The sequence below is a fragment of the Grus americana genome, chromosome 13, assembly GCF_028858705.1.
Source record: "Grus americana isolate bGruAme1 chromosome 13, bGruAme1.mat, whole genome shotgun sequence".
NCBI lineage: Eukaryota > Metazoa > Chordata > Aves > Gruiformes > Gruidae > Grus > Grus americana.
The window spans coordinates 2,707,001-2,849,456 of record NC_072864.1 but is presented as its reverse complement, the minus strand read 5'-3'; the positions used below and the strand labels follow the sequence as shown (position 1 = coordinate 2,849,456).

At 46.7% G+C, this 142,456-nt stretch overlaps 4 protein-coding genes and 1 non-coding gene across 16 annotated transcripts in view; 1 reads left to right on the top strand and 4 right to left on the bottom strand.

Moving 5' to 3' along the window:
* Positions 1-16,557, bottom strand: part of KIAA0513 (KIAA0513 ortholog) — a 28,504-nt gene extending 11,947 nt beyond the window's left edge. For 2 of the 9 annotated variants that reach the window (XM_054840830.1, XM_054840834.1), the window contains exon 1: positions 16,417-16,531. The gene's annotated coding sequence lies outside the window, so the exon portion shown is untranslated. Of the gene's footprint in view, positions 1-905; positions 1,003-6,170; positions 6,320-7,592; positions 7,830-14,282; positions 14,542-16,416 lie in introns of those variants that run through there. The other 7 variants (XM_054840829.1, XM_054840828.1, XM_054840833.1 and 4 more) reach the window with 7 other exon arrangements.
* Positions 16,558-23,543: 6,986 nt separating this feature from the next.
* Positions 23,544-51,157, bottom strand: FBXO31 (F-box protein 31). 3 transcript variants are annotated; one of them, XM_054840368.1, is made up of 10 exons: positions 50,738-51,157; positions 43,286-43,357; positions 40,767-40,853; positions 36,301-36,377; positions 34,846-35,013; positions 34,053-34,127; positions 32,239-32,348; positions 31,352-31,505; positions 30,332-30,696; positions 23,544-29,153 (listed from the first exon to the last, which is right to left on the bottom strand). In XM_054840368.1, exons 1-10 carry the CDS (start codon positions 51,117-51,119, stop codon positions 28,931-28,933), a joined length of 1,713 nt encoding a protein of 570 aa, XP_054696343.1. In that variant the 5' UTR covers positions 51,120-51,157; the 3' UTR covers positions 23,544-28,930. The 3 variants fall into 3 exon arrangements, with proteins under 3 accessions (XP_054696343.1, XP_054696344.1, XP_054696345.1); XM_054840369.1 differs by lacking the exon at positions 40,767-40,853; XM_054840370.1 differs by lacking the exons at positions 36,301-36,377; positions 40,767-40,853 and having other exon boundaries at positions 50,738-50,878.
* Positions 51,158-51,511: 354 nt separating this feature from the next.
* TRNAM-CAU (transfer RNA methionine (anticodon CAU)) lies at positions 51,512-51,584 on the bottom strand. Its single transcript has one exon. It is a non-coding gene; the product is annotated as a tRNA-Met (tRNA).
* A 7,664-nt stretch (positions 51,585-59,248) lies between these two features.
* On the top strand, positions 59,249-68,846 carry MAP1LC3B (microtubule associated protein 1 light chain 3 beta). Its single transcript, XM_054840442.1, has 4 exons — positions 59,249-59,468; positions 62,342-62,397; positions 64,840-64,946; positions 66,970-68,846. Exons 1-4 carry the CDS (start codon positions 59,429-59,431, stop codon positions 67,142-67,144), a joined length of 378 nt encoding a protein of 125 aa, XP_054696417.1. The 5' UTR covers positions 59,249-59,428; the 3' UTR covers positions 67,145-68,846.
* Positions 68,847-72,964: 4,118 nt separating this feature from the next.
* Positions 72,965-126,501, bottom strand: ZCCHC14 (zinc finger CCHC-type containing 14). Of its 2 annotated transcripts, none has more exons than XM_054840739.1 (13): positions 125,278-126,501; positions 111,783-111,906; positions 88,961-89,034; positions 83,888-83,959; positions 83,567-83,676; positions 81,583-81,677; positions 81,435-81,489; positions 79,725-79,998; positions 78,300-78,391; positions 77,094-77,221; positions 76,563-76,703; positions 75,001-76,476; positions 72,965-73,991 (listed from the first exon to the last, which is right to left on the bottom strand). In XM_054840739.1, the coding sequence occupies exons 1-13, from the start codon at positions 125,839-125,841 to the stop codon at positions 73,936-73,938; spliced, it is 3,261 nt and encodes a 1,086-aa protein (XP_054696714.1). In that variant the 5' UTR covers positions 125,842-126,501; the 3' UTR covers positions 72,965-73,935. The 2 variants fall into 2 exon arrangements, with proteins under 2 accessions (XP_054696714.1, XP_054696715.1); XM_054840740.1 differs by having other exon boundaries at positions 79,725-79,830.
* Positions 126,502-142,456: the final 15,955 nt, after the last annotated feature.

The following is a 142,456-nucleotide window of genomic DNA, read 5'->3' as shown; positions in this document are numbered from 1 at the left end:
TACGGCAGCCACCGGCAGCTCTGCTCTCTGCAGATGGGGAGCACCGGCCGGCGATGGACCGCGATGCTCCGGCACACGCACATCCCGGGCGATACTGCAGCAGCTGCTGTGCAGCAACAGAGGCAAAGAAGGGGCTGCCCTGAAGCCGCCCCTTCCTCACAGAGTCACTCAAGTCCTCGGCGAGTGTGTTTCTGCCCCGGGAGGCGATGCCTTCTGAGAAGCGAGGCCGGTACGAGCAGCCCCGCTGCAGCAGCTGGGCACGGGGCCAGCGCAGGGCAAGGCAGCGCAGGAGCAGGGACAGCAGCACAGGTAAAACAGTGACATCCCCAGGGCAGCACAACGGCAGCCACAGCCCCACTGCCTTCGAGGGAACTGATCCCAGGACACAGGCAACCACCCCCAGAGCGAAAAAAAAACCACCCCAGATTTCTTTCAGCTCAAAGATTAGTATGCCCCAAAGGATGAATGTTCAGTTCATCAGACAAGAAGGAGTTCAAAACAAAACCAAATCTGAAGTGTTTCACCATGCAGAGCACACTGTCCCGGCTCGGGGGCTGGAAAAATAACCCACCGGCTGCGGGAGGAGCAGCTGTCCCAGCAGTGCCCTCCTCCTCCCCAGGGCCCCTTTGGGTCAGTGGGGTGCTGGGGGTGCTGGGACCCACAGGACAGAGAGGGAGGCACAACCCTGCACCCTCCCTGAGCACCAGACAGCTCATCACCCTGGCTGCAAAAGCCCCTGTCACCCAGGTTCCCAGCAGGGACCGAAAGGAAAATCACCCGGGGTGGCAGCAAGTCGTGCATCTACAAGCACCCAACACCGAGTGGTCACCTCCCCCCCCCCCCCCACTGGCACCCCACTCTCCCACCCTCCCACACACCGAACCCTGCTTTCCCCCCACACGCACCCAAACCTGGGTCCCGGGGGAGCTGGAAGGACGCTGCTGCAGCCAGCGAGCCGCCGAGAGCATCGGCCGTCGGGAGGAGAGGAGCAGCCGAGAGGCTGCGGCACAGGAGGGACTGGCGGCATGCCCACGGGGAGCCAGCCAGCTGCAGCCCGGCTCATCCGCCCCCAGGCAGCACGACCCCCTCCAACCAGCTCCTCCAGCTGCAGGGACCACGCTGTGCTTCATCCATCCACCCCCGGACCTTCCTGCCCTCGAGGCAGCTGCAAAGTCCCTTTTTGCAGGGATGGAGTGGGGACCTCCTCCGCCAGCCCCTCCAGCACCTGCAGGTTTGGGCTCAGAGCTGCCTCCTCACAACGCTGGCAGGGCAAGCTCCTTTCCAACCACCCCAGGCTGTATTTTAACAGGAGGCAGGCCAGGATGCACACAATGGACCTTCACACAGCTGTGCTTTGCAGCATGTGCCTTCCTCCCTAAGCTGGACCGTGCTTTTCCCCCCTTCACCACGTTCGGGACCATGCCTGGAAGCAGAAGAAGGCAGATCTGCAAACCGAGCTGTCAGAGCTTTTTGAGAACACTTTCTCAGTTCTGCACTTAATGGAAGGGAATTGGTGGGGATAACAAATCCACCTGCCCAGATAACAGCCACTGCATGGATGTGACACCCAACGATGTCCTGTGCAGAAGACTTTGTGCAGGTAACCCATGAGCTGGGCGTTCCTTGGCATGTGACAACCCCAGATGTCCCCTTTCACACGCAGCCTGTAAGGAAACTACAGAAATTCCTCTACCAGCTGGGCATCCTTCTAAGTATCCATCCGAATCACAATTGCTCCCACTGAGCGATTCGGGGAGAGCGTTTCTGCACTGGTACTTTGTAAACAGGGGCAGCACGGTCCATCCCAGAGCCGCTGATCAGCCCCTTCCCATGCACAGCCTGCCCGTGGGCTGCCACCCGCCCTGCGCGCAGCCGAGCAGAGAGCTTTGCGGAAGCTGCCCCGAGCAACACGCTGCTTAGGAGCGAGACATTGCCAAGATTAGGGAGTTCCAGATCTAGAAAACAAACACAAATGAAGATGCATTGCTCAGCCATCAGCTCTGGCTCTGGGCAGGTCTGTCCTGCCCCAGAAACCCAGCGCCAGCACCCCAGCAGCACAGGGAGGAGACGGCCACATCCAGAACATGTTTTTCCAGACATCACCGGAAAGAAAACAGGACTGTGCTGGGGCAACGGCGGTCCCTGGCTCTGCTTCAGGCCATGCCCGTGCCCAGGAGGGGCAGAGAGGCATCCCCGAGCTCTCTGCCAGATGTGCACAGCAGGCAGCAGGCAGATGGCATCGCTGCCCGACCAGCTTCTGCCCATCCCCGTCCCCTCCAGGCAGCAGGTCAGGGGCTGCTCTGCACACAGCAGTTTGCAGGAGCTCGCACACGGCTCTCGGCACACTCCGCTGCCCAAACAACTGCTCTAAAACACGTTGACCCGTGTTTTCCCGACATCCCTCGTGCCCTTCTCCATGTGCGCACGTGCCATGACCTTCTGGGACACAGGACCTGGGGTGCAGGCTGAGCGAGACCCCAGGACTCAGTGGGTATACGGAGCATCGCAGGGTCAGCAGAAACCTGCAGGGCTGCAGGCAGCGTTAGGAAGTGCATTCTGCTCGTGAAGACCAGACCGGCCAGCTCACGATAAAGCCCTGCCCTTGAACGAAGGCCACAAAAGGCGTTTCAAGGTGCTGGCAGCTGCTGTGGGTGCCCAGGCGTCTCTGCAGCCTCCGAGGTTGTTGGTTCTCAGCACAGAGCCCAGAAGAGCTTCAAAACCAAAACGAGCCTCAAGCTCAGCCCCATACCCACTCCACACCCCAGCCGTCGCTGCAGTGGAACAAATCCAGGAAAGGAATAGCCAAAATACAAACCAAGAGCCCCAGCTCCCGCAGCCTGAGCACATCCACACGTGGAGACGAGCCCGGCTGCGCATCCCACCACCACCCAGGCACTGCCCGGGGGTTCCCGCTCCTGGCTTGCCACTGCTGGGTCCAGTTTGAGAGTGAACGAGGGCTCTGGAATAAAAACGGACTTTTTGGCTGCTGGGGAGCCTTACTACGATGTCACGAGCTTCAGCATCTTTCAGGTCCTGCAGTTCTTGGGCTGCCTTTAGCCATGAAGTTCAGCCAGCCAGCCAAGGTAGCACACAGCTGACTATGGTCTTTCTTGCAAGCGAGCATCTTCCAGCACATCTGTATTCCCCATGGGCAGCTGGTGTACAACAGCTGGACGCACCATGGCAGGAATATCAGCAACCCCAAAAGAGTTGGCTGGAGCCACGCACAGACAGACAGGGAGCTCTGAGAGCCGCCTCTCTTCTGCAGGTTTCATCTGAGGATATTCGGGTGGCAGGAGACATCCCGAGGCAGGGATCTCAATTTTAAATGGTTAAAAGCTCATGGCTTCTCCTGGCCTGGGTTGTTTTCCTCTCATCTCTCCCTGCCCGGCGAGCAGCCATTTACCCACCAGCCAGCCAACCTCCCAGCATCCTGCAAACACCACGGGAAACCTGCGGTGCCCTGAAAGTTTGGAAAAGGCCTGTTTTTCCTAAAAAGAAATGCTGGGATAGATCTGAAGGGTGCACCTATAGATGCACATACACATGCAAGCAGCTTTCATCCATGATCTGCCTTTGGATCCAGCATTTCTGGCCCATCGCAACCAGGGAGCTGCCCAGTTTTGCTGCTTCCTCCACCTGCATCAACCTCTGCGACACCTCAGCTACCTAAGAACGGGGCAAAACCTGCTGATCCCCCCCAGCACATGGGCACCGCGAGAATGGTGGGCGGTGTGGGACCCACCATGCCCGGGTACCCAGGGGTAACGATGCTGCCGGCATCGGGAGATGAGTAAAACCGAGTTGGTTTGTGCAGCTCTGGGCCCTGGGGCTGCTGGTGGGTCAGTGCCCCGAGGAATTAGGCAAGGAGGGATGGGAGATGTCGTGTGGCTCTGCCCTGAGACAGGCGTGTGCAAGCCCAGAAGGCACCCACGGGGTGTTTAAACACGGTGCTGGGAGAGGAAGGGAGGAGCGAGGAGCTGGGGATGAGGGTGGACTCTTTTTCTGCCCTATTTCAGAGGAAATTTCCTCCTCCCACCCTGGTCCCAACACATCCTTTCCAGGGGACAGGACCACCCAGTCTAGGTTTGCAGTTGACTTCCTTCTCTTCACAAAGCCTGGGGAAATGACACACAGAGGCAAAATAAAATTACCCCCAAAGCCCCACCGCGCGATGCTGAACTGGCAGCCATGGGACCAAGACCGGAGAACAGCGGTGATAAAGGACACAACGCAGCCCGGCTTCGAGCACAGCCTTCGGGGACCCTCTGTGCCCACATGCCGGGGCAGATCCACCACCGCTGCCAGCACTGGTGCAAGCAATGCACCGAGGACGTGATGCTCTCCCCCGGGCAAGAACCTTCACTCCACCCCAGGGACTGTTATTACGCTGCGAGATGAGTGGCCTGGCCACTGGTAAACCCCAAATTCCCCCTTGCACCACAGACCCCATCAGCCCACCCAAACCACAAACCCAGTGGCTCTGTCACCACGCCAGCAGCCTGTGTTCCCATGCCACGGGGTGTCCTGGTACACCCTGCCAGGCGAGCCTGCGTTTTCCAGGGATCTCAGGATGGGATGCTTTCTCCCAGGATCCCTAAAACCTGCATGGAGTTTCCCCTTGGGGCTTTGGACAGGTGTGCTGGGTGCTGAGGTCGGGTATGCTGCAGGACCTCAGCAATTCACGCCTGGGAAGCGGGATCCAACCCCGGTTTGCTGTGATGAAAGTCCCAGCGGGGAACAGGATTCAGACAGACCGTGGCCCAGGTCTCCTCACTCCCTGGCCATGGGGCTTGGCCCCCGGTGAGCCCCTGCCCGCCCCGTCCCCAGAGCTGGATGACAAACTCGGCTAATCCTCGTTATCAGCTCAAGCCGTGGGTGGCATCCTGCATAATGACAGGGCTCAAACCCACACTCGCATCTGCGTCCTACATGGAGACGGTGCTCCAGCCTGGAGCCGTCAGGGGCGATTAAAAACTGTAATTAAAACGAAGAAACCTCTGGCTGTCTTCTCATAGCTACAAAAGTACATCCCTCCCACCCCTCTGCTCCCTGGGTGCAAACGCACAGCGCAAGGGCTCTGCCAGCCCCTGGGGACACGCGGCCCGTTTGCACCCCCCGCTAGAGATGCTGCTCCGGGGAAGGGGAAAAGACATGATTAAATATTTTTGCAGGACTTGGCTTGGCAGCCCAGAGGGGATGGGCTCTGCTCCTTCTGCCGCCACACACCGCCACAGCCACGAGCTCTGCCAAGATCTCCAGCAGCGCATCCACGCCGTACCAAGGGCTGCGTTCGGCCCCGCTGCTGCGCAGAGCCGGAGGAACCGTGCAAGCGGTGAGAGAGATGCTCCCGCAGCACATGGGCAGCATCCTGTCCTGGCCATGGCAGGGCTTGGTCTTGCTCTGCAGCAGGGGTGGTTTAAACATGTCCCACGTCTCCATTTCCCAGGCGTGTCAGGGGATGTGTCCTTCTAACCTGCGGGAAGGGGGACGGTGCATTGCTACCTGGTTCCACCCAATGTCTTGCTTCCCCGGAGAGGACGCAGCCCCGATGCGGAGGGGGACACGGGGAGTCATTGCTGCTGGAGGAACAGGGCACGGTGCCATTTCTCAGTGCTGGCACTTTTCCACGCTGCACCCCACCACGGAGATCCACGCTTGTCTCATCCGCCCTGTGCACAACACACACGCGAGCGCATCCAGATCCCCGCAAGCACCCAGGCTTGCATCGCCCGCCGTGCAGCCGGACCGGGGGGGGTCCGACACGGGCACATCGCTTGCACCGCGGCCGCTGCAGCAGCTCCGGCGCTTCCCAGAGAGACCATGCAGCCGCCTGCCACCATTGCAGCCACGGATTCATCCCGGCAAAGCACCTCTGCACCGGTGAGAAGTGCTGCAGCGGGCGCTGAGCCAGCAAAGGCACCGTGGGCAAAGCTTTGTTTCTGCCAAGGAAAACTCCCTGTGCCGTAAAGGAACAGCCTGTTTCCTCATGGGGAACTGGTCAGGCTCGTTCCCCCGTGTCTCTCCCACAGTTCCAACAACGCAGCAGTGGGGTCACGGCTGAGGGACAGACCCGTTGAGTGCCGGATCCCTCATAGCACCCTAAATCCAGAGGTTCCGCAATGACCCCTCCTCCCCAAAATGCCCCACGAAGATTTAAACACACAAACCTCCTGCGTTAAACAAGCCCCGGGACTTAGGGAAGCTGCAACTCCCCCACACTGAGTTTGCTTGTCCCCGCTGCAGATCTGCTCCGCTCCCGGCGCTGGCAGCGAGGACGTGCTCCCTGTTCTATCAGGGCTTAAGCTGTGCCCTCGCCAAGGCACAGCCGTGCTACCCCGACTGCAGACACTGCCTAGCCACTCCGCAGGCGGAGAAGTTACAGCCTCTGCAACTTAATAAAAATAATTCCCCGAATACCAGGCAGGCCGTGAACCGAGACCCGCGCTCAGCTGTGCTCGCGCAGGCGGAACAGAGACCGCACGCGCTCGGTGCATGCCAGAATCAGCACCCAGCGCTGCACCCAGACGGGGAGAGCCGGCGAGCGGAGTGACGGAGAGCCTGCGGCCGGGTCCCATCCCCCGGCAGCTCCTGCTGCAGGATTTTTGGCAGGTGATGTGAACACCGTTGGTTCCCTGGGTCTCCTCCCCAGCTGCGGCTCTTCTCCCAGCCCCGGCGTCGCTCTGCGGGGCTCTGCTGCCTGCTGGGTCAGGCAGCCGCAGGCAGGACCCTTCCCCTTCTCAAAGCCAGCATTAACCCACGCGGGTCACTTTACAAAGCCGGCTCGCTCAGCCTTAATAACGGAGCCGTTTGAAGACAATCTGAAGCCCAGCAAGCTCCCAACGTGCCCCCGGTTTTGCAAAGAGCCCTTTCTTCCTGCTGCCATCAGACACCAGATGGCAGCTCCCCGTTCGCCTGGACTTTAGAAGAGAATTAAACGTCTCTTGAATAGACCTGCGCTGCGTAAGACCGGCTTTTGTGCCGAGCAGCGGCTTCTCCTTTAACGTTCGCCAGCAGCACAGCTTTCACCCCCCCGCCGCCATGCACACGCGTCCCCAGGGAGCCCTGAAACGGAGCTATTTATTCCTCAATTCCCATTTTCACCCGACAAAATTTCACCTAGGGATCCCCGGGGGCTGGGCTGTATTTTGGAAATGAGCTCCCCAAAAGGCACGGGAGGGTTTTCCCTGCCCCAAACACACTCAGCCCCCCCCAGTCCCACCGGAGATGCTGCCTCCAGCCCGCACTGCTGGGCTCACGGGTAAAGATGCAGCTGGTACGGCAGCGTGGCTGAAGCCTTTTGCTGATGGAGCCCAGGACCACCATGGTGCCCGGGGATCCTCCGTCCTACCCAGGGAGGATGAACGCATCCGACCCACGGGCTGAATTTAAAGAGAGGTCGGTGCTCTCCTCGGCCGCGAGAAAGCGGGTTATCCCCTCCCAGCATGAGATGGGCAAAGAGGACGGATTAAACCTCAGCGGGGGGGGGACACGACCGTGCTGCCATGCCAAGGCCTGTCCTTGTGCAGGGTCACCGCAGGGCTGGGGTCCCAGGGTGGCTGCCCTCCTTCCCTCCCTCCCCTCGCTTTTACCTGCACCCAGCAGCCTCGGTGCACCTTCGTTCGCTGGTGGGTCAGCGGCATCCGGCGCGGCCGGGTCCAGCGTGGCTGGCACGCCGGGGAGCAGCCGAGGAGGGCGACGCGGGGACGATGCGATCCCTCCCTCCGGAGCTCAGGCGCATCGTGTCCCCCCCGGGTGCCCACGCAGGCACACACGGCTGCGCGCAGAGCCCGGCTGGCTGCCGCGCCGGCTCGGAGGAAGGGGAAGGAAAAAAGCTCATTGTGTAATTTCACCACGGTTTTTCACGGCCGGCCGAGCGCGGATGTCTCCCAAGAGCTGTGCCGGCCCCTTTCCTGTGGCACAAGGCGAGCGTACGGCCCCTGCGAGAGCAATTGCCTTGCGGCAGGATTTCCACGCCGAGCTCATCACCCCCCCCCCCCCAAAACAGCCTGTCCAAGCCCCTGCGCACGCAGACATCCAAAGTATTAAGCAAAACTATGTGGGGTCCCCATCAAAGGAGAGTTCTCCAGCCCTTTCCATCACCTTTAGCTGGTTTTTAAGCCTCCCCATCACTCCGACCCCTGAGGATTGTGAGTTACCTGCTCTGCTCCTCCCCAGATGAGCCACTCCAGGGGAAAAAAAAAAATACCAATTGAGATTAGAGGGAGAAAAGTCCCAGCTGGGAGGAGAAACTGGGTGAGAGCAGCCAGTGCAGTGTGTGGCGGGACAAGGGCAGCGCTCGGGGGAATTGCTTGGTCAGAGGGCAGTGGCGATGGAGTCCAGCTTCTCCCCTGGTACCACTGGAGAAAAAGCTCCGGGGGTTTTGTGGTGAGAGATGGGAGAGAAGGAAAGGGTGAGACCCCTGGGAGGGATGTCCCAGAGGGGGTGTTACATGCCCAGGTGGCTATTTTGGGGTGCTTTGGGAGTCTCTGATACAAAGAGAAGCAACCAACCACATAGAGGAGGCCACCAACCCCTCCACCTCCACCCCTACAGCCTCTGCCGGGGCATGTCAGCCCTCCCAAAAGGACCCTGTCACTCGGCCAGCCACTGCCCGCATTAACCCAATGGGCTCACTCCAAACGGGAGGTGTTTTGGGGGAGCAACAGCCCCCCCCCCAGCCCTGCAGCACTGCTCAGGCAGTGGCACGCACCCCGTGACAGCAAGGGGAGGCTGGACCCCCCCTGTGCCAGCACGGCATCCCCGGTCCTGCTTATCCTCCCTGCCCCAGCATCACCCCAGCCCAGAGCAGAGCCCCTTTCCGTACTCCTGTATCAGAGCATCCCCCCACGGGCAGGGAGCCATCCCAGTACGTCCCAGCAGCAACATCCAGTCCTGCTCTGCTACCCACTGGGAGGAAAAAAAAAAGGCTTGGCTCTAACATCAGCATCCTCCCCCACCAGGAGATGCCACGAGGGATGACCCACGAGCAGCAAATAGGGAAATATTGCTGAGGGGATGCAGCATCCCCAACACAGCCTGGCCAAACCCGGATTCTGCCGCACAAAGGCACCCTTGGAAGAGAGTCAAAAGCCTCCGCATGGCTTTTCGGTCCTTTCGAGCCACACAGGAGCAAAAGAGAGATGGGTGAGTCACTCCTGCCACGGAGCATCCTCGTTGGGAGAGCTCCCATGGTGTCAATTAGTGCAAAACTGCTCAATGCCCCATCCGTCCCCGCACAGAGGGGATGCTGCCTGCCCCCCCGCACACATCAGCGGCGGCCCACGGAGGAAATAATGCGTTTGTGACACAAAGTTTGAGCTCAGCAGAAATCCAAGAGCATTACTAATTGACTGTCTGCTGAGGGTGATTATTATAATTAAGCCAGACTTCAGAAATTACAAGTGACATGTAAAAACACATCCCAGATCCCCATTTTTTATATAACACGATAGCAAGGGTTTTACTGCCTTCCCCTTGCCGGCTCTTGCTGGTTGGGTTTTCACGTGGACGCCTGATCTTTAAAGCACGACTTGCAGGTCGTGGTTTTTATCTGTTGCTTCCACTGTTGACCTTGGGTTTGCACCACAGCCCGGGAGACGGAAACCCCGGAGATGTGTCGGCATGCACGCTGCTGGCACGGAACCAAACCCAGCCTCCGGCTCCGGGATGGGAGACGGGCAGTTTTGTGCCTGCTCCACCTGCTTTGGTAACTCACAGCCCTCCCCAGGAGTGATTCACCCTAAGGAGGAAAGGAGAGGCCCCGGGGTTGCTCGCCAGGGCATCGCGAGAGCATCCGCCCCGTGACTCTGCCGCGGCACACCGGCCGAGGACCAGGACAGCCCGTCTCCACCAAGGTTCAGGTTGGGTTATTAACGTAGATGAGATGTTCGAGACTTTCCAAGCAGCTTGTGGAAACCTCTCCATGGTGGTGCCCCCCAAAAACACCCTCCTGGGAGAATGACCCCTCTTTCCAGCAGAGAACCATCTCCCACCGCTTGCAGTCGCATCCATCTCCCAGCGCCCACCTCCCTCCTGGGTGTGTTTGCAGGGAGCCCGTGGGCACCCACGGACCCACCGGCACCGGGACCCCAGCTGCAGCGTTGGAGAGCTGCCTCTGGCCCCGGGCTGACGCGGGTATTCATCACTCCATTCCCATTTTTGCAGACAAAGGCTTTGGGGGTGGCTGTGTCTGTCGCAGACGCTAAGTGGCCTATTTTCCTTCCCCGATCACAACACGGCACGACTCCAGCAGTAGGCAGGCGCCACGAGACAGCCAAGCTCACATCTGCCACGGCCGGTTCTCCAGCACCAGGAGGGAGGCAGAGAGGAGGAATCGGTGCTGAGCAGAGGGTGACATCCTCACCTACTCGGTCGCTACAAGGGGAAACGCCTCTTTTGTGGAAGTTACTAAAGTATTGGGCAATTTTTTACTTCACAGCCTCAAGCAAAAAGCAGCCCGGGAGAGCGGGGCTGGGTACGAGGCACAGGGGAAGGTGCCGACGGCTCCGGAAAGCAGAAAGGGTTTTGAAGGGAGAAGGATGTGATGCAAAAATCACGCTGTAAGGAATGGGAGAAGAGCAAGGGCAGGGAGAAATGAGATAAAAATCTCTGATAAAAGCCCCGAAGCCCAGGTCCTGCATGCAAACACCACGGGGCCAGGCTGACCCCATGGTGGCAGTTGAGCCCCATAAAAGAGGGGCAGCTCCTCTGCTGCGGCTGGAGGCGTCTGCGGGCTCCTGCCCACGAGCACACCCAGAGCACAGGAAAAGCGCGTGGAGTGGGACGGGGCGACGCGACACGTCAACACCACAGAGTCCCTCGCACAATAAGAAATTAATTTGCATTAAAAAGACCCGTAACAGTATGAAACCATCCAAGCCCCAAAAGGATACTCACCCTCTACAACCTCATGGGCTAAGGGATGTGGTTCAGACTCACAAGAGAAGGAAGATGCCGGGTTCCCGGTGCATACCTTGCCGTGTCCTCCCATGCCCAGACCACCCTCCCACGGCCACCCCACACCGTCTCCCCTGTGCCCAGCCCCGGCTGCTCACTGAGCCCTTCAAACTCAACACCCCAACGTGAACGCACAACTCAACAGCGCGTTACAACACCACATATGGTTGTGACACAGCTGCTAAAAACCTAAATAAGCTGCTCTTCCCGACTGGCCCTCTGCAAATCCTTCCTAATCCAATCTGGTTTATGGCATTAAGTTGGAACCTCCAGTAGTGAACACCCCTATTTGCACAACGGTGGGGAAAAATCCTCTCTTTTCCTTATTCCTGGTCACCAGAGCTTCATTCTCCTCACTTATGAAAGTATTTAAGGATGGGGATCTGCCTGCACTCCCAGCTTCACACCCCACTGGCACATCCCATGTGTGGCACATCACGGGTCCAGGCGTGGGAAACCTCCCTCTGCTCCAAGTGTCACGGAGCCGAACGCAGCCGAACGCAGCCGGGCGCTGCCGAGCAGCTTCTCCTTTGCCGGGTGTTTATGTGGTTTAAAACACGGGGGGGTTTCTCCACCTTAGCCAGACACGGCGGAAGAGCTAGAGGGGACGAGCCCTGCGCTGACCTCCAGCTTGGCCCAGTAAATCACAGCTGGGATCCAGGTTACGAAACGAGCCCCGAAACACAGCGATTCGGTGCGTTATTCACGCAGAGCTTAAGATGTCAGAGCACGCGCTCCCCACCACGGCTCGGTTCGGGTGATGCTCTGCCCTCCCCGGGGCCACCCCACGGCTGGATCCCGCATCGGGGGGACACGACCGCGCTGCCAGCTGCCGCTTACATCTCCGCTGAGCAAAGCGGAGCTTGCCAGGGGCTGTCAAAGACACACTCCTCCTTGATGCTAACTTCTTTAGGGAGGAAAACCCTCCCCGTGTCTCCCCGGGGTCCTCTCGGTTAGCAAACATCTGCCATAGCACGTGCGTTAGAAGAGCTCAGCAAGGGAGGCAGGCGTCAGCAAGTTAGGACGAAGGTGTTATAATTACCCTCAGCCTCCCTGTAATCTGCAGAGCGCCGAAAAGTTATGCCACGGAAGAGGAAAGCAGCCGAACCTATTTATATTGCCTTCCCAGGGAGACGCAGATGGCCGGGCTGACACGAGCTCGAGCAGCAGGAGCGGGGCTCCTCTCCCTGTGCTTTCCCTGCAAATACGCCCAAATCGCATTCGGCTCCATCAAACACTTAATACAGAAATAGCCGGGGCCCGCGAGGGAGTTGCATACACACCATTGCCGGCTGCACGGCGAGACGCCCCGGGGAAGAGCTCCTGCTGCACCTGCAACTGAAATAATTCCCCAGATCGCTGCTCTTCGTCCTCTCCCCTCCTGGCAAACCAGCCCACGGTAGCACGGCAAACCACGCGGGGAGTGCCGGCAGCAGCGGAGCTGGGGGAAATGAAAGAGGGTTTGATCGCTCCCGCCCATGCGAGGCAGCCGGGACAGGCGAGGAGCAAACGCGGGGCTGCCGGGAGTGCAAAGGTTGCACCAGCGAGCGACAGCTCAGCTTTCTGCTCCGGCAGCGGGGACCTCAACGGCATCGCAGGGCAGGTCCCGACGCGGCAGAAGGGGCCTCGGCGTGGCAGGATACACCTCTGCTTGTGCAAACCGCCGAGTTTCCCGGGAAAGGCGGCGTGGGCAGCCCGGCACTGCAGCTCGATGCTGGGCAAAACCCCGCGGTACCTCCACCAGCCTCCTCCAACCGTGCTGCTTGCTGACACCCCTGTGCTCACCCAGCTCTCATGTTTTATGTCCCCTCTCCCTCTTCTGTCCCAGCTGCTAGGAAGGGTGACAAGCCACGGTTCAGTATCGCCTCCAAACGTGCTGTCTTACCCAGGGAGAGAGGAGCCCGTGGCAGCCCCGTGATCCCCGGGGCGTTCGGACATGAGCAGCTCAGGACGAGCACAGTGGATGCTCGGGGGATGCTGGCAGCCGCAGCACCAAAGGGAAGGTCACCAGCAAGATGGTGCAGAGGACTCGAGCCCAGCACCACAGATGCTAAGGGCACGTCACGCTGGCAGAGGAAAGAATGCTATTTTTCTGCTTTTATTTCCAAATCCTGACAAAAGACGTGGATTCCCGAGCAGGCCACCTCACCCGTCCCCTCCTGAGGACCCCGCTTGGGCGTAATGTCCCCGCAGACCTCCCTGCTCTCCCACTCATCTTTCCCAAAGGTTGGCTGATTTAACTTTAACATCACCAGCATCCTCTGCAATCCTCGATGTGCAGCCCGGCACGTTGGGCATCACCATCAACCTTCCCGATCAGCAGCACGCAGTACCCAGCAGCGAGCGGGCAGGGACAGGGAGGACGAAAAACCCGTTGCATTTCCAGACAGGAAATTGCTCCATCCCCAGGGAACCCTGTCCCTAATTGTTTTGCATTAAAAGCTTCCAAATTCATGAGGACGATAACCAAGAAGAGGAGAAAAGCAATTAAATTAACTCCAGGGGCCCATGAAAGGCAGCTTTGCCTCGTGGTCCTGCAGCCCTCTGCGATGTGGTGTGCTTCCTCCGATGGGATGGGAAGGGAATGGAAGGGGAAGGGGAAGAGGAAGGGGAAGGGAAGCCATCCAACCGGTACCAGTCACCCCCAGGCGACTATTTCTTAACGCGCACCAAATCTATGCAAACCAAACTCGTTTTGCACATACCCACCAAAGCTGCTTCCCCGGCAAAATCCATCACGCTCTCTTGAAGTGCTTTGTGCGATAGAATTTCCTTTCCAGTTACAACAGCCAGCAGTGACTCGCGGCTCTCTGTTTGTGTAAAGCTCTATCACATGCCGGATAACAGCCCAACAAGGAATTTATAAATATAGTCTTTTGAGGCAGTAATTGTCACTCCCGCCATCTGTTAAAATGGAGAGAGCTAGGCAGCAGTGCGGCGGAGGTAAAAATACAGGGGAAAGCGTTGCAGCGGTGCCGTGGATGAGCTCCGAGGGGAGCAGGGGAGATGCCGCGATTTGGGATCTCATGGGAGCTGCACTTTGATCATTGGCCATTGATCCTAGGGCTCATCCTCCTCACAGTCCAAAAAAATGCCCAATTTCCAAACTACATCAAATTTGCCAACTTTTGCCGTTCCACACCTCGTCTTTGCTGCGTGGGGTGCAAGCCAGCACCCAATATTTTCTCCCAGCAGACTCCAGCGGCTTTGCCAGGTGGGATCAGCGTGCCACCGGCAGACACCCACCCTCCAGCAGCCCTGAGGGGCTGCTCCAGCCCCAGCACGCTCCCTGGGGAGCCCCTCAGCACCAATTTGCTTTGTACCTTCAACCCGTGGGCACCGGCTCCCCGGGACTGCTCCTTCCAGCGGGCGAGAAGCGTCTGGCAGAAGGCGATGCTCGGTCCCGACGGGGATGCAGCCTGGTGTTACAGGGACAGTTTAGCAAGCATTTACCGGTGCACAATGATTAATTAAAGCTACAACTGTCAAAATAAAAGGCAGACAAGGCAAACCGGTGCCGCACCCAGTGCTTTTCCCTTTCCCCAGGTACCGCCCCGCTGCCGACGTGCCCTGAGAGCCACGATGGGAGCTCCGGAAGGGGCTGCGTGCCGAAATGCCGCCGAGGCGGGACTGGAAAGACCTGTTGCTGCTCACGCTGCCGGAGCCACGAGGGCACGGGGCCGGGAGGAGAGGTGTGGCGGAGGCGAGCAAAGCCGTCACCGGCAGCCCTGCGCTTGGCGAAGGGTCGGAGCAGCGTCAGCAGCCGGCGGCGGAGGCGGCTGGATGCATCCCGCAGCCCGGAGCGTGAGCCCAAACCCATGCAACCCCCTGCGAGGCTGCGCCCGTGAAGGGAATACACCCATTTCGTTCTGCCCTTGCAAAAGGCTGGGTCTGCAGGTCCCTGACCCGTGGCCAGGACCCCCAAGTGCTCGAGGAGTAGCCCCCAATCCCAAATCCAGAGTCGATGGGATGCCCCAAGGCAGCCACTCCGGTGCCGCGGTCCCCATCTCCCACTGCTCCGCCTGCGGCACAAAGTGCCTGCAAACGAGTTCAGCCAGGGGAAAACAAAAAAAAAAAAAAAAAAAGAAAAAAGAAAAAAAGGCAGCTTTATCTCTCCCTGACATTTAATAACCTTTATTGTCCTCCGAGCGGCGGCTTCCCATCTCAGGAGCTGGCAGCACGGCTGATCTTCCTCCAGGCTGGAAACGCTTTAAAGCCCGAGGGCTGCCCCATCTCCCCACCCTCCACCAGCGGCGAGAAACCCCGAAAGGTTCAAAAGGCACAAAACAGAAGGAAACACTGCGGGAAGTGACAGCCCTGGGTGCCGGGGCTGGGCTGGCTCCTCCGGAGCTTGCTGCAAACCTCGCGTCCCCACGGCATCCTGCGGCTCCCGGCTTCAACCCACGGCATTTCCCGGGCTGCTCCGGTTATTTTTTCAGCACTGAGCTCATACAAAAGGTGCCGGGACCGCGGCAGAGCATCCGATCCATTGGATGCAGTAGTTGTTAGCCAAGGGGGAGAGCTGCTGACAACTCGCAGGAGGCAAAAGGAGAAATTAATGGTGCTGCAATTCCCACTGCCTCTGTCATTAGGAAAAGAAAACGCATTCGAGCATCCGCACTCGAATGCACAATGCAATTTGTTTCAAGTTGAATATCATCCTCCTTCCCAGAGATGGGCTGAAGCTGGGAAAAGCCGCTGGTTTTATCGGCTGTGCTTCAGGGCAGATGCAAGGCCAAGGAGGGGATTTGCAGAGAGTTTTATAAAGGGAAAAGCTCATCGAAACCTGCACGGCGTTGGTGTTGCAAGAGGCAACTGGCCACTAAACTGTTATAGACATTATCACCCAGAGCTGCTTGCTAATAAAATAGCTAAAATTAGCTCAACATTTAACATAAGTCTTTTATGGAGAGCGTCGGTAAGGTTTTTCTCCCACCCACCAAACCCTGCACCACTAAAACTACCGTGCTCCTGCGCAAACCAGTGCCATCACCTCCTCTGAAAGCATGAGTTTTGAGGCAGGAGAGGGATGGGAGAATCCCAGTTTTATATGGGATTTAATCCCCTCCTTGAGCCCCAGGCTTTGCACAAGGAGGTTGGGATTTTCCCCAGCCCGGTTCGTGGCGTTTCCTCCTGGGGACTCTTGTTTGCACAGGCGGCTGCGAACGTTTCCTCCTCCCGGTGCCACGAAACAGCTGCTCTCACCCCTCGAAGCAGCTCCGCGGGGAGCAGCCCAGCTGGGCATCAGCACCCACGACTCCCCAAACCCACAAAACACCCCTAAATAAGGCACCGGCTCTGCTCAGCCCATCCCCAAAAAAGCCGCAGAACTCCCTTGCACTTTCTGCTTCTGGCTTTTAATCCAAAAGCACGTCCGGGCCGTCACCCGTGTCGTGGTACGTAATTCAAGTCAGGTCTTCAGGTGCTGCCGGAATAGAGAAATAATAAAATACAGACCTGGTGGTCCCACAGCAGCAAAATCGCTGGGCTTTTTCTCCGGGGCTGGAACAAGGAAGAGATAAAACACGCTTGCTCCAGAGCACAAGCAAACAACTGCTTATCACCACGTTAGCAGCCTCAAGGCTATTGCACGGCTTCAGGAAAAGTATTATTCCTCTCCGCTCGTGGTAAAGTTTCTATTTTTGGCCCCTCCGTCACGCTGAGCCGCTGCCTTTACCCGCACCGGGCTGGGAAACCAGCCAGCCCCAGAGCCCCCAGGGATCCCTGCAAAGCCCGTTTCCTCCACCGCTGCCAAACTTACCAGCAAATGGCTTAACTTTCGGTAAAATGGAGATAGGTTTTGTTAAAGCTGCAGATTCCTTGCAGTTCATCTTGGTTTAGTTTTTTGTTTGGGGTTTGTTTTTTTTTTTCCCCTTGAAATGGCTTATTTCCTAGGAGATCGCCCCAGCGGAGACCCAACACATCAGCCCGCAGCAGGTACCGCCACCGACAGCCCAAATTTGCAGAGGGAGTTAAATCAGGGTGGCTGGAATGTATCTGCCTGCGGATGCCAAAAGGGCATCGGGCCGGGGGGATGCCGTGAGCCTGGGCTGACTGCGGCACGGATGCTGCCGTGCCCTCGGCATGCTGCTTGGGAGAGCAGGCACCAGTTTGGGGATGGTTAGGTGCTGGTCCAGCCAGGGCTACCAGAGGGTTTGGGGCTGGCGTTTGGCATCCCAGGGGATGCTCACCTGGCTCGGCGGGGGGAGATACCCGAAGGGCAGCTGCAAAAGGGCAGAGCCAGACTTTGTGCTGGACTTCCCAACGACACTTCGGGGGGTTCAGGATGGAAAACAGTGAATTCTCTGTCCTCGGGGGGGGGGACCAAAAAAGCCGCAGCTGATCTGACCCGGTGCCGGTGACAGCCCGGCATGGTGGGCGAGAGACCGCCAGGTCCTTCTGCCAACACATCTGTGATGCTCTCCTTCCCGCACCACGTTTTCCTTGGCCAGAGAGAACAGATACATTCATTTTATCTCTCTGCTGGCTCCACTTTCCAGATCTCATCAGCTAGCCTTGGTCGCAGAGCTGCCACCACGCCGCTGCAATGCCCAAATCCAAACACTAAATATATTGAAAAAGAACATTTTAGATAATTACATTCTGTAGAACTGTGGGATCTGTAATTGAGGGTGAAATTACGTCCAGGGTACATTTCAGTACTGAAAATAGCATGATAAATTAGCTCAGCTTTTTCCTGGTTGACTCAGCTAATCCTTCAGACACCGACAGACAGATTTGATTGTATCATCTCTCCTTGGGCTCAGTAAATACCAAGGCCAAGTCGTGGCAGCTGCAGAAGATATACACAGAGCTGCTGCCTGTAATATATAATCTGCCCTTATTTCTGAATGCACCACAGCTCGGCAGCAGAGCTGAACAGAGGTCGTTCATGCTCCTGTTTTGATTTATGAATATGGATTTTGTTGGTTAAGCCATTAGGAGTGGTGATGAAGCAATTCAGTGTACATCCTGAACTGCAGCTTGCCTCATTTGAAACCCACTCCGCAGAACATTCTCCGTGTCTTCCCCCTGCAACGCCATTCATGCAGGGAAGATTATATTAAGGCTTTGTCTGTAATGCTGTAATTCCATCTTGCTGCCCTGAGCCCTCTCCCATGTGAAACAACCCGGCCGCAGGCAAGGAAACGGTTGCAAAAGGAGATTGCGGAGGAATTGTACCCACGCCCAGCGGGAGAAGCTGATATCCCACCCAAGAGGCTTAAAGAAAAGCGTTAAAGCTGCTGAGACCCCAGCGGGGACCCTGCTCTGGCTGTTTGCAGTGCTGCCCCGACGCCTCCAGCCACCCCCGGGGGAGCTGGGGATGCCCCCGGCCGGGGTAGCTGGGGTGGGGGTGACCCATCCCGCTCTGCCCCATGGCAGCGCTCCCCTGGGAGCAGCACTTCCACACCCCCCCAGGAGCAAAGCACTCGAGAGGAGAGTTACCATCACGGGCCATGGCTCGAGCATCGCTCCCCAGGGAAGCCCAAACCGGTTAAATCCCTCTTCCAAGGTCGTATTCCCTGTTCCCAGGTCAGCACGTCCCAGCCCCATTCCACGGGGCTTTGTACCAGCGCGGGGTTAAGAAACAGGCTGTGCCCGGGAGGCCTCGCTGTGCAATTAGAGAAAACAAAGAGGGAGAAGGGAATTGTACGTACAGCGCGGCAAGGGCTGGGGTACGGCCTCCGCCGCCTGGCTCCCAGCTGGCTGCCAGCTCTAAGCCGTATTTTTCCCCATCGCTGCCGTATCTGCTTGTTTTGGAGAGGAGAAGGCTCCCCCCCGGCTGGTGATTGCCTCCAGCTGCCCTCATGTCAGGCACCGCGTGGTACAGGGCCAATTTGGCACCTTCTCCCTAACGAACCAGCACGAGCCAAGATGCGGTCGCGGATGAAGCAAATGCGTTATCCACACAGGAGCCTTTGGGAAGGGTCCCAGCGAGGGCACGTTTCCCCTTTACAGCAAGCAAGATGCTCAGAGAGGAACACAAATAATATCTGAGATTTCTCCTTTCCAGAGTAGCAGAAAATTAAATTTCCACATTATTTATTCGAGCAACTCACAGAACTCCTAAATAGAGCGGATCAGTCACAGCCATCTAGTGCATCGCTTGCCAGCCATCCCCTCCTCATTTGTTTTTAATTAGCAGCAACATGCAGGGGGCTGAGCTAGGCAGCGTTAGCGCTGCCGATACAGTGACAGATAACGGAGCTCACCTCCTCCAGCCGGGACTGCGAGACATCAGGCAGTTGGCTGCAAATCACCCCCTAATATACTGGGAGCAAGGGTGGGATGAACGCACTGGAGCAGGTAACAAGGTCACTGCCAAAAGGACGCTCGCTCTGTGTCTCGGGTATTATGGTAACGAGGATTGAGGGACACGGGGTCAAAGGAAGCTCCGTGGGAAGAGCGGTGACTGCACGAACCGGGGGGAGCTGTGAGACCTGCCCCCAGCCCGTGGCTAATTTGGGTTCCTGGGGGTGAGGTGAGGGATGAGAAGGTGGGAAAAAGCCCCAGGGAGAAGCCAGTCACGGAGAAAAACACTGTGAATAGAGGTGAGACACAAAGGCTGAAAGGGAGAGAGGGATATTTATATTTACATACAAATTTAAAGCAGCGACGTCCTCCCTGGCTCAGGGATGGCACAAAACATTCACAGTGACTCGGGTGGGTTTGGGTTGTCCCCTGGGGACTGGAGCGACAGGGTGAGATAGCTGATGGGAACGGGTTCCCTTGGGACCGGGTGGAGAAGGATGGGTGGTGTGACAGCACCTCGGTGGGAGAACAGGAAAGATGCTCCAGCTTGTACTTCTCCAACCCGACCCCAGAGCAGCCCACGAGCCCCAACGGGAGACCCAGCGCCAGCAGGAACATCGCCGGCCCCCCAGCTCCATCCAGCCTGGACCCTGCTGCACCAGGGCGATGCTGGGGCCACCAACAGCCTGGACTGGCGGACGGTGCCAGAGCAGGAAGCGGGGAAGGAAGTGCGTCAGGTCGGCTAATGAGCTGCTTATTGAATAATTCAGAGGGAGCTGATGGCTGGTGGCCACAGACTCACTTCGACCTCCCTGCCCTTCGCATCAGTGTTCTCTTTCACCTCGTGCTGTGTTCCCGGGGAGGTCAGCGCTTCGTTACCCGGCTCAGCCCTTCCCACCCGATTTTTGGTGGGAGAAATCACCGTCCCCACGTCTCCCCGGGCCAGGCATCCCCCAGGGGTGGCTGCTGGCAAACTCACACGCCAGGGTCCCCGGGTGCCCCTGCGAGCCCCCCCCCCCCCCCGCACCGTGGCACCGCCGCAGGGAGGGTGCACAAGGCTGCCCGTCGGCAGGTCGGTGCGGATGCGGAGGGCAGGGGTAGAGCATCCCGGGGGTGCTGCCGCCCACTCCCCTGGGGTGCACGGTCCCCAGGTCCCGTGGGTGCTCCCGAGTGTCCCCACCCGAGGGATACCCCGGGGTTCTCGAGTCCCCCAGGTGCCCGGTCCCGAGAGTCTCAGGGTGCCGGGGTGCGTGGTCCCGGGGGTGTCCGTGTCCGGGGGGGTGCCGGTCCCACGGGTGTCCCGGTCCCACGGGTGTCCGTGTCCGGTCTCTGTGCGCCCCCTGGCGGGCGCGACGCGCTACACCACCGCCCCACAGCGACCCCGCCCGGCACCGGCTGCCGCGGCCCCCGGGGGACCCTCGGAGGAAGGGGTGGGGGGGGACGGAGGGGGGGGGGGTCACAAGGGACGTTGTGACATTCAATCCCAGATCCCAAAGGCACCGCCCACGCGCGTCGGGGAGCCAGGAACAGAGACCGTCACGCAGGTCCGGCCCACACGTTAATTATGGCAAGAATGCGTCAGCGGGGATGGCAGCGGGCAAGCGAAAGGCTGACAACGCCAAGGAACTGAAGAAAGAGCTCGTGTGTCTTTAATTAGCCATGGAGAGCTTGCCATTAATTAACCTTTTGCACCGGGAAGAGGAGGAAGAGACAAAGCGCTGCTGGGAAGCGGGGTGAGCAAAGCACCCAGGGAATTGCTCATCCTCCTCCCAGCCTATGCCCCGGCAGGGATGCAGAGAGGAGAGGGCAGACTCAAGTTTGGACAGCCGAACGTTTCCCCATCCAGGTGCCTCCGAAGGCTTGGAAACTGGGAAACACCAGCCCTTGGATCAAGGAGGGAGGTGGGCGAGGTTCCTCCCTCTTCCCCCGGTCCCCGGACTCAACACAAGGACTCCCAGCCACTAACGCAGCCCCCGGGGGTGATCGTGTGGGTCTGTCCCCCTCCAGCACCAGGAGGGAAGGCAGATGATGCTCCCCTCTCACGGGAGGGAAAGAGCTCAGGGTAACACAGATGGCTGATGAGCAGAAAACTGAAAAATTCCAACCTTCCCAAGCGGCGCTGAATAAGCCCCTCTGTTGTAGCCTGCTCCCAAAGGAGCAGATCAGGACAGAGACAGAGCGCAAGAGGGTGTTTCACACAGCTCGAGGGTGCTGATGCTCTAGATAAGCTCACACAACTCATTTTTGGCTTGCCGGGCCAGTCAGCGGGCATGAGGTCCAGACCTGCCCAGCAGCACGCGTCCCCCACCAGCAAACATTAAAAGAAGCGTTAGGCAGAAAGGCAAAAGCATTGCGTGGGGAGGGAGTGGCAAAACCTGAAGTTGCTTTCGCATCCCATCCTTCCCCCAGGGTAAGGACTCCAGCCGCTGCCAGGAGTCGGGCTCACACAGGGAACTGATTTTCAGGCACATACTTGTGGCATTAAGAAGGGAGACCCACCTTCCTTCCTGGCTGGAACCAACAGACCTCTGACTCCACGTTAAGGCACCAAAGCCTTGTGGTTTTTAGAAACAAGCCAAGTAGGAACAAGAAGCATCACCACAAACGGCGGCGGTGGCCTCTTTGGCAGAGCAGAAACACAGCCCTGAGAGGAGACTAAGATCCAGCTGCAAACACAGTCCCCCAGCCAGCGTGGGACGTGCCTGTTCACAGCAACTGTCTTCCCAGAGAGGGAAAAATGTACCCTTGCACGGCCTCAGTTTCTAAGCTAACGACTACAGGGACAACCCTCTGCCTGTTTCACACTTAACAGCTCATAACTGGCCGTCACACTTGGGACTTTACCCCCAGCAGATGGAAAAAGCAGTTCATCCATCACCAAGCCGGGACGAGGAACCCACCTGCTGAGGAACATCTCTGCCAGGTCACAGATACCTCCTCGCTCCTCGGCCAGGGGCTGTGGCAAAGGGGGGCGAGAGCAAGGCTTAGCCCTCCGCTGCCCCACTCTTCTCCAGGAGGTGTTAAGCTGCCCAGCTCCAAACCTTCCCATCTCCCGAATTTCTTTGGAAGGAGACGAAGCCAGCATTTGGGAAGTGCACGTGGCTGGTGTTCAGAAGTGCTGCCACTTGAGAAACTACATTTGTGCTCCTCGAATGCCAAACATATGGTAGGAGTTAGACATGTTTTACTATTTTTCCCTTGCTAAGGCTTGAACAAATGTGTGATCGCATGTAGAACACTTCACATAAAGGAGTGGGGTCAGATGTGCTTCTAGCACCAGAAAATTAACACCTGGGATGAGGGGAAGGCATGGGTGGTTAAAAAAAAAGAAGAGGTCACACATTCAGAGGACTGCACTTGAGGAGCTGCACTCTGGCTTTCATTAACTACCAGCGTTAAGGCAGAGCCATTCCCACATTAAAAGTTCATGTGTGAGTTCTGGTAGTTTAGTGCTCCACAGCCAAGGTTTTTCTCAAAAATAATCATCTGCCGAGAAACTCACTGGCAGAATTGGGTCACGTACCTGGAAGCACAACATCCACTCCAGTAAGGGCAGGACTGGGGCCGTTCTCACCCAAGCGGGGACTTCGCCAGACACAAGACCTGCGTATCCACGAGGATGAACGACTCCTCGGCGGGAGCTGAGCTCACACCACAGCAGCAAATTCACATTCTCCCATTTCAACATCAGCAGTCTTGAAAAAGCAGTGAGAGCAGCTCAGATCTGAGGTGGGTGTGAAGTTGGAGGTGGGGGGACCAAAAGTGAAAAAAAGGCTTAAATACAGACTACTCTTAGCCTGCTTCTGTAAAGAAGGGGGCTTACACCATCATGCTGCCTGCCTCCTCCTCCTCATCCCTCTTGTTAGTTTTGTGCCAGCTGATCTCTTTCAGACTAAGTGGAAGGAAGAAAAAAAAAAAAAAAATTCAGGATTACCACAGGCTTCCTTTCAGAAAGAGAAAGCTGTGGCTGGGAGGGCAGAAAGATGTCGTCAGGGCTCAGGTCATTAGTTCTGCATCCACTGCGGGAAGGAGCCAGGCACCACGGGCACCCCGGGGCGGGAGCTGCGCGTTGGAGATGCAGGGGGAAAGAACAGGAAACAGGGACAAGGGAAGAATTGGGATTTTGCAGCATGAGGTGTGGGGGTGTGCGCCTCACATCTTCAGGAAATCAGTTTAACTCCTCACCAAATATCCGGAGAAGGGAAAATTAATTCTTATCACACGGTGGAAGCCAGGCTGCTGTGTGTCAGAAGGGTGGAACTCACCCGCTGCTTTCCTTTGGAACAAAAAAGAAAAAAAAAAGAAAAAGAAAAAAAAGAAGCAAACAGAAGTAAGTTCACAAAACTTTCCTTTTTATTATTTGAAACTGGAAAAGGCTCCTTGGGTAACAATGATCAGGTGTAAAAGTCACACATGTTTTGCTGAGCTTTCTGATACTCGGGATGAAGCAGGCCAAGTGTTGCAAAGTCACGCCTGGCTTTTATACAGCCCGTTCCTCTCAAACTCACAAACAAAAGGACAAGCAAAACCCCATCCATCCCTCGGACAGGGGAGCAGACCGGGCAGGCGAGTTGTTTAAACTACAGTTATCAGGTTCCACATGGATATTTGTGGCATGAAACCGAGGTGTTTGATGTCAAACGGCATTTCAGAAAGAAAAGCTCACCTTTTCCCTCTGCGCTACCCTCCGTATGAAGCAGGGAGCTGGTGTTTCCCCTTTCATTTTTAAATAAGTACCACGGGGCACGTTATAGAGACTTATTTACACTCAAAGCCTACAGGAGATGCCCAGATTAATCCATCGGTGTCACGTTAAAGTGGTGAGTGCAAAATACACACGGAAACAGGGTACACCTGCTTAGGGGAAGCAGGAGTATTAATCAATGAAAAAAGTGCAGATTGCTTTAATTAAGCTAATGAACACGGTCGATCTGAGTGCTCTTTTCCTCAAAAAATTAAAAAGAACTGCAATCCAAACAAAAACCGGAATCATACATTTTAACTTAGCACACACACAAACAAACAAACAAGTCAGTGGCACTCACAGTTTGGTACCTTATCTGCCACTCCGCCGCCTGATCACACATCGCAAATATTTCACTACCCAACCGGTAAGTTATGCTGTCCGTCTGGCCCACAGTGCCAAGGCCAGCACGCAATCCTTTGGCAGCTGAACGCAACAGATTATTGGCCATGTGAGCAACCAGCTACAAGACAGAGTTAATACATTATCATTTCCTAAACTAGCAAGTCGAGATTATACAACCCATTTCCACACAACACCCAACACTCCCATTAAGTTCCACTAGTTTTAAATTAATAAAAAGCAATAAAAAGTCATCCTTGTTTAAAAGTTTTTCCTCCTCCAAACACGCTTGCACACAAATTTGCTTTTTCCCCAGTACAAATTTCCTAACTAATCGCCATCCGACCTCTGCTGTCCCGCTCCAGAGCGGCCACGGCAGTACTGCGCCGTTTACTCCGCAGGGAAGCTGACAGCCAAAGTAATTCCGTCCTTTTTCCTCCTCCTCAATTAAAGAGGAAAAAAAAAAAAAAAAAAAGCCTGACAAGTCCATGTGGACTGCAGCGAGTCTCCTGCAGCCACAGCGCCTGATCACAGCACATCTACAGCTACGAAATCAGGCCCAACACAAACAAACAAACCGGCTGGATGAGGATCTTCGATGCTTCTGTTTTCCAGCTGGCCAAACCCATGTGTTTTGACAAGACAGAAAGGATGATCTAGGAGCAAAATGCAGCCCGAGCAACATAAGCCAGTCATTCCCTTGCTGCTCCTGAGCTAGAATTCAGCCCTAGGTCTTGCTGTGGCTATTGGGGCAATAAGGCTTCTGCCAAGAGAGGATTCCTAGCCCTGACGAGTTGTTTTCCATCTTCCCCAGCACTTTCCACCCATCTGGGATCAAGAAATAAAGCCAATTGCCCCTAAGATTTTCTGCAGAGCAAAGAGGGTGAGTACACGTCAGCACCAGAAATTTATCACCATCTGCAAGGCACCGCCACACATTATCCCTGTCAACAGCTCCAAGAAATATCCCCAAAAGCTGGACAACTAGGAAGCAAGCAGGGAATACTCCGAGACGTACTGCGCAGGGGGGTGGTACAGCCCGTATCGAACACGAGCAAGTACAGGAAAATTCTGTACCGCCAGCGCTCTGCTTCCCACGGGTACCACGAGGGAAGGCAGGACCGGGGCTGCGGTCGCATCCCCCTCGGCCATGGGCAATGCTCCAATCCAAACTGCCTGACGCTAAATCTCACTGCGCTCCTCTTGCTCGTTCCCCTCTCCCAAAGCTTTCAGAGCTGCAAGGTGTAACTCCTCGTCGTGTTACTCTGCTTTTCTCTGAAAGAACTGATGTAGCCGTGCACAAAGGAACCAGCCAAGGCACAGGAGCACCCAGGGTGGTTATGCCAGTCTCTCCAAATTCACCGCCTTGACAGCTTTCCTCACCCAAAGCCAAATCAGAGGGAATTTTCTTCTGAAACGCTACAAAATCCTGCCAGGCTTTGAGGAGCAGAAGGTGAGAAGAGAAGGCAGAGGAGTATTAATACAAAATTTGCTATTTTCATTGCCTTTGCTCTAGACAGAATAAAGCCATGGTGTATCAGCAGTTTTGCTTTTAGTCGGGACTAACACATTCTGACGTTTTGAGGCCAATCAGGTATACTATAAATAAAAAGATGCTTCTCCAGGGGCAAAGCTGAGCTGTGAGAAGTTCCTGGAGGGCATCAAGCCTCTGCAAAGCCCTTCTCTCCAGCCAGCCAAGCAGGTCTCGCCTTCAGAAGGGACACCCTTAACACTGCCACCGCGAAGGATCAGAAGGGACAAGCTACAAGCAGAAGAACCATCTGAGCCTGGAGAACAGCAGATGCACAACCTGTGCCAACAGCCAACAACAGGTCCTGGCCCAAGGCACAGAGCAGACCTGTATTCGAGCAAAACTGCTATCCATGGGGTTGCACTCCCCAGCAGACTCCTGATATCCAGGGGAATTTAAGCTGCAGGGAACAATTACTAAAAGCATTTTATGACAGCAGTGGAACATACCTACACCACCTTTACACACTCAGCCAACCCAACACAGCAGGGAGGAGACCGGCTAGAGTGTCAGCGTCTGTACTTACAAGACGGTGACTCGGGTCTCAGGCCAAGTCCTTGTGTGCATTCAGTACAGCCTCGATTTTCAACCTGACTTAAAAAAAGCAAAAAAAAAAAAGCAGCAGCAAAAACTATTAAGTAAAACTTCAGGATTTTTATTTTTTCAGGTGAGTGGGGACATTGAAAGGAGGAAGAATCCACAATCAGAACTATGGATCCATGGGCAGCTGAAGCAGAGCTGGTTTCAAGGACAAGCGATTCAAACAGCTGCCCACGGGGACCTCTCTCATCCCTTTAGGCCGTTAGGGAGAACACAAAGCAGCCAACGTACTGGCTGCACCAGCCTAACAGCACGCTCCCAGATAAATTGGCCACCCAGATACCTAATGTCTTTAGGTATCCCAGAAATCCGCATCATCAAGCTGGAAACCCCCAGCTACAAGATTAAGCAGATGCTCTCCTGCTGCACACAGCTTGGCGGCTGCAGCAAAAGGCTGAGATGCCCAATTTTAGCTCTGGCTCACCTCTCTGCCCACACACCAAGGCTCGGAGAAGTGCCACCCTTCCCCTCTCCCAGCCCCGCATGATGGGGTAAGATCCATGTCAACTCTTCCCTCTGGTGATGCCGACAGAATACCTCCAGCGGGCTGCTCAGAAACAAATGACTTTTTATAGCTTATTCACTAGAAGGGCAATAGCACTGCAGAGCCTCACCTCTAACACTGAGGCAGGTTTTCTACTACTGACAAAGCAGCAGGAAACAAAGGAAAAAGTGCCTCAAATCACCTTCAAATTCCCAGAGGTTTATAAAACTATATCCAAAGAGACAGGAATTAATCCTGTGAGTGACGTGACCTTCTGCTCAAAGTCTCTGCTGGAGACTCAGTTCTCACGCAGCTTGAGGGAACACTCAAGAGCCAGAAATGGCAAAAAGCCCTTGTGAGAGTGAGAATAAAAGCCGCTCGCAGTGAAACTAGGCAGTGACTGAAACTTCTCCATAGAAGGGGCTTGCATCCTCCCAGTACAGACACATTTACAAACCAAAACCTGCAGAAGATGTCAAGGCAGAGTTTTGTTAGACACTGATCCGGCTGGTAGCAGGAGGAGAAGAAAACCTGGAGTTTATAATCACAGCCAGAGAGGAACCACAACAAAGGATGCATTTTGCCTGTAACCAAGAGCTTCCTTACAAATGGCTCTTTCCTCTTTCTACATAAGGATCCCTGTCGTCTCTTCCTACACATGATTAATAACTCACACTGATGCAAATGCCGAGATGGTTTTTAAGCACAACTCACAGTAGATTAGCACTGGCACGGATTTTCCTGCATAGGACAGTCTATGGGGAACCTGGCTCCCTAGCCTGCAGCCCACATTTCCCAGCAGAGAAATTCAGGATGCGGAAAGAAATGAAGCCCAGGAGCCTTCTGTGGAAGCAGTAATCATCTGGGATGAAACAAGAGCAACTAGAAAGGGAACAGGAGGGTCCTGGGCATGGAGCAGCAGCACCCACCTGTCAGCACCAACCCTAAAAGGTGCCAGAACAAGCCACAGCAATATTAGGAGAATCCCTCACCGCTCCTTCAGACTGCGTAGGGCAATCTGAACCAAGAATGGCACGTAACGGGGGTCACAGGAGTCAGCAGGCTGCATTTGGGCTTATTTCACAGTTTTTTCCTCCTTCCTTTACATTTTCAGGCCCAGTTTAAAAGATCTGAGGTGAACCTTTCAGGTACGAAACCAGTTCTGAATGTACTCATTTCCAGTTCCGTACCCAGCTCCTCTAAGAATCATCTCCTCGACGCTCAGGGCAACAGCCAGACCCAGAGCCCCAGGGACAGCACATCCACCAAGCTCCAGAAGCTAGGGCAACGCTAAACACACAGTCATTTACAGAGGGAATCTTCCCCTTGCTGCCAAGCTGAGGGAATTTCTCAAAAGGAAACCACCCACTCCAATTACTATGCCAAGGGTGCAGGTATTACACCAGCCTCTCTTGACAACGCTGCAGCCAGAGAAAGGTTTCTGGAGAGGAGGACGTGCTTTGTCACCGCTGATGCAATTTATCATTAAGCAGCCAGCCAGTCTGCAGCGGGGGACTGCACAGGTTTTCAGGAGGGTTAAGCAAGTCTTCCAGGAGGACAGATCGGCCTAGAGCACAGCAAAGGCTTAAACGAGTCCCTTCCCTGAAGAAGAGCTCTTTCCACGGGAGATTGCTAATGGTCAGAGCAGAGGGCTTCTGTCCATCCGGTCAATTAGATGTTCTTCTGATCCAGCTCTGACCTGGAGTTATTTTTGTTCCAGTACATTCTTTTTGCAAGAAGAAAGGTCTGTTTCCTCCTCTGCAGGATCCCTTCAGCTATACAAAGCTATGTTACAGACTGGGTAACAAGGACTGCTAGGGAGCAGTGTGGAGTGGCAGGGAGGAAAGGGCAGTCATGGATATTTTAACTGGGATGTGTACATTTGGGGTAAAAAGGCTTTATTAAAAGTGCATGCTTTTATTCAGAGGTACTGAGAGCGAGGAATCCCCATCGCAGCCCTGGCTGGGGAGTGCAGCAGCCTTTGCAACCCCTAGCCCTGTCCATCACAAATCACCCATCAAGTAGCCAGCGACTGAATGTTCTTCAGCATTTCATCAAAAGCCTCACGGGAAGGCGCTTCGGCGTTCTGGAAGGAGACCTTGATCCGGCTGTAGAGACTGAAGGACTTTAGCTCCAGCCAGATGAATCCAAAGCGATCATCATCAAAGAGAACAAAAACACCCGGTGTTCGCTCAGGGCTGGTGAAGCCGTGGCCAGCAATAAGCCCCGTTCCATAAAAACTGCAGGGAGAGAAGAATATAAAAAAAAAAAAAAAAAAAGAGGTGAGAACAGCCATAATTAAACAACATTTAATAAAAAGAAATTTAAAAAGAAAAAACACATACAAAGCTACAATCAAGCCATTGTCAAACGCAGTGCCAGGTGCTTATCACACAGCACAAAACACTGTTGATACCATTTTAAGAAAAGAAACTACCCAGTACTATTTGGAGGTTGCTGCTTTTAGCTATTCTAATTAGCACCTGCACACAAAGGCTGAATTTTTCTGTAGTTCAGCCCAGTAATCCATCTGAGATTTACTTCTGCAACTTAAGGATCAACCCAGGCCCAGACAATCCTCACAGAAGAGGAAAGGCATGTCGAGAGAGTGACCAGAGAGGCAAACCTTATGACAAAACCCAGGGGAACGAAGAGAAAAAAAAAAAGAAAGAAAAATCTAACTGGAGCTGGGGAGGAGTAAAGGTCAGCCTAACCTCCAAGCAAGCAGCAGGTGGAGCAGGGTTTTATTCAAACACAACTCAGTTGTGACAGCAGGCGCCTTCTGGGATTAACCAGCTATTGGTAGGTTTTTCCATGAGCACAGATGTTTGGCTGAAGGTCACCTGCCTAAGCCTCAGCTTTTGGGCTCTTTTGCCACACTTCATTTAGTATGCTGCTTCACTGACTCCAGGTCCCATTCAACAAGGCGCTCTGCGTATTTGCACCTACTGTTCAAGGCGCTCAGCACCTTCCAGAGCTGGCCCCAAGGCACCAGAGGCCAGGGAGGGGTGGGAGAGAGCACAGCATTCCCACAGCCAAGGAACACAAGTGACACACACAGAAATGGGAAGCGGCTTGAACAGATCTCTAAATATACACACTGGGCAGCACTGGGAAACAAAACACCAAGGAAAAAAAAGGGGGGGGTGGATACGGGAGAGGAGCTAGTTTCAGAAGTAACAGGATAAAATCTAGCAAGGAAGCGAGATGGCAGATGACGCTGTGGTAGGAAAGAGAGGGAGCAACCCAGAACATGGGGGGCAGGGCAGCAGCAGCAGAAAATCTGAGCACAAGGGGCTGAGAGATCCGCATGCAGGTAAAGGGCAAGCAAATACAGAACACGCCTCAAAGACTCCCCCTCTTCTGTTTCAAAAAGTGACCCGTGCGACTAGGCTGTAAAACCACTAGTCCCCGTTACCAAATTCGGCAGGTCCGGGGATAGTCTTCATTCCTCGATATGACTCCCATGGGCAGCACGAAGGGCCGGGAAGCTGGTGCCTTATCCTGGGTCGTCCCCTCTGCCCCAGCTGCAGTCTCTTCCCCCTCGGCACCTTCTCCTCCCAGGGGGTTCGCAGCAGGCTGGGAGACAGCCTGCTGGGAGTGGTCCTCTTCCTCCTGCCGGTGCTCCTCCTCCTGCTCCTCCCGACGCACCTGCTCCTGGACCTCCAGGACAATGCGAGAGAGCTCACTGAAATCGCGAAGGTTCTCAACGTCAGGTAGCTGCAGAGGATGCGCCAGGTCGATCTCCACAGTCTGCTGCCCAGCTGGGATGTTGGGATCTCCCTAGAGACAGGAAGCAACAGCATGGCTGCAAAGGCAGGGCGCTACAGAGTTCAGACCTGTATCCTCCCATGTCCATCATCTGACTTCTCCGTAGTTCACCCTATTCTACAATAACTAAGTGGGCAAAAAAACCCCCACAAACTCAGACCTTGTTCACTGTTACCTGAGCTGTCTACATCACCTCTGCTTTCCCCCTCCCAGAAACAGAATTTTGAATCAAAAGCTATGAGCCAGGCTGTACTTGCAAGGGTGAAAGAAAGTCAAAGCTGCAACTGCATTTTGTCAGAGTCCCTCCCTGCAGAGAGGAAGGAGCTCGCTAGCCTGGCTTCCATGAAGAGCTGCCAACATTTGGTACCTGCTCCTCAGATACATGTGAGTGATCTCCAGTGACCTGCTACCAGCTGCTCACAGAAAGCAGCTGGAAGGGAGAGGAAAGGAAAGGGGAGCCAGGAGGCATCATGAGAAACTCTGCAGAGCAGGTTCTAGCTACTCTGCACGTGTGTTAAAATTCATTCAATACCACCAATCCTCACGAGGAGCCGGGTTTGGGGTGGCAACAACTGACTGCCTCCCAGACAGAGATCTCTCCTATGAATCCGCGGCATCAAGAAGAGAATATTTCAACAAGCATCGAGAGAAAGGAAAATGCACTCACGGTGATTTTAGTCCCCTTTGCTTTCTTTCCGTGAAAGCTCAACATGACAATCTCCAGCCCATGGCTCCCGTATGTTCCCTTGAAGAGACCTGGCTTTATGAGGTCGTCAAGGCTGCTAGGAGGGAGGTAGATGCGTCGGTATGTCAAGCAGTTGCTGCGCAAAAACCCAAAAGATTAGAGGTTAAGAGAATCCCTCGACATGAGGAACATGTTTGTAGTCTGCTACTCCAGGCAGCTTTGGGATGTTGTGAAGAGAGAGGTGGGATCTCTGTTTTCAGCAACACCAACAAGCTTAACGTTTCGTTTAGACCTCTGCAAGCACTCCCTCCCTTCACTTCTCTCTCCCAGTCCTTGTTAGCACACCAGGAGGCTCCTGCAGCAAGGTCACAGTAAACCTCCTTGCTCCCTGGGATTTCTGGAGAACCTAAGAATGAAGCACATTTAAACATCTGCTACAGCGAGGTGGCTGCTATTTGAAGTTGAGAGTAACAGTTAAAAAAACCTCAGTTCTCAGGGACTGTCTGATTTCTGCCTAGCACACTACAAAGCATACTGCTTATTAACGTGGATAATAAGCAGGCAGCTCCTTGGGATCACGGGTATTTGCTCTGTCTTCCAATTAAACACAGTTAAATGACTAAAATCACCTTATCGTGCATAGTTATTGTAAAGAACTTGGAACCGTATTACTGCTGTCATTGCGTCTCATCTCTCTGTACAAGTGGAAAACACTGTGCATCACCGTATCTTTGCACAGAGCCTGCAGAGACAGAACATTCCCCTGCCTGTTAAAGCCCATTGCAAGCACCCCATCTTTGGAACAAACGATCCCATGTGCTCTTGAAGTTGCAGCAGCCTCAATACCTAGAAAGAGCTGGTGCCCTTACTCATATTGGCTGGTGTAGATGAACTTCATCAAGATGAGCTCTTGCATGTGTTCATGGAAGATGTCTTCCAGAGTCCGACCCCACTCTTCCCTTAGCCAAGTCCGGAATTCCTGCAGCACAAGAAAAGGGAGAAAATAAAGGCATTTCATTTGCCACAGTGACGTACTCCAACATGACTTTGCTTCGTCAGCACGATTCACTGGCAGAGCCACAGAGAAGGCAAATGCTCTGCCAAAGGCAGAAGATCGTGGCTGGATTTGGGAACAAGCACATGTTGCTACAGAGCTGGTTTGGAAATATGCTTCACAAGTAGTGGTAATGCTAATTGCCCTATAGCTGCCAGACGCCACAAAATAAACATGCTCCCCTTCAAATAAATTACAGGTAGAACCAATCTGCCTCCTCAGAATAAAAGCTGTTACTGCATCATCTGTTACTGCAAAGTAGCTGATCTACTACTCCTTTACGTCCTGCCTTACCTTGCAGTAACTCATTTGTGTGCCCATAAGCTGACTCCTGTGCCCTATCCTGGCATGTTAGACATAAAAGGGGAAGCTTCTGAAAAGTAGTGAAGATTTAGGAGGTTAAATCCTGCTGATTTAATACTGATGCATCTAAATCCAAATGGTGCTTTGAAAACATCTCCTGAAGCACCTCTACACCAGCTCTGACAAGTTAATACCCTACCATGAGTTAGCATGATAACAGCTTACGCTAAGATAGCAGCCTACCCAGTGATACTCCAAACCTGCTTGCTTTATCTTCGAAAGCCAGATCTTCCAATTACCATAATGCCACGCACACTTAACGCAGTGCTTTGGAAGTATTAAAGCGTTTCTCATCTGCTACAGAACTAACTAAACCTTTCACCCAGCTGTTTCCCATTAGCAGACAGGCATTTTACAGCATTTGTTAGAAGCAACTGAAGTATCAGATTTGTCACATTTAACTAGCTGGCAGCAAACACCGCTACCTGGAACAGGTATTAGCTGAAGGTTTTCATCCTGACATTTATACCTGCACCTTAAAACATGTAGTTTGAGTCAGGAATCTGCCTTGCTGGGTATAGCTGACACAAGATAAACAACCAAATGAAGCTTTTAATCCCTCGACCAAGACGATAAGCAGTAGAAAGGTGCCCACTGACAAGCAGGTATTCAAATGCAGCTGGTACTCAATATTAGGCACGTGTCTGAAAGATTTTAATTGTACAGGCAGCAATACCACAGAGATCAGTGCCTGGCAAGTGCTGCAGGGCATACAATATATGTTGCTGTCTTTCTTTGGACAGGCCTGCTATCAAACAGGAACGGTGTCACAGCACAGGAAGAAAAAGGGTGCTGGGGCTCAAAGAGCACCCTACCACAGAGAACTGCCTAAAACAGCTTTTTGCTCAACAGGATGGACCTAACAGCCTGCTCCAACACCCTGCTCCGCACTGAGGTGAGGCACAGGATCTCCATCCGGACATTCTGCAGGTGTAACACTGAATTGATCCCATATACTGGATCCTTAAACCACACCTTGGCAAGTATAGAAGAGGTTCCCCAGGATCCTGCAGTTATTCAAGTGTGGCCACTTTAAGTTTTGAGTCAAGTCACAGATCAATTCTACTCACTTATAAAAGATCACAGTAGATCAGCCAGAAGCTACCAGCCTGGGTTTTCAGGTATGTTCAGACAGACAGAAATTAGAAGGCAGAAGACCACCTCCCCGACCCCAACATTAGCTAAGAGCTTAGGTAAGACAGCAATGCTTTATCAAAGGGGACATACAAACAGCCTTAATGCAGACTCTTGGCAAAGCACTCTTACCTCTTGCCTTCCCCCTGACATCCGATGGTGATCTGTCTGGTTGCATTTCGTGGAGAACTCATCCTTCTTTAAAATCTGTAGTTACCGTGGAGGAGAATTTAACAGGTTACAGACCTGATTAGAGATGCCTAGGATGATGTAACTAAGACTGCTTAGAATAAATGCTTTATACAACAAACGTTACTGAATTTGCTACAACAGAGAAATCATTAAGTGAAACCAAGTGCATCAGCTACAGAATAGAGAAACAAAAGCAATAAAACCCCAATGCATTCTAATGAAAGAGGGTCGTTTTAACTTGCTTCTCTATTTGAGCTTCCTCCCTCAAAGAAAAGGAAACAACCTCTCAGGAAGCTTTTCAAAGCATCCAATGTACTGAATGGACGCTACATCAACTTCTCAAGGTCTGAGAGCAAGCTGTAAAACAGAACAGGTCTGTGTGTCTGCTTGGACACCTTTACCAGCTGCACAAGGCCATTTTGTGGATCATTTCCCCCAGCCTGTACACATACCAGTGCTCCCACCCTCCCTGCCTGTTCCAGCCCAACAGAAGACTGTATAACAGCCTTGCTGTACTATTGCCAGTGAACAAATTCAGAGTGGGGAACAGCCCACACAACTTGTCAGACACATAATGAGTGTAAAGCTGTCATCCACACATACAACAAGGTGGTGAAAGCCACATCCCTTAAATAAAATTCTCATAGTTTATTTATGAATCCATTTCCAGAGCCAATGTGCACGCACATACACTGCACCTAGGACAGATGTTGAAAGCGCTAGAGGAGCTCACCTGGATATGGCCGTTATGAGGTCCCTTATGACCATACATACACTCAACTGTTGCACATTTCCTCTCCATGAGGTGAATCCTGAAGAGAGGTTTGAATCTCATGGGATCATCAACATGAGGGTCATGAGGTGGCAAGTACATCCACCCAATGATGAACAAACCATCTACCTGCAGAGGGATGGGAGACAAAGCGTACAAGATCAGACTCGCATGTTTTCTGTTGAGTTTGCAGCAAACAGCTCCAGGGCCTATTCTGCAACAGGGCAGGAGCTGTAGAACAGCTTGCTCCATTTCCAAACTGCTTTCCAGCAATTAAACCAGACCATATGCACTCACAGCACACCCTTGGTGAAGAGGGAGAGGGTTTCTTTACAAGGCTTTCTGCACCACTGGAAAACGATCAGGCCTTTATTACTGCAAACGACTTTGTGACGGATGCTTGGTGCGCAGGATCCAGAGGGAGAGGCTTCACTGAAGAGACCACACAGCTAGTCAAACTCTAATTGGTTTGAGAGCTCATGCTGGCAGATACTCAAATAGAGGAATTCTGGTTCTCATGATTATCCATGCCTTTTGGATAAGGAATTATTTGGCTCTATTACTCACAGACAGCACAGGAAGCAACAATCTCCTCTGCTGAGAGTTACAAGTGCCAGCCCTCTTCCTGCATGCCTAACAGAATCCTTCCCCTCAAGCCCTGCAATTCCAGAGAAAAGATATTTGTTTCTGAGATGAAAGCAGAGCAGAGCCACAGAGGCACGCTTGTCTTTATAAAGACAATCTTGCAAACCTAAAGGCCTCGTGATTTGTTATGCTTCAACCTGTCAGCTATTGAACCTTGGTGCAAAGAACAAGGTCTTCAGGCAAACTTCTGGCCCAGCTCTCACCAATGCAGAGTCAAGCGTTGTTCATTAACTGCTCTCCCCAGCAAAACGAGAGCTGCCAGTCTCCACAGGTCTTGCACCAGTATCCCCACGTCTGATAAATTAGACACAGCTAGTGAAAAGTACTGCATACTACAGGAAGGAGAGGTGTACTAACTCCAGTGCAAAATCCTTTGCAAAATGTTCAGCTGCAGGCCAAGATAATGCAGGAAGCAATAGGCCAGCGTTGAAGCCTCTGCTGTACTCAATGCACAAGGAATGGACTCCTGTGCCAGCCACTGGAATATCAGCGTTAAAACTCTAAATCAAACCTTTCCCTGAAACATTGCTCATGTTTTCTGTGTCCTCCTGTGGCTGTTTGGAATACAGCTGAAAAACAAAAGGACTGTCTGGAGAAAGGTGGTGATGCTGAAAAGATCCAAGAAGCAACCTCTGGGTCTCAATCTGGGCTTGAGGGTTGACTGTTCACACTTCTCAATAGCACAGAGATGGCAACCAGGTTTAGAAAATGCTAAACAAAAGACTCATCAGTCCTCGACACCACAGCCCCCAGAATGAGGTACTCACTCACCACCACGTTCAGCAGTCCCCCATAGGGCCCAATGTCTGGCTGCCATAATCCCAGGATGTGTCGGTATCGGTGCAGCACTAGGGAACAGTGAGACACTGAAGTGAGCGCATCATGCTAAGGAATTGGGATATTGGGAAAAGAAAGAAAAAGGAAGACTGCTACCAGACTGCACACAATACTGACCAATACCACCCACAACTGCCTTTACTAAGGAACAGAAAATTGGTTTCACCCAACCACAACCAGGGAGTTCTGAACTGAGGCCTCCCATGAGCTCACACAGATTTCTGTTGTTCTCTGCAGCCCTGCTCCTGGCCCAGTGGAGGTGCCAGAATTATTTTCCAGGACTTTACACAACCAGATACCTCACCAGGAATTCCCAGAAAACTTTTGCAACATGGTCCTGTTACTGCAAATCACGTGATATACCCAGAGCTAAAACCAAATAAAGTATCTGCCATCTCCAGTTACCAAAAATGTACTTGAAGCCTCAGACTGCAAAGCAACAGAAAATAAGGGCAGAAAGGCAGTAAGGAACAGGGAAATTTGAATATTTTGAAAGAATTTCCCTGCCTTGTAGAGACAAACTTGTCTCCAGAGTTAAGCATCCTTAAAAAAAGCCACTGAGAGAGCACAGGCAAAGCACACAGACCATGCCAGCTCAGGAGATCTGGTGGTGTTACCAGGTCAGTAACGGCCTTAAAAATTCTAAGCAAGCAGCTACATTTCAGCAGTGCCCAAAAGCTGCTTCAAAGTCCCCCTCAAAGCCTACTGCAGCAGGTGAGGCTTCTCTGTGTCTCATCTCAGAGCTAGGCGCACTTTCGATCCCACCAAAATCGAAGGACAAGTAGGAATGTTTCCAGCAAACAGGAGAAAATGCTTATTACAGAATGATCTCAACAAACCTCCTCTCTTGAGGAAAGCTTAGAGATGCTCCTTGCCTCCCGTCCTTACAGTCAGCCATTAACTTTGTCCATATAATTTCCTGACATGACCAGTAACCTTCGCGTGAAGACATTACACACAATCTGGCACTTTGGGCAGGAACAACAGGATGCAGATTATTTCTACGAAGATGGCAAGAAGATACTACACTTGCCTTGCAATGATGTTCATAGCCAACTCAGAAGGCCACAATAACCCGTTTTAACCTACAGGACTGGCTTGAATAATGGTTTTTACTTTGCATCAATTTATAGGAAGAACTGTGTTTCAGTGCAGCTGTTACAATAGCTTTGTTTCATTAACTACTTAAAATAGCAAGAACTATAGGAGTGTTTTCATTACACCAAAGCAGAGAACTTCCACAGAGGTTTAGGACAGCGGGGAGGGTTGTCCGGAGCTGCTGCCAACTGGCCTGGAGCAGCCTTTTTCCTGTGCAGTAAACAATTTAAGATTGACAGCCTGGTTTCACCCAGTGAACCGAGTGCAGCACAAACAGCACTAAGGCAAGCAAGCAAACCACATTCCCAGTCTTCTCGTCTCAGTGCAGTAATTACGTATTAATAAATGGTATGTGCGTAAGCCGCTCCACCCGCCGCAATCTGCCTTCTACCCTGTCTGGCATGGAGCTGACAAAACCCAGCTTTTTTTTTATTTTTAGGACAGAAAAGTTGATGCTAAGCTATCCAAGAGTACTGAGGATGTCCCTCCTCCCTCAGCTCCTGTCTGAAGCACTCTCAAAGCTGTAGCTACAATCAATGGACTTTTCAATAGTGGGGAAAGCGTCTGCTTGAGAAGGCAAGCCCTTCCACACCACGACATACACCTATTGAGGGTAGTTTGTGTGCTTACCTTGAGTAAACAGCTGGCTCCAGCTGCAGCTCGGTTTGCCAGGAGCTGTGGCGGTTCAGGAAACATGGCTGGGTCACAGACAGAGCCTGCTTCACCATCTGCCCCAACCACGTGGAAACCTGGGGCTGCAAAGGAGGGAGGAGGCCAAAAATTCCCATTCACCTCCAGAAGAATCTTATCCACTGGATAGCAACTTCTGTGCTGAGCTTGCACCATGATTGTGGGCAGCTCTTCTTTTTTAATTTTTGAAAACCCCAGCTGTTTGGCACCACAGAAGTCTCCAGATGAGCTGATGGGAGCCAGGCGGCAACATGAGCCTTACCCTCCCTACACACCAGTGAGGAAGTTACTGGGGAAAATGCTGGTACTCGGCCAAAGGCCCCAACAAGTCTCAAAGCAAAAGCACAGCTCCATTTTCAAGCCTGGGGTGTCTCTGGACTCCAGCGAGCCAGCAGCTATATTCATTGCAGGAAAAACCTGATGAATTCCAGCTCTGGCTCTCCCTGGCAGGAGACAGGACGGATCTGACAGTTGTTTCCCTCCCTGCTCCTTGAAAGAAGACAGCACTTGGGTCTTTCTCCAAGGTTTTCCTTTGCACACTGCCTACTTTTCTCAATCCTGAAGAAGCCTTTTGCCTACCTGAATTTCTGAGCCCACATCCTGCCAAATGGAGCAAAAATACATCCACTGGACGCTTCAGTACAATGTCCACCCAGCCTGGATATTACCCACATTGCCACAAGCAGCCCCACATGCTCTTCAGAGGGAAAGGCAGCTTGAATCCAGCTGAGGATGGGCTAGGAAAAGCAGTGAGTGCCCAAACTCCCACCAACAGAAGGCTGCCTGGGAAAGATCTAATGCCTGTGCTCTTCATTAGACACAGGACAAGGAAGCACACTGAGCAAATGCACAGCAATTCAAGCAAGCATCACAGACACCATAGGTGTGAACAGACAAGTTACAACCCCAGAACGGGTTATTAAACCAGAAGGAGAGCAGACGCTTTCAGATGTCCCTGTTTTAACTAAATCTTATTTCACGACCTGTGTCCAGCTTGGACAGCACAGGCAGAGAAATGCAAAAAACCTAACATGGGAGTTTTCAGTGAAATCTGCAGCCTTTAAAGCAGGGGTAGCTCACTTTGAGTGGAAAAGACCTGATCCACTACAACTCTCTCCAGATGCAGCAAGGTATCTATAAGCAAAATAAGTTGGAACAATGTAAGCAGTTACTGCCCTCCAGCTGGTGATAACTGACCTGCTAGTGGAAAGAGCAAAGCGTCAGCCAGGCTAGTTTAAAACCCTGGGGAAAGTGATCTGAGCTGACCTGGCTAATGCTGCATGAATATGAACTAGGGAGCACTCGTACGGTAAATCCTGGCCATGGCCTTAATACACAGGAGGGGAAAAAGGGGGAAATGGGCAATCACATCTTAAACCGCACTGGTTTTTCCCCAAGTAATACAACACACCCCTAGAGAAAAGGGACATGAGACATCAGAAGTTTGGGGCTGCAGCTAACGAATTAACAACTGAGGGAACAGCACAACATGCCATTTCAAAGCCACCACAAATGGCATGTTTGGAGCAAACACCCAGGTAGCATTCTACAGGGGAATCCCTCATCCTGCAGGGCAGCTGGGACGTGCCTCTCCTTCCCATCCAGCTCCAGAACAAGGCTGGTGTTGACAGGCAGGACTCCAAACCTAAAACTTCCTACCGATTCCTGCTGTAGCACTGCTGCTGTTCTGTCACGACTCACGTTAAAGGCACCAGCTTCTCTGTGTGGCGCATGCTCGACTGCTTTCTTTAGCACAGGTAAGTCTGCAGCACCCACACTGCTTACTAGTGTGTGCAAAAAACCTACATTCTCAAGCACCAGTGAGTTAGTAACTCCAGTCTGCAAAACTCTGTAGACCCAAAGGAGCATTAGAGACAGCTCAACACCCCCTCCAAATACCAAACATTGCTGGCTTCCTTAACTGCTGTCATCAGTACTTCCCCCCCAACTCCTGCCGAACAGTGAGCATTCAACTCCAATGTTTTACTATTCTTCCCTCAACATAACATTAGAAGGGAAAGAACAGTTTACCCAGAGTAGCTTCTTGACTAAGGATGGAAAATCACAATCTCTGAAACACCAGCAGAATGTTTCCTAGAGATGGAGATGGTGCTTAAAAGGATTCACTGTGCAGAGAAGGAATCAGTATGGGAAGCCTCTGCATTTTTCACTGGGAAGGGCTGTGGATCTGAATGCAGCTCATCTGGATCAAGAAAAAGCTTTTTGCAGTCCAGAGCTTATTTAAACTTGCTTTTTGGAGCCCTCACCAGGGTATCTGAATACTTTCTTCTAAAAGAGGAGCAATTCAGTAAGAGCAGAGTGCTCCCCTACGGTGAACAGAGAAGGTCCTTTTTGCACCCATTCAGGACAATTTTCTACCTCAAAGCACTTCAAAAGGAGACCAACATACCTCATTGCCTGCCCCACTCACACTGTCACTCTAAAGGGTCAGAATACTCCACTAGCTCACAACAGAAAGAACTGGCTAACCAGCACCCTCCGCACTGTCCCAAGGTCCACCCCAAAATAATTTGCTTAAAGCAACGCCACACTCCATGCAGCATCTTGTGTGTGCTTAGTGCAGGAAGCATCAACCAGCAGGAGGTACGTACGGCAGGTGTAAACATCTCTGTACTCCATGTGCTCGTAGTCGGGAAGGATTTTCATAAAACGCCCCGACTTCACTCGTGGGTTTATACCTGAACAGACACAGCAGGGTAAGTACCAGCAAACTCTGCTCCACTGTAACCAGCACGTAACAGTACCACGAATCTGGACCAACCACGCAGGAAAGTCAAACTCTCTTTTGACTTTACTTCCAGTTGTGGTGCACCATTTGTTTCCATCAGCCCCAGTCACAGGCATACCCACAGGATTACTCACACAGAACTTGGCATGCTCAAGATTCCCACAGACAATATTTACAAATGGCACCCACTGAATCTGAAGCAGAATCAGGGTCCCCCTCAAACTCTGTAGTGTGACTGAGACAGCACCGCTGTCTCAGTAAGACCACTTAGGCCAAGTAACTACATGGATTAGTTATGCTTTCTAGCACTTCCAGTTCCTCATTTCCCACACTACTACTTACAGAAGCACATTCAGTGGGCAGAAAAGTGCATGTTAGTCCTGCCAGTAGACCCAAATTAACTCTTCCGCAATTAAAGATGTTTATGGGACAGTAGAGAAAATGGGGTGACACCATCAGGAAACTGTTCCGCTACATGTCTGCAACAGGGCAGAATCTGAACAGGAGAGCTAAGATGGTGCATCCCTGAAAGCCAGAAAGAGCTGCCAAGCATTCTGACTTTAGAGTAACCATTGGTAGTCAGGATTGCTGAATGGATGCGGACACAGCCCTTACCCAGAAGGGCTGTCCATCACAGAGGTGGTGCTCACACGTCAAGTGTGGCTCTTTGCCAATGGATGCTATGGATCCAGAAACTACTTTGGTGCAAGGGAAGACTGGAAGCAAATGTGTAAGACTGATCTGTTGAGGGCTATTAAATCAACAAACTGCATTAGACTGCGGAAATCCCCCAACCTGAGGATAGTCAGAAGCTGGGAGAGTACTTAGGAAAGCATTGCATAGGCTTCCCTCTTCTTGGTCTTCCCTGGGTGACTGCTCATAGCCATGGCCACAAGATACAGTGCCGGGCTAGAGACAGATCATTGTTCTGAGCCAGTAAGGCCATTTTTACAGATAACTTGCGTATAAAAAGCACTAAGTATCACTGTAATAAATCTGAACCATGGAACTATTGTAGTGGAAAAAGCCTACAACTCGGGAAGATATGTTCCGCCATTTAAGACCGGCAATGCACAACTGAGATCCAATACGGTATGTACAGTATGGCTGTTACCACACCAGCCTCATACAGAGATACGAGATAGAATGGCAAGAAAGGGAGGCCTCAAGTGCTGATGAGACTTCTCTGTGGACACCTAAGTGCTGGCTCAGCATTGCTCAGCCCTTCCACCCACAAAAATTAGGCAGTTCCAGTCCTACTGCACAAATAGGTAAAGAGGGACACTAGGTGATGAAATAATTTACCCATGGATACTCAGCAAGTCTGTTACAGATGGGATTAAAACCTTTCTACCCGTTCTCTTTTCCAGCATTGAGATCAGTGCTCGAGGTCATCGCTGCTTCAAGGTTCAGCAAATACAGTACATGTAGAAGCTGAGCCAGGTTTCGGATCTGCAAAGCCTGCAGAGACCTCTCATGGCTGTAACTTGGGACAGTAACAGCTTTTGTTTCATAACGCAGGACCTTATTTGAACAGCCAGAAGCCATAGTTCACATGCTGCAGGTTACATCTTGTTCTTTATCCTACGAACCACAAAATTTTACAAAATTTGTGGTGGGGAACCATGACAACACAGCCTGGCAGTGCTGGTATGGGAGCTCCTTGGGGCTTCGCAAGGCTCCCTGAGCAACCACCTCAGCTTCTGACTGCAAAGGGCGAGATTTGGTGACGGGGGAGATGGCCTCACCATGGATCCAGGCCCCCATTCAGACCTTAGCCCGAATTGGTTCCTCTCCTCTGACGATATCCCCTCCTCACTCTAAGACAGATAACAAAGACAGATGATGTCCATCTTCCATGCAGAAGGCACACTGGGTCTAAAGAGCTGGGGTCCCATTCCCACAGTGTGTTCCCAAAACACACTGACACCTCAATAGAGGCCCAGCCCTGCCAGGCTCTCCTCCTCCAGAGGAACACTCTACAGCACTCTCCAACTGTCAGCGTATAACAGCATCCTTTCACTGGGGTCGAGACTTAGCTACGTTAGGGCTATGAAAACATATCAGTTAATTCCTTAGCAAGATCTGAAAATGGCAAAACAGGCAAGGATGAAATATCCTCAATATGTTTTTATAATAAAGTTAAATTACATGCCCTTTTCCCACCAGAGGATTGGGGGGCACAGACATCCCAATTCTTGGCATCTGCTTAGTATTAAATAAAACTCCAAACATGTCAACTTCACAGATGAAACCCCTGCCATTAGCAAGTAAGTCTGAATAACTTATGCCATGAAAGTTTAATAAATATTCAACAAGTATATGCTTTCATAATTGGTGCTAAGCAAGGACATATAGATCTATATTAGCTTTAGCACTTACGTTTGGCATAAACATCTCGACAGGACACTCCTGTGACCTCCAATTTCCGCAAGTTTTCACAGACGCCATATTCTGCAATGACACAGATAACAATGTCAACTCTGGCACAAAGGTGTTTGTCGCTCAGGATCTTGAGATCTACTGTTTGAGCAAAAATGCAGTCTTATTAGGTGTGTTCTTGCAAGCCGCCATGTTAGTCCGAGAATCTTATTGCAGCTCTGAAGAGAAAACAGAAAACTAGATATATAATTATATTGAAGTTTGGGAATCTAACGCATTTTACAAGCAATGCTTGCAACAAACACACCATAAGGAACACACAAACACAGCAAAGATGCAGATGCTTACACCTAGACCAGGAAGAGTGTGAAATGTGGAAGATGTACTCATTCCAGCTGGGACTGTATGCCCGTTTAGATCAAATCATGATTGTGTGTAGTAATTATCTACTCCCACTGAGGTATCCAACAGGGAAAACTGCTTATTACGATCCTAAAGAAAAGGTCAGACTTTAAAAAGAATGAAATGGAGACATAAAACAGGCATCAGCATGTACAAATATGGTTACACTTGAAAGCAGATCAGATTGAGATGGGTCTGTTGTACGCTCAAATGCCTTTGATTGCTTACAGAACACCCTGAAAACAAAGCAATCCAGAGATCTTAAAGACAGCTTTGAAGCAGAAAATGAGATTCTCTCATTTCATTTTCAGGAAGTCAATGTCAAACTTCTAAGAAACTTTAAAAAAATAAAAGCAAGTACTAACATCTCAATGCAAGAAATCCTTAGAAGACCAGAGGGAGGAAATGAGAGGAGGGAGATCCCAAAAAATCATCAGCAACAAAAAACACCCTGCTGCAGCAACCCCGATAGATCTCAGTGTGGAAAACTACCCTCCTTGACATCAAAGACATCCACACCACAGATCAAACACCAGCTTTCCTTAGCAATACTGAACATTTGCCAGATATTTGACGCAAAAGTGTATCTGTGAAGACCCTCATCAAATCATTAAATATGAAACTTATCCTCTGTTGAGCTTCCTTGAATTAACAACCTACCGTGGCTGCCAAATACCACTACCTAATGCTGGTAACCTGCTGCAAACCGAGAATTCATTTTTCATATACAAGAAAAGCACAAGTTTCCCTGAATGAATTCAATCTCCTCCTGCCTATAAATAGACTTGTGGTACACGTACACGATGATAAAGCATGTGCAAAGCTCACCGTCAGCCCACCTACAGGGAATACACGTTCTGCCTAACCGCTTAAGTGGCGAGTTCAGCAAAGGTAAGAGTGGGCAGAAGGTACAACAAACACATTGCCCTTCATTAAAAGATGCAAAGGTTAGTGGCAAAGTTCCTGCTGATTTCCATAGCAAAAGCCAGAGGAAGCTCTAAGCATTATCAAACACAAGGTGGGATGAGGAAGCACAATTAGCCAGAGAGCAGACAGACGAGCTTGCGGGATAGTACATCCAGCCCAGCACAAACAAGCTATTTAGTGCTGGGCTATAGCCAGCTGACCCAACACAGCCGTTCTGCAGATTTGTGAAACCAGAGCTCTGCTGGAGGCTTGAAATTCAGACCCACCCTGCAGGTCACCCCATGTCTGTCCCTCCTGCCAGGCTTAGCACGGCTTTGGAGCACTGGTCTGCATATGTACACAAGTGGGTATGTGTTTGGTCACTACATCAAAGGGATGGAGGGAACAGGATGTTTCCTCAGCTGATCAGAAAGTTAGAGAGCTTTCTAAGATGACAGAAACAGTGTGGTCATAGCCTGCTGTTTGGAAACAGCCAACTCTTTCCGTGTAAACAAACACTCACCTGGCCACAGAGTCAGTAAGATGCGCACTTTGTGCAGCAGGCATTGCAGCTAGATTAAATTCACTGTCATTGAAGATATTTATACTGCATCAGAAAGGGAGGAGACATGCAGAGGATCCTGCCCAAATGGCATTTCTCTGTGCTGCTCTCTAACAGCAGTAGCAGCCCGGTGACGTTCTCTTTTCCTCCAGAAAGCGCTGATTTTTCACAAAGCGTTTTCCCTAGTAGATCTGTAAATCACTTCGAGTGCAGTCTCAATGCAGTGCCAGGACAGAGCCACTACCAGCAGGTATCTTGAAACAACAGGGTGGGAAGTGATTTGATGTTAAAGCTCTATCCCAGTTTCATGCAAGTGCCCTTGATAACCTGCAGTGAAATTTTATGAAAGCCAAACCACTACTAAAGATGCATTTCCTAAATTTTGTAGTTCAAATTTTTCCTGGAAAGATTCAGTTCTCCAAAGTAATAGCAAGCTCCTTAAAAAAAAAAAAAAAAAAAAAAAAGGAGGAGAAAAATTTAGAATTTTGATATTGCTACACACTATTTGACATTAGATATCCAAGGCTTATAAGAAAGTATTGTCAAGAAAGAAAATAATCTTGTTTTAGTGAGCTTTGACACTCATAACAACTAGTCCTTACACTGTTTTGTTCAGCGAACAACTCCAAGAGTCAAAATCCCAGAGTGATGGCATAGCTCTGGGTTAAGTGCATCACTTAAAGTCTTCTGACTCATGAGCTGGGAACACCATGATGGGAAAAATCAGTCTCTCGGCTCACAGTGCTTACAAAAATTCCAAATATTATCAGCAAGAAAGCTGGCCATCTCTTTTTATTCCAGAAGACAAGAGGGACATAAAATTAACATTACAGGGAATAGAAAGCCTTTTCCAAGAAAGCTTTGAAGGGCTCGAGCTTCCTGGGAAATTCCACTTCAGTGCAATTAAGTCTATTTTAAGGAAACATATCTCAGTGCAACAGCTTACCAAGTATTTTAAGGAGTTAATAGTCACAGAAATTCACACACAAAATTTATACTGTTAAAAAATGGTTACTTAGTCTTGCTTCAAAAGCAAGGATGGAAATTGGTTTTAAAGTTCTTACTTGACCAGCTGGAAAGCCTGTTTTATTAGGTTTATAAGGAGTGCTTGAAAGATTTACCACAGACGCAGTGACACAGTGCTGTTTCCATGGTCACATGCAGTGGAATTTAAAGGAAAGGGAGTCTCCATTTCTTATGAACTGCACTAGTACTTTTGCAAGTGTAATTTACTCCCTGGCCTGCTCTCACCATACACTCTTCCAAGTCTCATGTTCCCTTCTCCTTTCTACAAGGAGCCATGTCACACACCTCCCTCTGTGCAGCCTACACAAGTTTAAAAAAAACACAAAACAAACCAACCAACCAACCAAACAAGGCTCTTTAAACCCAGAGAAGGAAGAACCCCTGTACTCATACCAAAGACCAAATTACTGCTTTTTTTTCTTTCTCAGCATGGCAATGCCATTAAGCAGCTGCAAGCACTGTATGTGGACATCTGCAATTCAGAGGAAATTAGGATGTCTGGTGGAGCTTGACACTCTTATCACTGCTAAGTTTCAACTGCACCCTGACTAATCAAGCCCTCTGATTTTTTCTGGATAAATAAATGCATGTTTACAAGACTGTATGCAGAACAGAAAGCATAGAAACCTACTGGATTATTTCAGACACCACAAAAATGGGAGATTCTCAGGCTAGCATCTCCAAAATACAAGGTGGACAAGTTTGGAACCAGCTTCTTGTTTCCAAAGGCTGAACTATCAGATTAAAATACACCAAATACTTTCCCAAACATTTCTCCCAGGGGAAGGCTTGCAGTTACCATCGAGATATTTTGCAGCCACAAATAAGGAGCTGAGCAAAAGATGATTTGATCTGCAGCAAATGAAAAGTGTTTGCAGAAACCCTAAAGCAAAAGACTGATAGCTTCACATCTTACAAATGAGTCTAAGGAAAACCCTCTCAAAGATGGCCATGGCAACTGAGCACCTGCCATTAGCAGTGCGAACCAGCAAACCATTGCCAAGCTGTAGTCTAAAATCCAAAGAATGTGGTCAGAGATGAAGAAAAGCCCACGATGGTTCACCAGAGAAACACACTATACAATGCTTTAACCTCACATAAAGGTAGTTTAGAGCTTTGTGACTTATTAAAACCACCTTCGCATTTACTAGGGTGCAGCACTACAAGAAATTGTTCCTGTTGTGGGAGCAGTTGTACATCAAACTCCTGCATGGATACTCCAGAGTCCTGTAAGACCTGAGCTCCATGCAACAGTCCCCTCACTAAGTGCAGAAACCAAATTTCCCACTCTTGCCCACAGGCACTTCTTTCTATAAAACTCACTGAAGGTTTGCATCTTTAATACCTTGGCTGACATTTTTCAGCAGGTCCAAAAGCTGTTGGAGGTTGTTTTCACAAACAAAAGCCTTTTCATCCAAGTTCTAGATCTGCTTATTCTGAGTTACTGGTCTGTTTCTGGGTGTTCTGCTGCACTTGCGCTGTTTTATTTTAAGATGAAAGCGGTTACCATTTAAAATGGACTATCAGGTGTTAATCAAGGTAGGTCAGGCCACCAGCCAGGGTGAAACGGGCTTTAATTCTGCTCCCACTGCAGAGATCAGCAATCTCCTATTTATAGAAAACCTGAAAGTGACTGCAACCCTCTTCTTGCCAAAGCAGCAATTCAGAGACATTGTTTACCCCAAACAGTTACAATGATAAAAGGACAACAGTCCAAACAGCCATGCCAGCGTTACACAACTACTTCTGGTTAATCCCAGCACTCTCCCAGTTCACAGTCACCAGCAAAAGCCACTCCACTTTCAGACCAGGCCCTCCGGATGCTCACAAGATACCATTGCTCAAAGGATCAAGTGCCCCATCTGACTTGGCCAACGGCTTTTGCTTACATTCAGCACTGCTCCTGTCCAAGACGAAGGTAGAAAATGGCTAAAACAAAGCACGGCAACAATCAGCTTCTCTCAGACAAGAACTGTTCTGTTTAATTTTAGGATTGTCTTGTCTATTTACTGTTGTGCATTTCTGAAAACACAGACGGTTTTGCATATGCAACTGACACCAAGTTGAAGTCTACCAGTTACTTCCTCAAAGAGCTCAGCTCTGGAACATCATCAGTAGGCTTCAGAGTGAATAAGCTATCGATACAAGGAGTACGCTAGGAGAGACGCACACGCTCACGCTCTGTCTCTAGGACGTGCAACTTCACATGACACGTTACTACGCCATGCATCAACTCAGGCAGATACAAGTACACACTTAAAAACTGTCCTCAGTTGGGAAGTGGCTTGTTTTGGTACAGAAATACAGTACAGGATATTCTACATTTTATATGCATGTTTCTATACTAACACCTAATGTCCATATACGTTCTCAAGTACTTGCACTCATCACACAATTGCACGCTCACATTTGAACACGCTCGGTAACTGAGCAAGTGCAACACATCACCAAAATATATGCAGAGAAATTAACTGCAGAATAGCTCCATAAAATGGTGACCGATTTTATACTCACGTATACAAATATTCAAAGTTACAGTACCACCACAATGGTAATTACTTACACTGGTGTCTAAAGCAATGCAAAGCACTATGAACGGTGCACGAAATCCAGATTAGGAACCACCTGGAGAACCATGGCTGGTTAAAAGATTGCAGGAAGAACTTCACAGAGGTAGTAAGTTTTTCAGCCAAGAACCTGACCCTTATCTGTTCAGCGCAGCTTGCACACCATGCCTTTGGTAAAAGATCTACCTCAACCACGCTAGCAGTCCACCAGTACACTCTCTGACAGTGGCTGAAACGGATACATTGGGGAAATATAGGAAACTGCGCAAAAAGAGAATAAAAATTTGGTTTTACGCACCTCTCACCTTGTAGCTAGCTAAGGGCCTCAAGACAGCACTCTAGTCTTAATACTTTCCCTTCCTGTCCAGTTTAGCTTTAGCCATAGAAAGCCTTTTGTTTCTTTAAATTTCAGCTAAGTTTTTGAACACTGCTTTATCTACTGACAAGAAAATCCAAGGAGCAGTCATGAATTTTATAAATACATTTATTTCCCTATCAGACCTAATTTAGTGGTTCCTTTACAAGACAATCATCTGGCCTATATTTTAAAATTACATACATTTCTAAAGAAACATTTTGCCAGGATCATAACCCATCAAAATGACTAACCAGTGAGGTTTGCAAACCATTCATGAAATACACAAATGTCCCTGAGGACTCTATGTCAGTAGGGGAGTATAAGGAAAGAATGAATGCCATTTTATTAGCCTGTCTCCAAAAACACAATGTTAAGTTCCATTGGGCTAATGGAATCATCCTGTGCTGAAATACAAAATAACAATGCTTCGGTATACATTTTCTAGGTACAGCCTTTGTACTGTCCAAGGGTTCTTGGATAATGCTGATGATAAGGCATGAATTCATTCCTGCAAGGTTTAATGCAGTTGAACAGATCCCACTGCCTATGGCAGGCAGCCACTCCGACATACCTAAATTCTTCATCCCGATGCCCTCACTGGTACTAAAAACAGAAGACAAACAACAACAACAAAATATACATGACTTCATGTGCTGGCAGCAGATGCACCTGGTGGGATCACACTACGAAGAGGGACGATGAGCACAGCAAAACAGCCCTTGGAGAGTGGGACGGCCACTGGATTAACAAACAGGGGACAGAGAACCACACTGATATGAGGAAAAGGAAGAGGAGTAAAGAATAAGAATCGCAACCTAACAGAGCAGGGCTACAGCAACACAGAACTGAGGCACTACTGGAGAAAAAAAATACACCCACAAGCCTTTGCATTAATGCAGCACAGCATCCTGGCAACAGGCACTGCCCAGGACATGCACACGCAAACCAGGAACCCTCTGAACCTGGCACTGTACTTCCTGAGACAGGACAGGAATGGATGACCTTACCCAGGCCTGCCCTGCTCCCCAGCAGGCTCCCTGCTCCCACTTTACGTGCTGTGCTTCCACAGCTCCAGGACCCCCAGCTGCACACCCAAGGACGCCTTTCTTCCCCAGTGCAGCCCCATTCTGCAGGAACTGAGCATTCCCTTTCCTCACTGCCTGAAATACTCCATCCTTACGCTTCACCCAAGGACACCCTACATGAAGGCATCACCTGCCAGGCCTGGGCCCATCCCCATTCCTCCCCTCCAGCTGCCACCCCAGAGCACAACCCCAGCCCGATGCCCTTTGCTAGAGCCGCTCACACCTCACCTCTCTTGCAGCAAGTACCACCAAGAAGGGACTGTGCCCCAAGAAGACCTGAGACCTGCCCTCTTCTCCACCCTCCACACAGGGAGCCCTAGATGCACCCCTCACGGCCCCACAACCCGCACCCCCTCAGGCCCCTGCACGCCCAGACCCCACACCCCTCAGGACCCCCACTCCACACCCCATCACCTCCCCACACCCTCCGGGTCCTCCCGCATCGTCCGGGACCCTGACCTTGCACCCCCGGCCCCCCCCACCCTGCACCCCTCGGGGCCATCTCCTCGGGGGGTCCCCGGCCCCCCACCTCGGGGCGGGCGGTACCTTCGCGGCAGCGCCGCCGCCAGATCGTGTCGGTGCGGAGAATGCGGCGGAAGGTGGTGCAAACGCGGGCTAGGCTGGGCAGGTCGGTACCGGGCAGAGAACCGAAGATCTGCACCAGGAGCTCGGGGGGCAGCTCCAGGAGGGACAGCGAGGCCCGGCCCGCCGGGCCGGCCCCTGCAGGGTGAGGCGCGGGCCGCTCGCCCTCGATGCGCTCCGCCGCCTCCTCATCCTCCGTGGCGCCGCCGCCTCCCGCCTCCTCGGGGTCAGTATCGGTGTCGGGCTCGCTGTCGCCGGCGCCGCCGCGCCGCTGCTCCCGCGCCGCCCCCCGCCGGCGGCATCCGCGGGCCGGGCCCACCCCGCACAGCCGGGCACACACCGCCATAGCCGCGGCCCCTCTGCCCGACGGGGCGGTGCGCAGCGCCGCGCGGCGCCGCCGGGCCCGCCTACCGCACGGCGCCGCCAATCAGCGCCTCTCCTGCGGTCTCGCCACGCCTCCGCGAATAACGGACATTCCCCCTCCCCGCCGTTATTCCCTCCCCCCTCCCATCAGCGGAAGGTTCGCCCCCTAGCGTGGCGGAGGACCGAGCGCCTGGCGCGGACCCGGTGGAGGGGTGCCCGTGCCGGTAACTGCCTGCATGCAGCCCGTTCCCGGCCGGTGGGACTCGGCCCCGCCGGTCCGGTCCCGCCGCAAGTCCCTGCTTCAAATCGAGTAAAAAAAATAGACGAGTAGGGTGAACCCCCTTGTCTGCCGGCAGAAAAGGAGGAAACCACGGCTGCCCCGTGTGAGGATCGAACTCACGACCTTCAGATTATGAGACTGACGCGCTACCTACTGCGCTAACGAGGCTCCTCGACGATGATGCTCCCGCCCGCCGCCCTTCTCCCGGCCCCCCTTACTCCGCGCCCTGCTGGGTGCTGTCCCTCGGGTGCTGCCCGAGAAACCTCCCGGCTCTGCAAACGGCTCCCTTCCTGCAGGACGGACCTGTTTCAGGGGTTTTCCCCCCCCCCAAATTCATTCTTTTCCCATGCTTTTCTGCAAGACAGACCTTACATTTCTTGCAAATGGCTCCTCTTTCCCATGCTGTTCTGCAAGAGAGACCTTGGCTGGGGTTTTTTGGTAAATGGTTCCTTTTTCCCATGTTGTTCTGGAAAACAGCTGCATTCCTGAAAGAGTCCTTCGGGGTTCCTGAACATCCTCATCCAGCTCCGCTGTCCGGGAATGGACCGAGAGGGCTGCACTGACAACACACTCGCAAGGAAATCAAGTTGTTTCCACGTAATTACAAAATTAAAGCAAACCTCATTTGCCTGTCCGCTGCAAAGAGTCGCTGTTCAACTGGGATTTCTGCAGTGGAACGAACTCCGTGCATTCGTTGAAGTACTCAGCAGAAGAGGATTCCCTGCGGTGCCGACAGAAGTGCCACCCTGAATCTTAATCAAGAGGCTTCACCCTCGGGGAGGGTCTCAAGGCAGCGGTCACCATGACAATCAAGCTACAGATACCGAAATTGGAAGAAGAAGGGGAAAACAGACATTTGATGCAGAAAGTCTCCAAACAAGAATCACTGTAGGGCGGCTGTTTGCCTGCAGAGCGAGCAACTGGCAGAAGATGAAGGAGGAACAGACCTTTGGAGATCAGTCCTACCAGACAAGAAGAGATGTTTGGGTTGTGTTGGACAGCCTGAGGATTTTACCAAGGGTCTAGTGGGCAGCTCTTGTTGTCAGGGGGACAATACTCTGATTTCCAAGGATCTGGCTGGCTATGCATTCAGGATAATTAGATGATGAGTCCACGCTGCAAGGCTTGTGACAACAAAATTGCTACAACCACAGGATGAGTAAACACAAGGGTTCTTAGAGCTGCATTCCTCCCTCCAATGCTGCCCGCGTGCAGAACGAGGATGTCATTTTTAATTGCGTGCCAATCCTTTGGGGCTTCGGTGACAGATGAGTTTAGTGCCCACAATTCTGATTAAATTGAGAAAAGCTGCTCTAAGCATCTAAACCAAGGCACATGGACAATGTGTCACCTAAATCAAACACCAGCCATTTGGAAATAGGTCTGTAGCTGTTTTCCACCTGTATTGTATCGCATGGGTTTTCCCCTGTGTTCCTTTACGCTCAGCTGGTACTCAAAGTTTCTGACACAGCTCTAGAAGGCCTTGTCACGTCTGTTTGTTTAGGAACTGATGGATTCTTGGAGAGGACGGGAAAAGTACTGATGGCAAGGATTTTTGTGTGACTGAAACAAAGGATGCCCTTGGTGACATTGCCTCAAGCAGAAACTCAGCAGTCTACAGCACACACATGGTTTCCCCTCTTTTGCATTTTCTATTTTTATCTGGATTTTCTTCTTTCTCCTTTTCCTCTGAATGCTCCTGCTGTGCCTAATCACCCTACAGCCTTCTCTCCCTAACCCTCCTGACCCCTATAACCTTATCCCACCACCTTGGCTCCATGGATGCTGAGCTACTGCATCCTCCTCCATCCCTCAGCGATCAGACCTTCCCCCTGGCCCACTGACCCCCTTTCCAATCCAACCCAGCAGAAGGCAGGACAGCCCATCACAAATCCATGCCAATTCCCACAGAGCTCCATCGCCCTGTGCCCATTTCCTCCAGATTAAGAGGAAGAAGAGGAAAAGTGTGTCTGGCTGAAAGGCAGTGCCCACCTCTGTGACGCACTGATGTCACCTGGCAGGGAGCGAAGCCCAGCAAAGTCAGAGGCAACGCGACAAGCCCTGCAGGCTCTCAGTGCTCAGGGTGACCACATTTCCCCTTCCCATGGAGCGGAGTGGGGGAATCCCAATCTCTCATCACATTAGAGAGCAGAAACAATCATTGTCTCCACTCCAAGTTTCAAGACCCAGACAGACAAGGTTTCCGGTGCTGCTCTTGCGGAGCATCACACGATAGTTAGAAGTCTGGAGGCTGGGCACTGCTCAGAAGGCACAGAGCTGGTGCGGAATGGGCTGCCTGTAACTGAATATAACTTCCAACTTCAGCCACTACCACCCTGTCATCAGCCTATAAAATTGGCACTTTCTCCTCTATGTTACCGAATCCGTTATCTAAATCTCCCAGCTTTGTTTGTGACGATAGGGAGAACAGTAAAAGTGCATTATGATCATCTCCCATCCCCTGTGCTGCTACCAAGTCTCTGAGCACCTTTCTGTGCAAATGTCACCGGAGTAATAGCCCAGAGCTTTCCAGTCCTGCAGTGTCAGGCAGGCAGCTCGCAGTCATTACCACAGGGCTCTTGAGAAAGGATGTACCGAAAGGGGAAATTTGATTGTTTCATTTCCCTTCAGCAATTAAGGAGCTGATACAGCTCTCACTATTGTCAATTAGTCTTCACGCTCACTCTAAAGGGCTTTGGATTGGTCCCAAAGTTAGCGTCCTCATTTTCTGTAATCCTGGAAGTGTTTACGCCTTCCCAGCCTCTGAGCAGGGATGAGCCAGCTGATGGCATATCCAGCCAATTATAACCTGAACAGCTAGGAGAGAATTATTTATTTTCCATTTGGCAAGAGGGACAGGAAAGTATGGCAAGGCAGGCCGAGACAGATGAACAATCCCTCTTTGCAAGCCCTGTTTGCCACACAAAGTATTTGCAGCATGGTTTTTTGGCAGAAGCCTGCAGTGCGATTTCTGCTTTGTAATAAGCATTGTTGGAGGCAGGACACTTCAAAGAGAGAATATTTCAATAGAAAGACCAAATAATTTTGCTTCATTTTTTGTGACATACCCATTTTCATCTCAGATATTCTTTCCCTGCTATTTTAAGCTGGAAAATAGCTCTTCTCATCCTGATTTTAGTATCTCCCACCTTCTTCCTTTCTGCCTGAACATAGATCTCACCAGATTTTGCAGGATAAACTGATCAGCGGACAGACTGAGCTCTTCAGGGAAAATCCAGAGCACTGTGAACGCTGCTGATGACTCAGGAAGTGTTTTGCATCCTTCTGCTTTAGAGCTGAGCTCAGTGCCCTCTCTTTATGAAAAAGGGTATGGTCTTTCTTCAACATACCATCCTTACAGCAAGTTAATAGTCGATCTGATGATCAGCTACAGTCATGAATGCTTTGGGTTACCAAAGACTGTATAGAACTTCTACTAGAAGCAGTTGTTGTTCTTTCAGCTGTGGCCATGGTCCAGCCAGAACAATTTCATTGTGCCCAACACCTCTGGCAGCTCCGTTTGCAGAAGCATTATCCTGTCCAGGACAGATCACGGGACAGGCAGTCAGGTGTTTGAGATGCTATTACTGGGTCAGCTGCTGAGCAACGGTTGTGTAATCGCAGGCAGCTCACTGAACCTCTGCATGCCTCAGTTTCTCACGAGGTAAATAAGGAGGGTGTTTACTAAAGCCACAGGCTACGTAGTACTTGGTTAATATTTGAATATGTGTGGAATCACTTAAATCCTATGAGTATTAAAAAATTTTTAATTACTTTGTTACATGCTGTATTATTCCAGAATTTCCCTGCTATGCCTCTTGCACTCACACTGTCGTTACTGCTTGCCAAGAGGTTATGGATCTTTTTGAGTGAAAGGTAGCACGTAAACATAAGTTATTGTTGCTTATGCCAACTGATTTACCGTGTTTCCTTGTGAAACAAATGGCTCCCGTTTAAAATTTGATCCTGAAGCCAAGAAATGTTTGCTGGAACAGCAGAAACAGCAGTAACTGATGTCAGGGTTACAGTACAGGGCAATGATGTCTTGGGCAATACCTCTTGCAAGGGGAGTGCAATGAGTTTTTAGCCAAAGATTCTAAGAAAATGATGGTTTTTGTGACGACATTGCATACGTCTGTGTGTTAGTTTGGATTTAGCATCCAAAAAAGCATCTGTCTAATAATCTCAAAAGTGTTATATTCCAAAAATCTTGTGAAATAGGTGGCCAGATAGAGGAGAGAGACAGTGTTAGACAGGCTCATCTGTTATTAGACTTCAGAGGAAACCCACACAGGGAAAATGTTCTGTGAGTGGTTTCTTTAGTTTCACTTTTTCTCAAATTACACTTTTATATCCCCACAAAAGAGTGATATTTTTTCATTCTCATCACGTCTTACTGGAGTTCTCCTAACTCAGAAAGTGACTTCCGCAGAGAAATTTGAAGTTTGGGAATTTGTTCATAGGGTAGACACCACCTTAAGACAAATTTAAGATTAAAACTCCTCAGAAGAGTTATTTTAAGGCATTGCAAACAATTCACTGCAATCTGATTCTGTCTGAAAACCTCCAAGTAGTAGCTGGGTAATGGCTGCACACTGTGGTAAAAAAAAAGCCCACATTGATCTTTAGCTGAGCTAGATCAATAAGAACAATTCATGAGCAAATAACTGAGGGAAGGTATTTTGATTCAGGCTTAAATGCAAGTTACTCTCAGCAGAGCGTCCTTCCTTTTATTTTATGGGGGTTTTCCCTCCATGTTTCTGGTGAATTTAATACTGCTGACAGCTGCTGAGCTAATAGCCCTAGACACTGAAGTGCAAGGGTGCAGCACTGAAGAGGAATAGCTTCATCTATTCACTGTAAAAAGCCTTTTCAGCACTGTTTTACCAGAGAAATGAAAGGATGGTTTATACACTCACTTTGTTGCAAGGCAGCTAATATGGAAACTCGGTTCTCTCTGGGGTTTGGGGTAAGTGGGAGTTTTTCCCCAGGGAAATGCTGTAAGTATTGGCTAGGGTTTGGAGTCACCATTCATACTGGCTTTTTAACAAAAAAAAACCAAACCCAAAACCCAAAAAACAGCCTTCTGGAAGACAGAACAGTTGGGAAAGCCTGGCTTTTCTGTACTTCAGACTTGAGATTTAGTGTATCCTGCTGTATAGGGTGCAGACACGAGGATCTGCGCTGGAATCCAAACCCAGCTTGTGCTCTATCCTGCTTTGTAAGTTTGGGCAAATCACATCTCTCTTGCTTCATGAAAAACTAGGTCTGACAGGTATCGTAAGAGATTATTTACCCCATCCTTCTCCCTGAGATAAGAACAATTCTCCCTAAACTGCTCAGAACAGATGTTTTACTAATTTCTTGTTATATAAAAATATCCAGTGGTGACTATTCCACTGCTTTCCTAGGCAATTTGTCGAGGCGCTCAACTATTCTTACCCTTAACTCAATGTCTAATTTCTGTCTCCTTTTCCAAGATGTAAGCTCATTATTTCTTGTCCTAGACTCACTGCATGCAGAGAAGAGCTAATTCCCCCCTGCTCTGCAGCAACCTTTTGCATATTTGAAGACGATATAATGTCTCCTTTCAGCTACATCTTCTCTCCTTCCGACTAAATGCTTTGTAAAGTGTTCTAAGACTAGAATAAAAAATGCTCTGCGGGCTGGATTTTTAAAGGGCTCTGTTGCAGTGTAGTCACCAAGTTTGAAGCAAAAGCATTTTCAAAAGCAGTGTTTTCTCACTAGGGATGGAGAATTGCGCTTAGGCGGAGCTGGTCCTAAAGGCTATGTCCATGCTGTCATTCCAACTGCGCCTAACACCTTTCTCAAATCCAGACTCACCAACTGTCTGTGCTGTCGACATGCAGACACAGGCGAAGGCTGAGATGAGGAGGAAAAGGTCAAGCGAGTCTCGGTGTGGATCTAAGTTTTCCTTCTCACAGTCTCTGCAGATTATTCATGACCGGAACATGTGATAGCCCAGCCTGTCAGCAGATACTCTGATTGTGGCTCTTCCTAAGCACCATATGGATGCTTTCAGCCTGAGCTGCAGCCCTGCTAACAGTTGGTAGCGTGGATGAAAACCGCACAACACGCAGTGCTCGGTATTGCCGGCCCTGCCACCGGCACTCACCTGTACACCCGAAAAACAACGCTACGCAATTTCACCGGGGCTCGCCACGCAGCCGGCGGCAGTCCCTGAGATACAACAATTTGGAGAGCGTGGCAGGATTTCCTCTGTCCAGAAAAATGTTTTTTAAAAGGCAGACACTTAAATAAGAAAGAATTCTGTTGAAACAGAAATTTGGGATTGCTAGTTTTAAGTATCAGCCTCTGATGATCATCCACCATGTCTCACCTGCCATCCCTGGGCAGTGATGTGATGGACAGAACATTCATAGACCTTAGGGCTGTTTTTCTTCCCTTGCTTAGTCACATCTTTAATGGTCTCATCCTATAATTATACAGCCACCGGAACTATATGACCCTGAATCACAAAATTAGGTGACGAACCCTCATTCCAGCGTGTGAGCGCAGCATCACTCTAACTTCAGTGCATTGTTCCACCCCAAAAAAATGCAAAACCTCTGATAATCTCTAAGTTGGTTAGAAACTGTTCCTTCGTCCTCTCCTTTCGATAAGGACACTGCCGTCTGCAACTCCCTGTCCCTTCAGCCGCAGAAGTTGGATTGTACAGCGAGATTGTGTAGCCCTATTGCCGCAAAATTGTTCTTGTATTTCAAAACACGGTGCCGGGAACATATGTGAGAGAAGGAGAAAGAAAGGCAGCTGAAAGTCTACAGCCAACAGCTTGTGTCAGAAAGCTGCTGAAGGGGGAAACAGTTGGGCGGTTTTAATCGCGACGCAGTATCTGCAGGAGGAACGCAAGCAAACTTGGCTTGCGACTGAAATTGCGATTTAATCAATTCCTGACAAACTGCACCAGGACGGGTGGTGGGCTTCCAAGCGAATTGGAACACCTGCCCCTAAAATTTTGTTCCCCCAACGCAAACTTTGCCATGGCTTCTGCATACTTATGTCTATGTGTGCTGAAGGCAAACCCAAGGCAAACCACTAAACTTGCACCTCTGCGCGGAGGCAAAGTCGCTTAAGAGCACATGTTGTTGAGGGGGGACATGGTGGGTCACTCCAAGGTGGCCATGGCTGTGTGTTGTCGAGAGGGGGACACTGGCATGGTGACCCAAGGCGGCCATGGCTGTCTTTTGCTGAGGGGCGACATTGGCAGGGTGACCCAAGGTGGCCATGGCTGTGTGTCGCTGAGGGGCGACATTGCAGGGTGCTCTGAGGCGGCCATGGCTGTCTTTTGCTGAGGGGGGACACTGGCAGGGCACTGACACAGTGGCCATGGCTATGTGTTGCCAAAGAAGGACATGGCAGGCCACTGAGGTGGCCATGGCTGTGTGTAGCTGAGGTGAGACAGGCAGTGCGCTCTGAGGCAGCCATGGCTGTCTTTTGCTGAGGGGGTTACACTGGCAGGGCACTGAGGCGGCCATGGCTGTGTGTCGCCGAGAAAGGACATGGCAGCGCACTGAGGCAGCCATGACTGTGTGCTGCTGGCAGGAGGGCATGTCAGAGTGCCCCAAGGTGGCCGTGGCTGTGTGTCGCTGAGGGGCAACATGGCAGGGCGCTCTGAAGCGGCCACGGCTGTCTTTTGCTGAGGGGGTACACTAGCAGGGTGCCCTGAGGTGGCCATGGCTGTGTGTAGCTGAGACAGGCAGGGCTGTGTGTCGCCGAGAGACATGGCAGCGCTCTGAGGCAGCCACGGCTGTGGACCCCGCGGGAGCAGCCGAGGGAGGCGGCGGTCAGTCCGCCCCGCCACACTCAAGATGTCGCCGTCGCCGCGGCCGTGCCCGCCCCGCCGTGACGCGCGGCGTCAGCTGACGGCAGAGTCGCCGGTGGCGGCGGCGGGGGGCGGGCGCCGGCACTCGCAGTCGTCCGCCGCTGCCGCGCAGAGCCGCCGCCGGGCCTGAGGCTGAGCCGCCGCCGCCATGCCCTCGGAGAAGAGCTTCAAGCAGCGCCGCACCTTCGGTGAGCTCCCCGGGAAGGGACGCGGCGGGGCAGGGTCGCTGACAGGGCCCACCGGCTGCCCGGGCCCCTTCCGGGCCTCGTCGCTCGGCGGGCGGGCTGCGGGGGCGGCCGGCGGCGCAGGCCGGCGGCGGCTGCCCTCGCTGCCGGGAGGGGGGAATCGGCGAGGCGGGGAGGGGGCAGATCTCGTTAGGAGCCGCGGAGATCCCCGAGCCGCCCAGGCCGCGGCCGGCTCCTGCTGACAGCGGGCGTCCGCGGCCGGAGCGGGCCCGGCCGCCCTGCCCCGGTGACCGGCTTCGCCGTGCGGCTCCGCCGAGAGCTGCGCCGGTGTCCCCGGCTGCTGGGGCGGAAGGGGAGGCTCCGCCTGCTTGGGGCTGAAATGGAAACAAACCTCGGGCCGACCTCCGCGCTCCTGCGCGGCCGCGGGGCTCGATCCGCCCCGGTTACGGCGGGGGAGCCTCTCCGCTGTGGAGCGAGAGCCTGGAAGTTTGGGCCAGGGGTGTTTTTTGGGTGTGCGGAGGGGGTGGTGGGGGGGTGTCAGTGAGGTGTGGAGGTGGGTGGCAGTGCTGGGCCGGGGTGAGCTCCGCGGGGTGGGGAGATCGCCTCTCCACATCATCCATATCGGCTGCAAAATTCCCAGGGGCCTGGAAACATCGCTTGGCGTTGTGTGCCAGGAGCTGGGCCTGCCCGTCCCTCCTGACGGGTCTGCTCAGTGTCCGGCTTCGTCTGCGCTATTGACAGGAGAATTAAGCTCCGCTTGCCGTTTGGTACTTGGCGCAGTGTGAGGAATTCTCTACTGGGGGAGTTGCAAGTGGACTGGGATGTATGCCTCCTGTCTCCGTTTGGTTATTGAAAACTAGCAAGGCATCGAAAAGAGCTGTGTAATGATGGCTGGGGAAATGAGATTAGTCTCTTTCTAGAAGGAACAGCCTTGATAGAGCGGTGCCAGCACTCCTCTCTGTGCTTCGGATGGGACCAAAGCAATCAAAGAGCTCAGTATCTGTTCATGTGTGTCGGCGAGGTAGGCTGAAACACTCTGAGGGTAACAAGAACTGGCAGCGTAACCTATTTCTGCGTGAACTATAAAATCCTGTATGTAAAATGGAATTGGTGGAAGTAATTGATCCAGATTTTCTTTTCCTTCTGCCTTTGGGTTAAAGTCAAGCTGCTTAAGAGAGCTTTCTGGTGTGCCCACCCTTGTCTTTGCTGTTCTGTAAAACATAAGCTGTTAGCATTGAAGCGGAGAGAATTTTGATCAAACAGAATCTGTGTTTAAGCTGCCCCTTTTCTTCGAGTCTTCCAAAACTGTTGTTGACCCCATCGCCTGTCAGCAGCCTCTGTTGCAGGTATTAAGTTCAGCTAGGATGGCAGCCAAGCAGTTGCCACTGCAACTAATGTCGTCAGAGAACAGTGTTTATCTGTGGCTGACTGAAGCCTGATTTTGAACACACCGTACACAATAATCTCAATTATTTGTTCGGTTTATGCTCCTCCTACTCCAGGGAGTTCTGCTGAATAACATTGCTGAGAATAAACCTGTTTCAGCTGAAAAGTTAGTTAAACCTCTCTGGGCTTGCTAGGTTGACACTTGGGCTCGTTCGCTCGCCGTATCTCTTGTGTTTCTAGTTAATCTTAAAAAGTATTTTAATTGGCTAGTAATCTCTGCCCTTGAAGTGTTAATGCTGGTCTGTAAGAGTGTGGCTTGGGCTGTGGGATGTGAAGCACGATGGCTTTCAGGTTCTTGGTCTTGCAGTCAGGTGAAGGATTTGCATACCCCTTGCCTTAGTTCTGCTTGATTCACCTCCAGCTTAAAACCGTGATTCACATGAGTTGCATTTCCTTACTGGGCTCGTAAAAAGGCCTATGGATGTATTTAATACACACAAACAGATGGACTAATGGAGAGCTGAGTGATGTTATTGCTGAGTGACCGGAGAGGTAGCGTGTCCTGTGCGTTAGCATACCAGCAGTGAGTTGGGCTGACGGGGCCTGATCCCTTCCTCTCCTGTGAGCAGCACCTCTCCCTAGGTAGGTGTCTGTTAAAGCTGTGATGCAACACTCAATCTTCTCTCCGACAGGTGTTTCTAAGATGGAGATGGCCTTGAAAGCCCTGGCCCGCTGAAAAGAACTAGAGAGGTTAAAACTGGGTTCACTGAATCTGAAAGTAGGCAGGGTATAAGTAGATGCAACTGCCTCTAAAAGCAACTGTGCCTGTTTACTTTGGCTCAGACATGTACTTTAGCCTGGTTTATAATATCTGTGCTATTAATACTTACGTCTGAGGAGAGGTGAACTTTATTCTGAAAACTGGCACAGAGAGCAGTGAAGTGTCTAGGTACACGAGAACTTACCGACAGCTTCCGCAACAATGGGTGCGGCATAATCAAAATAGAAAACTGTAATTTGGTAATACTAGAACACATGGCGTAAGCTGATGCTGCCAGGCTTCGGGTAGTCTTAGGTCTCAAGTAATTGTTGACAACTTCCTCTTCTGGGATCTCGCAGAAATAGCACAGGATATTAAGTCATTAACTTGGGTGGTGTAATTTGATGCTGTAAATTTATGAGATTAAACGTCTGCTTTAGTGGGCAGAAAATGAGGTGTGTGTGGGGAGGAAGCTCTCCCCTCTAACACTTTCTAGGAGTCCCAGGCAGTGTGCATGCAGTACTTGTCACCTTGGGGTAAAGAGCAAAGTATCATCTGTCAAAGGAGAGGTTTTACTTGTGACAGTGGTGTCCCATTTCAAAACTGCTTTGCCTAAATTTGCTTTTGTGGCTTTTATTAACATGCAATCCCTCTCTTCAGGGGTGGAGAAATAAGATAATAACAACATTAAGTGTGGATGTTTGAACAGACTTCTTTTAATCTCTTGCAGAGCAAAGAGTGGAAGATGTACGACTGATTCGAGATCAGCATCCAACTAAAATACCAGTAAGTCTGGTTCTTTTCACTTCAATTTCCAGTCTCATGTTCTTTTTACTAGTTAGAAACCTGTAAAAGAACTGTCCCGATGAGACCAAATTAAAATTTGGCTGTTCAGGGTCATTAAGCCTGGGTTTCAGAAACATTCTCAAATGAGTAACCAGCAGTCAGTGTGGTAAGAGCAAGGTACTAGCTGGGGACTGGAGAAAATGGGGTTTCCTGTGTGCTGTGTTGTAACTTCAAGCTGAGCTCTGAGATTCTCCTGACTGTTCAGCTCTTCTCATCTCAGTGTTTTTCTTCTCCAAAAGAAGAGTCTGCAGAGGCTAACCAAGAAGAACACACAGTAATGTAGAGACAGTCATGGCTTTCCTCACCAATCTGTGCCGAGAAAGACAAAAACACTTGCCTTCCAGGAAATGGGCCTTTGCTTGAGGTCTCCAGAAATGCTGCTTGGCTGTCAAACCCCTCCACCTAGTGTTGGGCCACCTCAAACTGGGGATCAGCCCTCACCTTGTCACTCTTCTTTAGCTGGTCAGCTGCAAATGCTGCCTGAATTTTTATTTTCTTTTATTTATGGCATCCTCAAGGTTACAAATGCCAAGCGAAGCATCCTAGGAAGCAAAAGGCGTGGATGGTGATCTGTTGCTGATGAATTCTTCACAACTGGTGGGCTTCTGTGTGACGGCTGTCACTGTAGTAAGCAATAAATGCAACTATTGTTATGGCCATCAAGTGGAACAGGGAAAGTCTCCGGAGGTCTTGGGGGGCAGAACTTAACCGGACACCTCGGCCTTTGGTTCTCAGTGATGAGAGCTGATGATCCCTGAGAGTGAGAATTCTCCTGTGAACAAACTTCCTGCAAACTGCAGATACAGTGCAAGTTCGTTAACAGAAGCAGTTGCTCCCTCCATGTCAAATAGAAACCGAAAGGTTTCCAGATTTCCTTTAGCTTTAAACTACTTCATCTCGAAGCTGCTACTGCTGGTCTACTACGCTGGTGGGCATGGGAACAAGTAATGTTTTATAGCAGAGATTTTCTGACTTGCCTGGAATGTGCAGTTTTCCCCAAAGGCCCTTTCCTAACAAATCTGTTTCCTGACAGAAGATCGCTTTTTCACCCACCTTTCACAGATCACTTAGCTGTAGTCCCCAAGCTCTGTGACCACAGATTGAAAGCCATTGATTTATGGCAAAGGTCTCATTTTTAGTCAGCCATGGATGTATTACTAGCAGAAATTCAGAGGTACCACAGCAACTTGCTGAAGGTGCAGTGATGCAAACTCGCAGCTATGGCAGAGGCCTGCTGGGATCCCTGGAGGCTTGCTGTGGTTGCCTGTCCATGTCCCAGCTTGAGTCACCGCCTCGTTATTATCATTAGCAGTTCTGGATGAGATGAGATGGCAATGTCACGCTAGATGGTAAATCCCTCCTGTGCTGTCAACATCCTTCATTTTGGTGTTGGAAATACTATCTATCAGTTATAGTGTACCTTCTTAAAAATAGTGTTGGGGTTTTTTTCCAGAATGAGACAGCATTTATTTAAACTGGTGTAAGGAAGTCTTTCTCTGGTGTAATTAAATTGGCTCAATATCTCTTCACCTGTGCAACTTTTGAATATCAACACAGCCAGACCCCATGAGCATGGAAACGATCCAAGCGAATGGTGTCACGTAGCTACCATTGATTTAAAAAAAACAAAACCCACACGGCTGTGGAAACGGGAGCACACGAATTTTGAGATCATTTCTTAAAAGCAGGAACTATATACAGTTGCTGGGCAGGGTGCTACTTAAATTGGCAAATCTGCAATTTCCTACTGAATTAAGTAGTTACTACATAACAATCTTGACAGAATTACTGGTTCCTAAGCATGCTGTCTTGAGATTAAGGAGGAGGAAATTCTCTCCTTTGAGGCTTTACACCCTTCGCTCATGCATGAGAGTAACTGTGGAAGGTGAATGGAATAGTATACTAATCTGGAGGTGGAGTTCTTGGAAAGAGATGGCCTGAAACCGGAGAAATTGTAGTGAAAACTGCTTGAGTTTGCAGACTTCCATAGCAGCCCGAGCCCCTGGTGGGCCGCTGTAATGTGTTAGAGGGAAGAGTGCTTTATCTTTTCTTGGGTTTCCTTGTTGCTGGGTAGTTCGGTGCTAAATTAAATGATTCCAGCAAATGAACTCCTCTAAAACCACACTGAAGCTGTGGATGTTTGCTGTTAAATCCCTGTTCGTTACCCCTCCCTGCAGTGACTCTCCCGAACAGAACAAACCAAAGAAGATAGTCGTAATTGTTCCTTTTCAGATTTGAGATACTGCATTTACAAATGAAGGGGAATGGAATTCAGCATAAATGCTTGTACTTTGCTGTGTTTAAAATGGATGGGGGGGGGATGAGGGCATCGTTTCTGTCTTTCACATCTTCTGCTCTTTTTTTCCTTTTGTGTCTTCTTAGGTGATCATTGAAAGGTACAAGGGAGAGAAGCAGCTTCCAGTTCTGGATAAGACCAAGTTCCTGGTGCCAGATCATGTCAACATGAGCGAGCTAATCAAAATTATCAGGTAGTATGCTGTGATTTCAGTGTAAGCTGCATCAGCCTAAGACTCTGATTCTTTGTTATTCCCCACCTGGTGTATGCATTTGGGAACTCTTTAAATGGAAAATTCATCTAACAAGCGCTTAGTATCATCACTGGGACAAATTCATGAGAAGGTGCTTTTTCCTTTGGCTTTGCTGAAAAAAACCCAACAAACCTCTGAAAAGAGCTGAGTTATTAGTCTGCTTTCAAGAGAAATAACTGGTTCCCGGAGATGTAGGAGGGAGTCTGGGGCCGTGAACCCCTGTCTAACATGGGTGCTTCTTGCCCAGGGCCCCAGTGTTTCCTTCTTGGCTATTTTAGGATGCCTTCTTGGTGTTCTGCCTGGGAGTCCCTCTCCAGAGTGCCTGCCTGTTCCCACCCACTGGAGGGGAGTTTGGGCTCATAGCCAGAGCTCTGAGCTGTTGCTTAGGGTTGATGTTGGTATCCTTTGATCATGAAATGAGGTTTCCCTCAATGATAGTGTCAAGGCCTGAAAAAAAATACGTGTTCAGACCAGTGTCTTTTTCTCCCAGCTGTTTGCACAGACTGTGGCTTGAGTAGCGCTCTGCTCTGGTGCTTGAGCTTTGCTGACAAGAAAAGGCAAAGGGGAAATAGCCATGGAGTGGAAGTTGTGTGGTCTGAAATTGTGGTCAGAAATTCTGCTGCAAGTGCATTTCTCCTGGCTTAATGTCAAGAAGGAATATTTGATTAGTGAGAGTTCTCAAGCGGTAAACTTGGAAGTTAGCAGCAAACCAGAGTTTGCTTTTTGTTGGTCACAGTCTAGCAGGAAGCTGGCTCTTGGAGGCTGCAAGCTGTAAAAGCTGAGAGTTGTCCCACGTGTCCAAACAATTCCCTGCCCTGAGGCTTGTACAAAAACTGTCGCAAGCAAATCCCAGCTCTTACACGAGTAAGAAAGTGAGATAGGGTTTAGGAAGCAGGAACCAGATTGCTCAAGTTTTCCAGAATTTCTCATGAACATTAAAGGCCCTGGGCAGAAAGGTTAACGGCAAGCTGAAGGATTTTTCCCACCTTTTTTCATTGGTTTCATTGTTAATAGGTGACTTGGTCTCAGCTGGACTTGGTCCCCAGCCAGCATAGCAAAGCCTGTCCTGATCGCTGCTGCCTCTCTCAGCCCGCTGTCTCTGGGGTGACTGGAGCTTGGTTTGGGGAGGGTCCTTTCCAGGCCTGTGGCAGGGAGGGGAAATAAATCCTGGTTTCCAGCTGCTGCTGCCCCTCAGCAGTGAGTAGAAGCAGCAGGAAGCTCTTCTGACCTGTTGTTCTTTCCTTTCTTTGGTTGCACCTCCACACGTCTGAGTTCCTCTTGCTCACTTGGTTTATGAGGCAGTAAGAGAGCTCCTCTCTGCAAACCTGCTTTCCAGTAGGTACTTTAGCAGAAATACCTATTTCCCCCCAACCGGAATGAACGATCCAAGGGAATGTTTACTGCGCCACGCAGTCTGGGAAGTCTGTCACTCTCTGCCCTTCTGGGAGGGAGAAGAGAGGGCAAGATGCTCCACAGGTTAAATGCAGGCTGTTACAGAGCTGGTGACAGACTGAGTTTAAAAGGTCCAGGGCCTTTGCACAGAAGCTCTGCCCGTCCTCCCTCCCTGTCTTCAGACGGATCTCTCAGGGTCAGCCTGGGTTTACGTTTCCAGCAAGGTGCTGCTGAGCTGAGCTGCAAGGTCCCACAGGCCGTGCACGTTTGCTGGGTGTGCAGGGATCGTCCTGGCAAGGAGTTCCTCTTCCTTTCTGCTTCAGTGTATCGCTCTTGTGGAGTGTAGCTTCTCCAGTGAAATAGGGGTCAGTGGATGTATTTGGCCAGACTTAGAATTTAATACAGCTTTGAGGTGGGAAGCAAATGCCTTCTCCAGTGGCAGGGCTGCTTTGGGTGGGGACATCCTACTGCTGTCAGTGGTGGAGGACGTTGTTTTGCCGTCTGTCCTAAAGCCTTGGTTAGCGTGAGTAGAAATGCATAGTTATCACTATCAAACTCCTTCCCCCAACAGGCGACGCCTGCAGCTGAACTCCAACCAGGCGTTCTTCCTCCTCGTGAACGGACACAGCATGGTGAGCGTTTCCACGCCCATATCCGAGGTGTATGAGAGCGAGAAGGACGAGGATGGGTTCCTGTACATGGTGTACGCCTCCCAGGAGACTTTCGGAGTGCAATCTTCTGTCTAAGACATGCGAGCGGCTTCTAGCCTAGGATTTTGGTTTACCCTTGGCCATCACCCCCGCTCTTCCCCACACACACCCCAGGGAAAGAAACGGATGTCACCTGTGCTCTCAGTACCGTAGCATAGTCTTGCTTTAGCAGGTGTCTCATCTTACCTTGCCTTGTTTGTGACTATTAAACAGTACAGACGAGCACCTCCAGCTTTGAAACCTGCTGTAATATTCCACACAGGCACATTTACATTTCTGGACTTTATGAATGGAACCCAGTTGTGCATGTGACAATTGCAAATAAAGGGACACTCGATCGACTTTTAACGAGCAAACAGGCACCAGGGAGGAGCTAAAGTGTTTTGTGTGACAGTTTCCTGGAAAATCTCCCTATGATTCCTTAAAGCTTTTATTTTTATTTTTTTTTAAATGGGAAGGCTTCTCATGAGAGCAAATATGTTTTATGTTCCAAAGCAGAGCTTTGTCTTCTGCAGCTCGATGAGACTCATGTCAGTGCTGCAGTGAGTTAAGGCAAGTGCTTGGGGTGAGCTGGGGGTGCACAACTCTTTTTTGTCTCTGTTTTTTTGTGGCACTGCAAACTTAGGACCGGTGCCAGTTTCTGAAATACTCATACCAAACACCACAGCTTTATCGTAGTTTTAAGAAGTGTTTAACTGTAAAATACACACCTGGACAGGTAATGTTGAAATAAACTCCAGTCCGTTATGAATTTCCCATGCCTGCGTGTTCAGTGAAACACTTGGTATAAAAGCTCGCTTCCAAAAGCTCACACCACCCCCCCCAGCCCGGAGGTTTGCTGTTCCCTTGCCCGGCGGCAAGGGGCTGCCGGATGGTGGTGCAACCGCAGACACGAGCAGCACCCGCATCGCTCGTGGCCTCGGGAGCGCTGCCCATCCTCGCCGTCCCCATCTGCTTGGCAGGGCGGGCGCGTCGAAGCCCTCCGATGTGAGCAGGCGAGCGGCTTTGTTGTACCCAGCTCTGTGCCGAACGCTGGGACTCGGACACGCCACCGGAATTACCAACCCACCCTGCCTAACCAGTCTGTCACTTGTATTTTTTGCATGTTACCACCGAGGGGGAAGTCAGGGAGAAGCGCTTTTAGAAGCAGCTCGCGGCCGGGAGTTGCTGTCAAGAGTTGACGAACAAATGATTTTTTTTTTTTTTTTTTCCATCGCTGAAGTCTGCCACTCACGTGGGGTTTGGAAGACCTTGGTGTTACTACTGTCCTGTGCAGAGGAAAGGCATCTCGTAGGGTATCTCTGTGTTTTTCCTCTAGAGTCATTAAGTGGAACGTAGCAGGATGAGATTACTCGTGTATATTATGTGTCTGTGAACTAACTACATCTGTTACTGGAAGCTAATTTACTCTTAACGGGGGGGGAAAAGAAGCAATACTACTGCGTCTTGGCACTCTAGCTCAATAAGGTGTAAAATTTGTACCTACCTACACCTCTTTGCATGCATCTCGTTCACAATGCTTACTTCAGATTTTTTATTGTTCTTTGTGTTTTTACTCCAATGTAAACTTTTAAATGCAGCTTGTTCTATGTTTAGTTTTGTTCGTGTAAGAAATTGTTTAACTCATAACTGACAACCATACTTGTAATTACGACGTGATTGGCTGATATTCCTGTACAAATGTTGCTTTTTTAAAATTAATACAGTGCTGATATGGATGGATTACATCCCGACTTAATGATGGCTTGTGTGGTTATTTGTAGACAGCTTTCTGAAATCGAGTCTCTGCAGGGAAGGGCGCAGGGAGGTCTGCTTCGCCTGCTTCAGGATGCACAAGGTGGTGAACTAGACAAATACTGAAACCTCTGATGTCGTTAACAGCGCAAGAGGGAGCTGGTGCCCTCCAGGAGGAGGAATTTCAGCTGTAAGCACTCTGTAAAACCCTTCTGCCCTCTGCATGGGCGCGGAGGGATGAGTTTCCATATCCCTGTTTTGTTTCTGCTCCTGCTCCACCAGCCTCTCCCTCCCAATGCTCTCGACTCTGCTGCCAGGAAGGACCCCAGGCAGCGGCCACAGAAGGTTCAGGGACGCAGCGAGCTGGCGATCCCTTTCGCTCACCCCGACCTGTGGCTGCATCGGAGCAGAGCCGGGGAGGGTTCGGGTGCTGCTTCCTTGCTGAACAGGGCGCGAAGCTTCCCTGCTCATCCTCCCCTGGTTTCCCCTTCCGTTCCGGTGAGCTGCAGGGCTCGGGTGGGCAGCTGGTGTCAGGCCGCGGCCGCGCTTGGTAACAAACCACGAGCCCAAACCCGTTCAGAGCAGTTGGGCTTCCTTAGGCTCGGCTGGGAGCTGAGTCGAGGAGAGGAGAGCAATTGCAAGCGCTGTGCTAGATCGGTGATTCGCGAGCAGATGGCCGTGGGTGGACAGACAGCAAAAGTAATAAAGGGAATTAAAAAAACCACAACAAACCAAGTCCCTGGTAACTGCCAAGCTGGAGAAGCCCCCACACAGGTGAAGCCCCTTTAAATTAAAAAAAAAAAACCACCACCACCACCCCCAAACCAAAAACCAAAGGGATTCTGTTTAACTCTTTATTTTCCATACATTAAATTTACTCAGATAAAAACATTCTAAAAATGTACAATTTTACTTTTAACAAAGTATAATAAAACATAAAAATCCCAATACCAGAATACTTGACATTTACAATTCAAAATCAAATTAGCTGAATATTAAATATTTACAAAACTATTTAAAATATTTATAAAGTTACATGCACAATTCGTAATACTAGAATTGACCGAAGTAAAAGAAATGGCTCAAATGGGAGCAGGAGTTTCCTTCATTCCTAGTGGAAAGTTATGTCCAAGAGAAGCTGTTAATCTGCACTTGAAAACACACAGGATTTGCTTTCTGCTTCGGTACCGACACGTTTCTTGCTTACGTAAGAATAAAATGACGAGAGCGAATGGGTCGTTCCAAGGGTTTATTACACGAGGTGGTGGCGGGCAGAGTTACCGGGGCCTCAACCAGCAAAAGTGGGTTCTAGAGTCTGGCAAATTCTCGTGGATTTTTGTCCGGATTTGCCCACATCCAGCTCGTTTGACTCCCCCGAATCCACGACTCCGAGTGTCCCTGACCTCTGAGAAACAAACGGCCGGCTAACCCCCGTGTGGGGGTTTCGGATGATGGCATTTTTTATTTTGGGGAGGAGTGTTGCACTCTGAATACCACAGGCTACGTCTCGTTTTTTAATACCGTCACCCTGAAGCTCGTCGGTGAGAAATAGCATGAAAGGGAATTTGGGGTAATGGTAAAGGTCTACTGTTGGATCATTAATTTTCGGAAGTCTGGCGCTTAATTTGCCGAGATTTAAGGACTGTGGTATGAGAAAGTTTCACAAAAAGCGGAGTGTGACGTGTTTTTAAGGAAAAGCATTGTGGAACACTCTGATCGACACCTCACTTGCTAAAATGAAGCTTCCCTCTTGGCTCTCCTGCTGGTTAGCATCGAGCCTGGCAGATTTATTAATGCTTAATTTGCAGACTGCCAGTGCGAGGAGGAGTTTGCTGGAAATTCCATCCTATTTTGAGTATTTCCATCACCAACGCTCCCAAAATGGAAAACTCTTTGGAAACTGCACCGCACGTCGCCTGCTCCCCCCAGGGAAGACTCATTGCTGACTTCTCCGTGCCCCTGCAGGGAGATGACTCGGGATTCCCTTCTCTCTTACGCTTAAAAATCATTTCTATTCCACGGTGAAATCCATTTGGAGAACTAATTCTTTTTATACTTTTAGGACAAAGATAAGAATAAATAGCCTTCTTTGAAATCTCCATCTTTCAATGTATAAAAATAGGTTTTCAGAACTGGTTCTTTCAAGCCAGTGAAGCTGGAACTACTATTCTAAAACAAGCTGCCTTACTTTTCGGGGGGGAAAAGATGGATTTGTGCCTTTTAAAAATGGATTAAAGATTATTTTATGGAACTAAAGTGCTCTGTTCAGACTTACCAACTTTGGTTGTTCCCGGTACAAAGTGGACAGCGGTCACTAGCAGATCTGAAGCCACAGCTCACTGCTTTAGGGAGGGCTCTGCCATCGCTGTTGGCTCATCAAACGTTTCTCTGTTACACTCGAGTTGCTTTAAGGTATTGAGACTTCTGAATTTAAACTGAATCTAAAACCAGACTTCACCATTTCAAAACGTTACCTCGAAGTACACATAAGCCACTTGAAGAAACATCAGCCTTAACTTTACACAAAGGAAACAATCCCAAAGAAAGCTCTGAAGAAAGGAATGAAACAGTTCGCTGGACAGAAGTTCAGTTTTACAGTCCTTTCGTTAGGGTTTCGACTCTGTGATGAATATTAGACGAGACTGTGTGCCCAACCTTGGGCGTTAAACCAAAATGCAACCGATAAAATTTTTTCTTTTTTTTTGCTGTTGATTTTTGCTATTTTGAGAGGGTTTTTAACACTTGCATGTGTGTTGAAATACAGTTTATTTAAATACAATTCAGTTTTAAAATACTGTTTTAAAAAAGTGAAAAATAAAAAATAAAATAAATGTTAAGGTTTGGCTTTCAGCACATGTTCCAGGCCACTGGAGAGACCCTCAAAGCTGTAAATAGTAAACATCGTCACTGAAAAACTGCACGTTTCCTTCAGCGTAATACACCGTGACAGATTGTTCCTACCATTGTCTCAAGCTCATTAAGGCAAAGTAAATTGCATTGTCAGTTCTCATCGCTTTAGTGTTGTAGGTCTGAAGGTTGTTCGTTAGAACACAGGGAACCGCCTCGAACGCAGGCAGAGCGAGCAGACGCGTTGCAAGTGTGCGCAATGCTGCGGGTAGTGTGAGCTGGGCTGAGAATACACAAATCTGGGTGGGTTTCGTTTGGTGGGTTTTGTTTTTTTTCACATTGCATAGGAATAAAAATTAGCCTTCTTTTAAACCAAACGTTATATGCAAATTTAGATTTGGGTTTCCATAAAGGCAAATCCACTACGAGCTGCAGATCGCTACCTGGACCGAGTTTGGTTTCTGGCTGTCTCGCGTTACCGTGCCTCTGCGGTGATGCTCGTTTATCCTGCTCGCCTCCCCGGCAAGGCTGCCACCTGCCCGCTGAGACGGCGGGACCGAAGGATGGCCCACAACGTTTCTTTCCTATCGACACGGTCCAGGAAGGTCTCGACTATCAAGCTACCGCGTTACCCCCTCACACCGACGTCTCCTCCTCGCTAAGGCCCCGTGTCCTCGGGGCGGCTCCGCACCGCTTCGCAAACCTCCTTCTCGGAGAGGACTTCCCTCGCTTCCAAGCGAAAGCCAGCTGCGCCGCTACAAATACTATTCATCCTGGTGTGGTTTAAATTGGTGTAAGAAATACCTCCAAGTGTAAACAAGGCTTCAGACTTTAAAGGTGTCTTCTAAATTACAGTATGCAAATACCTTTATGTCAGACATTTTCAAGAGAAGGCCTCACCCATTTAATGCTGTCAAATTCCTCGGGTGAGCCATGAGGATTAGTATCTTCTTTCAACCAGACAGGACCAAACTGTTTCAAATTAGCAGTTCAAGATTTGTTTGGCTTCCTCTCAAGTCCTAATTTAGATTTGTCACCCACAAATTATGTACGCTAAGTAGTTAACACCAAAGCTAGTCATCTACAATCTATTGCAACGAAGGAGGCTGACAATAAATCCTTCAAAGTCTTGATAATAATGAAGTTTACTACCTTTTACATGTTTGACTTCTACCACTTCTGAATCCTGTAGCAAAAGCCTCAGGGTAGGAGTCAAAGGGTTGGGGTTTTTTTTATATAAAGTAAAGCAAAAGCTTACAAACTCTGCTGCCAGAGTTCTCTTCTCTTTTTTTTTTTTTTTTAAAGGATGGTTTAAAATTCATTTACAAAAGCAGAATAATAAGGTTTCTGTGAAAGAGACCTATATACAGTAACAGGACGTAAAGGTTGTTTTGTGTATTACAGGAAAATATCCTCGAAGCCTTTATGACTCTGGAGTCTCTGGGACTTGGACCCTTGGAAACTAAGTTTATTCCACTGCTGGGAACCCAGCACTATCTAGTAATAAGTGAGACAATGAAGCACAAATTTTTTTCCAGAAGGAACCGAAACTGCCGTGTGTGTTCTTTTGGAAGGGAAAGGAGAGACTTACTTAAGATGTTTATTGTGTATTTAAGTCACATAGCCTGCTGGTGCCAATTTTTAAAAGTTGGAACTTCTTTGCCTCTTGCACTGGTCTCGGAGTGACACTGTCTGCTAAAAGTGCAGAAAGCTTGAAGAGTTTTACATTCTTCTGTAGTGCAATCCTTAAAAATCCCAGAGATTAGTGCCTGATCACTTTTGAAAAAAAGTAGACATTTTACCTAGCCCAGGGGTGCCAAAGTCCTTCTGGCGAACGGCCGCTCCTACCTTCAGCCTCCAGCTTCCACTTCAGAATGTAGCTGCCCTGGAGTTAGACCTTTCACCTTAGAAAGTCCACATATGGCAACGTTCTCCAGCAAAAAAAGTACATTGGATGTTGTACTTGCAACAGAAAATGCAGCCTGGCCAGCTCCACCATCCATCCAGTACGCATCGGTCCTATGACACGTAGTCAGAAGTTCCAACAACAAGATCCAAGCTTGAATTTGGCAATCAAAAATGGGTTTGATGCACCCCTAAGCTAGATTTTCTACCTAGTCTAATAAAGTAAAGCACCTTTGGATTAAAAAATACATTTAAGCTTAACAGCAACTGGACGTCTCAGTTTTGTATTTCAATCTCCTTATATCTCCATGGCTTACAGTATTTTCTTGCCAGATAAAATATCAGTCTGTGGAGTCAAGACTTTCAGAGGGAGGAGCGTATTTCAGCCTAAACGTACCTGGGGGAGAGGAAACAGAAGAATTAAACAACATCAACCTTTTCACACCCGTTATGTCTCAGAACTTTCAAAAACAACCTGCTTCTTGATAGACATGTAAGGCAGTATTACAGCCTAACACCAGCTGTAAATTGCTGCCTCCAAACCACTCACTTGTTCATTTATAGTGGTCAAATATTCAAGACCTTGTCTGTACCGTATAAAAGCGAATACAGACATACACTATAGACAGGACACAATGTAAAATGTAAGACCTCAGTGCTGTTCGCTCCAGTCAAAAGTTCGTATTTAATTTTTTAAGCCTACACCACATGCGGATTATGTCAACGCAATACGTCAACCAAAATAAAAAAGGAAAATGGGACTAGAAAGTGCTCTCGGTAAAGTAGCATTTCTCTCTTAGTTGTTTCCCACCCAGAATTACGGATTTCAACCCTCTCCTGGAGCAGCCCATGCTGTAACCACGTAAGCAACATGCCCTACAAAATAAGTATAGCGGCAAACACAGGACCTTCAAGGGCATTCGAACAGTAATTCTGCATTTCTATTACTACTTTGGGGAGGAAGGGAAAGGGGGAACAGAGATGTTCAGTTTGTAAACTTCCAGGGGAACCTGCAATTATAACCAAAGATGACCTGGGTGACAAAGTATAAAAGCAGCAACAACAATTCCTCTGCAACCTGTCCACAGAAGCTCCCTCCCTCCCTCTGTGCGTGCTTCCCAGAAGCCAGCACGGGCCCCGCAGAGCACCTGGGTCTGACCCAGGGCCTTACGTGGGCCCCGTCCTCCTGCTGGGTCTGCACAAAAGTGAAGTTTCAACTTTTGTAAATATAGCTCAAAACCACCAGCTTCCAAGAACCAGATTTTTTGACGTGTGTCAGAACTGGAAAGACACGGCAGTGCCGCCAGGCTCCCTCCTGCCCTCAGGTCCGCAGCCGTTCCCCTTGGCTAAAGGCAACGCTCTGCGTGTCAGCCATGTCCTGCATCCGTCCCTCCACCTGCTTTTACCTTGTCGATTGAAATCCATCGGAGGCTGTTTGCAGTCCTGAGCTCTGTGACCACTGGCCCCACAGTTGTAACAGGAGAGATTCCCATTTTTTTTGTGACTCGAACCATTGCTGTTTCCCATCATTCCCTGTGCCTGATACACCCCTGCTGTCCCTGCCATAAAGTTCTGCATCGGTGGTACCGCAAACGTCGACTGCCCGGTCATTACGGAGTCCGGTGCTATACCGCTGTTGTAGGCGGTGTGGACCACGGGGAAAGTCGTGCTGCTGTTGTACTGCTGCGTGTTGATGTAGCCGTTACTACACAAAGGGTTGAAGGGCAGAAATGGAAAAGTAAACATTGAAGGTCCTGAAAACGGGTGCTGAAAATAGTTAGCGTAGCTGACGGTCATCCCGCTCGAACCACAGTTCCCGCTACAGCCGCAGGAGCTGCACACCATGCACCCAGGCGGCTGCGGCTGCTGCTGCTGGTGGTGATGGTGGTGATGGTTCTGGTTTGGTACTGGGATACTCCCTGCGGATCCGCTGCTGCTGCTGCTGCTACTGCTGCTGCTGCTGCTGCTGCTGCTGCTGTAGAAGTTGTTCTCAGCGACGGATGAGAGCGTGGGGCTGGAGCTGGGTGCGGGGCAGCTGGGCAGGTTCGCCATGGTTGCAAACGACGTGGAGGGGTGGCTGCTGGAGGAGGCTGCATTGCTGTTTGCGCAGAAGCTGCCTTGCATTGGCGCCACTGGCACGCTGCTCATTGCAGAAAAGGCAACTTTGGTGTTGGCTGTGTACAGAGCAGTCCGAGGATTTATTATTGCAGGGGACACCGTTATTTGCATATTACTGGAGCAGGAAGTCTGTCCGGCAATGGCAGAATCTGTAGGAAGAGATGAAGACACCAGGAGTTTGATGGGTGGACGAGCCACGTGGAAGACTGTGCTGGATGTTACAGTGGCAGCAGTACTCGTTTCCACTATTAATCCTGGCTGTTGAGCCGTTTTTATCACTCTGTCCAGAGTCGAAGCATGTATGACTTTGGTTCGAGGACCAAAGTTAATCGTGGATGTGGGTGAGCTGTTCTCAGCAGCCCCTGACAGCACCTGCAAGGGCTGGTGGGGAGCAGATGCAGCCATTACGTCCACCACTGCATTTCCAAAGCTCTTCTCCATTTTTATGCTACCCCTCGGTCCAGGAGAAACTTTATTTCTTTCTTCTAAAGATAAAAGTGAATGCATAGACGACGAAAGCAGCTTCATGTCTGCATTGCCACGGTCTGATTTATGCACCGAATTTAGCATCCGGATGGGGGTGATATGAGTAGAGGCCGCTGACATCATTTGCATTGGCAGAGCGTGGTGGCCGGACGGATTGGAGCCTGCGTCGTTTTGCACTGGTAAGACCTGAGCCGTGGGTCTGGCAGAGCTCGAAGTGAAATGATTCAGTAACATCACTGGCTTCTCCTTTTCTGAACCATCTAAGTGAATCTCTAAACCTGGGGACAGAAACATCTATGAATACAACTGCTTCACCAGACAAAGCTGGGCAACACAGGCACCCTCTTTGATTGTTCCTGCTTACGTCTCTCGCTCTCCTCTGCGCTGTCCGAGCTCTCTTCCCTTGTCTGGATCCCCATGGGGCTGGAAGAAGAGCTGGAATACTCGGAAGAGCTGCCCTCCCGAGGCAGTGGGTGGGCTGGCTGATCCACATCCACTCGCAGCTCTGCAGATAAAGGGTGTGCGAGCAATCAGGGAATGCAAAAACAAGTGGCAACACCTACTCGACAGGACTTAATTACAACTGCTCCACGACACCATCTAACATACAGCGATGCTCACGATTTACAGAGAAGCGGGAGTCTGGAGGCCTAACGGTCGCTGACTAGTGCGGCTAGCCAGTCACACAGAAGCCGTGAAGAGGCAACTACTTTTTATTGCACTCCATATACACAGGAATCGGACTTTTTGATTGCTCCCTATTAAGCCGATGGCATTTTGGAAGACAAAGCTTACGACAGGTTGGTGAAAAAGCAGTATAAGAATGAGCTCGCTCTTGTACAAGGACATATTCAGCCCCGAGAGCACAGCAGTGTCCTCTGCTCCTCTTTCTTACCTGCAGCATGGTTGCCTCGAATACTCTGGATAGGCCCTACATGCGTAGTTGGGGGAACCCTTGCCACGCCGCTGCTGTTAACTGAAGAAGGTGTTGTAGGGTTTAGGCACCGTTTCTCTGATTTTTCTCTATAGGGTGAAAGAGAAAGGTATGAAGAAACAAAAAAACGGCTAAAGCACAACAACAGACAAATCAATTTCTGAATGAAACTGAAGCAGACAAAGGCCACTAAATAATCCATTTAAAAGTTATGCTAATTTCAAATGGAAGCATTTGGAAATGACATCAGTCTTGACCATAGCTTCTTGCCAGCAGTTACATTTGGCCTTTTCGCCATCTGGTTACAATACTAATGCTCTTATTTGTACAAGGTAAAGCATCACCAAATGGTGACTAAATTCTATCGCACATTACGTAAGCACGTCTCAAACCTAGCCAGGCATTCCAAAATGAAAGAGAAGCCAAATGCAGTCCAAAGTTTTAATTTTGCAAACACATTCTGGAAAAACTAAGACTGATGAAAAAATGCTGTCAAGGAGCTTTGATAAATGGGCATGGATTTGGATTTTTTAATTGCTTTTTAAGTAACTGCAGTAGCTTCAGAATAAACATTTTCCTCTAAGGGGGACATAAAAACCAGGACAATCTGTTGCATCGGTTTCCCCAAAGGCCTATTAATATTGCACGGAGCACTGGCCTTCTTTATATCACCTCCACCACATAAAGCTGTGCATCTCAGGTAGGTGGCAGGGCAAAATCTACATGGGCTTTGCACACCTGCTTTACAATATCTATTATAGAAGTTCAAAAAACCCTGAACCCCAAGTGACAGTACATATCTTTTGTAATTTATTTTACAAATGTCCCCTTCCTTACAAGAGCTGCCAATGTGACAGGTGAAGACAGGCATTTATGTAACAACTGGGTTGCCAAATCCTTTTAAAAATGGAGTTCTCCAATACTTTAAAGTTGGTTATCTCGATCACAACCCTAACAGGCAACAGTAAACTAGTCAGTACTCCGTATTATCTAATAAGCCTCCGTTTCAAGAGCTTTTCAAAGTAAGCGACACAACTGCAAAGGAAGGGAGATAAGCATTATCCATATTTACAGGTGAGAATTCCTGCTCTGGAAAACAAAGACCATTTTAAACTTGCCTTAAATATTTTACGACCTTAAAAAAGACAGTTTTTCCCTGCCACTTACTTCTCCAACTCTAGCTGGGTCTTGAGCTTCTTTTTTGCTCCCATGGTGAGGGATTCAAACTTATTCAGATCTTCCTCAGTAAGACTCAGAAACTTGTAAAGAAAAAATGTGTGCTTAGTTTTACAGCATGAAATATTCTTATTTATATTTTCAGTAGAGATCAATTCTGAGAGGGAACTTTAAAGTTGTTTTTTTAAACGTTAATTCAAAGAAACTCTCTACTCCAGTTTTAAATTCTAGAGTCAGTGTGGAATAAAAGTGTAGGGGACTGGGATGAAAGAAAGAACATCCGTAGATTAAATTTAATTAGGTGTGTGCTTATACTACCTATTCACAATAAAGATGAAGTAATCCGCGTACAAATTAAAATAGAACTTTGTGCTACAAATGAGTTTAAGGATCTGGTTCTCTTACAACATCACTCTAGTTTTCCTAGTTGTGTCATTTAACACAGAAATCAATGTGCAGTCATCTCATCCGTTTAACTGGGAAATATACCAAAATTAAGTTTTATAATAAAATAGACATAGGATACGAAAATAAAATATATAAATTTATAATAATGAAAATTAAAGCCAGCAAAGTATGCTTTTTTAAAACACATTAGAATACATACAGTTTTGCTACTTTATTGAAGAAAAAACCACTATTTCCCCTCACATAAGGAAGAAAATCCAATCAGAAGATTCTGGTAACAGATTATAATTAAATACATACAACATACTATAACCAGCACAACGCCATCCCCGCTTAGACCTCGCTCAACATAAGCACTTAGTCCACTGGAGGGCGTTCAAGGCTAAAAGACAGTAAGAGGACCTGAATTTTACAGATGGGGCTGGGTAAATGCTGTGAAAGTCTTCTATATAGATAAAATCCAGCACACATCAGTATCATTCGTGGCTCTTTCTATGCAAATACATAAGCGATTATTTTTCCACAAGAATTTCTGCAGAAAATAAAACCCTCACACTCACTTGCAGGTACATGCACACGCTAATGTTCGTGTCAGAAATCTATTTTTTAAGATAAGGATAGCCAAATGTTTTGGGAGAAAAATCAATCAAGAAGCAGGAAAAAAATATAAAAATCAACAAATGTTAGTTATCTACTGCACATCAAAGGGATGACCAGGGAGGCAGAGCAGAGCTCCTAGGACAGCATGCAGGTTGGATCTCCAAGCAGTTAGTGAAGAACTCTGAAACAGGCGGCAGCTGTTGAACAGCCCAGGCCCCGGACACAACACAGATCGAAAATAGAAAGGTGGTTTTCATCAAAATATTATTGCTTCAAGAGAGTGCAAACCTTCGCAGCACGTGCCAATAACTTCTGCAATTCTCAGTGCAGATGTTTGCAGCCTCTCAGCACCAGAGAACGTAAGGATAATTTAAAAGCTCGCTCCCTTTTCTCCATCTACTGCCCTACCTTCTCCATTGTGAGCTGTTTGAAGACAGGATAGTATTTGTGCAACCGCAGTTTCCTGAGCCAGTCTAAGATCCCGTTTTGCTCCTGTGTCTGAGGGGTCTGTGGACTGGAAGACATTAACATGGGTGAAGAAGAGGTGTCCATCTGGGTGCGATAGGCCAGCGATGAGCCAGTACCTCCTGCATGGGAACAGTGGGGTAGTGCAACGGGAGCAGCGGCCGAGTGCTGAACATGATTCTGAGAAGACTGAATGCCAGCCACTCCACAGATAGGTCTGCAAAATAGTAACATAATTTGATTTAGCACATTGAATCTGTGTCACACAGAGTTCAGCTACTACGGCCATACTACTGCTTCCAGGATTTTTGGTAAAATCTGCACTGTTTGATCCAAGTTACAGATTTGTATCTATGCTGCTCCATAGCACAATAAAAACAGTGCAGTAACGAACAGTAAGCTTTATCTTCAGCAGAGGTTTCCTTCTATAATCACAGATAATATATGTTCTACTACTTCTCTGTGATTAAAAAAAACACTTAAAGAAAATGGCCATGGTTCAGCTTTGCATTATTAAAAAAAAGCCCAAATATAATCAGGTCGAAATTTTTTTTTACATGTGGAAGTGGCAAAATAACCCACAATATTGGCTCCTTGGAGGATTCTGGGTTTTGTTGGAGAAAATGAAAATTGCCTCTTAAGTGAACGAGTTCTGAGTTTGTTAAACCCTAACAAAAGTCAAGAGAATGTCTTTCCTTCTTTTCCCAAGGCTGACTTGTACCTCCCTTGGAAGAAGTTTCCTTCCTCCCTTTGAAAGGAAAACCCCTGCTGTACAAGGAAACGTTCAAATATGCTGTAGAGGAAAAAAAACCATTTCAGAGATGTTCTTGTCTCCCTTTTCTCAGGAAGACTTACACTAGGGATGACCAGATCTGTGCCTACACTTCGGATGATTATTATTCCTTTAAAGTATGTGATTGAGACCATTACGACTTAAGTAGTGGATCACAAAGAAATCATCCATCACAACAGCTCCACATTGAAGTGTTGATGCTAATTAGTAGTTACAGCTTTAAACATTTTGAGAAACGCTGCTTAGATCGGGTGTTCATAGGTTTTACTGCCAGCAGGAACACTGCGCTTGTCTGATCTCATCTCCCACGTAATGCCGGTCAAAAAGTTTCCCTAAATTCTTCCCTGAACATACACATTTCTTTGGCCAAGACAGCCACTGCTGATTGCGTAACCACGAACGATGAGAGATTCTGTCACAATGCTGGAAAGTTTAGTCCAATGGTAATTACATTTTATATCCTTTGTTTTTGAAGCTGAAGTTGAATTCTTTCTTCCGTTTCCAGTAACTATATTTTGACTTGCAAACCGTCTGTTACCTAAGTTTTGTTGTCTTTGCAATCAAGTCACTGCAAAACTTTTCTTCAAGTAATTGCCTATCCTGAGCTCTTGCAGTTATTACAATAATGTTTTCTTAAGGCATGAACAAATGACAACACTAGGGATGCTAGCAGTACTTTACACCAATATTCTCACCTTTCGTCTGTTTGGGGTAGACGAAGGCTAGAATTTCTTAAAATCTTCTACAGATGAATAGGAAAGTGTAGATGCATATAAATCCCCAAGGGGACACAAATAATTACCTCTGTAATGGGGTTTTACAAATAACCAGAATAAATGTAAACAAAATAAATATTTCACCTTCCAGATGTTCCCAGCGTAGTTCCTACTTTATAAAGGGAGGGGTTGCCAGGATCTAAAAACAGGGAACAGAAGTTAGAAGTGGTATAAGTTTATGGCATGTACATCAGTAGAAAAAAAATCATTTTTAAGCTTTATTTAAACTTACTTGAACTCTGAAGTTGCTGTGAAGGAGATGAAGTGCTGAAGAACTTTCTGACATGGTCATTTTTCACCACATGGGAAGGTAAGGGTGCCAAATACCTGCAGGTTCATCAAAAGCAAACAAACCCCCCATTCGGTTATATTTGGTTTGCAACTGCCTATGCGATCGTGACTGTAGACTGTACATGACATTTTGAAATTGAATTTGAAATTCTGAAACTAAAACATAAAAGACCTTTCAAGTTAATAACACCACACAATTCTGTATCAAAGTAGACCTGAAATGTATGGATATTCATATCCTTAATACTACCTAAACACGTTACTGGTGCGTTGCTTTCGCTCTGTTTAGTTTCTGTAAAGATGCTTAATTTAGGAACACTGAATACTTCTAAGGCAGAAAATGTTCAAATATAAATGTGAAAATTTCCTTTTAAATTCACAAACCTGCAGACCATAAAATATAGATGTATCTGTTATTTAATTTTCTCCTCTTTGAGATAAACAGCAGATGCAGAGTCTGGCAGTGTAGGGGAAAAGGCTGTAAAACTTATGTTACATTTTCCCTGGGATTGCTGTGCCTCTTTGGGGGGGAAAAATGGCAATCTCCTACAACTTTGCAATGTATAAAGTGTATTCATCAACATGACTAAACTTCTCACTGTCAGGCAAACCCGACTGCCTTTTGCCAAATCTTCTATAGATTGGAAAATGTATGGAAAATTGTATAAAAAAGAGAGCATTTTGACCGTATGTTTGTAATTCTCTAAAAAGTTTTGAGTAAAAAATAATTCAACTATATACACACACACAAATGTGCTTTCCACCTTGAAAAATCAGAGTTCTTTTCGGAATTTTTCCAATACGCAGCACTTAAGAGCTTCTTTCTCTGCTCCGAAGATACAACCCTTGCTGTGTAAACGCAGATTGCTGCTCTATTAACCCAGATTCGTAGAGGCTGTTGCTAGCTAAACAGCGGCAGCGGCAACACGCATTTCTCGTCGATAGGCTGCGATCCTCAAAGCGCAGAAGGGACTGTTTGAAATGTTAACGCTGTTTGCCATGAAAAGTAATCTAGGCGTGCACCTGCTGGCTCTGACTATGGAAAAATAATATCCAGTGTGGCTCTGCCAAAGGTGGAAAAAAGCCTGTCTTGACCTAGGGAAAATAGGTGTTTAGCAGAAGCTCTAACAAAAAGTTAATCAGTGTTTTAAAATGTCATTTAATACTTTGCAGTGATACAGACAGTAGTAGTTGAAAATAATTTAAGTCCCGCAAATTTTCCTACCAAAATTATTTCAGTATTTAGAAAGAGAGAACTGATGTCACCTGCCACAGATGATGATTTTTAAAATGGTTTAGATTAGATAATGGCCAGGTGATTTGTGATAATGCGTGGAGGTACTAGCTAAGGCTTCAAAAATTTCTTAGCTGTTAATGGCTTCAAAAAATTTAATGGCTTTAATATACACGTACATACCCACCTGTTTTAAATTCAAGTAAAATAAACACCACGACAACCTAAAACAACTGAGAGAAACTCTGTGAAAGGGTGGTGGGGGGGGAAAAAATCCACACAACCCATCCCTCAAATACAGAAGGATGACTATTCAGGCAACTATTTTTTCCTCACTTTGGGGGTTTTTTTTAAAGCAGTTTTGGCTATTTTCTGAGCCCAAACCAAGCTTCTGCAAAGCCAATGATCCTCTATTTGTTTTTAACAAGGAATGAGGAAATGTCAATTCTCCAGGAAGCTTAATACAGAATATTATTACCATCTGTATTTCTGAAGAAAGAATTCCTGAAAAATTCTTGTGCACTGGAATTAGTAGAACATCAAGAAATAATGCTTAGGATCAGGCTCTAATTTCTTGAAAGTAATTTAGAATATGAACATAATATTTCTAGTTCCTGGTTCTTTCTTCCACTTGGGGAAAAAAGCCAAGTGTCAAGATGAAAAAACCCACCACAACAAAAACCCAGCATACCTAAGGTCCGATTCCAGGTCCATGTGGTTCCGTTCTAGGTAAAATGAATCTGGACCAGCTAGGCAAGGAATGAATTTCTCCAAGTTTTCTTCTGGATACAGCTGAGATAGCTAAAGGTGGAGGATATTACAAATAAAAAGAGAAAAGAGGACTTGTTACTCTATATAAGATTCAAGACACAGCAGTTTATAAGTCAAACATTTTATGAAATTCAATCCATCTGTATTATCTCAGTACAATTTGAAAAATGTCATTGAACAAAATTACATACAGGGACAAACCATCTCTCTGTTTTCAAAGTATTTTTCGTATCACCTTTACCTTTGAAATAAATTCAGTCACTTCAGTGGAAGATTTGGTTACCAACGTCACTGAAGAATCAGACCACAGGACCTTAGGAAGTAAAAAGTATTCAGTTTAGTAACTAACAGTCAGGGGTTTAAGTTTGATTCCAAAAGATCAATAATAGGTACCAAATGTTCCCCATAGACTGCAAGAAAGTTTGTAACATGTGACACCAATAAGGAAAAGCTTTTTTTCTGCACAAGTAACTATTACTCAGTCCTCCCTTGCTGCCCGATTCTTGCTGTTATTATACTTAACAACTATTCTGAATGCTTAAAAAAGCACTTCATAGTTTACACAGCCATTGCACACTGCAGACATCCAGTATTAAGGAACAGACTACTAAGTAATGGAAATTTTTTTCCTTATTATTAGTGTTAAAGAAAACAGCTGGTTTGTAGAATCTGATGTACAATATGAACAACTCGCCATAGCACAACACTGCCTATTTATAATTGATCAACTCCATATGCCATGCAAAGTTGAAGATGGTAGCAAATCACCCCACTGCAAAAAAAGGCAAAACCTTAGAAACGAAACCTGCCGTTACTGCTCTAGCTACGCTCTTTAGGCACCATCTTGCAGATGCCCTAGAAAAAGGAAATAGCTCAGTATCTCTTCTCATACGCTTTCTGCATTAAGTCATGACATTCTTAGATACGGAGGCATTTATTGGTTGGTAGATGATTAGTTTGAGCCAAAAGTCAGGATTTCTTGGCACACAGAATATCAGCCCCAGTCTGGCCACGATAAGTCCCTTCAGATATCTGTTCAAGGCGTTTGGAACGCATATGGATCTTCAGCGGTTCTATAGGGGAAGAAGCTGGGTTTATGTGTTTAAGAATCAGGAGGTCATCTTCTCACATGACACCAGTTTCAATGACAACTGAAAACATACACAAAGATTTTCCAGTCATCAGAATGCTGCCAAAAAGACTGATGAGAAGAGAGTATTTCAAAATATATTACATAATGGAGGAATTTCCTCTCTGCAGAGCTGTTATACAAAAAAGGGGGGGGGGAAGAAAAGAAGAAAGAAAAGCAGTTTCTGGTTTTACAAAGCCTGTGGGGTTTTTTGTTGTTTTGGTTTTTTTTTTTAAAGTTCATGATAAATGTATACTTTTTTTAGATTCATGAGGAATTTCAGAAAATAAAGGAGAAATTTCTCTTTCTTTCTAGTTTTGTAATAATCCAACATTTGTTACAACTTACGTTTTGCTGTCTTATACAACAGCAGCATTGCCAAGTGATGCTGGAAACACTGAAGTGCTCTATCTATTGACCTTCTATTCCCAAGCTACTAAACAAAACATGTAATAGTTGGGTTTCTAACCCAGCAAACAGCGATTTATTAGCTCAGCTAAACTATGTACTGTTCTTTCAGTTACAAGCTGTCAAGTGAAATACTGGTAAAAGTAATTTCTGGTATTTATAGAAAAATTTATAATAGGAAAAGATGTCTCACAAGATACTAATACATAACTGGAGTCCAGTGTGGTGGGTTGACCCTGGCTGGGGGCCAGGTGCCCACCAGAGCCGCTCTCTCACTCCCCTCATTCACCAAACAGGGGAGAAAAGGCATAACGAAATGCTTGTAGGTCGAGATAAGGACAGGGAGAGATCACTCTCTAATTGTTGTCACGAGCAAAACAGAGCAAACTTAGAGAGGGAATTCATCTAATTTATTACTAGGCAAAACAGAGTAGAGGAATGAGAAAATAAAATCAACTCTTAAAACACTTCCCCCCACCCCTCCCATCTTCCCGGGCTCAACTTCACTCCCGGCTTCAACCTTCCCCCCCTCAGCGGCACAGGGGGATGGGGAGTGGGGGTTACGGTCAGTTCATCTCACGGTGTTTCTGCCGCTTCTTCATCCTCAGGGGGAGGACTCCTCTCATCGTTCCCCTGCTCCAGCATGGAGTCCCTCTCACGGGGTGCAGACCCTCAGGAGCAGACTGCTCCAGCGTGGGGTCCCCCACGGGGTCACAAGTCCTGCCAGCAAACCTGCCCTGGCGTGGGCTCCCCTCTTCACGGGTCCACCGGTCCGGCCTGGAACTTGCTCCAGCGTGGGCTTCCCACGGGCCGCAGCCTCCTTCAGGTGCCTCCACCTGCTCCGGCGTGGGGTCCTCCACGGGCTGCAGGTGGAATCGCTACACCCCCTCATCCTTCCTCCATGGGCTGCAGGGGGACAGCCTGCTTCACCATGGCCTTCACCACAGGCTGCAGGGGGATCTCTGCTCCGGCGCCTGGAGCTCCTCCTCCCCCTCCATCTGCACTGACCTTGGTGTCTGCAGAGTTTCTTACATCTTCTCACTCCTCTCTCCGGCTGCAAAAGCTCTCTCCCTCCAAGTGTTTTTCTACTTCTTAAATATGTTATCACAGAGGCGCTGATTGGCTTGGCCTTGGCCAGCGGCGGGCCTGTCTTAGAGCTGGCTGGCATTGGCTCTATCAGACACAGGGGGAGCTTCTAGCAGCTTCTCACAGAAGCCACCCCTGTAGCCCCCCCGCTACCAAAACCTTGCCACGCAAACCCAACACATTCCACCCCTCGCCTCTGTGAATCACATATTTAAGAATTATTAAAACATGTTCAACAGAAAAACTACACACACACTAATCACATCTACAAGGAAAAAGAAAAGGAATTCCCCCCACCAGAATCAAAGCAACACTATCACAACACTAAACAAGAGTAGACAATACACACAGAATCCACCTCTTGTCCCTTCACCGCTATTTCACTCTCAATCTACGTTCAGTCAATGTTTTGCTCGTTACCTCTTCCAATTACTGTCCTTATCTCAATTTTCTCGTGCCCCACGTTGGGCGCCAAAAAGACTGTGGTGGGTTGACCCTGGCTGGGGGCCAGGTGCCCACCAGAGCCGCTCTCTCACTCCCCTCATTCACCAAACAGGGGAGAAAAGGCATAACGAAATGCTTGTAGGTCGAGATAAGGACAGGGAGAGATCACTCTCTAATTGTTGTCACGAGCAAAACAGAGCAAACTTAGAGAGGGAATTCATCTAATTTATTACTAGGCAAAACAGAGTAGAGGAATGAGAAAATAAAATCAACTCTTAAAACACTTCCCCCCACCCCTCCCATCTTCCCGGGCTCAACTTCACTCCCGGCTTCAACCTTCCCCCCTCAGCGGCACAGGGGGATGGGGAGTGGGGGTTACGGTCAGTTCATCTCACGGTGTTTCTGCCGCTTCTTCATCCTCAGGGGGAGGACTCCTCTCATCGTTCCCCTGCTCCAGCATGGAGTCCCTCTCACGGGGTGCAGACCCTCAGGAGCAGACTGCTCCAGCGTGGGGTCCCCCACGGGGTCACAAGTCCTGCCAGCAAACCTGCCCTGGCGTGGGCTCCCCTCTTCACGGGTCCACCGGTCCGGCCTGGAACTTGCTCCAGCGTGGGCTTCCCACGGGCCGCAGCCTCCTTCAGGTGCCTCCACCTGCTCCGGCGTGGGGTCCTCCACGGGCTGCAGGTGGAATCGCTACACCCCCTCATCCTTCCTCCATGGGCTGCAGGGGGACAGCCTGCTTCACCATGGCCTTCACCACAGGCTGCAGGGGGATCTCTGCTCCGGCGCCTGGAGCTCCTCCTCCCCCTCCATCTGCACTGACCTTGGTGTCTGCAGAGTTTCTTACATCTTCTCACTCCTCTCTCCGGCTGCAAAAGCTCTCTCCCTCCAAGTGTTTTTCTACTTCTTAAATATGTTATCACAGAGGCGCTGATTGGCTTGGCCTTGGCCAGCGGCGGGCCTGTCTTAGAGCTGGCTGGCATTGGCTCTATCAGACACAGGGGGAGCTTCTAGCAGCTTCTCACAGAAGCCACCCCTGTAGCCCCCCCGCTACCAAAACCTTGCCACGCAAACCCAACACATCCAGACAAGTGCATACTTCATAAAGATTTTTAGAACCCCTTGCAAAAATCCTTTCTAATATTGATGACATTTGGAACAATCATGGGATTCAGAAAATTCAGACCATTATCTACGAATCAAGTCGTGCAGAGGTTAACGCTGTCAGCATTACAAGACAACGCTGGCCCGACACTCTTTCTTGGGTGGTAGTTTTAAAGAAAAACTTTTTTTTTTTTTGGGTAAAAGTTGTAGATAATTGAAATTCTACTGTCCATTTTCTTTCGGGTTCTCCTTTTCTCACCAACTGTTTGGCTCCATTGCCTCATTAAGCAAACCCAAGACATTTTCTGGGCTTTGCATTCTGAATTTTGGAATACGTCGTTCCAAGTAGATGGGAGAAAAGCAGTTTGTCGTTTTTTTTCTTGCCAGCACCCAGAATCCAGTCTCTGCTATTAACACAAGGTTTCACAGAATGAAGTCATCCCTCCACAGAAACCGTGAGCAATGACCGAACCTCCAAAAGCTGCGTAAAAACGGGGGGAAGCCACTTCTCCTAGCAGCTTGTGGCTAACCACTCTCATTCCAAAGAAACTATTCTCACTTCCAGTTTGAATTAAGTCTGGCTTCAATTTTCAGACAACGGTTCCTGTTATGCCTTTTCCTGCTAGATTAACGCCCTCTTCCCCGTAAAATATTTTCTTCCCTTTGAAAACGCTTTTATATCATAATCAAATCATCTTTCAGTCAAGTTCTCCAAGTCTCTCCCTACATGGCATTTTCCTCAAGTCTTGAACAATTTCCATGCCTTGTCCTAAATTCTCTTGTTTGTCCGGACTTAAATTCTTTCTAGCTTCTGCACCCCAGCACCTAGACATCCAGTCTGTAAGCGTGGCATGACATTTTCCCCTAAATATATACTTTGTCACAACATGCTGCATTAGAGTGAATATTTTTATTTTGCCTGTGTCCCGCTCTGCATCATCCGCAAATGTTCGCCAACGGCAATTTATCACTTCTTTCAAATCATTGATTATAAAATATGACTAGCATCTATCCCCAAGGAGCTCCACTAGAACAATTTCTGCGATCTGCCAATAAAGTGTAAGAATTTCTTTAAACCCATCCTTAAATGTTATCCTCCCTTCTTTCATAATACAAGACCCCAAAACAATCACCAAAACTTACCTCAAAAGAATATTCAACATTTCTTTCATTCTTCTTGTGTGCCAGTCCCTTTAATTCCACTTTTTCAACACTCACTATGAAAAAACAAAGCAATAAGAAGAATGAGGAGGATATTCTTAAACACGTGCAAAAACGATTATTCTTTGGTAGTGCCAGGAGCTGCTTTGAGAACATCTGACAACGTGCGGCGGTGCTTCGGGTGCACAGCCCGGGCTTGCCTCGCTCGGCAGACAGGAAGGTTGGTACCGCTGCTCCGTGCTGCTTTCAGTTCAAACCTTAGCAAGGCTTCGTTTCAACCAGCACCCAAACAATACGCTAAATGCAAAGTTCTTTATTTCCTCACGGCCTTATCATACCACTCATCGGCATAACAACAGAATGCTACACAAACACGCATGGATTTATCTGAATAGTATCAAGTAGCAAATACCACCCCCTCTGAGGGAAAACTTGTGCACAGAGAAAGGAAGACGGGCAAAAGTCTCCAGGTTTTCAGGGGCTGGTTTTGCAAGGAGTTTAGCGTGCTTTTATCGCTGTGCTGACATCACAACTCCTCCTTGACTGCAGTTTCATAAAAAATTTCAGCCTCAATTACTGCAATTTGAGTAAGCTATAAGTAAAAACAAGATCTTACTGTGGAAAGGGTTGAACAACAGTACAGGTCACTGCTTCAATCTCTACATACGACATGCAACCTTTAAAGATATGATCTTATGCATCAGGTATTTCATACGCTAAATTCTTGGGAGACTCATTTCCCAATACACGCAGATCAGAAATTCCACCATGTCTAACTTTATGAAGATTATTTTACTGACTTTTTATTTCTCTTGCAATTTTCTCCTGCCTTCTCACTGCACGCATGGGGATACACACACAGAATTTTTCTTATAAAAAGCCAATCTACATTGGCTTAAAAATTCAAAAGCAGTTATACTAAACCAAAGTCACTAGGATTTTACCTCCCAGCAACAGGTGCTTGAAGGGATGCATGCTGTGCATGTTGTGTTTTCACTTAGAGGTCCTAACAAGCAAAACCTAGAGCCCTACCATTCTGTTTCTGGGGAATCACCATTTATGAAACATTTACCTGTTTTCAAGACTGTTTATACAGACTCAAACGTATGTTTATCACATATAACTTCCTCATAACAGCATGACAAAACAGTTGCGGTGCAAAAGTCACAGTGACAACATTACGACAGACAACCTGCTTCATCAGCCTCACGTTTCTCTATTGCCCACGGTGAGATGCAGCCAACGCCACCCTATTGCCTGCCTGCAGCTTGGGTCTCCTCTACCTTAAAACAATCATGACCTGAAGTCTTTATCCTGGCCATTAAACAATTTCTGTTGTGTCCTGTTCATTTAAAAAGTGTTACAACCTAGGTCTTGGTTGGTTTAAAGACCTTCTATTTGAGTCTTATTTATTTGCAGTCGAAATTTTTAGAACTGGCAAGTTTTAAACAGATCTACAGATGTTCTTTAAAATACAGAATTAACATTCCTTTTACGACCAACTCAACCATTCCTTCTCCATGTAATTCCCAATTACAATTAACATAAATCCCTGAGTTTATGAATAATGTGAGTTCATTACTTACTACTTTCTCCTACATATTATGCTTTCTGTAAAGACTTGCTCCTCTTAAAAAGTTTTCAGTGGATTCCTCTCACGCTTCTGAAAGGATTTTACAGTACTACCATGCTGTTACACTGCACGCTGAGCACCACAGGAATAAAGCTGCATACCAGATACTGATGAGCTATCCAGACAGTACGTAGTGACATGAAGATTTAAACATGCACATGGTTCAGAGGTTTTCCTGCCATTTTAAGAAAAATCTACCTCATTACACTTATTTAAGAGAATTCTGGGCACCCTCAGTTGTGATCACAGTTAAAATATACTGAATAATATTGATTGAATTATATGTACTTCAGAATTATAATTAGAAAGAACTTGTAAAGTGGATATTGAGGGGGGTATCACCATACTGTTGGTGAAACAGCTGAAGGAAGAGCAAATACCTTCTCGAAAGCCTAGTGTCAACTGCTGCAACATCTGCTCTTGGAGTGGAACAAAGCAAGCCAGAAAGACATAGCAAGTGTTACTTAACATTTGTCGTTTATAGCAAATCCAGTGTCACTTTACTGAAACTGTTCTTATCATTGGCATTTCTACAGTATTCAAATACCATCGCTTTTATCTATTCATTATTCCTCTACAGTAATTCAAGTGAAACAGGATTACCTATCAATGTAAAATGAAGCTATTTCTGTTTTACTACATGGGTTAATAACAAACTTTAAATCACCTTGTGGATTTTGTTGTCGTGACAGTTACATGACCTTTTCATGCTAAAGTTCTGGTCTGAACTTGTCCAGTTAATACAATCTGCTGCAGTGAATTTATCCTCTGCAAAACAATTGCAATTAGCAAAGTGAACCATTAGGTAGGTATTTCTGCAGTGATTCTAAACTGAATCTTGTAAGATTAGGTCTGTCCTAGAGCACAAAATACAGTTCATTGTGTAACATCAGAAATTATCCAGTCACTTGTCCCTAGCAGCATATTGCTGCTGCACAAAGTGCTCCAGTAATTTTCTCCCAATATCATGAAAAATGTCACCCATCTAAAAAATTCTAGTGTTCTTGTTTAGTTTGTCAAGTTGTCTGTTTTTGTTATGCAGCCCCTCACATATTCTTCGTATTATTTAACTTGTGGTTGATTTTATTAGAATAGCCTTCCTAAACCCACCATGAAGCTTAATTTTATTCAGAGCAATCAATCATACAAAACTCAGGAAAAGGTGTCATCCACCAAGCAGAAATGAGTGGATATTAAATTTGCTGTCTAACAAATTATAAAGTAAAAAAAAAAAAAAAACCCACAATTTTTTTTTTTTTTTTAAAACTGTATTTACTCTCAAAAGCATAGGAAATTGCTCAAAGAGCTGACTCTCCCCAATATAACTATAATGATTCCATGACCAGAAAAACCTTTGTACGGAATTAAGGACACATGATACTGCTGTCTTTTCAGGATGCTGAATTCAACAAAACTCAAGCTTCCCAATACATGGGATATAAAAAAAAAGTTAATGTTTCTAATTCAGGAGGTAGCCAGCACAAGTATAGATGCACTATGTTAAATGTGAGCTCTAGATCTAGAACTAAACAACGGGAACTCATCCACAAGTAGTCCAGCTATGCTCTCCACGTCAGGTTTTGTTGTGCATGGGACAGGAACTGACGGGAGCAGCTTGGCAGGGCTGCAGCCATGATACGAGATCTCAAAGACATACCTTTCTGTCTGCTCCTCTCTCCCAGCACTGCCCTGTAAAATGATCCAAGAAAAGCACTTGTGTGTGTATGCGTACGTGCTTACTAAGCTGCATTGGCAGAGGGCTCAGAAGACTTTTCATCATGCAGATATATACATAATTATCTGGGAAATTAAGGCAGGTAAGTGAAACAGTCGGAGGAGATCACAAATGGCATAGAAAAGCAGTAAAGAAATATAAAGGAGGGTTGTAGAACTTCAGTGCTCCCATCGAGACTGCGGTACACTCTGTGTTACAAGTGTCCTGTGGCATCATTTGGAAAAGGGCAGAGTAACAACCGTAAGCATACATTCATAGTTACTAGGAATCAGATTTTTAAATAGCTGAACCTTCATCTTTTGTTGAACTCCACTTTGAAAGGGCAGCAGACAGGACAAACATCTTCATTCACTTGCAGAGATTTTCTGTAATCAAATTTCCTAAGGGTTTTTTTTTATTATTATTACTTTACTTGCTGTATTCTTCATGTAGCTTTCAATTGTACATAGAATTGTATCAAGTATGAAAGCTTGTGTTTGAAATACTACAGCACAAAGGCAGAGTTAGCGCCTCTAATGGCACAATTTCTAAGTCATCTTTTCTCCTTTCCAAATAGTGCTTTTTTTGTCCCCATCCCCCATCCCCCGTTCCAAAATGTCAAGGTAAAACAGATCCAGTGAGTTTGAAGCCATTTTATTCAGGTCTGTTTTCCTATGCTAGCCTGGGATTTTTACCCATTTGGCTGATATTAGTACATTTGTCATCTGATCAGTGTTTCTGTTCTCCGTCCCTCTCCTCTGGACCACGCATTAAACCTTCTGGCTTTCTTGATGCCACCCACTGACCAGCCTCTCCCTCTCAAAGAGCAGGATCTTGGATGACTCCTCCTACCAACAAGTCAGCAGCTACATAAAGTGAAAGACTGATTCAAACACTTTAGGATTACCCACTCCTGGCAGGTCAAGGTCAGGGTAACCCACACAGTGGATGTGTGCAAAAGTAGGAAATTAATAATTTTTTGGAAGCCACGTTAATATCCCAGTGTAGGTTATGGTTTTTATAACCCCCTTTTTTTCAACTTCTGGATCAAACCTCTGTTAACCAGTAAAAGGACTAGATAGATCAATGTCTCAATCCACACTGCTAATGTTCCCATTCCTTCTGAAGAAGTAAAAAATTCAAGATAGTCATATGTGTTGATTGAAGGCTATCCCTTTTTCATAACATCTGTATTTCAGCATTAACACCAGCACTCTAGAACTAAATCAAACACCCATGCCACCAGTTTTACTGTGCAAATGAATATAATTTCTACCAGTATGTTTCTCCTTTGATTTCATTAATAGCTTTACAGAGTGCTTTTCTTTTCAGTAGTATTCTTTACTAAAAGCAGCTTTTTTTGGTGCAACACTACATGAAAACTACAGATAAGACTGCAAGCCAGCAGCACATCCGGAGAGCTGAGCAATTGGGTTAAAGTAAATAACATTGAAACTACCAGGAAGAATTTACCACTAGTCTGAAAGAGTAATTTCTACTCCATACCTAGCTAGTTATTTTCCTTTTTATTAAATCACTGCATGTAGGTTCAGTTTGTGTGGCATGTAGCATGGAAATACTGTTCTCCACCATTCATTCAGGTGGTAAAATTTGAGAGTTGTGAGACTGGGTTGAACCTGTGCAGCTCTTGAGACATGGTACTTGACCAAAAATGTAGAAATGCTACACTTTCTGTTTAAGCACGAAAAAAATCATAAGTAAAATTCTTTCATTTGTGTTATACAGGAGGCCAAGTACATAATCATAATTGATGCTTCTGGCTTTAAAAATTTATTCATTTTCATTCATGAAGTTGTGCCTTCATGGAAAATAAGCACTCGAACACAAATACAGCAATTGAATTTTTGCTGAAAAGGTCTACCTAACAAGAAGGAACTAATAAAATACTTTCCACATCCTTGTTTACACAGAAGTGGTAACCAAAAATGCAACACCAAGACTTTCACATGCCAGCTCCTCTTGTTTTTCTGAAAGAAATACTTCAAAAGCAGCATTACTCAATTACTGTTGTCCATTAGACAGCAGGAGGTAATCCCAAGTGACTGCACAAAAACTGGAAACAAAAACCCACAAAGTCTCCCCACTCAACCCTCAAACCCACCAGTATTTATATTCCCATATAGGCAAAAGTGAGGGAAAACAGGATAAAGTTTATTTGCTGGTTTCAAAGCACATTTATGGCAACAAAGTACATTAAATTACAAAGTTTAGGGGTTTGTTTTTTAAACAGAAAGATCAGCTGATCAACTGAATTGAAGCTGAGAAACTGCCTTAAGTATCAGCTTAAGATAAGAGGGGGTTTTGCCTGTTTTTCAGAAAGCTTCCTGCTTGTGCATTTCTGATCTTTTTAAAGCTTTTTATTTAGGCTGTAACGGAGAATTAAAAAAACTCCTAAGATAACACTCTCCTTACCCACAAATACATTGATCCTCTTCTGCCACAAACATACAAGACCAAGTTTTCTAATCAACTAAATTGATTTTATTTCTCTAGCCTCATACTCCTCAAAACTTAAATTATTCATTAACTCAAATACCAGAGGCCTGAAGAAAACTTGCAGAATCAAACAGTAGTTTTTCAAAGCACATACGGAAATGGTTGGCCAGAGTCTAAGATTAACAGCAAGCTGAAATTGTAAGAATCAAGAGCTAAACAGCTCAGGTATTGATCAGCATCTTTCAGGTTACCCAGAGTTTGGTCTTGATTAAGTCCCAGGACCTCAAATCAGGTCAATCTTGTGTTTATTTACTACAATTCCTTTAACAAATCAGACAACTACAATATTAGCTTGTAAGAGTTTTGTCATTAAAGCCAAAGAGGAGCTGGCACTGCTGATCTGTCCCTGAGACTTCTTCAGAGGAAGATTTTGCTGGAAGAGCATCCCCGAGGCCTCACTTCAGACAAAGCTTAGATGAATGTTCAAACTCAGACCTAATAGGCTCTGAATCACTAAATGCTAAGAGGATGACACTGAAACCATTCAACTTGAACTTTGCTCTATTCAACAACCAGCAAAAGCACACCTTGGATGGTTTCATGACACATTAACTCACAAGCTACTCCTTTTAGGTAAGAGGTATCCAATCTGCATCAAAATATTGATGGGCCAGAGTCCAAATGATGGAATAACAAGAGATGCTTGCTGATATGTAATGTTTGTTCTTACAGAAATTGTGCTTCTGCAGAGTGAAAGAACATGAAAAGGCAGGTCACAGAATGTATTCTTAAAGTGCAAACATATCAAACGATTAAAAAGTGTCAGAGGTAATTAAGTGACAAGTGCACATCACGCAGCTATGGCCTTGTCTAGCTATAGCTATACCAGGTGGAAAAATTCTTCCACTTGAGAGCAACAACTGTTTATAGAGTATTTCCTTAAATGGGGGAAACAGGTAAGGAAATAAGATCACTTTCAAAAAGAAACACTTACCTTACTACTTCTAGAAAAAGTCAAATATTGGAAAGGATAAAGCAATTCTCTCTACCATTCACTACATTGATTTGTCATGTAAGAATGACCTTTCATTATTATATTAGTAGTGAAGAGAAATGACATCTCATTCTCAGAACTCTCTAGACACAGCAGGGTAATTTATTAAGATATTAACCTGTTTTCACATAATGCAGTGGTTATGGATTGAAAAAGCATCGTGTGAAGAGGTGTAACTGGGACACCAAAGCGATCCCAAAACCTTTATGCAAATATAAAGCTGCTGCTTGCTAAGAAACAGTTAAAGTTAACTACAAGTTATGTAGAATTTACATCCCCCCTCCAAAAGAGGGCAGAAAAAACTGTGGTTGGTATCAAAGCACAGTAAGATCTTTACTTATTCTTCCCACACTGGGTATCTTCAAAGGACTTCATGAAGCCTGACCCATCCGGAAATCAAAGACTGCATTCCAGGGAGAAGACTACTACATTTACAGTATCTTTGAAACTTAGCAATGACCACAGCAATACAAAAATCATTGAAACACTCTTGAAAAGAAGTCACATGTTCACTTGAGAGTCCAAATGGAGCAGACATTTTTCCATTACCAGATTCTTTAAACTAAGTATCCTGCAGGAACTACTGCCTGGCTAACACAAATTCAGGAGGAGACAGGATTAATTACCATCACAGCTTTCATTTAGAAAAACAAAGGAGGGAAAATTTAGCAGAGGACAAAAAGGGACCTCTGTTTCTCCCCCATTCCTGTGACTGAAGCTGATGAAGCAGAGTCTCTCATAGTGCATGACCCAAGAACTACTGGCTAGCAGTTACTGAGCATATCATATCGCTTGCTGCTCCCTGCATTTCCACTTTTGGCCTTTACTTCTCTTAAGATTAACTTAAAAGTCAATGCTAAATCGATCTTTGTCTCTCCATAAGACAGATGGTTTTGTGGAGACAAAGGGAGAAAACAGAACTCAAGTTTAAGGTATGTTGGACTTCTTAGGACCCAGTTCAGCCTCATAACAGGGTTCACTGTCCAGTTTTCTGCTGGTATCTCTCAAGACTAAAAGTAGAAGACCAGACAGCAGCTTTTCCATGGTGTCTGCTTATAAAAGGAAGCTACAGCTAGGAAAAAACTCATAACCAAACAGAACCGTTTTACTAGCTAGCAAGAAAGTCTTCTGGCTAGCTGTTGCGTCTACAAAAACACATAGGAAGACACTGGACATTAAAGCTTGACAGACATAATGAAAAATTTGTTAGCAACATTAGTGGAAGAAATACTTTCAGAACTGTCATTTTTCTTTGTAAGAAATAAGGATTCTTCCAATTTAGGGAATATTTAAGATCAAAAGCAACACAGACTTAACAAAGTGAGTTTAAGGGACAAGTTTATCCTACTTTAATTTAAAAGCAAGACTGAGGACTATGAACTGCAATATTCCACAGGAAATAATGACACAGCTTTTTTAAAAATCAAGGACATTAGCTTACTTTTGGCAGCACATAGGAAGCACTAATACACTGGGATTGTATCACCCACCCCCAAACCAGTAGTTTTCATGTTCCTGCTATTTCCTCAGTTTGGCTTATTTAACTTGCCAACTAAGTGACCTTCTTATGTTTCTCAAAAAAAAGAGATATATATTTTAGTTTTTTAAGATTTTAATTGAATTTGTACATTACTGTCAGCACATTAGCCAACCACAAAAGCCAATCAACCTAAAGAATGGTTTCGCAACTTCATTGGGTTCAAAAGCTTAAATAAAACAAAAAGCTGTCTCCAATGAAAGCTGGAAAAGACTCCCATCTGGACAGGAAAATGTAAAACCCAGAAGAATCAGTCAGCTGCTTTCAAAAAAAATCAAGATACAGCTTCAAACACTAATTTTAAGGTTTTTCTTACCAAATACTTCAGGCCAAGAGTATGAACTTTTGCATTACTGCTGCTGAGCTGCCTGCCATTGCCACTGAATAGACAACTGCCTTACAAGTTGCCTTTTTTCTTTTCTAATGCCAGAAAAAGCTTTTACGGAATAAGTTATCTGGAAAGGGCTGCTGTATTGGATGTATTTGTGTAACAGTTCCACGGCCTTACTAAATCTGAGCACCAACACATGTCACTAAACAGGTGCTGTGCCTTGAAACATATACTTACCAAGGATATGCTGGTGAAATATATATAATAATGCTCTGGGCAGAAAGAGAGCTACGACACAGAGCCAAGAAAGGCTGCAAGAGTTTGACATTAGTTATGGACAACTGAGCAACAGGTAAAACATATTCCTTAGTTCAGTTTTGAACAAATAGCTCTAATCAAGCAAAGATGTATCTCTATAGTGTTGGGCAGAACGGATCCAAAAAGGAATCCTTAACTATGTTTTTTTTAATAACATGGAAACACTTTGGCATTTTCAAGCATGATTTTAGGTAAACACTTGCAACACTGAAGGCTTAAAGGTATCCTACAACAAATTTAGAGGCACTAGCCAGTCTGAGCTTAAGCATGTGCTCAGATTTTGTTGCTTAGGGGCCAGGGGATTGCTTGTTTTTTCAAGGACTTCAGAATTCAATTTGTAAAAATATATTTACTGCCTAATTCCCCAAGCTGGCTAATTCTACATGTAACTGCAGCTAATTAACTATTTTCATACAACTGAGAAAAGCATGTGTAAGTTCTGAATGCAGCTGTGTACTTAATTTCCTTAGAAATCCAGCCCAATGACTCATCTTCCTTCTCCGATTTAACTTGAGTATACTTCTTGGAGGAATGCACAGCTTGTTTTGAAAAGTACTCCTGCAAAAGTGACTATAATGTAAGCCCAAACGATCAGTTTGAAGGCAGCTTCAGTAACCACTAACATAAATTCTTGTATAGGCAATTAAAACAAGCAGGCTGCCCGTATCTAATTACGCAGCCCATGCTAGTAAAAATATCTCTGCAATCAAGAGAGATGGTTCAACTTTGTATATAAATACTTCTACTTACTGGGTGAGTAACATGCAGTTGTATATTTAGTCTAGTTTTATCTATCAAGTGATTATTTTATTTACTGTTCTTAGATCACTTTTAAACAAAATCTTGGCTTTGTTTCTTATTTTTACAAGAAGGTTAGCTCATCCTAGAGAAGTCTTATGCTTCCTTAGAAAGGATTTTCTCTGGCACATAATTCACTGAACCCCCGCAAACCCAAGATGAGCCGGATGATTAGTTCTAATCTGAATGCTATATTCACCTACAAAACTAAAAATGCAAAGTCAGTTTTCCATGGAAAACACCCTTGGTAGTGTAGGCCCTTTTCCTAATCACAGTTTTTGTACTAAAGCATGCCAAAGCCCAGAAAACCCAGGCTTCACTAAATCTCAAACATCACCAGAGGAAACAAACCCAATTCAGCCGAAGCCTTTGAAGTTCCTATGTCTGCATGGAACAGACACATACCCCAAGCTTACAAAGAGAATACAAACCTCACCGATGCACCCTGAAAGGAAACCAGATGGGGGAAACATGACACATTCAGGTAGTCACCACAGCCGGGAATCCAAGCTGGCATTTGCTTTGAAGTTTTGAGCAATGTCCTAAACGCAGATGGACAAATTGAGTCTCCCCAACACACCAGACCCACCCTTAAATGCAGTTAGAACTAACAACAAGCTGCCTTTTGGGGCGGGGGGGGGGGAGCAGAGCAGAGAAGAGAACAATGGGAACCGAGTTAAGGTTGCTCACTACCCATTAGTTTTTCCTCATCACACGAGATTTTAAGTCTTCTGGGTCCCACTTCGATAATTATAATCCACTGTTACTCTGTTTAAAAAAATAAAACCAACCACAAGAACAACAACAAAAACACTGTCCCCACTGCATAAAACCCAATTACAGTTGTAATCAATCACAATTGCATTCAATGACAATTTGCCCAGCAACACTTCAAGCTTAAAAGTCACCAAGTCAGGACCCAAACATTACATGTATGTATATTAATTATAATTATACATATTATAGAAACATTTATAATTTTTTTTTTTCTACAGCACAGGCAAATACAGATTGTGGGCTGCAGCGTGTAACCATATATCGGCATAGATGGCCCCCGTCAGTGCGATTATAACGCGGCAGCTGCTCAGCCAGCATGCCCTGGCTTGAAGGGCAATCTGGTGATAAAACCCCAGAGCGCTGAGATCAGATGGCCGGCTGCTCCAACCTTGGCCGAAGGATTTCTTCGGCTACCTAAAGGAGTTAAGAGCATCCAACTCTAAAGCAAAAACACAGCAGAAATGTGCATTTCAGACTCAAAAGGCACATGAATGCACACAGCTAGTCTTATTTGAAAGACAGTTACTCCAGACCAGCATAGTTTAATGCTCATGTAAATAAGCACATGCTGTTTTCTGCATTTTTGAGAACACTATCAGCATCTTGAAACTCATGACTAAAGCTGCAATAACAAGCAAGCATGAGCAGCAAGGACAAAGTAATTTTGTATCAGCTTCAATTTTCTCTCCCCCCCCCCCCCCCAAAGAATTACAGCACTCAAACCTTGTTAACAATGAAAAAATATTCTGTTAGCATACTATGTAAAAACACCAGACTAAGGGACTGATCTAGAATAGGCAAAACCTTGAGTACACGCAGTCTTGCCAAGAGCCACAAATGTATTCAAGTGCTTAGTTCAGTGAGAAACAAATATCCCCCTGCACAACCACTTCTGTGAGGTTCTCCTTTCGTTGGTAATTATGTCCTTGTACATTTTCAGGTCTCTGGTCTCAGGCTTTAATATTCTCATTCCCTTTTATACTTTTGTATAAATCATTGTTCCTTCATTCTGGATCCCAGACAAGATTTGACCAGTAATTCAAAGACACAGAAAAAAGTTCTAATTCAGCATTTAAGCTTATTTTGAGATACTGTACAACTACTAGACAACTGTTTCGCTAACACATCTATGAAGTAAATACAAAAGGGAAGAGAAGACCAAAGAAGATTTTTATTAGTATTTGCCAAGGCAGTAAGAATGCCCAGAAACTAAAGTAAAAAGAACAGAAAAAAACCCAAACCCTGTCCACTAAAACCTCAGTGTCTTGAAGCTTTGAATCGCCACACTTGCCACTAGATTCTTCAGCACGCAGTACAGAATGAAGCAAAACACACTTCTACCAAAACTAGAGTTTAAAGCTTAAGTTCCCCATCACCTTTTGCAATAGTAGGGTATCTGGCAACTCCCTGAACTATTTAGTAATGGGGACAGGAAGGAACACAAACCTTGAGTTCCCCAAGCCACTAATACCTATGTCACACCTACTGTTTTTGCAAACAAAATTCACTACTTACTCTTCCACAGGATTGTTTACAAGAAAACAGTCTGAATGCTTTGCAAATATGATGATCCAACTGTATCTCTGCTTGAATGATACACACTGAATAATTCATCCACAGAAGTGGAAGACACAATAGGGATAATCTTCTAAGGCACTGTTGTGTTTTATGCCATTTCCTTTCAGTTGTGTATATTAATGATGTAATTTTAGCAAGGCTACCCCTTTGAGTTACTGTTAAAAATAGCAACTGCAACATACACTGATGAAATGCATCCACTCCAGGCAGTGAAGTAATGCAGCAAGTCCACTGCTTTTTTTCCAGGGAGATAAAAAGAACAAGTCAGAAAGCAAATGAAACATTAACCTTTTAGCTTAGCTTTTCCGTGCACCTGAGAAATAAAATTTACTTTAATCAAAACCATTGTTTTACATAATTGCAGCCTACAACTTTCCAGCATAAAAGAGAAAATGAAATTAGAAATGAAATCTGACAAAGCACCTCAACAATGCCCAAGCTGACTACTTGTCTCCTCTACTCGTGCAGCACACAGTAAACAGGTATGTCATACGGATCAGAGCCACAGTTCCTCCATTGCAGGAACACGTCTGACAGCACCAGCATCAAACACTTAAAGGAAGTACATGATATCCCGCTATATGCGGGTTTGGGGCAGTACGACCCCTTAAACTTCTCTCAATTTCCACTATCTGCAATCCCCAAATGAGATTTTACTCTCACCTTACTACTTAGCATCAACCCATGAACAACTCTAGATGCTTTCATTACCCATACAGCTGTCAAATCTCTTAATCCAGGTCTCAATATCTGGCTCCGCTCTGGCATTTTTCAACAGATGCAGTTTGTGAAAACTACATTAAGCCTGCATTAAACAGAAGAATTCAACTTTCTTCAAACAACCCCAAATAAAATGGAATACACAGAATTTCACTGCTTTGACTGTTCTCAGCTTTGTTCTTTCGTCATTTTGATTCTATTGATAATGAACCCAATGTTAATAGCACTGTTTTCTTGTTTGGTTATTAGCAAAAGGAGATCTAAGTTAGTGAAGGCACATATAATTTAAGAAATAATAACTACAACAAAACAAAGGGGAGGAACTTCCTTCTGTCTACAGAGTGTCCAAAGAGTCCTTCTGACCACCAATTAGAAAGATCCCAAACATTTTGACATAAACCTGAGCTTTTTCTTCAGAGAGCTATACAAACATTAAGCCAGCCTGATGTGAAGCAAGAACTACCCTAGCTTGATAGATATGTAAACAAGACTCCACAGTAAATCACAAGCAAAGCCCTATCAAGAACACAAGAATCGAGGCACCAATTCCTTCTCTGAGTTTGAATCTGCAGTCATAAAAAAATAAAATCACTGACTGTCTTCTGACCTGTGAATCAAGGCTGGCATCAGCTAGTAGTCAAAGAGCAGGAAAACACTGCTTAAAAAACACAACCAATTTCCTCCCCTCTAACCACACATGTCCTGCAGTTAAGACTCATAAGTTACCATTTGCAAAAGGTCTCTCACTAGCGTTAAGTATTATTACATTCGTTGTTTCTTCTTTGCAGTCCATCTGTTCCCTTGTGCCAGATACTGAATGTGAGAAATCATGATCACTTGGAAAAAGTGTTGCCATTTACTAAATAAGGTCACTTCCAGATTAGAAAGAAGGGAAGCAGAGTAGAGAAATATTTGCTGTAGTAGTAGGAGAAGCAAAGAAAATTGCTGGCAAAGTAGACAATGTTTTTTGTGAAATGTTCTCATCCTTCCTCTCCACCCACCTCCTCATTTTCAGACCAATATGTCATGTCAGTGCTCAGCACTAAGGATAATGCATCTCCTCCTGTGACTTACTGCCCTACTAGAAACCAGAATTTACCATTTCCAATTCCCAACATCACCATTTTACCATATGTTATGTCAAGTACTACAATGGCTGGTATCTTTTCCCTACTGTAGGCAGATTCTTTTGAAAATTGCCAGCCTCCCAAGTCTGCAGAGAAAAGCCCCAATGTGAGAATCCTAATGCTGACATCAAAAGCCAAACAAGAAACTTAAGATTTACTTTAAGTTCTCATGGATTTTCAAAGCTGGACCCAAAAATCTGTGAGGGATGACAACATTTCTCACCTGTATATACAACTACTTGCAAAACCTCCAGGTACCTATTGATAAAATTATTGTACTTTAAGCCTATTACCCTCAGGGAGCCACCTTTTGGAGAAAAGAATTAATCCAAATTAATTACGGTATACAGAAACAAAAATTGTGCTTTGGAAAATGGACGATTTAATAATAAACTGATAAGGGAAGGGAAAGAACATCTACATCTAACAACTAACCAGCTATAAAAGCTTCCTAAGAATGCCATACACAAGAAAATTGCCATTTAGTCATTAGTACACTTGTGACAGTAGGTAAAAAAATGGGCAAAGACATTATGGTTTTCCAGCAATACATGTGAATCACTCCTGTTTTCTTCTTTAAAGTACTATTTTTTGTCCAATTTAGTTTAGGGGAAGTGTAAGCCTAGATAGGACAAGCGAGCCATTTATTTTAAATTCTTGTATCCTTCTAACATGGCAGTGAAACGGGTTATTCCAAAACAGACATTTCCAGATGTTAAAGGGTGTTAAATTCTAAAGAAATGCAATGAACAGCTGAGCATTTCTGAACATTTCACACATCCCTTAGTCAATCTTGAAGCAGCACAGTGAGCTATTTGCCATCAGGTTGCAGCAGAAATTGCCAGGAGACAAGAATCAGAAGTTAACGTTCACCTTCATTTTTTCTTGAAGCCCTGCATGACATGTTTTCTATCCCTCAGTAAGTTTTTAAATTTCAGATGTCTTCTTCCTCCCCCCCCCTCCTGCCTTTATGAAGGCTTTTCAGTACAAATGCAGGTTTAAGCATTAGTTCCACCAAGATGTACACCACGTAATGTTTTCACAACTCATTCTATTCTGACTCTGCTACATTTTTTTTCCCCCCCAGAAGATGCGCTGCATTAAGCCATTACATAAAAATTTGAGAAAAACTGGTTTTGCTCCTTTAATGCAATTTTAATTAAAAGCTCAAGTTGCTTACGTTGCTTCCATTACTGGCAGAAGGTCATGCTATTGCTTCCATAGCTGTTGAGGTAATGGCTATTAATTTCATCTGCATTAACAACTAATGTGCCATAGCAGGCACTTCCAGGGCTTCATAGACACGAACTGGTGATACAGGAGAGTCCTTCTAGGAATGTACATGTCTAAGTATTGCCTCCTGTGCTTCTGAAAAGCCATGGAAAAAGGCAAATAGCATTAAATATTACTTTATCGTCTCACATTAGACATTGACAACTACATCGTCATTATCTAAGATCAGGAATTTGCTTGAGGAATGCATTACAGTGAGGTAAACTCCTTGGCACAGTTGACTAACAGCATACTATTGTTAGACTTTTTATTTTTCAGAGGAGCTTGATTCTTATTCATTGTAAACAGAACTATCATCCAACTCCCACTAAAACCAAATTGAGCAGGCTTTAGAGTACTCAAAAATCAAATCTTACTTTAGCAGAAAGCTGGTCATTTTCTAATGTTCAATAAGAACATTATTTTGCCCAGTATACAAATTCAGAACAAGACTTTATATAACATAAGAATAAATAAGAGTGATATTAATTAGTAAGGACCAAAATGAAGACTTTTTCCCCATGGACCTGTGCCATATGTTTCCTCTCTTCTGCAGAGACTCCAGCCCCTAGGACAGACTTACAACAATAGTACTTTCCTTATCGAACACGTCTACCTTAAATTTTTCCCAGATTTCCCACATATTCCCTAAACATACACACATAACCAGCTACCTTCCTTCCCCAGGCACGCTTACCATTGTGAGACACCTGCCTCCCTTGCACACTCATTTACTTCTGCAGGATGCCAGTTCAGTCTTGCATCCCTACAGTGATGTGCACAGGACTCTCCTGAACTGCCAGCTGTGCAACAATCAGCACATGTTACCTCTAGTCCAGAAAAAACAAAGACAATGAGTGGCTGGGCAGACAAAAGAGGATAAGGGCTGAACTGTTCTTACCTCTCCTCTTGAGATGGAAGCATGAATGAGGCTCTTCTATCCAGACACTACTGTAAATAAAGACTCCAAATACCTCTGTCAAATTTGAATTAATTTAATCAACAGACTCAACAGTTAATAAGGTAGGGACTGACAGAGCTGCCCAAGCAGAGTGATTCTGTCATCTTTATTAAGGGAAAAAGAAGAAGCCCAAACTAGACTAAGGAACCACTCAGCGGATTCAAGATAATGCCCTTAGGTATATGCTTAAGATAAGCATTATTTCAGACGAATATGTGAACAAGGCATATACACACAACTAAAACTGCTTATAGGACATGCACATCAGAGTCTCCTGTCATGAACTCAAACAAGAGCCATGGGTAAATACACAGAGCATGACTTTCCACTGAAGCCAACTCACTGCAGCTCTTGGCCAAGGGGCAGACCTTTTAGTCTTCATGTAAAGTGCCTGTGAACCACAAAGGGCTTGAAGGAATCTAGGCTGTTGAATTACAAACTTCAAGTATTTGCACAAAAAGGTTATGACAATTATCACATGAGTAGGCAGACCAGAAGCCTACTTTTCATTCAGTTAAGAGTCCTCATTCCACCCTTCCCTCCTCTCCCTTCGTATCTTGTCATAGCAATCCCAGCTCTCTCCTGACGAGTCTTGTTACGTGGAAAGGGAGGTAACAAGGATGACAAAGAAATACTGACTCCAACCTCTAGAGAGTACAAAAGCTAACTTATTAACAGTTAACAACATCAATTTGCCAGAGTCCAAGTGCAGCCCCAGGAGTGTGGAACTCTACTCCCAGCTCTGACACAGCCCAAGGGTTGAGGTCCTTAACCTAGCCTCTGGCTTTGGAGACGGAAAATGGGCTTCTATGCCTGCCTATGTAAGCATGGAGTACAACTGCACAATCAGTAAAAACTTGCAATGAAATGCAATGTTTTTGAATTTTTTTTTAAATTAAATAAACCTCATGACTATTCTCTTTATTGCAAAGTTAAACCTCCAACCTTAATTGAACTCCCAACTACTGAAGACCAAGCTGCATGATTTATGCAACATACAGGCTTCAAGAAATTTCTTAATATACAATAATCTCCTAGCACAGGGGAAAATATGCAACATCAAAACATTTTTTTTTTGGAAGTACACTAATCCTTGGATTTGATTGCTAGAATTAACTCTAAATACTTGATACTCATAAAACAGCTAGTATATTAGAGACTAAGTCGGGAATGCAATGCCTTGTATGTGATCTAACAACCTAACATTGCTGAAGTTTAGAAGCAGAGTTCTACTTCAGAGATAAAATGAACAAAGACATATACAAACAGCTGAAAAATTATATACAGTTGGTAAAGGGAGATTTTTCCTGAAGGATTATCATAGCCTAAATATTTCTTTAAGCCCTACCCTAACAGTAGTTGACCCAGTATTGTTGGAGATGATGATGTATTTACTTAAAAATAGAATAATCCAGCTACACAACTGAGGCAGAACAAGGCACTATAAAGTCTGGACCCTGAACCAAAAGGATTTCAGAGCTTTTTTCTGCCCTTGTATTTTGTCCCTGCCTTCAACAGGCTGAACACCTGGTGTCAAACATTCCAGAATGAAAAGACTGTTGATTGCCATTATCTAAGAGAGCTCCTGCAGTCTTGTTTCTTGTGGAAAACAGATGAGTCAAGGAAGTGGGAGACAAAAAAGGTGCAACACCATACAAATACAAGGATATTTTACATCCTAATATTAATCCAAAATTAAACCAATACATTTGCATTCTCTCTAAAGTTTATATTCCCTCACATCCACAGACTGCAGCTCCTTTACCCTAGTGTCATGTGCTATTTTATGTATTTATTCTAGCCTGGGACACTGTCGAGGCTTTGCAGGACCCTGTATGTGGACTAATAGCATACCTTCAATTAAGCAAGTAGTTTTACTGTGCTCAGCAGGAGTACTAAATGGAGTACAGATTGTAGAATAAAGCCTACTGCACCCATTTTACATCTAAAAGCTTTACTCCTCTCTGTCCACAGAAAGCAGTTTGTGCCTATCATTAGATGCGTGTGTTGCAAGAATTGTGATTCAGCTTCACTATATAAGGTTCATATTTCAACAGTTGCTTCATTTGAAATCAGACTGGCTTGGAGACAATTTTGAGGTTTTGTGTGGCAACAGTGGAAAGGCAAGATAAATATACAGGAAACACAAGAATAGGGGAATTTTTGTCACTTCACAGAAAATGAGACTTGTTCAGTCGAGGAAACCATCTTCCAGACTGCTTTATGGAGGAAAACAGTGAAAAGTGCCACCTGCAAAGTCTCATAGCAGTAATAAACATCTTATAAATACCAACACAGAACTTCCACTGTGGAAAATTTAAAACAGAGGCTGTGACAAATCAAAATTTTACTCAGGATTATGAAAAATTACAGTATGAAGACTGCACAGTCTTCATACTGTAATGTTTTACATTGCCTTTATTATAAAGATTCTTTTGTTCTGCACTTCAACATCTGGTCTAATGTACTTTATTCCACTGAGCTTTTGGAAAATATGCTGTGGTCACTGACTGTGTTTAATACATTGCTAAAATATGTCACATGCACAGAGTAGTACTTGCCTACAGTACTATCCACCTAATGGCCAAGTCGTTCTGCTTGGAACGTTACAGTAATTAAAACCATCTCTGGTCTACGGGAAATTCCTATTATTTAAAAAAAATAAAATGCAAAAGCAGCTGAATTTTTCATTCAGCTTTGATAACTATAACTACTCTCTTTTGGGAATTGTCACACAAGGTCACAACAACTCTACATCCATAGGCTTGTTACAAATTAGCCCTGTGAATGGACTTCCCGTAGGTCAGATAGCTCTTTCTGGACTTTGGCATAACGACTGCATTTCCCTTAGCTACCAGCACAGGATTGCCTGCAAAACACAAGTTGCTAGTCAATATGTGATTTTTAACCAGTGACCTTCTTTAACCACCTGTGTCTGGGAAAAGGTTCTGAGGTGGCTCCCCAGAAAATGTGGGGTAAAATCCTAAATTTAAGACAACCAGCCTCAGTGCCTTTATCAGAATCCCTCCAAGTAAGTTTGCTGACTTTGTTGGCATTGTGCTGGGAAATACAAACCTGCTTACAGAAGGGACCATTGCTACACAGCTGCACTTTTGCTAAAGTATGTGCCTATCAGGCAAGCATTGGCAAGCATGAAATCTCATCTTTGAAACTGGAATCAACATTTATGACACTGACACCTTCTGCAGCTGTATTTGCACTAGTTCGGTTCTTGTAGTATTGCAGAAAAAAGCTTAGGGCAATACAAGGAAGAGTTGAGCGCAGCACTCGACTCACATAATATGCAAAAAAAGTTCAACCTTCATTTGAATTTGATTGTTTTGTTCAGATCAGTGCTAAAACCATAGTTAAAACCTGACTACATTCTAGAAGCAGTGGAAGAAGAGAGACAGAAAGATCTAGCAACATGTCCCTCTTGGAATTTCACTTACATGCCACACAAGAATCTGTATTTGCCTCTGTTCTCCTTGACCAGTGAGATCTGTCAATACCTTAAAACCTGTAAACAAGCCTGCCTGCAGCTTACAAGCACATTAGCCAGTCCCTGAGAAGAGGGAAAGTCTCTACTTCCCCAAGTTACCTCCAGTTAAGATAACTTCCACATCTGTAAAAACAGGTTTGAACAATCCTAAGTTACCAATCAAAAAATATGAGTATAAAGCACAATTTATACTGCATGTTACAGCTATTAGACTTCAGAAGAGGTCCACATCCTTCTATGTCAATACCCACCTGTATTTCTTCTAAACGTGCATTGGCCAAATTTTTGAACTTTATTTTACAAAAGAAGAGTCCAGATAAAGCACAGATACCTGAAACACTTATGTCAACAGGCACAGGATCTTCCCAGTGTCCCAACTCTACTTTGCAGGAAGTCCATCTAGTTTACCCTGCTTTAGCACTGATACACACAAAAGGAAGAAGGGGCTTTAGCTAAGACTGGAGGACCAACATAGAAAAACTAGTGAATTTTGCTAAATAACCATATGAATGCCCCCAGCTGGTCACCACTCCCAACAACTTGGGCATTACAGCATGGAACCAGTACTGACTGTTCCCATGGTTAGTTGGGCCTCTGAGATAAGAGGAAAGGTTTATGGACTCCACAGACTGACACTCATTTTATAAATTCATTTCCCAAGGCAGCAATATTCCATGCAGATAGGATGGTGAAGTTAGTCAGAAATTATGTATTTGACAAGCCTCTACATGGAGCATGTATGAATGTTTCCAGCTAACCACTTAATGCAAACACAAGTGCATACAGACTTCCACCACAGTTTGTTAAAGAGTATTCAGCAATACACTCCACTCTTGCCTCTCTCCCATGTAGAAACTTGAAATATTTTATGCTAAAAGCTACTTCCACAGTGTGGATTAGGGACAAAGCCACTGATCAGTCCAAGCCTACTACAAACCCACTCGCTGTTCAACTGTACACAAAGTACATTATATTACTGACATTTCTACAAATCACGATTAAAACCATTCACTGCATTAATACAAACTGTCTCTAATCCAGCTAAGCACAATGGATACTGCACCTTTCCTGAGCTTTCTCATTTTTTTTCTGTTTCAGCTACAGTCTTTTTAACTGAGACACTTCCAGCTCCAGTACTTTGCCAAGAGAGAAATGACGAACTTCGGCAGCTCACTATTTCTGACCACAAGTGAGAAGAAATCCTGTCCTCTCAAGCTGTCTGAAACAAGACTCACTAGAAAATACCACCACAAGAATTACACAACTGGGTCAAGCAACCTGTCCATCCCCTACTCTGAATTTCATGTGCCCTAGGTTAAAAAGTTAGCAGGTCCTGCTAAATTAAGAGTGGTGTGTCTGCTATGGGAATTAGAAATTTAAGTGCGCAATGGTGGCTCCAGGCTGGCAAATAATCTTCAGTTGTACTCCAACCTTAAGAGGCAGAACTCCCTACCAGACAGATTGTCAGATATCAAGGAGAACTCAACACAATCTTTGCTGCTGGTGTACCAGAAAGCAGAATACCAGTTAGTAAGAAAACTGTATTTGTTCCACAACTCCTTTAACCAACTATCACTAAGGCAATCTATAAATTAAAAAGCTACATTCTCTGAAAACTAAGCAGGTATTCTGTAAGAAAAAAACAGATCAGAGGAAAACCTAATTAATTTTCGCAGTGTACCATGACTAATCTTGGCATATATGGTACTGGAACAGCAATCACTGAGTACAAATGAAAACAGTGTTGAACCCTGTCATATTTTTAATCAGATGAAAGCCACAAACCTAGCCATGCTTCTGCTTAGTGTTGCATTTTCTTCTACCCCAATAGCTTTTACAGCTGGAGAAATAGCTACTTACAGCGCTATTCTGCTGTAAAAGTTATGGCTACTTACAGCTACTGGGATTATAGTCGAGTATGTCACAGAGGAGGAGGTGCAGTGGAGGCAAGCTAAGAACATTTCTTTGGGACGTTTAACCCTTTCCAATCTGCACCAGTTGCTCTGAGCGAAGATGTGCTTTGAAACTCTTGATCACAAGTTATGTGTTAAACTATATTTGCAAGGTTACACAGCAAGCCAGTGGCAGAGAAGGAAACAGAACTCTGAAGACCAATTAAAAAAATAAACAATATTTTTAATGACATTTCAAGACAATATACTAGTGCTGCTAATGTGATGGTATATTTCCCCTGCATTAGTTCTGCCATACAGAGTTATTTTTATTAATACCACAAAGAGTTCACAAAAGCTGTTCTACACAAATAGCAGCTCACAGTTCAAAGACTTTCCTCACTTAACAGTGCTTTTTGTATGCATTAACCAAAATATTGCCAGTCACATTCTAACCTAGACATTTTAATATCTGTAATCATAGCCTGGAGCATGGAAGTGGAATGCATACTTACTAACTCAAATTTGCTAAGCCCAGTTTTTAGCCAGGTCAGCATGCGATATAACATTACAAAAATAAGACTTGTTTTGTAACGACATTCAGGGTGCACACATGTGCTGAGAAAGGTGCAAGCGCTCTCTCTCCTACCTCCACTCCTCGTCCCTCAGCTTCTCACTTACACATTCTTGGAAACCAGGAGAAAGGTGAAAGCAGAAGCCTAACTGCTCTTTTAAATGCCTCCTCTTCTCCCCAGTAAAGCAATGCTCATCACCATATGCTTCATCCAAGAAATAACCTGCTACTATAAGGATGAGAGGTGGAGTGTCAGAGACAATCCCTCTTTTGAGAATATAATATTTCATGAGAGCTAAGCTGGTGTTTCAACTCATAGGGAACTTTCTTGCTTATTTCCCCAACAGAAGAATAAGCATACTTGTTTCTCGCTGACCATTTTTCACGGCTACATTAACATTTCCTACAAAAACCCTTCAATGACTTCCTTTGCTCAACCCTACCCAGAAATAAAGAAGCAAAATTCCAGTCTCCAATCACAATTAAAATAATGCTAATTGCCATCAAGAGATACCACTTCATTCCCCCATTGGAAGCATGCATGCGGAAAAGGACACACCTTTGGAGTGTTTCCCCGAAGGCCTCTTGGGTAATGACTCCTCAATGGAATGTGTTGATGTATGTAGTACGTTTTCCAAACTGTTACTGACACTGTTGATGGGGGTCTCAGACCTTGGAGTGACCTGGAAAGAAAAAAACCCTCAGAAACCCAATAAAATAAACTGAGGCAATGCACAAACATCACACCTTCCTCCGGAGTGAGCAGAACCACTTTGAAGGCAGTGAGAAGTTTGCTTCTTTTAAAACCAAGGAGTGTTACTATTCATATTCCACAAGTAACAGTTCAGGGAAGTTGTTTCAGTCAGCAGCTATTCACAAATCTAGATTATCTTGGCTAATCTATAAAGCTACTTAAAGTATAATTCTTTTTAAAGAATAGTCACACAGCAGTCAATTGTAGAGATATTGCAAGACCCTTAATCTCTCCACACTGCAGTTCTTAACTTTTTAAGAAGAAAACTAGGGAAAAAGGGCTCTTGGAAAATACCATTTTTATGTTCTGTCACCTATCTACATAGATGCAGACTCAAGGCATTTCAAAGTATTTCCAAGCAGATTACAAGGAATGAATTCCAATTTAGCAAAAACCTAATTTTCTTGTCTTTGCCATTTAAAAGCCTGCTATCATGATCGTATTTCAATGAAAAATTGCATGCTAAAAATGCCCAGGCAGAAGGCTGCATCATCAGAACAGTCTTCATGACCTAATATGTACCTTCTAAACTGCATTTAGCATAAGAAAACATATTTTCACCATTACTTAAAACTACAGAAACAAAAATAAGTCATTAGAAAAGGCAGAATTGAAAACTGCCCACTTCAGTTGCTGTCCACAAGAGCATTCACAATTATGTAGCAACCCATAAAAACATCTATTACTTGTAGTATAACATTCAACGCCTGCCTCCTAAGCCAGGCAATTACTCTCTTGTTTTCTAGGTAATGAGAAGCAGAAGTGGATGAACAGTTACATTAGCAGTACTGAACACAAGGGTTTAAGTGTCTTAAAGAGGAAAGTGTGCTTTAAAGAGGTAGTTAATACTAACAAAAGCACTCATACTAACTAATGCCTTACTTGAATTTCAATTGCCACATTTTGAATCCATGTGAAATCCTGGTATGAGAACTGTAATTAGAATTTAACATGGATTTTAGCCTTTCACAAATCACAGGAAAAAATGCACACCTCAACATAACAAAAGAAGCTATCCTTTATTTGTGATAACGAATACCTGAGATTACAGGTCCCTGTAAGGAAAAAGACTCACTTAAATCCAGATTACTTGAGACAGCACCATGAGTTAAGACAATTTATGCTTAAAACAATCCTTTGCTCACCCTACCACTAGCCTTACATATTGACATCAATCAGAATACACAACACAAGTTAAAACCAGCACATCCTTACCTCTGTACAATTACCTATTGTCAGCTCCGGTTTAAGACTGACGTTTATAGATTTATATGCAGTTTAAGGCAGTAGCACAAATGAAGGACTTGGTACACTTGACATACATATAAACTTTTTAAGTGCAAAGAAATCAGTCCAGAAGACTGATGAGTGTCAGAAGACAGCAGGATTACCAGTACATGCTTTCCTTTTCAGCACTGTTGGTCTACTTTTGATCAAAAAATAAAGTCGACTTGCATGCTTCTTCAGCACAGCTTTCCACCACCGACAAAAATTTAATATCAAATTTTTGTATTAGAAAGACTAGCCATTAAACTTTAAGCTTGGGGCAGGGGGGGAAGAGTGGGGAACAGTTTAAATCTTGCCAAAGTCAGTCTTTCCCAAAGCTTATCTCACAGCGTCTCTCTCCTGGAGCTCATTAAACTCCCACTCCAGTGGACTGCTGCTGAGAGAAAGTTCCAGTGGGCTGAGCAATGACACCACCATCCTCCTGGCAATGGGAGATTTCAGAACAGCAACTAACAGAGCAAGCTAGAAAATCAGATTCAGGCAAGACTGTGTTATCCTAAACAACCAGGTTCCAAATATTCAGAACAATCAGCAAACACAAACACTCACAGCACTTGAAACTGAGTAAGAACAAAGCCACATGGTTTCAGAAAAGTCTCTGAACAAGCAGTTTGTTACAATATACTGCTTCCTATCTTGTATTCCCTTCCCTCCACTACCCTTACAACAAGCATTGTGTGCAGTTTAAAATTTGCATTTTGTTTACACATAACCTCCAATTCCTTCCATAAAGATTTAATTTTTATATACTTGGTAAAGATTAATTTAGCCCATATGTCTTGACTGACTGAGCTCATATACTATCTGATTCAGTCACACATCAAAGCAAAGCAGTTTCAAATTGGCCTAGAAAAATCACAAAGCTCTGATTAGTTCCAAATGGAGCGCTTTGTTAGTGAGCTGAATGGTGTTATAACCAGTGATTCTGCTTAAAGCTTTCATTCCAAATTTTAAATAATTTTTTCCACTGACTTAAACATACCAATACTGCAAAGGTTTGGATTTGTTTAGGAAAAGTAAAATAATGAAAAATGTTTTTAAAATCAAAGTTTTATTTCCAAAATAGTAACAGGTCCAGGTTTGGTTTTTTTTTTTTTTAATTTGAGGCCAAGCAAAACAGAGGAACAATAACCCATCAGCTATGAACTGCAGGAGATGGTGTCCTGGGAGGGTTGGAAGAAACACTGGTAAAAGCTTAACAGTATATGCCCAGGAAGGAAACACAGTGTCAGGTAAATTCTGGGAGGAACGTTCACCATGTCTGAACACTACTGCAATCCCTTGGTTGGGCTCAGCACAAACTACTAAGTAGTCACTAGATTCTGAATAAAGAACAAGGCATTCCAGTGAGATAAAGATTCTGAGAAGTGGTAAGCAAATTGCTCTGGACCTTTCAGGATCTGTAACATCTCTGAAGTCAGTCAAGAGGCCATTAAAAAATAAGCATCTGCTGTTCAAGAACTGTTAAAGGCTGTTTTCTAAAGCAGTAACAGTCCACAGTAAAGGTAGATAAGCTGGCATCACAGAAACCAGAAGTGTTCAGGTTATATATCATAACAAACCACAGAAGTGGCATTTTATAAATGCAGAAAAATTCATGAATCATTCTAAGGTCTAAGAGGGCACAGCACCAGACATCTGAACAGAAGACTTTGGATTTTTCAACTGAAATTATTTGAGAACATCAGCAGAAACTGATGACATGAAGACTAATCAAATACAACAGCAACCCCAGAGAGCTAAAGCAATATTCTTCACTATACCTAATCTTACCCTTAGCACAGTATTTTGTAGAGGGCCAGGGAGAAGGAAAGCCCTCTGCACCTATCCATAGTTTCATTAGATTATTTGTACATTGTTTTACCATCAGTGTGGCCTGTAGGCTTATTCAACAACTCTAGAAGATGCACCACTCAAATGGGTGCAGAAGAGATTCTTAAGCTATTTTTACTCTAGTGTTGCATCTACTTCCTCCATAGCAAAGCATCTGGCTCACAGATGAACTTCTGATTTTCCAAATTAAAACCTAGCACGTCTCTTGAATTTCAAGTTAAAGCAGCAGCAATAACTGAAAACAAAGAAAATTCATCACTACCTAATGACTGAGGTTCAGCCGGAATTCTTCTGTGCCTCATTCTCCACAGTAATAAAGACAGTATCAGAACTACTATCAGCTACTGAAAAGCACATCCTTCCCAACAAGAAGGATCCCAGAATGCCACCCTGAAGCCCCCTACCCTGACGAGTTAATTGGGAAGAGAAACAATTGCTTTGACTCAGAGGTTGAGGACAAATATGTCAAGGTGTCAGAAGTCATTGCTAGAATTTTAGCCATTATCACATTTTTCCCTTTTCACCTGCCAGCAAACAATAACATTTTTTCAGAGTGCAGTGATTTTCTTCTCAGCAGAGATGTACTAACAGGCCTAGATCTTCTTCAGACAGTAAAAAAAGTTCTAGAAGGCTCTCCAAATCCCTTGATCCATTAAAAAAGCACACAGAAAAAAAAAATTGCACAAAATCACCGGGAGCAGTTACTTCAACAGGTGGTGTTTCCCTTTCAACCACTGCTACCTGAATTGGCCCTGCCACTGTCCAACACAGTGGAAGTCACTAGGGAAAATGGTAAATCTGCAAAGATTCAGTAGCTTTGCTCCCCAGGGACAATGCCTAACATTTAATATAGCAAAGTCTTTCCTAAAAATAACAGGACTGATAGAAGTCAAACTTAATGCGGTAAGAATTTTACCCAAACAGCAATTATATGTTCCTTTTAGAAATAACTAAACAGAACACAGAAAATACATGGTTTAATAGCAAAGTATTTGCTGACTTAGTTTGACCTAGAGCCAATACTAACAAATCAACATAGCTTACTACCTAAAGTGTAACATGACATATAATTTAAGGAAACAATGATATAGGATCCAAGGGAATAAAAAAATGATTTCTATACCTAGTTAGGTATGAAATTTAGGTCATGCATTACACAGAAAAAGTGAACAATATATAAAAGCAATGAGTCAGTCAAATGAGATACTGGGGCTGCTGCTGCAAAAAGCCACAGGAACACATTCTCCCATTGATCATGCAGGAAAATTTTCACAGGATGTTCTGTTTTCCAGAAGTGGCCATGAGAGTCCCACAGATAAATGCTTCTGCCAATACTTGCTTTGGAAGTCTCCATTAAAAAAGGGTTTTCATAATCATAAACTGCCCTCCATGCTTGAGGCTGATGCAGATACCATGTAAGAGTGCACTCAGGCATTGGAGTAGTGAAGTCTGGGGTGGGGAAAAAGAGAGCCAACTCCATTCAGTCCTGCCAGTTTCATATTAGTGAGTATTAACAGCAGCTTATTTTGAGGTTAACACCGCAGTCTTTACCACAGTGCAATCCTGTTTGCAAAAATGCTCCAGCAGAAGCTCAATGGCAAGGATACAGCCCTTGCATGTTTAGGCAGATAAGTTGCTATTTCCCAACGCAGGTACGTAACTCAGGTTCCCAAATCATTTGGAATAAATAATAAAAATGCATTGCTAACACTCAGACATCAGTCTACCGATGCAGGAGGTGTTTCTGGTTCAGACTTAGCCTATTGAACAAAGAGCAACCAATGCAAGGACCTGAAACTCAAAATCTACTGAGACTACAAAACCCAGAGGAGCAAGGCTGAGCAAACATCTTCCTCTTAGTAGCAAGAAGTCATTAGTCCGCCCAGCTGCTTGTGAAACCATAGCCTCAGGCACCAGTTCTGCATTTACTTATACATATGTGAATACCTGACTGTTCTCCCACCAGAAGAACAAAAATTACTCCTTTTAAAAATTTGGACTCTTCCACAAAGATGTTTGAGGAACACTCAAATACACCCAACTTCTCACATACCTAGCAAAGTCCTCAACACTTAAATTTATATGTGTTTAGTTGCTTTGTTGGACTGGGACATGAATGCAACTGGAAGTGTTTGGTTTGTGCTAGAAATCCATGCAGTTCCCAACAGCCAGGGTGTACCAGAAAAAGATGGTAAGCACCAGGTGCAATCAAGTCCGGTATTTCTCAACAACCAAAGCTGTTTAATGGCTACAAAAGGTCCCACACCTATTCTCATAGGAATTTGGTAAAAAGGTATCCATCTTTAAACACAAAGGGTGAAGAGGCAATTCACAGTGAAATGGGATAATAGATTAGATGCTTTTGTCCTGCGAGACTATTACTGGAATGAAATGAGGCATGCAGTACTTAAATACGATGGGACAATCACACCTGCTACAAGGCTCCATTATAAATTCAGTGGAGCAGATGGACCAAAAAAATCTGGGTTATATTTTATAAAGCAAGTCACTTCCACTAAAAATCCTTTGCTTAAAGAATTGTGAATACTTTGTTAACACTAGGAACATAAATCTACCATACAGTAACCGGACTTTAATTACATTGTTCTGTGTTTGCCATTCAGGACAAACAGTCAAAGGAAGCATTTGAAAACACCTGGCAACTCTAGTTCCTGCAAAGATGTGCACTCACCCCATAAGCCAAACAAGTGAAGCTGTGCTCTGCAAAGAAGTTTTGGAATTCTTTAATATTAGCTAATGCAATGTTTTCTGCCATCACTACGGTCTCCAACAGTTAACTATACAAGCTTACCAAACAGGCAGAGTATGTGGGATTTCCTGCTGAAAAGATATACTGAGTTAAAGTTTGAACTCTAAGGGGAAATGCTCTCTATAAAAGGCAACATATAAACCCAACAAGTATTAATACACTAAGCTACAATAGTCTGTTTCATCTACCTGATCTTTCATGATTTACTATAGCTTACTGGAGAGGCTGCAAGTGCAACCAGTTAACTCACACTGTGCTAATTCAAGGCACTTTAATTCTAGACTTCTGAGACATCAGGCATATTTCAAAAAAAGACAGATGACAAGAAAGATATTTTATTTTTCCTTCAAAACAAAAAAGAAATCAAATCTGAATTTTATAAACCAATCATTAAAAACACCTCAAAAACAAAACAGACAACTGCTTATAACCAGACCTTGAAAGAGATACTACTGCTCTAAATCCCAGCACTGATGTACAAGTACGTCCTTGTTTCTTCACCTGAACACTACCAAAAGCTAAAAGCATAGCCAACCAGGAAGGAAGATTACCTTAAACCTCCCAAGAGAATTCAAAGTGTAGCATGGTCCTATCTGCTATACAAACCTTTAGCCCTCAATGACATCTGCCTTTAAAACATTAATATTATGTTGACTTTAGAGCTACTGTACTTATGTTGCCAGCATATGGATAGGAAATTGCCCCCACAGGGTCAGTATATACATTTGGGAGGTAAAAGGATCGTCAAAGAAGCAATTCTAAACTCCGCTGAAGTATAATCCAAGCAATGATACCATAAGCCTTTCCCTGGTAGAATGGTTCCTTGCCACTCCGGTCTCTTCTGCAACAATTCACAAGTTCACAAGGTTGGCAGAAGTTACCTGACAAGTCACAAATTCACTGAATTGTATTTTTCCCTCCTTCTCCTCAATATCCATGTAAGTAATGGCTTGAATGTAATAAAACTACTTATGGTGAAAAAAAAAGACACTGGAAAAGAATTCATAACACGCATGAAAAAGGTTCACTTTCACTATTTATCATCATGACTTGGCAGGTCTTTAATTAAAATTAAGATCTTACTCTTAAGCAACTGATCTTATTATTTCTGGATCACTTAAACTATTTACAAAAATCCTGAAACTCAACATACCGGCCAGAACACCTGTTAAAAAGTTTATCCCTCCCAATGCTTATTATTGGTTAATCATACCAATGGGACCAAAGGAAAAATTCTATTTTAGCACAAGGCAAGAGCAAGGAATTTAGACGTTTGCTCATTACAAAACCCATGCAAAGAAACACAGATCTGGAATATCAACATTTCTTTACTAGATTTAATACCCATTTCAAATCTAAGTAGGGAACAACTTCAATTCAACTTGCTCCAATTCTTTTGCCAAAGAGTAAAGTCAAATTCTAGTTTAAGAGTGACAATGGTTCTCATTTTGACAGAGGAATTGGATCTAGCATTTCTATCACAAGATTCTGTGTATTCACAGAGACTCTTACCTGCGTTCTTGGGAATAACATTCCTATATTTGCCTTTTTTTAGGAGAAAGAATGCTCAAGAGTAAGTAGTAAAATGGACAGTGCAGTATTTGTATATACAATATGACAATACACATCGTTTTACCAGAGCACACTTAAAAGTATCACAGGTACTGCAGCACTGAGAAGTCTACAGAAGAATCAGAGCTCTACCCTGCTAGAAAGAAGCAGTGCTGTATCTAATATCCAGCTAAAAGATGACAGGATCTCAGTCTTAGCAACTCAAACATTTAAAAAAAAATGCCAAACCAAATGGTTAAACACTTCCAAACAAGGATGCTGTTCAGTACCTTTGAAGTTAGACACTGGAATGCTTGTTAGGTGTGGTTAACTACCGCTGGCTTTGCTTTTCCAAGCAGGATCTGCATACAGCTTGTACACTGATTCAATTAAAACAGTTTGAAGACTAGTACAGTTCAAAATGTCCAACACCTTACAACAGGCATTTTTATTCCAGAAGAGATGAGGCCTACTTCAATGTTGCTTAACTGACAACTAACAGTTACAAGGTAATTAGTAGCAAAAACAGTAAATTAAAAATGTGAAGTAGAACACACTCTTAAAACAAAAACTTCATTCAGCCTGCGTAAAAAATGGGAAAACAGTTCACGGAAAAAACAACATCATTATTAGCTCAAATTTTTTTGGCTGCTCTGTCCCTGATGTTTGGATGTACAGTTCATTTCCCAAGCAAACTAGTTTAGGTTCTTAAATTCAAGTTCATCACATAGCATATGATTAGGCAAAGTGAATCTGGTGGTAATTAATACCGTTACTACATGAGACCGTTGTCTTCCAAGGATTCCTTTATGCGTTAAGCTCATTTCTAAAAATACTGCAAGTTTGAGACTGAACCATTTATCAGAGTCACAAAAACTTTCAAACAAGAATATCAGTAAGAAATGAGCCAGAACTGGAAGCCTCACATTTTTAAAATGGAACTTCAATAGGTGTGTGTAACCTGTGCTGCCTCTAGTACCCAGAATACTAAAAGGACATGCAAAGATTGGCACATGTCACCATCTGGAAGTTACAAGTCCTGTCCCTACAGCTCCCAAGGTTAGTTTCATGTGGTTTTGAAAATGAAATCATTCCTGAGATAGCAACTACTGATTATCAGTGAGCAAACACCTCTAATCCTAGCTAGCAACTGCTATTAACATGGTAATCTAGTAAAGCTATGAAATACCTTCAATGCGTTAGGAGGCTAAAAATTAGGCTTTTCATGATTTATTCTATCCCTACAAAGCTAGCATAAAAGCCATAAAGGCAGGTGACATAGATCACTTAATAGCTAGATTGCTTACTCTGAGGACTTAAGGGGTCTGTTTCAATCCAACAAGTAATAGATTTTTCCAACTCATCATTCCACAGATGAAATAAAGATCTCTGAATCTCTCTGAAGATGGAGCATGCAACTTCAATCACCTGTAGCAAACAGCACAGAAAGGTGAAGATATTTGAAATGGACTCCTCAGAACATCAGCTCCACACAGCTCCCAATACATAGTCTTCAGTTATTTCTAAATTTTAGATGAGCCTATGGAATTAGCACGGGTGAAAAATAGCATCTTATGCTATAAACTTGAAATAGCCATTGGTGCAGTATTTGGAAGCTGACTAGGCAAGAGCCCTTTTTCCCATTCACAAGATATCAACCTGAAACAGCCACATAACTACAGTGTCACTGACTCTTATTTCCTTTCAGCAGCAAACAAACTGTAGTCAGAACTGCTATTTATGACCCTGGTTCTGCAGCTGAAGCCACAACCAGATCACGGCACTAACTGCACTGAAGCGCTCTTGTCAGTCGGCAAGCAGGGCAGGCACTAAGTAGCCAAAGCTTTATCTTATTTCCCTGTTTTTACAGAATGGTCTCAATGAGAAGATGAAACAAGTCCAAGAAACACAAGGTGACAGAGATTCATGAATAATTTCTCCTCTAGCTCTGGAAGTTACATCCTCGATGTTATTAATGCATGTAGACTTCTTGATAGAAAAAAGTTAGCCAAGACAGAGATTCATATTATTATATCTAGGTGAGCTAGAGTATCCAAGCAGGTCCTGGTATGTTATTATCTACTAGACATAAGCCTAAGGTGTTCTGTAAAGACAGCATCCCTACAGCCTCAAAGCAACCAAGAAGGAATAAAAACATTAAGTTTTCACCTATAGCTAAAAAAGATGTTTACTGTCACAAGTTGTACACAATAGGAGTCTGAATGGGTTATTCAAGATGTTGGGAGACAGTTTTGCGACATTTCTCCCTTTGTCATGGGTCAGTGGCAATTTGCCTATCAAAGCACTTGGATGTGTAACGCACAGCAGGAGACATTTGGCTACTGGTTTTCACGTGCCCTGCCACTTCCAGCTCTATGAAGGGAGCAGCAGTTTGCAGCTGAGCACTATACATCAACACAAAAATGAGCCTTCAGACACTAGGCTCTAAGCGCTGGCCAGAGAACCATTCTATCTCCTTTGTGGCAAAGGTATAAAAGACAGCTGAATGGGCATCTTAAGGTACAAAACCAGCCTGAAAACTCAGTTGCATCATCTCCAGTTAAAAAATAAGCCCATTACCATTAATCCCAGGAACAGAAGTTTTTAAAGACCTGATTCTTTAGATACATGCCTGGGCTTCATTTCAAGGCAATTTGCACTGTTCCAATGTTAAAAAAAAAACATACAACCACCTTAGACTTTATGCCTACAAGTAAAAAGTTTGAAGAATCCACAATTCAAGTCCTGCAAGCGCTGGCACCATTCAAAACTAGAAGAAAATACAGAACAAGACAAGGGGCAGAAATTATCATCTTTACAGAGACTAAAGCAATAGCCTGCTGTAGCCAGGGCAGTGTTCTCCGTACTTCGGGCAAGGAAACTTAATGTTCATTTTGTACTATCAAGTAGAAACCATGAACTAATAATTACTGACCTACTTAAAGCCAGCCACAGCCACCTTGTCCTGTAAAGATAAGATTCACATAATCCAAGAATAATCTCGAAAAGCACAAATTAAAGCAAACTATATTGGCAGCTGTTTTGAGCCTCCTTGTAGTCAGCAATTGCACCAGACAGTAGAAGATAACAGCAAAAAGCAGCAGTCTGCATCACTAATCAACCTTAAATGTCTTCACCTACCCCAAAGCAAGGTGAAGAATCATGAAGTGTTTACAGTAATTTTGTATCAACTGTATCAGTCTCTTCACTATTATACACAATTTATTTTTGAGTGATTTCGCTGTAAGATGTGAAAGCAATAGGAGATGGAAAGAGGATTGCAAGCTCCAATCCTCTCAAAAAACCTGTAGCTAATATCAAGTTGGGTCATATTTTAACAGGACTGACTAAGCAGAAGCAGCACAGTTCCATTTGTTCCTGCAAAAGGAACAAAGAGCACGGTTCAACTTTTTCGTTGCATCTCTCTGAATAAACAAGTTAAATGTAAATCATCAGGAATTGTAACGGACCTCTAGTTAGAGAGAAAAACAGGTAGTCACACAGGCGTTAGCCCCTATTCCCACACTCAGCACAAGGGAAACGCTGAAGGATAACTAGCCCTGTTCACAAAGAGCTCCCTATTTGCATGCCATTACACATCCACGCCATTCCAGCTTCCAAAAGTTTCTCAGGACCTCAAATGGTGACCACTTCTGCAGCTCATTTTCTAGGGATGAGCTCAAAGAGATTTGTGCTTGAGAATTTAGGAGTAGCATTCATACAATTCAACACGCAGCACTGACTTCAAGTACCAGCTTAGCGCAGCTCAAGCTGTAGTAAAGCTACAAGAGTGATGAGAAAGTGCTGGCTCTGGGGAAGAAATTCTCCTCCAATTCCGAAGAGGATGAAGAGTGCAGGACTCTTGGCAGGCAGCAGCCCTGTGCAGCTCACTTTCTCTTGACATCTGCATTGTTTTTTTCTAGGTGATGTTACAACACAAGTATTGTCACAACATAACTTGGTAACATCACAAGATCTAAGTCCACGGTGTTGGAATTTATTTGTGCATATTTAAACAGGGCTGAAGGGAGAAAGACATTGTTTTTTCCACTTGCTTCATCCAACTCCTGCTTTAAGCCAACTGCTTACTCTAAAAGTAGCAAAATTACCCAGCTATCAACCTTAAAAAAAGGAAATCTACATCTGTTCAAACAAAATGCATATTCAAGAGACTGTGAAAGCAGTCACCTTTTTTGTTCCTCTCCACTATTCTGTACTTAGACACCAGTATTCTTCAATGCCCATTTCTTTCAAAAAATGTATTTTTAAGAGACAACCCTTCAATGAGTTCAGAATTTAAAAAAAAAAATCAAATGACTGTCCTGTATGCCTTATTGCTGGCACAAAAAAGGGTAGGATGGATTCTCCGTCCATCTTAGATTGACATAAATAGTAGCGGACTTTTTCAGCTACATAAATCCTGCACTATTTGTGAAGCTTTGAAAGCATGCTTTAAAAAATGTTCCTGCCTGTGTAATTTTTTTTTTTTGCGCTCATCTTATTTTGGGAAAGCTTGTCTATGATTTACAGTCTTTCCTTTCAAACATAGAGTCCATGCATCTTTTGAATAAGGGAAGTTGCAAGCAGTTAAGTATCTGAAAGGAAGCTTTTTCTGGTTTTAATTATACCCTTCTACATTCTGCGTGAAATATTCTTTCCATCTACTTTTTTTTTTTCATTTAAACTGAATAAAGAGGCATTCCCATACCCTGTCCTTTCCCCTTAAAACATAATGTCAGCAACAAGCACTGTTTAAAGACATAGGAAAGGAAGATTAAGAGAAATAGGAAGTTTAATAACACTCATCTAAATTTTAGAATTAAAGCAGCGGTATTCAAAAGAAACACAAAATTGGAAGGAAATTTGTATTCAGGGGAAGACCGAGCAGAGATTTCTGTCTCGGTCTGAAATTCAATGCTCAACTTAATGGAATCTATACTGAGCCCTCAAAACAGCTTTATTTAGCTTACAACTCCAATACAGGGATTTTGGTAGCCTTTAGGTACACACCATCCTTCCCAACAGAAGGGTAACATTTGCTGACAGAGTCCTACATCCTCAAAAGCTACAGCCTTTTAACTGATCACATGCACCCACTTAGCTGGTACTTAGCTTGAACTTTAAAGCAGGTTAAATTCAGTCAAAAAGACAGTTTGACTCCTTAATTTGTAGCAGGCTAAGAACACTTAAGCAGTCAGTAACATATCTAATTACTAACAGCACGTCTTAAAATGTTACTGTCTAGCTTAATTGCTGGCAATTGAATGAACAAACAGCAAGTTAATGACGGTGAACGACTGACACCAGGATCAATACCCCAGAGGTTCAGGGTGACAGGCAACCTCAACATTTCTTTAATTTTACTATCTATCAGAAACTCAAAACGTTTGCCATCACATTCGTCTAAAACAAAACCCAAACTCACCACGATGCCTTTGCCACTGGACAGCTACTCCCAAAGCTGATCCTCTTTTCCAGGGAAACTTTTAAGCAGATGCTTGTTCCTGAATCTAGAGATATTACATGTTTGCTTCCCCCTATTAAATCACGGGTCTTCCATGCAACTGGCAGGACTGTCCCCTCAGCAGATGTATTGCCAGAAGCAATCAGTTAAGGTTTATACTGCTGCCTGTTCATCAGCTTGTGAACCCCTTCTCATTTAACCATCGTGAGCCCATAAAAACTCCATGCATCCCCTCTTTTCACCCTCAGCTGACCATCCCCATCACCAACCAAAGTGATCTCTGCCACTCACCACTGGAGTGCCCCTACTAGAAGAAAGGTTTAAAATCGTTGTTGAAGACACAAGATAGTGCCCTGCAGGAGTGCCATCAGGGTGTGCAAAAGCAGGATACCCACCTTATGGCAGCCAGGATAGGTTGCCATGGTGTTGAGGGTAGAGGTGCTGGGATTCTTGCTGGTGCTGGCCATGATATTCTGGATCTGGGTGAGCTCTTGCCTCAGCACCTGTTTCTGGTGGAAGCTGAAAGCAGGGTGGTTGGATGCCATCGTGAAGAGCAACAGGAACTCATCCCCTGTGCGGCCCTCATTGAGTTGTAGCCCATAGTTGTTGATGACCGAGTCAATGTGGGTGAGGGTACGGAAGAGGACCCCGGCCGCCTCTCGGTGGGCAGACCCGAGCAGGGCGAGAGAGACCAAAAGTTTGCTGCGTACCACCTCGTCCGTCAGGTTGGTGAGGCTCCCCAGGTCGGCGGGGTTGTTGGCCTTGATTTCGGAGTCGCGCAGGGAGTGGTAGTCCTTGCGGGCCAGGTCCTCCAGGCAGGCGCCCAGGAACCGCAGCTCCAGCGGGATGCAGAGGTCCAGGAGGCCGCAGAGGAACTCCACACGCTGCGGGGAGGGCAGCTCGGAGAACCAGCGGTACACGCCGTCCCGCTGCAGCCGCGGGCACCGCTTCTCCACCATGGTGCTTCGCCTACCCCCGGCCCGGAGGGAGCACACCCTACTAGGGGCAGCGGCGGCGAGGGCGGGCGGCAGCGCCCCGAGGGGGGCCCGCAAGGCCGGCGCCCCGACACCCCCCAAGCGGCCCCCTCCGCGCTCCCGCCCCCCCGGCAAACCCGCCCCCCGGGGGGCGAGGGGGCCCGGCGGCGAGGAGCGCGGGGGGCAGCCCCCGGCGGCGGGCAGGGCCGGGCCGGGCCCCCCCGAGGGTGGCCGCCGGCGGCGCCGGGGGAAGCAGGCCCGAGCGCTGAGGCGCGGCCTGGCCGCGGGGTCCCCGCCCGGCAGGGCCCGGCGGCCCCGAGCAGGCCTCGGCGCTCCCGCGTCCTCCCTCACGGGGCGGCTCCTTCTCTCGGCCGGGCGCCGACTACCTCCATCCTCCGCGCAAGCCCGTCCCGCCGCCTTGGGCCCCGCCGGCGCCGGAGCCGCCCCACCGCCGCCACAACCGCGGGAAATAATCCCTCGCTAGAAGGCAGCGAGCAGGCGGAGGGGAACGGGGCCGCGCACACACCGCCGGTCCGCGGCGGAGGGATCCCGCGGTGAGAAGTCCCAGCCGGGAGCGGAGCGGGGGGGAGAGAGAGAGAGGAAGGAGCGATAGAGCGCCTTCACTCCCGGCCTGACCCCGCGGCGGGCCCCACCCACCGCCCTATCGATTGGCTGAGCCGTCTACTCGCACCTGGGGATTGGTTGCTAGCACGCTCCACCCGCCCTCTTCCTCGCGTACAGGAGCGGAGTCCGGGGGGCTTGTCAATCGCCAGCTTTTAGCCCCCCCTTAATCCCGCCCCTGGCGCTGATTGGTCGAAGGGACACTTAAATAGGAGAGGGGCGGGAACAGCCGCCTTTTGTGTGCGGCCGCCGGCTGTGGCGGGGCGGGGGGGCTGGGGCTGCCCGGTGGAAGATGGGGGTTACTGTGGGGCGGTCTCGGTGCTGCCACTGCCTGGGGGCAGGCCTGAGGTGATGATCCTCCTCAGGGCAGAGCTGCGCCTTGCCCTGCTCCAGGCTGACCCCACAGGGTGCTGTGGTGACTAATGTGGGCCTGGGGCTCCTGTTGCCTCCCCCCTCAGGGCAAGGGCTGTCCCTGTGGCCTGGCCAGTGCCAGCCTGGAGAGCTGCCCCAGGTACTACCCTGACTGACTTCCGAAGTCGTGTTTGACCGGCTTCATTTTCTCCTTCATGGTAGGCGCATCTGCAGTCTGTCCACTGACTCAGAGCACTTTGCTGCCTCCAGTGTGATACATGCCTTTTCCCTGACTTTACTGTCAAAATCATCCTCGTTTCAGCCACAAGGAGCCTTACGGAGTAGAAGAGGGAATGGCTAGGGTGCTTTCTTTCCTTAGCTGTTGTTTTAGGAGGGCCAAAAGCCTCAAGGATGGGGCGGAGAGGTGCAGTATGGCATGAGTTCCTGCTGGGTGCGTGATGCCAAAATTCTGGTGAAGCTTTTGGCACCGGCGTTCGAGCAGTCTGACCAAACCAAGCTGCGCTCTGCAGTCAAGGCCAGTTTGGCAGTTGACTTCAGATTGTCTCTAAATACTGTGTGGAAACAAAACAGACTCTAAAGGCCTCTTAAAATGGTCATTTCTGCGCCCCCCCCCCCACTCCATTCCAGATGGGATTCTGGCTGACAGCAGTGTAGCGATGGACATTTTGAAGCAGCTTTATCGTCTTCAGATTTGCCGACGGATTGCAAAGACGGCATCCAGCAACCAAGAGATGGATGCATAATTTCTTTTTTTCATAATGTTCTTCCATGGGACTCGGCTGTATGTCTGTTGTAGCCCAGTAGCCAGACTGTGCATCAGCTGGATAAATGATACGGGTGGAGATCTTTAAGTGGAGCAGGCCAAGAATAACATTTTTAAATGCAGCCCCAGGCAGGCAAAGGATGATTCCAGACTTGATTTTTATATGATTGTAATCTTCTTGGAAGATGGACCGTGTCTTTTATTTCAGCAAGTGCAATATTGCTGCAACGCAGATAAACAAAAGAGCTAACATTGATGTTTTTATGAGCACAATTGCATTTTTGTCTTGAGTTGATCTTTATGGGATGCGCACGATGCCCAAATGTGGGCTGATTGCTGTCACATGAGTTGTGTGAACACTTGTGTTGGTATTGTATAAGAGAAAAAGGCTTATTCCTTTGGGTGCTAGTTTATTGGAAATCTCATTATACACCTTGCTAAGATGAACTGCTGCACCACAAAAATTCCAAATGCTGGTAGTTTATCCTTTTTTATTTCCCTGTGGAATATCGTAGACTATCAACTGCATTTATTGAAGTCCTACTGAAATGCGAGAGTAAGCAATCAAAGGACGCTTACTGGGGTTGCATAATGTCGTATATTGTAAAGCTACACAACTCTGCTTCTGTATTGCAGACTCCTGCTGTGAGAGGGTCCTTGAAAATCCCACAGCCTCCCTGTGTCCTTTCCTTGTGGTGATCCGGCATGGAGTGCAAACCACACGCGCTTCCTTTTCCTGCCGTGCCCAGGATTGTCCATCGGAGGAAGGGATATGCAGAAAACAGAGGAAAGGCTCTCAGTCCCTTAGGAAAGGTTTGCATTGAATTGCAGCACGGGCTGGGCGGTAGGCATAAGGACGCTGAGTTCTTTGGTGGCCTTTCTGTTTATATTGGTGTCTTTAGCCAGCATTGATCCATCCTGAAAGCATTATGCTGTGCTCAGATATCTGGTGATTCCCTGGTCTGTAGCAAGGTGAAGGTTTAAACTTTTCTGCTTGGGAACGAAGTCTAAGCCTGAGCCCAAATGAAAGTGAGAATTTTGCTGCTAAAGAGTGAGTCTGTGGTTTACAGCCAGAGCAGAAATTGTCTTCGATGCCAGACAGTAAGATAAAGTCTAATCTGAAGTGGAGTAGTTGAACTGGGAGCCTTTTCTCTGATTAGAAGTGGCTTTGGGTGAAGCCCAAGGAAACTGAAAGGAATATGCCATATAATTCTGTCACAAGCCACCAAAAATTCCTGGCTAGCCAGTGGGCAAAGCAAGGAACCGCCCTCAGTGAGATAAATCAACTTTGTAAGAGCTCATGTTACTGCTTGCTGGAGACAGTGGGTTGTGAGTGAAGGTCGTTCTGGGGTGCCATACAGCCGTGCTCCCCATAAAAGCAGAGCCTTCGGGATGCCAAAACTGACTCCTTGTTTCATCTCCAGATCATCCTATTTCCTGCATATTCTCTTTTCCTCTAAATTCTCCTTGTGCATGTTTGAGACGAACAGCTGAGGAAGATTCCTTGTCAGAGTAATCAGTAAACAATTACTGAGACTGCAGTTATTTTCCTCTTTTTGTGTTTTCAGAACATGCAGAGGCTGTTACTGAATGGCTCAAGCAAAGGGAGAGGATCCATTTCTTCAACACTGGATGCAGCTACTTCAGTTCTCACCTGCAATCTTAAGGGTCTGAATTCTTGTACTCAGATTTCCTCAATCCTGTTTAACCAAGGAGCCTGGCTGAAGTGGTTTTTTTTTTTTTTTCCTTTAAGCAGCATGTCAGAGCAAACGTAGCCAAATCCACCAAGATAATTTCTTCTTCATGTCAGTTTGACTCAATGCAACATGGAATGCCGAAAGTGTATAAAAATTAACTGAAATAAATCAGTGTGAGGTGGGTAACTGAGTCCTATGTCAAAGGAGCTATTTTATCTATCCAGAGTCACCAGGTGATGAGATCCTCCACCACTGAAACAAGAGGGGAAACTTCGTTTAGGAGGCTGCTGGTTAAAAGGCCAGTTGAGTTACCTGGATCTTTCTCATGTCCAATGCTCCCAGCCCACAGCACTCCTCCACAGGGACCTTTTCAGAGCTTTTGTCTATCACCTTTTAAAAGTTCTCCAGTTCCTTTAGGACGCTGTTCAACGCTTGGCATTAAATGGGCAGAAGTTTTTGCATGTTTGGCGTTTTTAGACCTCCTAAATGCAACTTAAATCTTAGCACTTCTGCCAGAAATTAAACCTGGAAATTCTAAGTCTTCTCCCAAAGTGACTTTCAAAGCCATAGATGGACCTACTGCTGTCTTGTTCTCACTGGCTATGAGTTAGCTGTGATGGGCATCCCTCCCTGACATGGCTTCCACCCAAAATTCCTTTTCGGGATTGAACTGTGTCCCAGGACAATATGCTGAGAGAAAGCATACTTCTGTATATCAACGTACATGAAATGTCCTGCCCAACGTGCACCTCTCCCCTTCCCCACAGCCTCAGTGAAGTCCTTTGATCCTGCAGCTCTACCCTAAAGTCTCCTTTTCTGCTGTGAGTGACAGGAGCAATAGCGTTGCGTGCTGTCTGCGCCGTTAGTCGGAAGGGAAAGATAAATATTGCTATTGCATGTTCACTCAACTACTTCTGTGCACATGGGTTATTTCCTGTAAGATTTCTCGCAGATGCTGGAATTGGAGCTCTTGGGTTTGAAAAAACAAACAAACCCCGGCTTTGAAGCACATAGAAAAATATCACGTGGGCTTTGGGAAAAGGAGAAAAAAAAAAAAAAAAAAAGAGGCCAGATGTCGGGCCTGCAGCATCCCGTGCAGTATGTCTTTCAAGCGATAAACCGGATGGTTTGGTTTGGACAGGGCTGGTGGAAGGTGTCCTTGCTGTGACAGCAGCAAAAGCAGGCTGGGTTAAAGGCTGGCAGTGATGTGTGTGTGCGTGCACGCGTGTGTGTGCGAGTGTCACTGCCCTCTGCCGATAGACTCTGGCAGGCACACGCGTGTCTTTAAATAGGGATTTTTCAGGGTTTTTTTCCCCAGCCGAAGGCATAAGGGATAGACTTGCTTCTCCCTGAGTAAAGGTCCCCCCTCGATCACCACCCTGCCTCATCTGTCACCTTTCAAAATTCAAAGTGCCATGAACTCCCCTCGCCCCACGTCCCCTGTGTCCCTTCCCCTGCGGGATAGCCCTGGCACGTCCCTTCTTGGCCCCAGAAGCCAGGCAGACCTTCTGGCTTTGCGCACTTCCCCGTGGGGCTTGCTTCAGCCTGAAAAGCCACAGTCCCTGGCTGCCAAAAACGCTTCCCCCAGCTCCCTTCCCTTACTCCTTGCATCCGTCTCGGAAACCGCTGCAAAAGAAACACCCTTGGTTTTCCCTGCCTTTCACTGCCGGTGCTTTAGCCTGTCCCCCATCTCCTGCTCTGCATGGCTGGGAGGACAGGGATGTCTCAGCCTTTGCCGAAGCTCCAGCCTCCCCGTCCCCACCATCCCGGTCACAGGGCAGCTATTTCCTTTTGATTCCTGCTCTGAAGTCTTCCTTACTTTAATCTCACCCCGGGAAAGTCACATTTTGGGCAACTCTTTACAAAACAAGGGTGTGTTGCAATCGGTTTTGGTTTCCTTTTACTTGAGGTAGCACAGCTGCTTGCCACATCGGGGGCCAGGTTGCCGGAGCCAACGTTTGCCCCATGCAGGCTAACCTGGGAAGGACGTGCAGCAGTTGTCCCCTCCTATCTGCAGGCTGATTCCAGTTCTCATCCATTACACAACGTTAATTTACTCTTTGCTACAGCCAAATCACTTTACAGCTGGAAAGGAAAGTCTGGAAGTATTTACTCGGCTATTCCAGTGCCATTCCTTGGGGTGTTTTCACATCACATCCCTCCTCTCTCTGCCTTTGCTCGGTATTCCACTAACCGGCTAGATCCGTTTAAAATGCTCGAGGAGAAAGCATGAGGAAGAAAAGGAACGTGCACAAGTATTTACCAAATATGAATATAAAGTTCAGTGTTTCTTTGCAACATTTGAAATTCATGGTACACTTGGTTACACAAATATCAGCTCGGGCAAGAAGGTAATGTCGTCTGCCCTACCTGCCAGCCCCACGCTTCAAACGCTTCTCTGTCTAATATTTACATGTTGCGATGCGCGCTGGAATGGCACGCTGGGGATGATTTCCTGAAGAAACCCACAAATAACTTCTGAATGACAACCAAAATGAGAAAATTGGGATTGGTTCACGGGCAATTCATGAATAGAAAAAGAGATGAAATTAGCTGAATGAACTGTTCATTATGCATTATTCAGCCAGCTGTACTAATTAGTGCCTTAAGGACTGTTCCTGTTCCCACTGCAGCCAACTCCAAAACTCCTTTTGATTTCAGTGGGAGCAGGACAGAGCCCTCAGAGAATGGCCTGGTGCCTGCTTCCTCTGCAGTGTCTTCCTCCCCCCCTTCTTTTACTATTGCTTATTAATTCCAACTTTTTGTGTCTTCTATTAAAAGGGCTACTTCTACACTGTCCTGTGTGATGATCGATTGATCGCAGGAAAAGAAACATATCGTCAGTCCCAGAGCAGGTATCTTATGCCCAATACGTTCTCCGAAGGGGAAGGTTTTTTATATGTCTTCTTTTGCTTTGTTTTTATCCAGACTAGGTGGTATCGAGGAGCACAGAAGCTTGAAAGCCCCTTGGAAAACATGAATCAATCCAGAAATGTTACTAGGGCAGAAGGTGCAGGAATTAAATCTTTGCACTCTGAGCCCAAAACTTGCAGCTGGGCATGTAATTTGGTTTGTTGGGGTGTTTTTATTCTGTATAAGGATAATGTTTGTGATGTTTCTTTCCCACCAAGAAGTTCCTACAGCACAGTTTGGCTCTGAATGTGGCAATGTTAGAAAAAGACATCAGTTCAAACTGGTGCACGTGCCTTTGTCAGAGCTGCCTCGTGTAAGACGCGCCTCAACAGCAGACTGCTTTGTCCTGCTTTCAGATTTATAACACACAATACTGTCTGCATCGTCTCTCCATCAGACCACTTGTGTTAGTGACCAGAATAACATGCTTTATGTCTTGCTTTTCTTACCATGGGCAAGCCAACACCTTCAGGGGAAGCAAAACCTGATCCTGGTGTTGCTCATGGGAGACTGCAATGTCATTCTGCTTCTTATTTTGTTCTGAGTTGCAAAGCCAATTAATTTGGAGAGGCACAACTGCAGACCATCGTCCACATCATCTTTCCAGCCGGTGATGAGGTCAGGGAAAACCCAGACTGACATTCATATCGCAGGTTGAACTCGAAGGGATCACATTTAAATGAGTTACCGCAGTCTTGCTGCAGTGCCCTTCTGTCCCCCCAGCCCAAGGCAGAGGTGTCTTCGCTGGGGACTCTGTAGAGAATTGCTGGCCAGATAGCAGCTTCCCATTTATGCGTAGACACATGCAAGTTTTGCCTGGATTTTGCCCAAGTCTATCCGTCTTTTTTCTCCCAGTTCTTTTGATCCCCCGGCGAGCAGCAGCAATGCAGCTCCAGGGTGCTGACGGTGGGGTTTCTGCCCCAACCGAGGTGGAGCTGCTGGTTTCCTTCCCAGCAAGTCAGTAAAATTGCCTGCCGGGGAGAGAGCAGGGGATGTACCAGCGGCTCAGCCTGGAGGAATCTCCACAGCTCCACTCTCTGGGCTTCTCTCCACAGACTGCCTAAAATGGATATAAAGGAGCCTTAGAGTGGAATTTATTTTCTTCCGAAGACCATCCTTAAAATAACAAACACCAGAAAACTGGTGACATGCGGTACATCTGTTTGAATAACATGGACCTTCTGTCTGCAATAGAGGAAACTCCAAATAACTCTTTGATTTGTGTTTCCTTTCTTCTCCTTCCTCATCTCCTCCTCCTCACTACTGTATACAAATCTGTTCTGCAAGCTCAAAACCACCAGTTCTCTCTCCCCTGACAAGCTTGTTTTTATGCCATGTGATAGTTATTTAATTTCCTCTTTGCTTCTAACACAGCTAATATTTATCTTTCCTTATGGGATTGCGTCTTTGTTTATACGCCGATGTCAAGGGGTAAGGACAGCACTTCTTTAGATCCAGCAGACCAAATTCCTGCCCTCTGACTGCGTCTCATGGAATAGCATCTTCCTCTGCAGGCGGTCCCGCAGCAGCCAACGGTCCCAGTTCAGAAAAGCAATTAGGATTAAAATATGTGTTTAAAGTTAGCAGACGTAGAAGTCCTTTTCTAAATAGGGATGGTCTCTAAAGCAGAGCCAGGGGAGTCACTGGTATGGCAGGCAAGGTTCGATATGCATAAGGCTATTAAAATCTGGCCCGGCGTTAGCTGCTTAATTGCTTCCCCAGAAACAGCAAGGCTGCAAAAACAATGGCTAATGGCCATTTCTCCTTCTTTTTTTTTTTAAGACGACCGTTTAAACACAGAGTTTAAACCCATGTAAAATGGAGATTGCAAGGCACCGTTTCCAACAATTCGATCGAAATCAAAACGGCCCTTAGAAAAGGCAGGATCTTCCCAGGTGGTGTGTTTGGTCGGTTTTCCTTTGTTCAAAGCTACGCTCTAAACCGAGTTAGGAACCATCTTTTCCTCATTAAATTTGTTTCCTTTCAGCACTGATCCTTTCACTTCATTACCACATGCAATTTTTTAAAGCCCTCATAGCTAATATCACAACTATAGATCTAGGGTTTATTTATAGCCCTAAACTCTGCAGAGAGCTGTGTGTCTTGTTGCTGTGGAAACTGGGATTCTAAAAGTAAAACGATTTTAAAGGGATTTTAGAAGAGACCTGCTGAATTTGAGTACTAGCTTTCACTTCCAGAGGTCTGTGTTCAACTGTGCCTTAAACTTACCGGGAAAATACATCCGACGGTCTCCGCTGGCCCTCGGGGGATACTGGTCCTCTAGGCTTTTTTATGAGCTGGCACTTTGCAGCCTGGTTTTTGCTCTCTGTTGTGAGACAAAAGATGTGCAGGTAGCTATGGGAGTGTTAAACTCTTGGTGTCAGCAATGGCACATTTGCCAGGTTCGGGGCAGTTTGCTTTTTTCTTTCGCTTTCATTGGGTTTTGGGAACCTTTTCCCAAGGGAAATACCACCTTACGCACTGCTAAGTTTACAAACCTCCTGCACGCTGCAGTAAATTCAGAGCTTTGAGACTGGCATGGATCAGTGTTTCCTGGAAATTAGATTTTACTGTATTAAACAGTTATTTAAATGATTTTATTTATCTCTGGGTATAGCGTGTGAAGAACAGGAGCGTGATTGATGGGCTGGGTCCTACTGATATTCTGCATCCTCTGTTGGCAGGTCAGCAATGGGCAGACTCAAGCTTGGCAGAAAAGTCCTGTTTTACCTGGGGCAGGGATCTTGCTGAGCCACCCAAGGAAAAACCAGTCCTTCCCCAGGGTCCATCAGGGATCCTCAGACCGAAGCCAACCTCCTGCACGAGATGCCAAAAGCCGGCAGCGTGACGCCCGCTCCGCCTGGCCGTGGGCTGCACGAGGCTGCCGGATCATCGCAGGAACGCTGTGCTTGCCACCACCCAGGCTTTTTCCGTGCCTCTAAATGTCAGGTGTCCTCCACCACCCGGGGACAAATCTTTCGAGCAAAAGGGCTGCGTGCAGGACTTCTCTGGCTATGGGTGTCACTTTCTAGCAAGAGCTAAGCTTTAAAAAAACCCCTTATAATTCAAGGAGTAATTCTGTTTACGAACCAGCTCCAGAGCCCAGTCTAACCTGGACAGAGATTTGAGATGCTTCCAGGCTGCCGAACTTGGAAAAATAACCTGGAAAATCTCTATTGATGTGACCAAAGGAGAGGCGGGGGAAAGGGAAGGACAGGCAATGACTAGCCCACTAGCGCGTGTCTTAAATTCACGAACAAGGCACAAATGTCAGAGCTGATTAGCTATTGCCTTGCATTTCCATAGGTAAAGCAGCAATCCCTGTGTGCGCTGGCTTCCAGGGCTTGGGGGACGATCACCAGGCAGCCTCTCCGTCCCCAGAGCAGCCTTGACATTTGTTCAGCACATTCTCTGGGTCCGTGCTGGCACGGGGTGTATCGTGCCTGGCTAGAAGTTATTACCGTGATATTAGATTAAAAATAGAAATGCAGGAGCCAAGACTCACACAGACCGAGGGAATGGTAATTCAGTGACTTATCTTTTCCATTAGAGGGTGCCAGGAACCTACTGTTGCTGCAGACCCCAGAAATCATGGAAAACGTGACTTTGTCCTGTACATTTTGGGACCAGGCAAATCCGTGCTCATTTTGGACACCCAATCCTACTGCCCAGCCAGGCCAACTAAAGTAACTTGACTGCCGTGCTGAAATGCCGACGGGGAAGACTTGATGCGGCAGCTGTACATCCTAAGCACATCGGCAGGTGACAGCCCGCAGCAAACTCAACGGGATGAAGCCCATGCTGGGGATGGGAGAGGTCTTTACTGGGCTTCTTGTGGTGCTGATGAGGCTCATTCCTCACTTTAGACTGTCCCTATTAGTGACAACGGGACGGACATGCAAAGAGCTGCCTTTGCTCAGCCTGGAAAAAAATCTTGCCCCAAATCACCCAACCTCAGCCACAACACGAACCACCTAATTATGGAATGGATCGGCCTGAGGTCTGTGCTGTATACAGACACCCAGCAGTTATTTTAACCCTTCCTTGGCTGGAGGGGTGTGCACAGCTCTGCAGGTCTCAACACGCAGTGTGTTTGACCACTGAAATCACCAACGGGACTTGGTTTCCGCTTCTCAACAGAGGTGTTGCTAAATTATTAGCAACAATCATCTAGAGGGTTAAAAAATGGCAATCCAAAGAAATTAGGAGATCAGTCTTAACAACATTAGATTAAAAAAATAAGAGGAATTTTTAAAAAGGGAAAGCAACCCGGTCCTCCCAATTTGGGCTTTTGAAAAGAGATGGAGACTTTGGGAGAGAGCATGGCAGAGCAGGATGAAAGTCTCCTTTTTGGTTTTGAACCTTTGGAAAACAATGCCAAGATCTATAGTTTTGTGGAAGAATTGTTAATGAAACTATTCAGATCAGTCAGTCACTCCCAGCCAGCCACCGATGGAAAGCGCTGAGATGGCCACACACGGGACACTGGTTCCCGTCCTTACGCCTGGTGCAGCTGCAGCGGGGCACACTGCTGCCGACACATGGAAAAAGCAAGATGAAGCCTTGGACTAGGAGAGATCTTTGTCCTTGACCTGCCTCTGCAGTGATTCACAGTGCAATGCTGGGCAGATCCATCCCCGTGCCTCGATTTCCCCGTCCGCCTGTCCAGCGCAGTGTCCTTCTGGAGCACGTGGCTTTCTGGCGGCCAAGTTAACCAGGGGATATGGACCTTTTTGGGGTCGGTGGCTGGAAAATGATAGGGAATAGCAGTGAGGGGAAGGGAAAGGTAATGTGTCTAGATCCCAAAGCCCAGCGCTGCTTGGCTCTGCATCACACTCTGACAGCTTTTCCTGTGGACTTCAGCCAATGTGGCTCAGGGTTTGGAGCCGTCTGCTCCTGTCCCAAGCCACAGTGGGTGATTCAGAGCAGATGGGATGAAGGGCCGACCCTGAACCCCACCAGCAAGACTGATCTGTGCTTTCCTGCCTGGGATTTCAGCGTAAAGCAGGAGCAGCAGTGTCTTGACCAGGTGGGTGAGGGCTATGTCAGCAGTCAGCACACAGCCTGGTTTTTTCCCTGGCTCTGGGAGGAAGCTGGTCCTTCTGAACCCAAAAGTTAGCATCATGTGCCGGCAATTATTTCCAGCTGACCGATGAAAAAACAGAGGTGGTAAAGGAACAAGTGACTTGTTTGAGACAGCAGTTTTGCAATAAAACCATGGTTGGCCAAGTGCTGGTGTTTGCTGAGGCCATCCTTTTGGTCACGGTGGTTTCCCTGGTGTCGCAAGGATGGAAACTGGTTCACATGCGATCCATGCGGAGCTCGGACAGACCTCCATGGGCAGCCTGTCTCCGGCTCCTCCCTTGCTGCTGTGGCCAAGGGGCAAGAAGAAACGCTTGTACCCAAGTCTCTGGTCCCTCTCATACCTCTGAAGCACTCTGATTTCATGGGACGGGAATAGCAAATTGCTGAGCTGCAGTCACATCCTCATGGAAAGAGCCACCGAAAGATGGTGTCAACTTACGTTGCTGGAGCTTCTATCTTCCCAAAACGATCCCGAAGCATTTTGTGGAGTAAATATAAACCAGAGGTATTTGGGGAGGAGCACGGGGTGGGACTCCTGGCTCAGAGCGGCACAGCTCAGCAGTTTAGGATAGGAAGGGAAAATACTCTGGACATCTGACTGCATCGGAGGGAGCGCGGGCCGGCAGAGTGTACAGTACAGCAATTGGCAAATCTGGGGCTTGGCCAAGAAAACAAACATAGGAAATACTTGAGCCTGATGAAAACCATGGGCAGCCTGCTCTTGTTTAAAGAGGTCTTTTTGGGACACCGGAACAGACGCCTGTTGCAGACGGAGCGAGATCCCAGCCCTGTCCAAAGTCGTGGCGAAACCTTCATTGTCTTCAGCTGGGCCGGGATTTCATTTCAGATGGTTCTGGTTTTTTTCCCAGGATGTGATTTCCCCTTTTTAGGATGTGCCCCTCTGCCCGCCTCTGCCCAGCAGGGAAAGCAGGCTGTGGCAATTTTGGAGGTTTGTACACAGATTTAGGGCCAGATCCTGTATGGGGCTGAGTGCTGCCAGCATGTCAGCAGGAGCAAAGGATGCTCTGCAGCACTCCAGAGCTGTGTGCAAGCACATAGGATCAATACATTCAGAGCTGAAGACCAAAACTGAGTGCTCAGCAGCTCTGGTAATCAGTTGGGTGCCTGCATGTGGCTTGAAAACAAGTTTTTTCCAAATTTTCACTTTCAACAAATAACTTGGAGGCTTTTCGCTCCAGAGTTTGACTTGGGCCCCTTACTTTAAAAATTCAGACCCCTGTATGTTCTTCAGTTTCCTAATGAAGATGGCAGGCCCTGGGGCATTCAAGATAAGCGAGAAACTGAAGCAGGTTGAAGTCCTTTGGCACCAAGTTTCAGTCTGAGACCTTCTCCAGAATTAACCATCCAAAATTCACAGGCTCTTGAAAATCCTGATGACTTTACTCACAAAGCAAGTTTGGAGGGAAGGGTCAAGTAATATTGGTAAATATGCGCCGAGGGTAAAGGACAGGCTTGGGCGAGTTGTGAGAAGAGCATTTCTAGGAGGTGGAAGCCCAAGGAAGATTGTGTTCCTGGCTGAAAATGAAACTGGGTAAGAAGCAAACGAGACAAAGGACGGGGAAGGTAGCATCCAGCTCCGCTGCTTTTGGGGAGCTCCGTTCATCCCAGTCCAAATCCAAATGTTCCCCCACTTCCGAAGAGGTCCCAGCTGGGACTTAGCAGCACCGTTTGCTCCTGGGATCCTGTTTCGGCAGGACCAAGGTGTGCATTTCACAAGGGTGAAAATTCAAATACCCTTTTCTTCTTCATCCCTGCTGCCTCCCATGCTTTGTGCCTGGGGTGTCTCTTGACAGTGACAGCTGAGATAATCTGGTGGTTTAGAATTCTCATGGCTTGATTTCTAAACGTCTCGCTGTTCTAGGGCGACGTTCCTTTATCCCTTGCCCTTTCTTTTCCTCCTGGATTATCCCATGTTAATAGGTACCATATAATACAGTCTGTTGTTAACTACTCCTGAATCCTGCTTGCTGATTCCTTAAGCAGATCTTGAAACCCCGTGAATCTGGCTTTGAGTTTTGTGGAGGTTTGTTTTGTGCTTTTTTTTTTTTTTTTTTTTAAACACAGCTCATGAAATGTGTAGAATAGCTTTCTACTCTGGCTTTTGGGAAGCAAAGGAGTTTCATGTGTTTAGACAGTCTAGACACGCTATTCCAGACTGCAGAGTGCACCTGCTTAAATCCTCTGCAAAACAGGCCGTAAGAAAGAAACCTTGTTTGAAAAACTACATCAAATATGGAATAAATCCTTCCATAGCTGTTTATCTGCTCAGAAAAAAAGATCCTTGAACACCCTTGCGTGACTCTATTTCATAAGAAAAGAATATGAGTAATGTCAACGTTTTTACATCACTGTGTCTTCTTGCTTCAATGAAAGACATTTCTTCTTTGTTATGAATTATAAATCTCTATTGCTCCAGTCCAAACAATTCTGGGAACTACTGCCACTGCCTTTCTGAACACAGGAAAATACCCTGTCCTTACCATTTGCAATGCTCAAAGCATTTTCCAAACATTCATTATTCACATAGAAATTCATGCATCGGCATCTCTGTTAAAGTGAAAACGTAATCTAATCAGGTGCCAAACTACTTTGTTACTTGGTTGATTCCTGAATGTCCATGGTTTTAAGCTTAACGTTTGGCTTGGCTGAGGCTGGAGAGCCGCAGGCGATCCTGCGGAGAGGACAACCCTGCCCAAAATTCCCATGGTCCGAGCTGGGAACAGGAGCGGCCGCACCGATGCACGATGAGCTGCAGAGCACCGACAATCTTCTGTTCTCTTGAAAACAGGGAAAGGGCCTTATTTCTTCCATCAAGAGCAAATCCTGATCCCGGCGGTCAGAAGCGGCGTCTCTTCCGAAGGGGCAGAGCAGAGGAGCGAGCGTTTCTGACTGTGACTGTGTGGCAGCGGCGGTACCGCCTTTCTGTGGGTCCTTTGCAAAACGCGTCTCTGCCTCAGTTTCCCCACTGGCAAAGTCAGATATTGGTATTCAGTCCACTGGGAGCTTGAGAAAAAAACAAACCGGGAAAGCCGTTTTGGCCAATGCTTGCAGCCTTCAGCTCTAGAAGTCCTGGAGTTCTTATGAGACCTTTCCGAATTACAAAAGGTGACTTTCTGTGGCTGTTAAGAAAAGCTGGAAAAAACCAGGCTCTTTCCAGAAAACACCCCAAATGTCCCCAAAACAAAAAAAACCACCACCCTCCAAGCTGTTTATTTTTTTAATAATTTTTTCAACACAGGTTGAAGCCCATCTCAAGCCTGAGGTGGGACAGAGGGAGCAGACGTGGCTTTTGCTCCGAGGTTGGGCAAAGCTTTGGGATGTAGCTCGTCCCGGGCGGGCAGGCTGACGAGCCCCCGGCCCTTTCCACCATCAGTGGGCACGAGCAGCTTTTGCACGTGGCAGCGATGAAGATGGAAACCAGCATGCCAAGTCGTTTTCCAAAGCAGGTTTCTTCTCTTCACATTATGTCAGCCGCATTTCCTGACAAAACCAGCAGGAACACGCGGGTGACAGATGTCCCTTAATTATCGGCAGCGTTCCCGCTCCTTGGTCTCAGACATAAAATTCAGAGGCTTGAAATGAAGGCCGTGTTTTGTTTGGTTAAGACTGGCTACCTCGGTTTTATTTACAAGCATCTTTCAGCGATGGAAAATTAGTCGCCTTGGGTTTTCTGCCGTGCCAAGGGGTATGCCAGACCTCCAGGAGAGCGGCGGGCAGGCTGGCAGGGTGGAAAATACGGGGAGATGTGGGTGGCTGGGGAAGCCAAGTCCCTTCACATAAATTACGGTATTGTATTGCCCATTGCAGAGGTTTGCCACCTGGGATGAGAAGGGCAAAGCAGGGCCGCTCCGCGTGGCAGGCTGGGTCTTGCAGAGCCGTCACCGTGAGAAGGATCTGGGTTTTATCCTGAACAAACAGCTCGACACACATTCATTGTAGGCCGATCCAGTAAAATAAAAGGGCAAATGTGACATCTTGGGGGGGAAATCACATTGTTTTCCTTTGGCTTCATTCTTTGGCTTCCAAGATCACAGCGGGCACAAGCTACCTCCGTCCTTCAGCAAACATCGCATAGGGATGAAGGGAGGGAAGGAGGATGAGACGCCACCACCTCCGGAGCCACGTACTGCTCCTTTCTCCTTGTACGACATTTGCTCCGCGGGCCTTTACACAGGATAGCAGGTTGATTTTACCAAATACAGTTGCTGAGTATGTTCCACAGCACATAGGAACTCAAATCTGGCCATCATCCATCTACCAATTTACCTAAACCTGCAACAACATGTTTTTTCCCGCAGCCTGAATGCCAGATGACCCGTATTAGCTGCTCATCTTTATTGCAAAATACCTCGTGCACACCTCTGCCTCCTCTGCATCTGTCCCAACTCGTTTGTCCCTTCCAGCTGATTGCAGCCCTATTTCTTCGCTCCCGAAAGTGCACGAAAGGAGGAGGTCCCTGCCTGCCTGCCTGCCTGCCTGCCTGCGGTTCCCACGCTCCCCAGCTCCTTCCTTCAGGCTGCCTGATGAGTGCTGGGGAGAATATAGGCCTGGGGGAAAAGATCCATCTGGCCACAAGGAAGAAAGCATCATAACACATTTCATGCTCCCAGCATTGCAAATCTCCCCTCCCATGTGCTCGGTTGATCAGGATCAGCTTCTTTGCTGCTGTTTTTGTGCCTCTTGATTTCCACACGGAAACTGGCTCTATTTTTACCCAGCTAAAGCTGATTAGATTTGCAGTAATTGGCAGGATAAACAGATACATACTGTATGCAGCAGGTTAATGCGATACATTCAGTGACCAGTAAATGCACTTAGCCCATGCCCAGCACAAAGAAGACAATCAAGGTAATTTATTGTACACATGCCTGTAACATGCCCATTAGCCATCCCTGTCCTTCCTCTCTCTGCAAACCCATTTCCCCTCTGAGACAATGAGGGCTATTGCAGAATGCAAAACATTTCATCGTTTTCTCCTAAGCTCTTCGCAAACCCGTATTAAACCCAAGGACGCGCAGGAGTTTCTCTTTCTGGTTAACCCAGGTCTTGACTTTTGTTGACCTGTGAGAGATTATTAGCCTTGAAGCGGCCACATATTAAAAAAGAAAAATGCTACTTACAACTCAAA

What these genes read in the sequence shown, in the direction of transcription:
- MAP1LC3B (XM_054840442.1), top strand. Translation starts at nt 59,429, where the DNA reads ATGCCCTCGGAGAAGAGCTTCAAGCAGCGCCGCACCTTCG. An exon ending in AGCATCCAACTAAAATACCA is followed by an intron (nt 62,398 to 64,839) that starts GTAAGTCTGGTT and finishes GTGTCTTCTTAG; the next exon opens with GTGATCATTGAAAGGTACAA. An exon ending in GAGCTAATCAAAATTATCAG is followed by an intron (nt 64,947 to 66,969) that starts GTAGTATGCTGT and finishes TTCCCCCAACAG; the next exon opens with GCGACGCCTGCAGCTGAACT.
- FBXO31 (XM_054840368.1), bottom strand. Translation starts at nt 51,119, where the DNA reads ATGGCGGTGTGTGCCCGGCTGTGCGGGGTGGGCCCGGCCCGCGGATGC. An exon ending in TCGAGATGTTTATGCCAAAC is followed by an intron (nt 40,854 to 43,285) that starts GTAAGTGCTAAA and finishes GTGTCTGTTCAG; the next exon opens with GTATAAACCCACGAGTGAAG. An exon ending in CCCCGGACCTGCCGAATTTG is followed by an intron (nt 29,154 to 30,331) that starts GTAACGGGGACT and finishes CTCTCCCTGCAG; the next exon opens with TTTTTATGGAACGGGGCTTA.
- ZCCHC14 (XM_054840739.1), bottom strand. Translation starts at nt 125,841, where the DNA reads ATGGTGGAGAAGCGGTGCCCGCGGCTGCAGCGGGACGGCGTGTACCGC. An exon ending in ACCCAGCTAGAGTTGGAGAA is followed by an intron (nt 77,222 to 78,299) that starts GTAAGTGGCAGG and finishes TTCACCCTATAG; the next exon opens with AGAAAAATCAGAGAAACGGT. An exon ending in TCGAGGCAACCATGCTGCAG is followed by an intron (nt 76,704 to 77,093) that starts GTAAGAAAGAGG and finishes CTTTATCTGCAG; the next exon opens with AGCTGCGAGTGGATGTGGAT.